At 36.2% G+C, this 144,179-nt stretch overlaps 6 protein-coding genes across 8 annotated transcripts; 5 read left to right on the top strand and 1 right to left on the bottom strand.

Annotated features, from left to right (window-relative positions):
- Positions 1-25,403: 25,403 nt before the first annotated feature.
- LOC131989764 (uncharacterized) lies at positions 25,404-34,015 on the top strand. 3 transcript variants are annotated; one of them, XM_059355087.1, is made up of 4 exons: positions 25,404-25,444; positions 27,050-27,187; positions 31,369-31,491; positions 33,060-34,015. In XM_059355087.1, exon 4 carries the CDS (start codon positions 33,089-33,091, stop codon positions 34,007-34,009), a length of 921 nt encoding a protein of 306 aa, XP_059211070.1. In that variant the 5' UTR covers positions 25,404-25,444; positions 27,050-27,187; positions 31,369-31,491; positions 33,060-33,088; the 3' UTR covers positions 34,010-34,015. The 3 variants fall into 3 exon arrangements, with proteins under 3 accessions (XP_059211070.1, XP_059211071.1, XP_059211072.1); XM_059355088.1 differs by lacking the exons at positions 25,404-25,444; positions 27,050-27,187 and having other exon boundaries at positions 31,308-31,461; XM_059355089.1 differs by lacking the exons at positions 25,404-25,444; positions 27,050-27,187; positions 31,369-31,491 and adding an exon at positions 31,574-31,624.
- A 15,572-nt stretch (positions 34,016-49,587) lies between these two features.
- LOC131989196 (uncharacterized) lies at positions 49,588-60,340 on the top strand. Its single transcript, XM_059354395.1, has 12 exons — positions 49,588-49,621; positions 49,877-49,912; positions 51,037-51,304; positions 51,388-51,536; positions 52,864-53,152; positions 54,078-54,226; positions 54,933-55,197; positions 55,303-55,448; positions 57,852-58,080; positions 58,730-58,902; positions 59,182-59,532; positions 60,104-60,340. Exons 1-12 carry the CDS (start codon positions 49,588-49,590, stop codon positions 60,226-60,228), a joined length of 2,214 nt encoding a protein of 737 aa, XP_059210378.1. The 3' UTR covers positions 60,229-60,340.
- A 10,203-nt stretch (positions 60,341-70,543) lies between these two features.
- On the top strand, positions 70,544-72,459 carry LOC131990207 (C-type lectin domain family 10 member A-like). Its single transcript, XM_059355612.1, has 2 exons — positions 70,544-71,088; positions 72,206-72,459. The coding sequence occupies exons 1-2, from the start codon at positions 70,770-70,772 to the stop codon at positions 72,394-72,396; spliced, it is 510 nt and encodes a 169-aa protein (XP_059211595.1). The 5' UTR covers positions 70,544-70,769; the 3' UTR covers positions 72,397-72,459.
- Positions 72,460-91,575: 19,116 nt separating this feature from the next.
- zgc:92594 (uncharacterized protein LOC436996 homolog) lies at positions 91,576-108,183 on the top strand. Its single transcript, XM_059354853.1, has 8 exons — positions 91,576-92,094; positions 95,793-96,458; positions 97,864-97,972; positions 100,922-101,017; positions 103,122-103,355; positions 104,578-104,600; positions 105,348-105,496; positions 106,720-108,183. Exons 2-8 carry the CDS (start codon positions 95,806-95,808, stop codon positions 107,016-107,018), a joined length of 1,563 nt encoding a protein of 520 aa, XP_059210836.1. The 5' UTR covers positions 91,576-92,094; positions 95,793-95,805; the 3' UTR covers positions 107,019-108,183.
- A 137-nt stretch (positions 108,184-108,320) lies between these two features.
- LOC131989583 (tripartite motif-containing protein 16-like) lies at positions 108,321-110,721 on the bottom strand. Its single transcript, XM_059354852.1, has one exon. The coding sequence runs from the start codon at positions 110,719-110,721 to the stop codon at positions 109,054-109,056; it is 1,668 nt and encodes a 555-aa protein (XP_059210835.1). The 3' UTR covers positions 108,321-109,053.
- Positions 110,722-110,796: 75 nt separating this feature from the next.
- Positions 110,797-120,589, top strand: mrpl48 (mitochondrial ribosomal protein L48). Its single transcript, XM_059354854.1, has 8 exons — positions 110,797-110,973; positions 112,415-112,467; positions 113,939-113,970; positions 114,131-114,210; positions 116,176-116,345; positions 118,317-118,419; positions 118,515-118,604; positions 120,359-120,589. Exons 1-8 carry the CDS (start codon positions 110,953-110,955, stop codon positions 120,434-120,436), a joined length of 627 nt encoding a protein of 208 aa, XP_059210837.1. The 5' UTR covers positions 110,797-110,952; the 3' UTR covers positions 120,437-120,589.
- The last annotated feature ends 23,590 nt before the right edge of the window (positions 120,590-144,179 follow it).

Genomic DNA, 144,179 nt, shown 5'->3' with positions numbered 1-144,179 from the left:
ACTGCAACCGATCTGGGCAATGCAGGACTCTGGTCAGATGAACCCTGCAGCAAGAAGCTTGCTTTTATCTGCTATGGAGAAAAGGGTGAGTGTGTTTGTTAAGTTTTGGTGAACGTCTTGGTGGCTACTGCTGCTCAGGTCAGCAGTTCTTGATTTCATTCTAAAACAATGGGAAAAAAACGCAATTTAAATATCACCCACTTTGACAAAAGCAATGGATTAAACTCCTGGATTCAAAATAATACACAGAGCAACCTGACCACAGGAATACTTCTCCCAGGAGAAACAGTCACAATGACAACACTTTACAGCCAGGTTTGTTTTCTTTTTTCTACATTGCAGATGAAACTCCAGTTGACCCAGTTTTGTCCACCACTTCCACAGTGAAACCAACCGAAATAATCAGCACCGAGGGAGGCTCAACCAGAACAATGATGACATCCAGTATGTTGTTGATAGCCATAAAGTGAATAAGAGGAGGGATCATGTTTTACTCTCTGTGCCTTTATTACTGCTGTCTTTATTGTACAGTGTCCTTGTTCTTGTCCAACATCACAGTGACACCAAATAGAAGAACCACCACAGAGATTGAATCAACCACTGATCACCTCAGTACAGAAATAACCTCATCTGAGCAGTCTTCCACCACAAAGGTGGACCAAACAAGAACCATTTCCAGTGAGTTGAATTCCCTTTATTTTTTACTTTTATGGTGGTGGTATTGTCACACAATGTATATACCATTCCTCAAAGTTAACTGGTCTACTGAAAATATATTATTTGTCCATTTCCCCAATTTGCAGACCAAACTCCCAAGAAATCATCTCATTCCACCACCACCATACTAACCCCAGATCAAAGAACCACCACAGAGATTGAACCAACCACTGGTCACCTCAGCACAGGAAGTACCTCATCGGGGCAGCCTTCCACCACAGGGGTGGACCAAACAAGAACCATTACAAGTTAGTAACATTAATTTGGGGTTTTACTGATGGTGGTAACATCACACCCCATGAATACCATGTCTCCATTTTGCAGGTACAACTTCAAACAAGCCTGTTTCATCAACCACCACCAAGGTGACCAAAAACAAAATAACCACCATTGATGAAGACAAAACAAGTACAGAGATCACATCTGGTATGTATAGGAGACTCACAAAATAATTCCAAAGTACGTTGACATTATTGTGCAAAACTCTGAACTTTACCTTTTGTCCCACGTTGGGAACAACTAACAAAGACAAAGAGTGACTTCCTACTGATAAATAGCATTATCCTCCATCCACAGCGCTGTGTTCTCATACCAGCTGCCTTCCTCATCAGTACCACTTCATCAGTAGCGCCCTGCCCTGGTTGGAGGCCCAGACGTACTGCAGAGAGCGGTACACAGACCTGGCAACCGTCTTCAACACAGAGGACATGAACCGGCTGGTGAACACAGCTCAGGACTCCACTGGAGGATTTACGGGGATGGCCTGGATTGGGCTGCACGATAACCTCACCAGCTGGAGGTGGTCATTGTCTGACAGCCGATACTTCAGAGACAAAGAGGGCGACTACAGGAACTGGTATGGTGGTCAGCCTGACAACCTTGGAGGAGACCAGATGTGTGTAGAGATGCTGAATGGGAGCGTGTGGATAGACTCGCCGTGTTCCCTGAGACAACCCTTCATCTGCTATGATGGTCTCAGTTCACATTTTATAAACACATTCGTGGATTGAAACATAAAAAGCTTGATGTATTATTACTTAAAGCTGCATCAGGACCTTGTGCTTGTTTAGACTCCTGATGTCTAAATGCTTTGCTGCAGATGTTAAACTCGGATTCATGAAAATCTGATCGCTCTTTCTTTTCTTTATCAGGAACAACCAGTTCTGACCAGCGTTTCATTTTTGTTGAGAAGGAGATGAAGTGGTCTGACGCTCAGCTTTACTGCAGGAAACACTACACAGACCTAGCTAGTGTTAGAGACAAGAAAGAGAACCAGGAAATACAGAATGTGGCTAAAACAGGGACCGCCTGGATTGGACTCTACAGGTCTGGAAAGTGTTACACGTGTCCTTTGTTGAATTGAAAGCTACTTAATGATGAAGTTATATATTTTTTTTGCCTGATAAAACACACACCAGAATGTACTCTAACCAGCCTTTGTTTTTTTTCTGAAGGACACGGGAATGGTCCGATAAGAGTAACTCCACCTACCGTTACTGGAAACAAGGCCAGCCTGATAATGTTTGGGGGAAGCAGAACTGCACTGCAACCGATCTGGGCAATGCAGGACTCTGGTCAGATGAACCCTGCAGCAAGAAGCTTGCTTTTATCTGCTATGGAGAAAAGGGTGAGTGTGTTTGTTAAGTTTTGGTGAACGTCTTGGTGGCTACTGCTGCTCAGGTCAGCAGTTCTTGATTTCATTCTAAAACAATGGAAAAAAAACGCAATTTAAATATCACCCACTTTGACAAAATCAATGGATTAAACTCCTGGATTCAAAATAATACACAGCAACCTGACCACAGGAATACTTCTCCCAGGAGAAACAGTCACAATGTCAACACTTTACAGCCAGGTTTGTTTTCTTTTTTCTACATTGCAGATGAAACTCCAGTTGACCCAGTTTTGTCCACCACTTCCACAGTGAAACCAACCGAAATAATCAGCACCGAGGGAGGCTCAACCAGAACAATGATGACATCCAGTATGTTGTTGATAGCCATAAAGTGAATAAGAGGAGGGATCATGTTTTACTCTCTGTGCCTTTATTACTGCTGTCTTTATTGTACAGTGTCCTTGTTCTTGTCCAACATCACAGTGACACCAAATAGAAGAACCACCACAGAGATTGAATCAACCACTGATCACCTCAGTACAGAAATAACCTCATCTGAGCAGTCTTCCACCACAAAGGTGGACCAAACAAGAACCATTTCCAGTGAGTTGAATTCCCTTTATTTTTTACTTTTATGGTGGTGGTATTGTCACACAATGTATATACCATTCCTCAAAGTTAACTGGTCTACTGAAAATATATTATTTGTCCATTTCCCCAATTTGCAGACCAAACTCCCAAGAAATCATCTCATTCCACCACCACCATACTAACCCCAGATCAAAGAACCACCACAGAGATTGAACCAACCACTGGTCACCTCAGCACAGGAAGTACCTCATCGGGGCAGCCTTCCACCACAGGGGTGGACCAAACAAGAACCATTACAAGTTAGTAACATTAATTTGGGGTTTTACTGATGGTGGTAACATCACACCCCATGAATACCATGTCTCCATTTTGCAGGTACAACTTCAAACAAGCCTGTTTCATCAACCACCACCAAGGTGACCAAAAACAAAATAACCACCATTGATGAAGACAAAACAAGTACAGAGATCACATCTGGTATGTATAGGAGACTCACAAAATAATTCCAAAGTACGTTGACATTATTGTGCAAAACTCTGAACTTTACCTTTTGTCCCACGTTGGGAACAACTAACAAAGACAAAGAGTGACTTCCTACTGATAAATAGCATTGTCCTCCATCCACAGCGCTGTGTTCTCATACCAGCTGCCTTCCTCATCAGTACCACTTCATCAGTAGCGCCCTGCCCTGGTTGGAGGCCCAGACGTACTGCAGAGAGCGGTACACAGACCTGGCAACCGTCTTCAACACAGAGGACATGAACCGGCTGGTGAACACAGCTCAGGACTCCACTGGAGGATTTAGGGGGATGGCCTGGATTGGGCTGCACGATAACCTCACCAGCTGGAGGTGGTCATTGTCTGACAGCCGATACTTCAGAGACAAAGAGGGCGACTACAGGAACTGGTATGGTGGTCAGCCTGACAACCTTGGAGGAGACCAGATGTGTGTAGAGATGCTGAATGGGAGCGTGTGGATAGACTCGCCGTGTTCCCTGAGACAACCCTTCATCTGCTATAATGGTCTCAGTTCACATTTTATAAACACATTCATAGATTGAAACATAAAAAGCTTGATGTATTATTACTTCAAGCTGCATCAGGACCTTGTGCTTGTTTAGACTCCTGATGTCTAAATGCTTTGCTGCAGATGTTAAACTCGGATTCATGAAAATCTGATCGCTCTTTCTTTTCTTTATCAGGAACAACCAGTTCTGACCAGCGTTTCATTTTTGTTGAGAAGGAGATGAAGTGGTCTGACGCTCAGCTTTACTGCAGGAAACACTACACAGACCTAGCTAGTGTTAGAGACAAGAAAGAGAACCAGGAAATACAGAATGTGGCTAAAACAGGGACCGCCTGGATTGGACTCTACAGGTCTGGAAAGTGTTACACGTGTCCTTTGTTGAATTGAAAGCTACTTAATGATGAAGTTATATATCTTTTTTGTCTGATAAAACACACACCAGAATGTACTCTATCCAGCCTTTGTTTTTTTTCCTGAAGGACACGGGAATGGTCCGATAAGAGTAACTCCACCTACCGTTACTGGAAACAAGGCCAGCCTGATAATGTTTGGGGGAAGCAGAACTGCACTGCAACCGATCTGGGCAATGCAGGACTCTGGTCAGATGAACCCTGCAGCAAGAAGCTTGCTTTTATCTGCTATGGAGAAAAGGGTGAGTGTGTTTGTTAAGTTTTGGTGAACGTCTTGGTGGCTACTGCTGCTCAGGTCAGCAGTTCTTGATTTCATTCTAAAACAATGGAAAAAAAACGCAATTTAAATATCACCCACTTTGACAAAATCAATGGATTAAACTCCTGGATTCAAAATAATACACAGAGCAACCTGACCACAGGAATACTTCTCCCAGGAGAAACAGTCACAATGACAACACTTTACAGCCAGGTTTGTTTTCTTTTTTCTACATTGCAGATGAAACTCCAGTTGACCCAGTTTTGTCCACCACTTCCACAGTGAAACCAACCGAAATAATCAGCACCGAGGGAGGCTCAACCAGAACAATGATGACATCCAGTATGTTGTTGATAGCCATAAAGTGAATAAGAGGAGGGATCATGTTTTACTCTCTGTGCCTTTATTACTGCTGTCTTTATTGTACAGTGTCCTTGTTCTTGTCCAACATCACAGTGACACCAAATAGAAGAACCACCACAGAGATTGAATCAACCACTGATCACCTCAGTACAGAAATAACCTCATCTGAGCAGTCTTCCACCACAGAGGTGGACCAAACAAGAACCATTTCCAGTGAGTTGAATTCCCTTTATTTTTTACTTTTATGGTGGTGGTATTGTCACACAATGTATATACCATTCCTCAAAGTTAACTGGTCTACTGAAAATATATTATTTGTCCATTTCCCCAATTTGCAGACCAAACTCCCAAGAAATCATCTCATTCCACCACCACCATACTAACCCCAGATCAAAGAACCACCACAGAGATTGAACCAACCACTGGTCACCTCAGCACAGGAAGTACCTCATCGGGGCAGCCTTCCACCACAGGGGTGGACCAAACAAGAACCATTACAAGTTAGTAACATTAATTTGGGGTTTTACTGATGGTGGTAACATCACACCCCATGAATACCATGTCTCCATTTTGCAGGTACAACTTCAAACAAGCCTGTTTCATCAACCACCACCAAGGTGACCAAAAACAAAATAACCACCACTGATGAAGACAAAACAAGTACAGAGATCACATCTGGTATGTATAGGAGACTCACAAAATAATTCCAAAGTACGTTGACATTATTGTGCAAAACTCTGAACTTTACCTTTTGTCCCACGTTGGGAACAACTTACAAAGACAAAGAGTGACTTCCTACTGATAAATAGCATTGTCCTCCATCCACAGCGCTGTGTTCTCATACCAGCTGCCTTCCTCATCAGTACCACTTCATCAGTAGCGCCCTGCCCTGGTTGGAGGCCCAGACGTTCTGCAGAGAGCGGTACACAGACCTGGCAACCGTCTTCAACATAGAGGACATGAACCGGCTGGTGAACACAGCTCAGGACTCCACTGGAGGATTTACGGGGATGGCCTGGATTGGGCTGCACGATAACCTCACCAGCTGGAGGTGGTCATTGTCTGACAGCCGATACTTCAGAAATAACGAAGTTGACTACAGGATCTGGGATGTTGGTCAGCCTGACAACTTTGGAGGGGACCAGATGTGTGTGAAGATGTTTAGTGGAAGCGTGTGGGTGGACTCGCCATGTTCCCTGAGACACCCCTTCATATGCTATAATGGTCTCAGTTCAGATAGATTCATTTTTGTTGAGAAGGAGATGAAGTGGTCTGACGCTCAGTTTTACTGCAGGAAACACTACACAGACCTAGCTAGTGTTAGAGATAAGAAAGAGAACCTGGAAATAAGGACTTTGGCTAAAAACAGGAGCGCCTGGATTGGACTCTACAGGTCTGGAAAGTGTTACATGTGTCCTTTTTCTCTTTGTTGAATTGAAGGTAACTTAATGATGAAGCTAGAATTTTTTCTTCATGTGGAAACCTGATAAAAGAGGCTACAGAATGTACTCTGACAGGCCTTTGGTTTTTTTGAAGGACACGGGAATGGTCCGATTGGAGTAACTCCACCTATCGTTACTGGAAACAAGGCCAGCCTGATAATGTTGGGGGGAAGCAGAACTGCACTGCAACCGATCTGGGCAATGCAGGACTCTGGTCAGATGAACCCTGCAGCAAGGAGCTTGCGTTTATCTGCTATAGAGGAAAGGGTGAGTGTGTTTGTTAAGTTTTGGTGAAAGTCTTGGTGGCTATTGCTGCTCAGGTTAGTAGTTCTTCATGTCATTCTAAAACGATTAAAAAAACAAAACAATTTAAATATCACCCGCTTTGACGAAATCAATGGATTAAACTCCTGGATTCAAAATAATACACTGAGCAACCTGACCACAGGAATACTTCTCCCAGGAGAAACAGTCACAATGACAACACTTTACAGTCAGGTTTGTTTTCTTTTTTCTAAATTGCAGATGAAACTCCAGTTGACCCAGTTCAGTCCACCACTTCCACAGTGACACCAACCAAAATAATCAGCACCGAGGGAGGCTCAACCAGAACAATGATGACATCCAGTATGTTGTTGATAGCCATAAAATGAATAAGAGGAGGGATCATGTTTTGCTTTCTGTACCTTTTTTACTGCTGTCTTTATTGTATAGTGTCATTGTTCTTGTCCAACATCACAGTGACACCAAATAGAATTACCACAGAGATTGAATCAACCACTGATCACCTCAGTACAGAAAGAAATTCATCTGAGCAGTCTTCCACCACAGAGGTGGACCAAACAACAACCATTTCCAGTGAGTTAAATTACATTCATTTTCTTTACTTTTATGGTGGTGGTATTGTCACACAATATATATACCATTCCTCAAATTTAACTAATCTACTGAAAATATATTATTTGTCCATTTCCCCAATTTGCAGACCAAACTCCCAATGAATCATCTCATTCATCCACCACCATACTAACCCCAGATCAAAGAACCACCACAGAGATTGAACCAACCACTGGTCACCTCAGTACAGGAAGTACTTCATTGGGGCAGACTTCCACCAAAGAAGTTGACCATACAACAACCATTTCCAGTGAGTTAAATTCCATTAATTTGTTTTACTTTTATGGTGGTGGTGGTATTGTCACACAATGTACCATTCCAAAAAATTAAACTAATTATTCTGAAAATATATTTTTTTCCATTTCCCCAATTTACAGACCAAACTCCCAATAGATCATCTCATTCCACCACCACCATACTAACCCCAGATCAAAGAACCACCACAGAGATTGAACCAACCACTGGTCACCTCAATACAGGAAGTACCTCTTTGGAGCAGCCTTCCACCACAGGGGTGGACCAAACACAACCTGTTTCCAGTGAGTTCAATTATATTTTTAACTGGTGGTGGTACTATCACAACCTGTGAATACCATGCCCACATTCTGCTCATTCAGCTCAATATATAATCTATACATGTCTATATTTTGTAGACCAAACTCCCCAGAAATCGTCTTATTCCACCATCACCTCAATGACCCCCAACAAAAGAACCACCAATGAGATTGGATCGACCAGTGGTCGCCTCAGTACAGAGAATATTTCAATTGGACAGAATTCAACCACAGCGGTGGACCACACAAAACCAATTTCCAGTGGGTTCAATTACTTTTATTTTTATTAGTAGTTGTACTGTTACACCTTGTGAAGACCATGCTCAAATTCTGATCATTCGACTCAAAATCTATAATTTTTCCTCGTCTCCTATTTGCAGAACAAACTCCCCAAAAATCATCACATTCATCCACCACCATGCTAACCCCAGATCAAAGAACCACCACAGAGATTGAACCAACCACTGGTCACCTCAGTACAGGAAGTACCTCATCTGAGCAGACTTCAACCAAAGAAGTTGACCATACAACACCCGTTTCCAGTGAGTTAATTTCCATTAATTTGTTACTTTTATGGTGGTGGTATTGTCACACAATGTATATACCATTCCTCAAATTTAACTAATCTACCGAAAATATATTATTTTTCCATTTCCCCAATTTACAGACCAAACTCCCAATAGATCATCTCATTCCACCACCACCATACTAACCCCAGATCAAAGAACCACCACAGAGATTGAACCAACCACTGGTCACCTCAATACAGGAAGTACCTCTTTGGAGCAGCCTTCCACCACAGGGGTGGACCAAACACAACCTGTTTCCAGTGAGTTCAATTATATTTTTAACTGGTGGTGGTACTATCACAACCTGTGAATACCATGCCCACATTCTGCTCATTCAGCTCAATATATATAATCTATACATGTCTATATTTTGTAGACCAAACTCCCCAGAAATCGTCTTATTCCACCATCACCTCAATGACCCCCAACAAAAGAACCACCAATGAGATTGGATCGACCAGTGGTCGCCTCAGTACAGAGAATATTTCAATTGGACAGAATTCAACCACAGCGGTGGACCACACAAAACCAATTTCCAGTGGGTTCAATTACTTTTATTTTTATTAGTAGTTGTACTGTTACACCTTGTGAAGACCATGCTCAAATTCTGATCATTCGACTCAAAATCTATAATTTTTCCTCGTCTCCTATTTGCAGAACAAACTCCCCAAAAATCATCACATTCATCCACCACCATGCTAACCCCAGATCAAAGAACCACCACAGAGATTGAACCAACCACTGGTCACCTCAGTACAGGAAGTACCTCATCTGAGCAGACTTCAACCAAAGAAGTTGACCATACAACACCCGTTTCCAGTGAGTTAATTTCCATTAATTTGTTACTTTTATGGTGGTGGTATTGTCACACAATGTATATACCATTCCTCAAATTTAACTAATCTACCGAAAATATATTATTTGTCCATTTCCCCAATTTACAGACCAAACTCCCAATAGATCATCTCATTCCACCACCACCATACTAACCCCAGATCAAAGAACCACCACAGAGATTGAACCAACCACTGGTCACCTCAATACAGGAAGTACCTCTTTGGAGCAGCCTTCCACCACAGGGGTGGACCAAACACAACCTGTTTCCAGTGAGTTCAATTATATTTTTAACTGGTGGTGGTACTATCACAACCTGTGAATACCATGCCCACATTCTGCTCATTCAGCTCAATATATATCATTTATACATGTCTATATTTTGTAGACCAAACTCCCCAGAAATCGTCTTATTCCACCATCACCTCAATGACCCCCAACAAAAGAACCACCAATGAGATTGGATCGACCAGTGGTCGCCTCAGTACAGAGAATATTTCAATTGGACAGAATTCAACCACAGCGGTGGACCACACAAAACCAATTTCCAGTGGGTTCAATTACTTTTATTTTTATTAGTAGTTGTACTGTTACACCTTGTGAAGACCATGCTCAAATTCTGATCATTCGACTCAAAATCTATAATTTTTCCTCGTCTCCTATTTGCAGAACAAACTCCCCAAAAATCATCACATTCATCCACCACCATGCTAACCCCAGATCAAAGAACCACCACAGAGATTGAACCAACCACTGGTCACCTCAGTACAGGAAGTACCTCATCTGAGCAGACTTCAACCAAAGAAGTTGACCATACAACACCCGTTTCCAGTGAGTTAATTTCCATTAATTTGTTACTTTTATGGTGGTGGTATTGTCACACAGTGTATATACCATTCCTCAAATTTAACTAATCTACCGAAAATATATTATTTGTCCATTTCCCCAATTGGCAGACCAAACCACCAAGAAATCATCTCATTCCACCACCACCATACTAACCCCAGATCAAAGAACCACTACAGAGATTGAACCAACCACTGGTCACCTCAGTAAAGGAAGTACCTCATTGGGGCAGACTTCCACCAAAGAAGTTGACCATACAACAACCATTTCCAGTGAGTTAAATTCCATTCATTTGTGTGACTTTTATGGTGGTGATATTGTCACACAATGTACCATTCCTCAAATTAAACTAATTATTCTGAAAATATATTTTTTGTCCATTTCCCCAATTTTGCAGACCAAACTCCCAAGAAATCATCACATTCCACCACCACCATACTAACCCCAGATCAAAGAACCACCACAGAGATTGAACCAACCACTGGTCACCTCAGTACAGAAAAAACCTCATCTGAGCAGTCTTCCACCACAGAGGTGGACCAAACAAGAACCATTTCCAGTGAGTTAAATTACATTTACTTTTATGGTGGTGGCATTGTCACACAATGCATGTACAATTCCTCAAATTTAACTAATCTACTGAAAATATATTATTTGTCCATTTCCCCAATTTGCAGACCAAACTCCCAAGAAATCATCTCATTCCACCACCACCATACTAACCCCAGATCAAAGAACCACCACAGAGATTGAACCAACCACTGGTCACCTCAGTACAGGAAATACCTCATTGGGGCAGCCTTCCACCACAGAGGTGGACCAAACACAACCTGTTTCCAGTGAGTTCAATTGCTTTAATTTTTAACTGGTGGTGTTACTATCACAACCTGTGAATACCATGCCCACATTCTGCTCATTCAACCCAATATATATAATCTGTATGTGTCTATATTTTGCAGACCAAACTCCCCAGAAATCATCTTATTCCACCATCACCTCAATAACCCCCAAGAAAAGAACCACCAATGAGATTGGATCGACCACTGGTCACCTCAGTACAGAGAATATTTCAATTGGACAGCATTCAACCACAGCGGTGGACCACACAAAACCAATTTCCAGTGGGTTCAATTGCTTTTATTTTTGTTAATGATGGTACTGTTACACCTTGTGAAGACCATGCTCCAATTCTGATCATTCGACTCAAAATCTATAATTTTTACTTGTCTCCTATTTGCAGATCAAACTCCCCAAAAATCATCACATTCATCCACCACCATGCTAACCCCAGATCAAAGAACCACCACAGAGATTGAACCAACCACTGGTCACCTCAGTACAGGAAGTACCTCATCTAAGCAGACTTCAACCAATGAAGTTGACCATACAACACCCGTTTCCAGTGAGTTAATTTCCATTAATTTGTTGCTTTTATGGTGGTGGTATTGTCACACAATGTATATACCATTCCTCAAATTTAACTAATCTACTGAAAATATATTATTTGTCCATTTCCCCAATCGGCAGACCAAACTACCAAGAAATCATCTCATTCCACCACCACCATACTAACCCCAGATCAAAGAACCACTACAGAGATTGAACCAACCACTGGTCACCTCAGTAAAGGAAGTACCTCATTGGGGCAGACTTCCACCAAAGAAGTTGACCATACAACAACCATTTCCAGTGAGTTAAATTCCATTCATTTGTGTGACTTTTATGGTGGTGATATTGTCACACAATGTACCATTCCTCAAATTAAACTAATTATTCTGAAAATATATTTTTTGTTCATTTCCCCAATTTTGCAGACCAAACTCCCAATAAATCATCACATTCCACCACCATCATACTAACCCCAGATCAAAGAACCACCACAGAGATTGAACCAACCACTGGTCACCTCAGTACAGAAAAAAACTCATCTGAGCAGTCTTCGACCACAGAGGTGGACCAAACAAGAACCATTTCCAGTGAGTTAAATTTCCTTTATTTTTTTTACTTTTATGGTGGTGGTATTGTCACACAATGTACCATTCCTCAAATTTAACTAATTATTCTGAAAATATATTTTTGTCCATTTCCCCAATTGGCAGATCAAACTCCCAATAAATCATCTCATTCCACCATCACCATACTAACCCCAGATCAAAGAACCACCACAGAGATTGAACCAACCACTGGTCACCTCAGTACAGGAAGTACCTCATTGGGACAGCCTTCAACCAAAGAGGTTGCCAGAACAGGACACGTTTCCAGTGAGTCACATTACTTATATGTTTTCTGGTGGTGGTACTATCATAACCTGTGAATACCATGCCCACATTTTAATCAATGGACTCAAAGTATATAATTTGTCTTCGTCTCCAATTTGCAGACCCCACTCCCCCGAAATCGTCTCATTCCACAATCACCACCACATTTACCCCAAATAAAAGAACCACCACTGAAATTGAACCAACCACTGGTCATCTCAGTACAGAGATTTCCTCACTTGGGCAGCATTCAACCAAAGAAGTGGACCACACAACAAGCACTACTAGTCAGTTAAATTATTTTACTTTTTTTGGTAGTGTCTCCATATTTTAGAACTCAAAATGCTTTTCACCACTACATTTTAGGAAGAACTTTTCCTCATAATTATGACTTTTAAAAATAATCATAAAAAGAAAACATCATTGGTATGTTTGTTCTATTTGTCTGCTTTGCAATATTGAAAATTGTTCTTCCATTAATTGATTTGGCTCCATTGTCTTGAAAAGTTTTGCCCAAAGTGAACTTAATTCCAGCTCCAGCGCAGTCCTTCAGAAACACTTATGGGATGTCACATTTATCTTTAAGTCAAAGACTATGTATGGTTGTGTTTCTAAAGTCAATGCAGTTACCATTGTTTGCTGTTTGCAGAACATGTGATTAAGCTGGGAGTGAAATTCACCTCAAAGTTACCACTGAGTGAAGACGACATAAAAAAACTTGTGTCTGTGCAGGTGAGACAACGAATATGTGTCCAAAAACACTAAATGTCCATTTTTTCATTCTTTACTTACATATATTATAAGAAATATTATGTGATAAAAGATTGATTGATCAGTAACACAACATCAAGTTGACAACTGCCATCTTTAATTCTTGTGTTTTTTCAGTTCCGCGATCTACTGATAGAAATGGGACTTCCTACGAGCATCAAAGTGGGTTTGAAGAAACATAACAAGATACCAACTGACTGAGGGGGAGGGATGAATTATTGATCAGTGAAGAGATGAAGCTCACTTCTGCTTTGATCACACACAAAAAATGCATGCCACCCACAAAAGAGGACATTTCTCCTATCTCTAAAACTTTAATGTGATGAAGATATTTTCAATTTTCCAATGTATAAACACTTATTCTGAGGTTTAAACCAATTTCGACTTCTGATTTGATTGTTTAAAATTATTTCTGTTTGTTGTTGCTCTCCATAAAACACAATCAATTTTTGCATACATGTCGCAAGTTCTCTTGTCCTTTCAGAGGGGGCAAACCTGTTACCCTTGTTGATTTCAGCTAATTTAGATGAAGGGTTGTGTGACATTTATTCAGTAGTACGCTGCAAGACACACTTGCAGTTTAGAATTTCTTGTGGCTTCATGTCTCCTGTATGTAAAGTACAAAACGGTTGCAGTTACGTTAACAGTTAGGGAAAAATCATGCTCATTGTCTTGCAGAAAGCTACATAGGAAAAAAGATGAAATGCTTACACCTGTATGGTAAATGTGTAGCTGATGTCAGCCGCAAGTGAGCATAGCCTGTACAAAAGAAGTGTACATAGTAACCGCAACTTGACCCCTTTATTAGTGGCTGTTATGAAGCCTTGATTTTGGCATTTTAGCCATCACCAACTTGTTTTTTCACCAAGCTTGGGATAGGGTGGCCATTTCCTTCACATCAAAAAGGAGGACACTTTGCATACACAGAAGCAGATATTTGTTTGGTATGATCCAGTTTTAAGCAGAGTTGTACTCTGATTAGCTCGATGCTAGTCAGTGCTTGCATGTCTCTTGATAACTGCTTTGCCTTTGCTGCTCACATCTGCATCGCTTCGACATAATGTACAAAAAAAATGAAACTCCCTCTTACTTTTTGTAACAAACCCGTGTTCTCTTGCCCATTCCGGGTTAAAGGAGGTCTTTCGCTTTGGCATTTTCAGATTTTCAGTCGCTGAGAGCTTGATTGACAGCCTGGTGGTAGCAACTGGCTTGAGCACATGTTGTGGTGAATCAACACATGGCTCATTTGAATATTCAAATGAGCCATGTGTTAATAGGTCACCACACGAAAATGTAACCAACGAAATTACTTATTTTGACACAGCTTTTTTGACACACAATTTTAGCCAATAAGTATTAAACTAACAAGGTAATGTGTCAAAAGACTGACCTTTTTGTTATTATCTCAAAAGGAGGACTAATGAGTGTCCTAAAGCCGGACGAATGGCCACCCTAGCTGGGGAGGAGGAAGTGCTGGTACTGCTAGCTCGTGAGTGGTTAGCAAAGTGCATTTGTAAATTGAAATGAGCAGCTGACTTCTCATTGTGTTAATACACCAAACAAGACGTTAGGTGACCAAAATGTTACAGGTAACTCTGGTGAACTGAAAACATGCTGTGAAAGGGTCAAAGTTTTAACAAACAAAGAAAGAAACAAAGAAACAGTGGGAATTGTCAATTTAAAGGTAGCCACGCCCTGACCCAAACTCAGCTTTTTTGTCTATTTTATTCCAAATGGGGCTACGATTTATAAAAAAACATAATTTCATGCTGTACCGAATAGGACCTGAAACTAGAAACTGAGACCACCTTGTTAGGAAAATGTTTACTGAGGTTATAAATCAATTGAGAAGTGGGGCAATATTCTCAAATACTTTCATACAGTCAGACTTGTTCTTGAAACCAGAGGAACCTGCCAAACTATCAGTTGTGTGGTTAAATTAACTTTTTTGGATTTCTTACTTAAAAATCATACACAAAATAAGGCTTAAAAACATTCAGGTACACGGTTTCATAAAAAATAAAGCTGCATTTTTGCTCTCATGTGTCAGCAGCTTGTCAAAGCTTTTGAAAAGGCATTCGCAGAAATCCCACAATAAAACAGCAGCCGAAAAGAACAAAAAAAACCACCCTGCACTCTGAAATATGAAAGTTTCACTATCTGTGTGTATGGGCACGGATAAATGGGCTTGACTTTTTAAATTGATGTGTCACTTTTATTTAGATTTAGTCTGAAAATACCTTAACTAAAAGACAATTAAGGTTTTTCATTCAACTCCAAAGCCAGAAACCTAAAACCCACCTACCTTTGTTTTATTTTATAACTCACGTACTGCCCTTTTGACTGATTTTTTTGATCTGATTTTGATCAGATCTCCTCCTGATGCGATCGAAGTGGCTGCATGTGACAGACTTACCTTCCATTTTGGAGTAATTAACCTTAGGTCAGATCTATAAACATGGTCATAAGCTACCATATAACTACTTGAATGTATTAAACCTGGTAGGAGAAGATAAGAAATCAAATTATTTTGGCATTTCTTTGGTAGCAATGTTTGTTTAGGAGGAATCATAGCTGTAATAACGAATATACTGCATAGTCTGACAAATATGAAAAAATAACACAAAAAAACTGAGAATAAACACCATTTTATTATTTATTTTCCACAATTCTTCAAAATCAAAGTTAAGTGATTGCAATAGTTTCCTGAGTCAACGTAACATTAACTAGTACCCAAGGAGACATTCTCAAATTGCTTATATTTTCCAATGATCAATTATATAGGACCAAAATGTAATAAACAAATCAAATAGAGTGAAAGTGGTTCTTATATTCGCTTAACATTGTCCTTCAAGAACAGCAAAAGTGGATGAAGTTGTATTTGTGGGCCATTTCCTTTCTCCCAAATGATCTATTGTTTTCATGTGTTGTGATGCAAAATCATGACAGTTTTCATGGTGCTGCGACATGATTAAAAGATTGTACATTTGTAGAAATAGTACAGTTTGAGATTTCCAAACTCTGGTGTTGCTGCTGCTGCTCCTGTTGTGGTTCTTCCGCTTCAGAAGGCAACCTCAAGACAAAATAAAACAGGAGTATGTTCATTAAGAGTTGAAAGCCTGTATAAAGCAGAACATTCACATACATTGTGAGATAATCATCTACTGGCTCCCAATGGTTATTTGCATGGCTTATTTGGCATTCAAGAGTAAATGGAGGGGATAGATGATTAAATTTGTGAGCCTGGCGATAACCACAATTAGTTTCTCCTGAGCGGCAGCAAAAAACAACATTTCTGAAAAAGTACATTTGGCAATGACACCCAAAGCCAATTCAATGGTGATACTTCCCCAGCCAGATATTGCCAATTGCTGATAAATACATAAAATGGGTTAAAACAGGGACAACATGGACATCAAAAAAATCCCAGATGGGTAAACACAGGCTCCCAACTGTGCGTGGCACAGGAAAAGAAGGCACATCAATGTAAAATCACTCCAAAGCTACTTGACAGGAACCATGCAAAGGAGACCAAAGCACAGATGGAGTTGATGCATCACACAAATCTGGCATTTCTGATTTGATGGTGTTTCTTTATGCTTGCTGTTAATGTTCAGACATATTAAAAAAATGTAAAAATGTTGCTAAAATACAGAAGATAGGATCGTACCTGATTAAGGTGTTGACTTCTTGTTGCAGGGTTTAGCTGTTGAGTGACTAAACTGTGTCTGTTATATTTTTATTGCTGTACAATACCTTGTAAAACGAGTGTATTCCAGCTCGCCTTATTTTTTTATTAACTTTTATCATCAGGCAATATAAGTACTGACCTCATTTGGCAGGTGAGCCAAACCTCCAAGATGCAATAAAGGAAAATAAGTTTGTTAATCAACATTGTGCATTTTCTTTGAACACGGGTACGACTCCCCAAAGGATGTGATGTTTATTTGTGGTCTCCAGCATGAATTACCACTGTTAATATCAAATAAAGCATGAAAATGCCAGAAAAATTATGTTTAAAAATACCCCCCAAAAAACAAATGTCAGTGAGATTTTATTTGTTTAAACCGAATTGTTCAAATTAAACTAAATCCATCTTAAATGCCACCAGGGGGAAACTGACCAGCAAAACCTTTACAACATGAATGTGTTTTGCTAAAATATGTGCAGGTGCTTAGCTACTGGAATAAGACTAGAATAAAGAAAAAAGCTCTCCAGTTCATAATTTACCCCATAAAGGTCTATAATGCAATTCAACTTTAATATCATTCACATCATATGATCCTTTACAATTTCAAATGATATTACGGTTGAATTGCATCATGCAAGCATGCATGCTTTATGGGGTAGATAAATGTTTAACTTGATTAGCTTTTGGATTCTTTTCATGCCAGTTGCAGTAAGCACCTGCACATATTCATATTCATGTTACAAAGGTTGAAATGGTGACGATAAATTTGATCAGATGGTCAACCTATGGGAATATAATCAACTTTTGTTAGTTTACCAACAATTTAAAGGTTCTATATTTAACTTTAAAACACGTATAATCATATTTATAGCCAATGAGATAAGGTTTTGTAACATAACTTAAACGACTCCCCAAAAGGGTGTGATGTTTATTTGTGGGTTCCAGCATGTCTTCCCACTGTCAATATCAAATAAAGCACTAAAATGCCAGAAAAATGATGTTTGAAAAACAAAACAAAAAAAAAACGATAGTTTATAACTGGAGTCTGCTACCATCAACAAATGAAAAGTACCCACCATGATATCAAGTCCACACATACTGTTCTTCCATTGTTTGTTGTGTATCTGACTGAATATGTTAGCTAGCTAGCTTGTGACCGGGAGCATGTCTATATCCCTGGGTCCTATGTTCCCCTCGTTGTATGAGACTGGGGAACATAGGACCCTTTTTTCCCCGCTTTTCCCAAAAAGGGTCCTATGTTCCTCGGTCTGTTACTTTTTCCATTACTGCCAAATTGCATGGCAAATAGGCCTAACCCTAACCCTCAATTTCCACTCAGTTATTTTACACTGCAAAAGTTTCATCTTATCAATAAAGATACATTTAGTTTGATTTGATTAAACCATCACTTACAATCAAATGTGGAATCAGTCTCATTACATTACTCAATATTTAACAATGAATTTGAAAAAATCTTAATATTTTTTGTGGATGTTTGGCTTGCAATCCAAAATGAGGTCAGTACGGTTGCTATCTGATGATACAAGGAAATAAAAAAAAAACGTGCTGGAATGCAATGGTTTTATGTCGTGCAGCCATATACATGCAGCCCAAAGAAAAGAAGGTAGTCAGTCAACAGTTTGCCTCTGCAACGAAAAGTCAATACTTAAATCAAGTAAGAACAAATCTTTAGCTTTTTAAACATCATGTTGATGCTCATTTTTTACAACATTTTACATTAAACAGCTTTAGAAATTTGACGGAAATGTAATGCCATTACAATGAACCAAAAAAAACTGCAAAGTAACCAGAAAGTAGCTGCTGTGCAAATTTAAGTTTTGGACTGCTTGAGCTAAGGTAGGCTGGCTGGCCATGCTGAGAGTCTACCGGGAAGATTGATAGATTGCGGGGAACATAGGACACTTTTTTCAGGAAAAGGGTCCTATGCTCCCCGGTATGTATTGCTACAGGGGAACATAGGACACTTTTTTCAGAAAAAGGGTCCGATGCTCCCCGGTATGTATTGCTACAGGGGAACATAGGGATGACCCCCTCGTTACCAAGCTTGCCAAACACTTCACTGGCTAACAAAATCTACGTTACTAACTTGTGTATTATTACAAACAGTTTTAACAACAATAAGTTATGTAATGGTAGAAACCACAGAGTGTAACTACTGATAGCTTTCTATGAGCCAAGCACAATGAATAGGAATGTGTAGCCAACCAGCTAACAGTAACCTTAGCTAGTGTTAGCTAGCAGCACGGAGCTGCTTCGTTATCCTTCTACACGGTCGCCCATAAAGTCGGAATAAAATATATACTGTTTTTACCTCTTTCCATGAAATGATTGTGACAATGTGATTTATTGTTGACAGATAAACTGTATATCTTCTCAAAACTGCATTTACCAATGTCTTCCAAACATTTCACAATGAAAATGAAACCATAATTAGCAGAGGATTGTGTCTCAAAACAGAATTATTCCAACTTTATTGGCAACCGTGTATCAATACAATGAAGTCATACCTATTTTGGCTGATGCTTGCCTGCACCTATAGAGTGCAAGGACATGCATGAGCAACAGGATGCTGACTGCAGGACACGTCACAGTTAAAGATTTCTGAAAGTTTTCTCAAGTTTTTGCAATATAAAAGTTCAGAGGTGCAAAACCAAGCGCCACTACAACTTTTGGAGTTTGATGCAACAGTCATGAGGAGGCCACAGCCGGGGAATCTGTGGTGACTATAAACCTAGCTTAGCCTCACCCTCGATAAAATAAAATAAAACCATATTTAGCTGGACTACTTCCTTTAGTTTATTGTGGATGTTTGGCTTGTCACCTGCCAAATGAGGTCAGTACTGCTATTGTCTGATGATACAAGGTAATAAGAAATTTCCACACACTGTAATGCACTACTTTTACAAGGTGTTATAAATATGCAGCCCAAAGAGACAAAGCTAGCCACTCAACAGATTTCCAACAGAGTTGCAACAATAAGTCAGCACCAAAATCAGGTGAGAACTTTTTCATGCTAATTTACCTTGAATGTTGATAGTGGATACCATTGACAAGCAAAAACTAGTAGATGTTATTTGGTGTTTACTTTTTAGACTCAACTGCTGATAGTGAAATGTGTCTGAACATTAAATGCTGACATAAAAATAATTTTAACATAACAGAAATAATCTCAAATATATTTAGTATAAAAATATAGAACTAGAGATTATCCTCATTTTACCTGTTATATGTTATATTTGCATATATTTTAATATTTGCAACATGCACATTTCTGTCTGTGTGAAACATAATTTTCAAATTCAGATTTTATGTTTTCCTTTGTTTCTTTTGGGTTCAAAATTTTGATCAAGTAAGTCAATCAAAGTTAAAATGAATTATCAGGACATATAGGTTGCGAAGAAAAAACTGATACCAACATGGCATGGTGAAGATCTTTTAACAGATTTTTAATGGACCTAATAGCCCTAAAATATTTCAGAGGGTTAACATTTGTTTGAAACCAGGTGTTTCCTACTCTTACCTGAAGTACTTTTTTGCAAACTCTACACTGGACTTAGGATGTCCTGTGCTTTGTATACTCACCATCCTCCACAACCAACTTTGTACGACGTGTGAACATAATCCAGGCACCAACTACTACCACTACATGATTGGGGAAATAAATGAGTAGAAAGCCTGGTTATTCTGGATTATGTTCTTTGAGTGATGAGATTAACACTTTATCAGGCGAAGAGCTATATTTGGTAACTTCAGCGGATATCTAAAATTAGTAATAAATGAGTAATAAATAAAATAATATTTTGAGAAAAAAGCTGCAAATTTAGTAGATTAAAGTGGCACATCTACAAGAAAAAAAGTTGCAGATTTAAAAGATTGAAGAAGAAGAGATTAAAGTGGCAAATCTGCACGAAAAAAGATTTACAAGAAAAAAGTGGGGAAAAAGCAACTTTTTTCTTGCAGATTCACCACTTTAAATCTCCTAAACTTTTTTTCTCAAAATATTACCCCCCTCCCCCGGATCCGTATGTTTTTTTTTACACATTCTGGCTGCATGTAATATCCTCCAATATTCTCTAGGGTTGAAATTTGGAATTTGCAAGTATTTCAATGAGTGCCCTATTAAGGGTTAAAGTGGTGAATCTGGGAGAAAAAAGTTGTTTTTTTCCCACTTTTTTCTCGTAAATCTGCGACTTTTTTCATGCAGATTCACCACTTTAAATCTCTTATATCTGCAACTTTTTTTCTTGTAGATTTGCCACTTTAATCTCGTCAACTTTTTTCTCAAAATATTATTTTCGTATGTTTTTTTTTTATACATTCTGGCTGTATGTAATATCGTCCAATATTCTCTAGGGTTGAAATTTGGAATTTTCAAGTATTTCAATGAGTGCCCTATTAAGGGTTAAATCAAGAAATGTCTCTCTCCTCCAACAGGACGAGAAAACTAGTTGGACCACCACATAATGGAGAACAGCAACTTTCTTTTAACCGGCTCGCCCAACAGCCGGGAATCCGCTCGCACGTCCTCAGGCGTTGTTGGAAACCCTGACTTGGCTGCAGGAATTCTCCTGGGTTACGTCTTTCTGGGGCTCGCCAGCTACATCTGGGCCTTCTGGTCCCACCGCAGCAAGCTCAGAGCTTTTAAAGAAGCCATCTTCTCGCCCTGCTCGGGGGACACCCTCAGTGGCTTTCAAAACGCCTACCGGTGCCTTCCCATTGTGTTCTTTGTGGATATTCTGAATGCAGTCACGGCGATCATTTGGGGGATCGAGTTGGCCGGATTCAGATGCAGCTCTCTCGCCACTTGTAATTACGTCGCCATTGTGTGGGATCTCTCGAAAACCTTCGGAGTGATTTTCCATCTTATGAATGCTTCGTTGTGCGTCCGTTTCCTGTACAACCCACATTTGAAAGTCCATTTTAGCCGTCTTATCATACCGTTTCTTTTGCTCTTGTTTGTGTATATCCCTTTGTATATATTCACTGGCCAGTGGCCAATATATGTGTTAGCAGCTACCACCTTTGCATTGGCTTTGGTCATCATTATAAATTCTCTAAAGTCAAACACGGTGCCTTCTGCTGCCGCTCACAAGAGACGGATTGTGTTTGTCGCCATGCTCACATTCTGTATTGTCTTCCTCCCGACTTTTATTCTCGGGTGCCTAGTTGCAAGTGATGCCCACGATGGAATAATTAATTCTAATTATGTTATATCGTATTTGAATTGTCTGTTCTTCACAAGTGTTCAACTCTCATTGAATGGACTCCTGTGTTATTTTATCCTGGGGGTGCCAATTGAAGGGGAAGAACCACAACAGGAGCAACCGCAACAACACCAGAATTTCGGAAACCAGAACTATGACATGAGGGCGTCGTAGTTGGGAGAAAAGTGGGACTGACTACCCAGGGCCCCAGTGTGGAGAGGGGCCTAAAATAAGAATATAATTTTGCTTTCTTTTTTCTCTCTAATTATAACCGTCATAAGTTAACTCCTGTTTTATTCTATCGTGGAGGTGCCATTTGAAAGGGAAGAATCACAACAGGAGCAACCGCAACATATTTGGGAAAAACCGAAACTATGAAATGCCTGCAGATGTGAAAAAATTTGAATTTTGTCTCACCGTGAGAATCGTCATCATATTGCAAAATGACCAAAAAAAACCCCAAATGACCAAAAAAAGCCACAAAATTACAAAAAAAGCCACAAAATTACAAAAAAAGACACAGAATTACCAAAAAAGACACAAAATTATTTAAAAAAGACACACAATTATTAAAAAAAGACACACAATTATTTTAAAAAATTCCCCAAAAGAGTAATTCCACACACTTAAAGGGACCTTCCACACACAACACAGTGAAGTGCCATTCATATAAAACTCACATTTAACTTTCATATTAAGGTGAGGGCCACAAAATATAGTCACGAGGGCTGCATGAAATCCCTGCAGATGTGAAAAATTTGAATTTTGTCTCACCATGAGAATCGTCGCCATATTGCATCACAGTAATTGTAAAGAATACACTGTAATAAATGATTCTGTAGTCATTTCATTTTACTTAATACATTTGATAAAATGTATTAAATATAAATGCGTCCTTGATTTTGAGGCAGTTGTTTAAGTAGCTTTAATATAAAAATGTTTGAGATAGAATCTACTTATTTTGATCACATTAAATATAATCTTTATGTGTATGTAATTCTAAATTAAGAGAATTTTGAATGAATCCAACACAATAGAATTAGTCCGTTTTTAATTGACAGGCACTTCCTGTTAAGTTGTTATCAACTCGACTTGTAACGTAGTTAGATTTAATCAATAATATTGCGTGTAATCTGTTGTCTAAATTTTATTGAGTAGCTATTGTTTATCTTTTTTTTACACTGTAGATAATTTGGTGAAGGGGAACAGCTCATACTGTTCAATGACAATCATTAATTGAGCAAATTAGCATAATTTTCACTGTCTTTATTTTGTTTAATGGCTGTGAATGTTGGAAATTAAAGTAGAAACTTCATTCAACAAACAATGTAATGTGCATTTTGTGTGTGTTTGTAATACTTTGATTTTAAAGAACTGTGCATAATAAATCATATGGAGATGTCATTCTTTCATATGTGATTATTTGGTCATTTTCTTTTGAACAACCATAATTTAATCTACAACAAAGAAATCCCAAACAAACACAATCAGTTGATCTTCTTTGTTTAGCATATTCTCTCACCAGTTTTAACCCTTTATCAGGCTAAGAACTATATTTGGTACACTGCAAAAAAAGAAAAGTTGGGTGAACTCAAAATTTCAAGGCAACAAACTTCGATAAAATTTGAAGTTGGACAATTAAACTAAATATTTTAAGTTTTGTTTTTGAGTTTGCTCAACTCTGAATTTCTCTGGCACAATTGTAAGGCCGCTATGAAATGTCAGCTAATGTTGTGGCCACAATTTTGAGTTAGCATTGATACGCTAATGGCTACTCTTGTAGCTGTAACAAGCAGCGCCGCTAGCATCAGGTAGCCGCTAGCATCAGTTAGCCGCTAGCTTTCGCTAATGACCGAATTTCACAACAAAGAAATAAGAGTTAGCAGAACTATTGTCCCTTGTTTTGAACCCCAACTTAAAGATATAAATAACAACAACTCACAAACTTGTTTTTGAGCAGACAACTGGCTTCCTTTGTGCTAACTTACATTATTGCCCTAAATGTCAGTAATTTATATTTCCAAGTTTTACCAAATTAAATCACTGTTTTAGGCCAAAAAATACAAGTTGGCTTTTTTGCAGTGTAACTTCAGTGGATATCTAAACTGGGTCCCCATGTCTCTCTGGTCGTAGAACCACATGGATTTCTTCCAGCGAATTAGCAAAGATCAGGCTACGTCACAGACAGTGACACCATGACATCTGACCAATCAGTATGATAATAATATAATAATATTTCGAGAAAAAAGTTGCAAATTTACTAGATTAAAGTGGCAAATCTACAAGAAAAAAAGTTGCAGATTTAAGGGATTTAAAGTGGCAAATGACAATTTTTCCATCATTACTGCCAAATTCCATATCAAATAGGCCCTAACCCTCTTTAAAAAGCCAAAAAATGAACTGCAAAGTAACTACTTTAGCTTCTTGAGCTAAGGTGCCTGCTGGCCATGCTGAGAGTCTACCGTAAAGATTGATAGATTGCGGAGAACATAGGACCTTTTTTCAGAAAAAGGGTCCTATTACTAAAGGGGAACATAGGACCTGGGGAACATAGGGATGGCCCCCTCGTTACCAGGCTAACAAAATCTACATTACTAACTTGTGTACTACAAACAGTTTTAACAACAATAAGTTATGTAATGGTAGAAACCACAGAGTGTAACTATATAGTAACTATATAGCTTTCTATGAGCCAAGCACAATGAAAGGAATGTGTAGCCAACTAGCTAACAGTAACCTTAGCTAGTGTTAGCTAGCAGCATGGAGCTGCTTCGTAATGCTTCCACACAGTCGCCCATAAAGTCGGAATAAAATATATATTGTTTTACCTCTTTCCATGAAATGATTGTGACAATGTGATTTATTGTTGACAGACAAACTGTAGCCTATATCTTCTCAAAACTGCATTTACCAATTTCTTCCAAACATTTCACAATGAAAATGAAACCATAATTAGCAGAGGATTGTGTCTCAAAACAGAATTATTCCAACTTTATTGGCAACCGTGTATCAATACAATGAAGTCATACCTATTTTGGCTGATGCTTGCCTGCACCTATAGAGTGCAAGGACATGCATGAGCGACAGGATGCTCACTGCAGGACACGTCACAGTTAAAGATTTCTGAAAGTTTTCACAAGTTTTCACAATATAAAAGTTCAGAGGTGCAAAACCAAGCGCCACTACAACTTTTGGAGTTTGATGCAACAGTCATGAGGAGGCCACAGCCGGGGAATCTGTGGTGACTATAAACCTAGCTTAGCCTCAACCTCGATAAAATAAAATAAAATAAAATAAAATAAAATAAAACCATATTTAGCTGGACTACTTCCTTTAGTTTATTGTGGATGTTTGGCTTGTCACCTGCCAAATGAGGTCAGTACTGCTACTGTCTGATGATACAAGGTAATAAGAAATTTCCACACACTGTAATGCACTACTTTTACAAGGTGTTGTACAGCCATAAATACGCAGCCCAAAGAGACAAAGCTAGCCACTCAACAGATTTCCAACAGAGTTGCAAGAATAAGTCAGCACCAAAATCAGGTGAGAACTTTTTCATGCTAATTTACCTTGAATGTTGATAGTGGATACCATTGACAAGCAAAAACTAGTAGATGTTATTTGGTGTTTACTTTTTAGACTCAACTGCTGATAGTGAAATGTGTCTGAACATTAAATGCTGACATAAAAATAATTTTAACATAACAGAAATAATCTCAAATATATTTAGTATAAAAATATAGAACTAGAGATTATCCTCATTTTACCTGTTATATGTTATATTTGCATATATTTTAATATTTGCAACATGCACATTTCTGTCTGTGTGAAACATAATTTTCAAATTCAGATTTTATGTTTTCCTTTGTTTCTTTTGGGTTCAAAATTTTGATCAAGTAAGTCAATCAAAGTTAAAATGAATTATCAGGACATATAGGTTGCGAAGAAAAAACTGATACCAACATGGCATGGTGAAGATCTTTTAACAGATTTTTAATGGACCTAATAGCCCTAAAAGATTTCAGAGGGTTAACATTTGTTTGAAACCAGGTCTTTCCTACTCTTACCTGAAGTACTTTTTTGCAAACTCTACACTGGACTTAGGATGTCCTGTGCTTTGTATACTCACCATCCTCCACAACCAACTTTGCACGACGTGTGAACATAATCCAGGCACCAACTACTACCACTACATGATTGGGGAAATGTATGAGTAGAAAGCCTGGTTATTCTGGATTATGTTCTTTGAGTGATGAGATTAACACTTTATCAGGCGAAGAACTATATTTGGTAACTTCAGGGGATATCTAAAATTAGTAATAAATGAGTAATAAATAAAATAATATTTCGAGAAAAAAGTTGCAAATTTAGTAGATTAAAGTGGCACATCTACAAGAAAAAAAGTTGCAGATTTAAAAGATTTAAAGTGGCAAATCTGCACGAAAAAAGATTTAAAAGAAAAAAGTGGGAAAAAAGCAACTTTTTTCTTGCAGATTCACCACTTTAAATCTCACAAACTTTTTTTCTCAAAATATTACCCCCCTCCCCCGGGTCCGTATGTTTTTTCTGGGGTTTTTTTTTACACATTCTGGCTGCATGTAATATCCTCCAATATTCTCTAGGGTTGAAATTTGGAATTTGCAAGTATTTCAATGAGTGCCCTATTAAGGGTTAAAGTGGTGAATCTGGGAGAAAAAAGTTGCTTTTTTTCCACTTTTTTCTCGTAAATCTGCGACTTTTTTCACGCAGATTCACCACTTTAAATCTCTTAAATCTGCAACTTTTTTTCTTGTAGATTTGCCACTTTAATCTCGTCAACTTTTTTCTCAAAACATTATTTTCGTATGTTTTTTTTTTACACATTCTGGCTGTATGTAATATCGTCCAATATTCTCTAGGGTTGAAATTTGGAATTTGCAAGTATTTCAATGAGTCCTATTAAGGGTTAAATCAAGAAATGTCTCTCTCCTCCAACAGGACGAGAAAACTAGTTGGACCACCACATAATGGAGAACAGCAACTTTCTTTTAACCGGCTCGCCCAACAGCCGGGAATCCGCTCGCACGTCCTCAGGCGTTGTTGGAAACCCTGACTTGGCTGCAGGAATTCTCCTGGGTTACGTCTTTCTGGGGCTCGCCAGCTACATCTGGGCCTTCTGGTCCCACCGCAGCAAGCTCAGAGCTTTTAAAGAAGCCATCTTCTCGCCCTGCTCGGGGCAACAGGGCACCCTCAGTGGCTTTCAAAACGCCTACCGGTGCCTTCCCGTTGTGTTCTTTGCGGATATTCTGAATGCAGTCACGGCGATCATTTGGGCGATCGAGTTGGCCGGATTCAGATGCAGCTCTCTCGCCACTTGTGATTACGTCGCCATTGTGTGGGAACTCTCGAGATCCTTTGGAGTGATTTTCCATCTTACAAATGCTTTGTTGTGCGTCCGTTTGCTGTACAACCCACATTTGAAAGTCCATTTTGGCGTTGTTTTCATATCGTCTGTTTTGCTCCTGTGTGTGTATATCGCTTTGTATATATTCACTGCCCATTGGCCAATATACATGTATGTGTTAGCAACTACCACCTTTGCATGGGCTTTGACCATCATTATAAATTCTCTAAAGTCAAACACGGTGCCTTCTGCTGCCGCTCACAAGAAAAGGATTGTGTTTGTCGCCATGCTCACATTCTGTATTGTCTTCCTCCCGACTTTTATTCTTGGGTGCCTAGTTACAAGTGAAGCCCACAATGGAATAATTCATTCTAATTATGTTATATCGTATTTGAATTGTCTGTTCTTCACAAGTGTTCAACTCTCATTGAATGGACTCCTGTGTTATTTTATCCTGGGGGTGCCAATTGAAGGGGAAGAACCACAACAGGAGCAACCGCAACAACACCAGAATTTCGGAAACCAGAACTATGACATGAGGGCGTCGTAGTTGGGAGAAAAGTGGGACTGACTACCCAGGGCCCCAGTGTGGAGAGGGGCCTGAAATAAGAATATAATTTTGCTTTTTTTTTTTTCTCTCTAATTATAACCATCATAAGTTAACTCCTGTGTTATTCTATCGTGGAGGTGCCATTTGAAAGGGAAGAATCACAACAGGAGCAACCGCAACATATTTGGGAAAAACTGAAACTATGAAATGCCTGCAGATGTGAAAATTTTTAATTTTGTCTCACCGTGAGAATCGTCACCATATTGCAAAATGACCAAAAAAAACCCCAAATGACCAAAAAAAGCCACAAAATTACAAAAAAAGCCACAAAATTACAAAAAAAGCCACAAAATGACAAAAAAGACACAAAATGATTAAAAAAAAGACACAAAATTATTTAAAAAAGACAGAATTTCCAAAAAAGACACAAAATTATTTAAAAAAGACACACAATTATTAAAAAAGACACACAATTATTAAAAAAAGACACAAAATTATTGAAAAGAAATTCCCCAAAAGAGTAATTCCACACACTTAAAGGGACCTTCCGGGGCGTTCCCGGTGGCACACCTGGTAGAGCGCGTACCACAGAGGCCCAGTCCTCGTAAGCGGGCGGCCCGGGTTCGAATCCGGCTCGGAGCCCTTTCCCGCATGTCTCCCCCTTTCACTCTCAATATCTCTCTCAATAAAGCTACAAAATGCCCAAAAAAAAAAAAAAAAAAAAGGGACCTTCCACACACAACACAGTGAAGTACCATTCATATAAAACTCACATTTAACTTTCATATTAAGGTGAGGGCCACAAAATATAGTCACGAGGGCTGCATGAAATCCCTGCAGATGTGAAAAATTTGAATTTTGTCTCACCATGAGAATCGTCGCCAAATTGCATCACAGTAATTGTAAAGAATACACTGTAATAAATGATTCTGTAGTAATTTCATTTTACTTAATATATTTGATAAAATGTATTAAATATAAATGCGTCCTTGATTTTGAGGCAGTTGTTTAAGTAACTTTAATATAAAAATGTTTGAGATAGAATCTACCTATTTTAATCACATTAAATATAATCTTTATGTGTATGTAATTCTAAATCAAGAGAATTTTGAATGAATCCAACACTATAGAATTAGTCCGCTTTTAATTGACAGGCACTTCCTGTTAAATTGTTATCAACTCGACTTGTAACGTAGTTAGATTTAATCAATAATATTGCATGTAATCTGTTGTCTAAATTTTATTGAGTAGCTATTGTTTATCATTTTTTTAAAGTGTAGATAATTTGGTGAAGGGGAACAGCTCATACTGTTCAATGACAATCATTAATTGAACAAATTAGCATAATTTTCACTGTCTTTATTTTGTTTAATGGCTGTGAATGTTGGAAATTAAAGTAGAAACTTCATTCAACAAACAATGTAATGTGCATTTTGTGTGTGTTTGTAATACTTTGATTTTAAAGAACTGTGCATAATAAATCATACAATGGAGATGTCATTCTTTCATATGTGATTATTTGGTCATTTTCTTTTGAACAACCATAATTTAATCTACAACAAAGAAATCCCAACCAAACACAATCAGTTGATCTTCTTTGTTTAGCATATTCTCTCACCAGTTTTAACCCTTTATCAGGCTAAGAACTATATTTGGTACACTGCAAAAAAAGAAAAGTTGGGTGTATTCAAAATTTCAAGGCAACAAACTTCGATAAAATTTTAAGTTGGACAATTAAACTAAATATTTTAAGTTTTGTTTTTGAGTTTGCTCAACTCTGAATTTCTCTGGCACAATTGTAACGCCGCTATGAAATGTCAGCTAATGTTGTGACCACAATTTTGAGTTAGCATTGATACGCTAATGGCTACTCTTGTAGCTGTAACAAGCAGCGCTGCTAGCATCAGTTAGCTGCTAGCATCAGTTAGCCGCTAGCATCAGTTAGCCGCTAGCTTTCGCTAATGACCAAATTTCACAACAAAGAAATAAGAGTTAGCAGAACTATTGTCCCTTGTTTTGAACCCCAACTTAAAGATATAAGTAACAACAACTCACAAACTTGTTTTTGAGCAGATAACTGGCTTCCTTTGTTTTGCTAACTTACATTATTGCCCTAAATGTCAGTAATTTATATTTCCAAGTTTTACCAAATTAAATCACTGTTTTAGGCCAAAAAATACAAGTTGGCTTTTTTGCAGTGTAACTTCAGTGGATATCTAAACTGGGTCCCCATGTCTCTCTGGTCGTAGAACCACATGGATTTCTTCCAGCTAATCAGCAAAGATCAGGCTACGTCACAGACGGTGACACCATGACATCTGACCAATCAGTATGATAATAATATAATAATATTTCGAGAAAAAAGTTGCAAATTTACTAGATTAAAGTGGCAAATCTACAAGAAAAAAAGTTGCAGATTTAAGGGATTTAAAGTGGCAAATGGCAAATTTTTCCACCATTACTGCCAAATTCCATATCAAATAGGCCCTAACCCTCTTTAAAAAGCCAAAAAATGAACTGCAAAGTAACCACTTTAGCTTCTTGAGCTAAGGTGCCTGCTGGCCATGCTGAGAGTCTACCGTAAAGATTGATAGATTGCGGAGAACATAGGACCTTTTTTCAGAAAAAGGGTCCTATTACTAAAGGGGAACATAGGACCTGGGGAACATAGGGATGGCCCCCTCGTTACCAGGCTAACAAAATCTACATTACTAACTTGTGTACTACAAACAGTTTTAACAACAATAAGTTATGTAATGGTAGAAACCACAGAGTGTAACTATATAGCTTTCTATGAGCCAAGCACAATGAAAGGAATGTGTAGCCAACTAGCTAACAGTAACCTTAGCTAGTGTTAGCTAGCAGCACGGAGCTGATTCGTAATGCTTCCACACAGTCGCCCATAAAGTCGGAATAAAATATATATTGTTTTACCTCTTTCCATGAAATGATTGTGACAATGTGATTTATTGTTGACAAATAAACTGTATATCTTCTCAAAACTGCATTTACCAATTTCTTCCAAACATTTCACAATGAAAATGAAACCATAATTAGCAGAGGATTGTGTCTCAAAACAGAATTATTCCAACTTTATTAGCAACCGTGTATCAATACAATGAAGTCATACCTATTTTGGCTGATGCTTGCCTGCACCTATAGAGTGCAAGGACATGCATGAGCGACAGGATGCTCACTGCAGGACACGTCACAGTTAAAGATTTCTTAAAGTTTTCACAAGTTTGTACAATATAAAAGTTCAGAGGTGCAAAACCAAGCGCCACTACAACTTTTGGAGTTTGATGCAACAGTCATGAGGAGGCCACAGCCGGGGAATCTGTGGTGACTATAAACCTAGCTTAGCCTCACCCTCGATAAAATAAAATAAAACCATATTTAGCTGGACTACTTCCTTTAGTTTATTGTGGATGTTTGGCTTGTCACCTGCCAAATGAGGTCAGTACTGCTACTGTCTGATGATACAAGGTAATAAGAAATTTCCACACACTGTAATGCACTACTTTTACAAGGTGTTATAAATATGCAGCCCAAAGAGACAAAGCTAGCCACTCAACAGATTTCCAACAGAGTTGCAACAATAAGTCAGCACCAAAATCAGGTGAGAACTCTTTCATGCTAATTTACCTTGAATGTTGATAGTGGATACCATTGACAAGCAAAAACTAGTAGATGTTATTTGGTGTTTACTTTTTAGACTCGACTGCTGATAGTGAAATGTGTCTGAACATTAAATGCTAACATAAAAATAATTTTAACATAACAGAAATAATATCAAATATATTTAGTATAAAAATATAGAACTAGAGATTATCCTCATTTTACCTGTTATATGTTATATTTGCATATATTTTAATATTTGCAACATGCACATTTCTGTCTGTGTGAAACATAATTTTCAAATTCAGATTTTATGTTTTCCTTTGTTTCTTTTGGGTTCAAAATTTTGATCAAGTAAGTCAATCAAAGTTCAAATGAATTATCAGGACATATAGGTTGCGAAGAAAAAACTGATACCAACATGGCATGGTGAAGATCTTTTAACAGATTTTTAATGGACCTAATAGCCCTAAAAGATTTCAGAGGGTTAACATTTGTTTGAAACCAGGTCTTTCCTACTCTTACCTGAAGTACTTTTTTGCAAACTCTACACTGGACTTAGGATGTCCTGTGCTTTGTATACTCACCATCCTCCACAACCAACTTTGCACGACGTGTGAACATAATCCAGGCACCAACTACTACCACTACATGATTGGGGAAATTTATGAGTAGAAAGCCTGGTTATTCTGGATTATGTTCTTTGAGTGATGAGATTAACACTTTATCAGGCGAAGAACTATATTTGGTAACTTCAGGGGATATCTAAAATTAGTAATAAATGAGTAATAAATAAAATAATATTTCGAGAAAAAAGTTGCAAATTTAGTAGATTAAAGTGGCACATCTACAAGAAAAAAAGTTGCAGATTTAAAAGATTTAAAGTGGCAAATCTGCACGAAAAAAGATTTAAAAGAAAAAAGTGGGAAAAAAGCAACTTTTTTCTTGCAGATTCACCACTTTAAATCTCACAAACTTTTTTTCTCAAAATATTACCCCCCTCCCCCGGGTCCGTATGTTTTTTCTGTTTTTTTTTTTTTACACATTCTGGCTGCATGTAATATCCTCCAATATTCTCTAGGGTTGAAATTTGGAATTTGCAAGTATTTCAATGAGTGCCCTATTAAGGGTTAAAGTGGTGAATCTGGGAGAAAAAAGTTTCTTTTTTCCCACTTTTTTCTCGTAAATCTGCGACTTTTTTCATGCAGATTCACCACTTTAAATCTCTTAAATCTGCAACTTTTTTTCTTGTAGATTTGCCACTTTAATCTCGTCAACTTTTTTCTCAAAATATTATTTTCGTATGTTTTTTTTTTACACATTCTGGCTGTATGTAATATCGTCCAATATTCTCTAGGGTTGAAATTTGGAATTTGCTAGTATTTCAATGAGTCCTATTAAGGGTTAAATCAAGAAATGTCTCTCTCCTCCAACAGGACGAGAAAACTAGTCGGACCACCACATAATGGAGAACAGCAACTTTCTTTTAACCGGCTCGCCCAACAGCCGGGAATCCGCTCGCACGTCCTCAGGCGTTGTTGGAAACCCTGACTTGGCTGCAGGAATTCTCCTGGGTTACGTCTTTCTGGGGCTCGCCAGCTACATCTGGGCCTTCTGGTCCCACCGCAGCAAGCTCAGAGCTTTTAAAGAAGCCATCTTCTCGCCCTGCTCGGGGCAACAGGGCACCCTCAGTGGCTTTCAAAACGCCTACCGGTACCTTCCCGTTGTGTTCTTTGTGGATATTCTGAATGCAGTCACGGCGATCATTTGGGGGATCGAGTTGGCCGGATTCAGATGCAGCTCTCTCGCCACTTGTGATTACGTCGCCATTGTGTGGGAACTCTCGAGATCCTTTGGAGTGATTTTCCATCTTATGAATGCTTCGTTGTGCGTCCGTTTGCTGTACAACCCACATTTGAAAGTCCATTTTGGCGTTGTTTACATATCGTCTGTTTTGCTCCTCTGTGTGTATATCCCTTTGTATATATTCATTGGCCAGTGGCCAATATATGTGTTAGCAGCTACCACCTTTGCATTGGCTTTGACCATCATTATAAATTCTCTGAAGTCAAACACGGTGCCTTCTGCTGCCGCTCACAAGAAACGGATTGTGTTTGTCGCCATGCTCACATTCTGTATTGTCTTCCTCCCGACTTTTATTTCCTGGTGCCTAGTTGCAAGTGATGCCCACAATGGAATAATTAATTCTAATTATGTTATATCGTATTTGAATTGTCTGTTCTTCACAAGTGTTCAACTCTCATTGAATGGACTCCTGTGTTATTTTATCCTGGGGGTGCCAATTGAAGGGGAAGAACCACAACAGGAGCAACCGCAACAACACCAGAATTTCGGAAACCAGAACTATGACATAAGGGCGTCGTAGTTGGGAGAAAAGTGGGACTGACTACCCAGGGCCCCAGTGTGGAGAGGGGCCTAAAATAAGAATATAATTTTGCTTTTTTTTTTTTCTCTCTAATTATAACCGTCATAAGTTAACTCCTGTGTCAACTTGTAACGTAGTTAGATTTAATCAATAATATTGCGTGTAATCTGTTGTCTAAATTTTATTGAGAGCTATTGTTTATCTTTTTTTACAGTGTAGATAATTTGGTGAAGGGGAACAGCTCATACTGTTCAAGGACAATCATTCATCATTTTCACTCTCTTTATTTTGTTTAATGGCTGTGAATGTTGGAAATAGAAGTAGAAACCTCATTCAACAAACAATGTAATGTGCATTTTGTGTGTGTTTGTAATACTTTGATTTTAAAGAACTGTGCATAATAAATCATACAATGGATATGTCATTCTTTCATATGTGATTATTTGGTCATTTTCTTTTGAACAACCATAATTTAATCTACAACAAAGAAATCCCAACCAAACACAATCAGTTGATCTTCTTTGTTTAGCATATTCTCTCACCAGTTTGAACATGTCTAAGTGGAACCTGGTCTCACAGGAATCTGTGAAATAGCCATGGATTTGCTTAACTCAAAATCCGTGGAATAGCCACGGAATCACTCAAATTTCCGTGAAACTGACACGGATTTCGCTACAATGCAAGTTAATGACAGTCATATCCCGTGGCTATTCCATGGATATTTTTTCCTAATGGTTTGTTCCAAGTCATGTGACTTTTAAGGTCCTGGCGGTCAGAACAAAAAACATGGCAGACAGTTCTCTCATTTTTAGTGAAAAAATCAATATTTTGCCTTAGTTTCTGCATAAAAATGGATTTTGATCACATTTCTAGCGAGAATTTATGTTTTATTTTCTAAATATTCATTCAGTGAATGTACATAATCACTTTGTATATTGGAATAGCCACGGGATATGACTGTCATTAACTTGCATTGTAGCGAAATCCGTGACTATTTCACAGATTCCTGTGAGACCATGTTGCTAAGTGGGTATGTGGTAGTTTATGACCGTCTTTATGGAGCTAAACTAAGGTTATTATGTGTGGTAAAAGGGTAGGAATGCTTACTAGTCACGTCTCTGAATTCATCTTCGATCACATGTCTGGATATGATTTTATACTGCTTTTATAAAGATCAGGTCAAGAGGGCAGTGTATCCATTACAAAATGCATCAAAGTTTAGTGGTTCTTTGCAATTACAGATTGTAAAACCTTTAATCATAATCTTGATCAGACTTCAGTGAAACTGTATGCACCTGCACATTTCCACTCAATTATTTTACGCTGCAAAAGTTTCATCTTCACAATAAAGATGCATTTAGTTTGATTTGATTAAACCATCACCTATAATCAAATGTGGAATCAGTCGTCTCATTCTTGTTTAAAAAAAGTAATATTTAACAATGAAGTTGAAAATATCTTAACATTTACTGTGGATGTTTGGCTTGCTATCCAAAATGAGGTCAGTACGATTACTATCTGATGATACAAGGAAATAAAAAAAACATGCTGGAATGCAATGGTTTTATGTCGTGCAGCCATAAATATGCAGCTAAAAGAGAAGAAGGTAGTCAGTCAACAGTTTGCCTCTGCAATGAAAAGTCAATACTTAAATCAAGAAAGAACAAATCTTCAGCCTTTTAAACATCATTTTGATGCTCATTTTTTTACAACATTTTACATTAAAGTGATGTTAATTGTGTGCTCTTTATTAGAATGTAGCTATGGAAGCCTTCAGATGTACACATACATTTTAGACTGTGAGCCCAAAACAGCAGTAGTGATGGCAAGACTGAACTGAAATGACCTTTTTTTAATTTATTAATGACAGAGAGACTAAAGTACGGAAGTAAGGTATTCATATTCTGGGAAAGTAATATTTTCATTCTAATTCTCTAATTTCTCCGTGACTCAATTTGAAAAGGGAAGGAGCCGTGCACAAGACAAACAAACAGCTCACCTGGTCTTTTCAAAAACAAAGTTGTAGTTTTTACTTGTCCCCCTCGACGCCCAGACAAACATTACCGACAGTAACCAAATGTCCTGTTCACACATCATGTACACATTGCAGCGGTCTACTGCAAACCAAAATACATGGAGGAACAGCTCTCCTGCAAACACACACACATTTAAATGTCTGTACCAGGGAAGACTGACACACTTAACATAATACACTCCTGACTAACTATCACATCTACATGGCTTACCCTAAAACTTTATTATATAACTCAACCTTTCAACCCTGGTCAGATGAAGTGTCCTCTCTTTTAACTCTATGGAGTCTTGGGCTATTTTGTCCATTTTTGAATCCTTTTCATGTCTTTTCGTGTCTTTGTAAGTCATTTTGTGTCTTTTTTGATCATTTGTGTGTCTTTTTTTGGTCATTTTGTGTCTGTTGTTGTGTCTTTTTTAGTTATTTTGTGTCTTTTTTAGTCATTTTGTGTCTTTCTTTTAGTCATTTTGTGTCTTTTTTTGTCATTTTGTGTCTTTTTTTGACATTTTGTATCCTCTGTGTTTCTTTGGTCATTCTGTCTTCTCATTTTGTGTCTTTTTTGGTCATTTTGTGTCTTTCTTTTAGTCATTTTGTGTCTTTTTTGGTCATTTTGTGTCTTTCTTTTCGTCATTTTGTGTCTTTTTTGATAATTTATGTCTTTTTGTGTCTTTTTGGTCTTTTTGTGTCTGTTGTGTCTTTTTTAGTTATTTTGTGTCTTATTTGGTCATTTTGTGTCTTCCTTTTTGTCATATTGTGTCTTTTTTGGTCATTTTGTGTCTTTCTTTTAGTCATTTTGTGTATTTCTTTGTCATTTTGTGTATTTTTAGTCATTTTGTGTCTTTTTTTGGTCATTTTGTGTCTTTCTTTTAGTCATTTTGTGTATTTTTTTGTAATTTTGTGTCTTTTTTAGTCCTTTAGTCCAACATAAAATGTGATTTTGAATCTTTTTTTTTAACTTTCAAAACACTATCATGCTCAATAAAGAATTTTAAATGTTGCAAATGTGAACAAAGGTTGCAAATATAACATATAAGAGGGTTTCATTCAGTTCTATCATTTTATACTAAATGTAATTGGCCTTGTCTCCAATTTTTCTTGGTATATCATCATCAAACTGAAACTGGCCTCATGGAGTTTACAGCCAGAACTTTAGAGGTAAATTTACAGTAAGGCTCCACGCTGCTTTGGCGCTTTTGGAGACTCCAGAGGTGGAAAAAAAACTTTGGTCCTCACAAAGATACACAAGCACACACACCCTCTATCAAAACTGCAAACACCTCCTCTCTGAACGTCTTAAACTCGACAAAGGTGCATAAACAAATACAGACAACCACGGCACTTACTTTTGGTCACGGATCATTTAGTATCCAAACTCATCGACAAGTGAGGAGGTACGCGAGTACATTTTCTTTCAAGTGAAGACACAAAGAGAGGAGGTAAGACCACTTTTACAGAAGTAGCTTCATCTTTTTGCGTAGTTGTATTTTTTGTTTATTTTGTCAAATTCTTTTTATTGCAGATCATGGAGGAAAGTTGGAAGAAACTACTTTTCATTGGTTTGTATTCTTCTTTCATCAACTTAAGTACAATAATGTTAATTTAAAAAAAAAAAGCATCCATTCATCTATATTCTTGCCATGTTTTTTTAAAGTTCTGACAGTGAATTTTGCTTTAAATTCTCAGGGACAGTTTTGGTCTTTGTGGAGGTCACACACCAGACGGGTGAGAAAATATGTTCATATCTGTCTTGTACTCACTTTAAAATATTCACTTCACATCACATAAAAGAGAAATTTGAGAAACAAGGGAACATTGAGAAAATTATTATTAATTATTAATCATTTAATTACTTCGGTGGTTGGTTGGTTAAGAATTGATTGAGAATTGAGTTGTTTAATTTCATTTTATTGGCAATTTCTCTAAAATGTTTTAGCTCTGTAATTCTGTAAGTCATAGGTTTGTTTTTAAAAGGGGTGTAAAAAATATTAAAGTTAAATTCTGCAGATAACAATGTGCTAAAATAGTCTTTTCCATTATAATGGCAGATTACAAAGAACTATAAATATTTTTTTTGTGTGTTCAATATCTTTATTGAGTTTTTCACATCACAAAAACTAAATAAAATAAAGATAAATACAAATATCAAGCAATTGGCTGGATATTGTGAATAGAAGGTATTGTCATGTATTTAAAAAAAATAAAGCTGTACAGTTTCTGCTCTTTCACATATATACAGCATGTCATTAAAATAATAAAAATAATTTGAATTACACCAATGTTACCTTACTTTAAATATAGTATATTATTTATACATATTTGGTTTCTGGTAAATTGCTTTTTTTTCTTTTATTTTGCTATTTTAATACTACTTTACATGGTTCATTTTTGTCATTCTACAACACAAGATTGCACAATGAAATGCAAGTTTCAATCCCTTTACATCACACAAGCAAAAAAAAAACTACAAAGATATGAGAGATGTTAAATTGTGGTAGGCCTATCTTTATTTTTAATCACATTTTTTTTCAACAGACTTTAAGTACATGTGAACATAATAATGGCACATAAAACCAGCTGCTCCAGTAGATCAGTGCTGAGGTTTGGTGGCATGTCGCCTATCAAGACTTTGTGAATAAAAAAGGAACCAGTGCATGTCTCGTCTCACAGATAAAGGTGCCCATCCCACCTTGTTGTATAGGAGTCAATGATGGGTGATGTAACTGTCACCAGTGATGAATCGGAGTGCAGAGTGATAAACTACTAACATAAAGTGTTATTATTCACCATTTAGGCTCCACTTACTACATCCATCAGTACATCCTTGTCAACTTGAGGATGACCTGGATAGAAGCCCAGAGCTACTGCAGAACAACGTACAGCGACCTGGGCACCGTATCTGATGAGGAGGACATCCGCAGGATCGTCAAATTCACCTCGCATCAGTCCTTCTGGATCGGTCTGTACGATGACATCAACGGCTGGAAATGGTCTGGTGAGCACTTGTACCCAGCAGCAGGGCAGGACTACAGGCGGTGGAAGGAGGATCAGCCAGATAACTCAGGATCTGACGAGCACTGCGTCTCCATGATGGAAGATGGCTTCTGGAGGGACAACAGCTGCACGCTTGTCAAAATGGCCGCCATTTGTTTCAATGGTGAGGTGTAATTAATTGCAATTAATGTTGGTCTGCTGTTCTTGCACTGAAAAAAAAAAAGAAATCACAGTAAGTGGTTCATTTTTATTTGCTTCAAACCTTTTGTATTCCTATTTATACTGTTATACATGCATTTGAGCATGAAATATGTTAAGTTACTGCACTGTTAACTGTTAAAATTACAGTTTCATCATATTTGGTTAAGTGCACGGTCCTATATGTGGCCCTGTGGTAGTGTCCATGAAAAATTGTGGCCCCCTGCAGCATTTAAGTTGCCCATCCCTGGTCTGTAGTCCAGCAGTAGTCCGGTAGTAGGGCAAAGAGGTGAAACTGTAGTCCATTTTTAGTCTGGTTGTAGCTTGGTAGTTGTCCGTCTGTAGAGCTGTTGTAACTCAGTGGTACTTTGTCTGTAGTCCGATTACAGTTCGTCTGTAGTCCAGCAGTAGTCTGGTAGTCGGGGCAAAGAGGTGAAGCTGAGTTGGCGGAAAACCAAATGTAAGTCCAGCTACCTGACTCCCAGAGCGTCAACATCCTTTTATTAATATGCATAACCTTTAAACCTCTGAAGTCAAAAAACACTTTTTTTTAAAACAAAAAACACACAAGAAACACACAATAACACAAAAAAATTACAACCCCCCCCCCCATAAAAATACACAAAAAACACAGATAAAAACACACACAAAAAACAGTAAACAATAAAAAGATTGCATTAAAAATGTTGAAACGCACACTGCAAAATCTGAAAAATCTCTGCAAAAAAATGCAATATCATGTTACACTTGGTCGTGGTGATTTTAACTTTTGCTGAAAAAGAGTTGACGCACTAAATTGGACATGGAAACTTGTGGAAAAGCCAACATTTTAGAGTTCAGCTGACAGCAGGGCTCCATGCTGCTTCGTTTTTACGCCGTGAAGAAGTCGTGTTCCGGCGCTTTCAGGGACTCCAGAGGGTTAATAAAAATTCGCTATGGACACCAAAACTGTTTTTGGTACCATGTGACAAAGAAAATATTGCAACTAATTAAATAAATAAAAGGACACAGCTAAAAAAAAAAGCATAAAAGGAGTACATACAGATGTTGCATTTATTTTGATGACCTGGTTTATAATATTGACTCTGTTTTTTTTCCCTCCATGTAGACAGTGGAGTAGATCAGTACGTGCTGGTGACCGAGGAGAAGAGCTGGTTTGAAGCTCAGAACTACTGCAGGGAGCACCACACAGACCTGGTCTGCGTGAGGAGTCAGGCTGAGAACCAGGAGGTGCAGAACAGACTGCAGGTCAGCATGGCCGTGCAGGAGGCCTGGATCGGCCTGCACAGAGACTCCTGGAGGTGGTCGGACGGCAGCAACTCCTTGTCCAGATTTTGGTCGGACGGAAAGCCCGATAATAAAAACGGCTCTCAGGCGTGTGCTAACATGAATGAAGGGGATTGGGTCGACTGGAAATGTACTATCAAAAGCAAAGTCCTCTGTCAAAGTAAGCCTAAATACTGCACTCAATTATTTTATACCATCTGCATAGTCAGTAAAATAATAGATTGTATAATATAAAATCAAAGTACAAGTATGTTAGTAAAATAAAAAAAAAAATTACTTAAAAATGACACAAAATGACCAAAAAAGACACAAAATTACAAAAAAAAGACACAAAATAAAAAAAAGACACAAAATGACAGAAAAAACTAAATTACTTAAAAAAAGACACGAAATGACCAAAAAAAGACACAAAATTATTAGAAAAAGACACAAAATTACCAAAAAAAGACACAAAATTACCAAAAAAGACACAAAATTATTAGAAAAAGACAGAAAATGACAAAAAAAGACACAAAATTACTTAAAAAAAGACACAAAATGACAGAAAAAAACTAAATTACTTAAAAAAAGACACAAAATGACAGAAAAAAACTAAATTACTTAAAAAAAGACACAAAATGACCAAAAAAAGAAACAAAATTGCTAAAAAAAGACACAAAATGACCAAAAAAACCCACAAAATTATTAGAAAAAGACACAAAATTACCAAAAAAAGACACAAAATTACCAAAAAAGACACAAAATTACCAAAAAAGACAAAATTATTAGAAAAAGACACAAAATTACCAAAAAAGACAAAATTATTAGAAAAAGACACAAAATTACCAAAAAAGACACAAAACTACAAAAAAGACACAAAATGACAGAAAAAAAAACTAAATTACTTAAAAAAAGGACACGAAATGACCAAAAAAAGACACAAAATTATTAGAAAAAGACACAAAATTATTAGAAAAAGACACAAAATGACAAAAAAAGACACAAAATTATTAGAAAAAGACACAAAATGACAAAAAGACACAAAATTACTTAAAAAAGACACAAAATGACAGAAAAAACTAAATTACTTAAAAAAAGACACAAAATGACCAAAAAAAGACACAAAATTATTAGAAAAGACACAAAATTACCAAAAAAAGACACAAGATTACCAAAAAAGACACAAAATTACTTAAAAAAAGACACAAAATTACCAAAAAAAGACACAAAATTACCAAAAAAGACACAAAATTACTTCAAAAAAGACACAAAATGACAGAAAAAAACTAAATTACCTAAAAACAGACATAAAATGACCAAAAAAAGAAACAACATTGCTAAAAAAAGACACAAAATTACCAAAAAAGACAAAATTATTAGAAAAAGACACAAAATTACCAAAAAAAGACACAAAATTACCAAAAAAGACACAAAACTACAAAAAAGACACAAAATGACAGAAAAAAACTAAATTACTTAAAAAAAGACACGAAATGACCAAAAAAGACACGAAATGACCAAAAAAAGACACAAAATTACCAAAAAAGACACAAAATTATTAGAAAAAGACACAAAATGACAAAAAAAAAGACACAAAATTATATACCCCAATTTTCCAGAGCCCAAAATAACACATGCACAATGTTTTTTTGTGTCAAAACCAACAATAGAAATCTCAAAATTATCACAACTTAATGAAAAAAAGGAAAGGAAAACGGAAAAACAGTAAACATTGCTGGAGCCAAGAAATGTTTCTTCATGGAAAGTTACATAGATGATTAAAATAGTTGCAAAATAATATTTTATGAAATAATTATTTTAGCTGTACTGCATTTGCATAAAGCTTTTGTGCCAAAATCCTGAAAAGTATAGCTGTCACATACATTTTGTGAAACAAAAAAACATATTTCCGATATTTTATTATTTGTAGTAGAAATGGAAAGTGGCATGAGATTAAAATACTCACGTACCTGGTATTTAAGTACCTTAAATTACTACTGAGGTGCAGTATTTGAGTAAATGTATGTAGGAACTTTAGGAGACCAAACTGAATACAGTGACTAGAAACACACATTTACCACAGGGAGGCACCATTTAGCTGGCTAGAAAACATCACACTTCTTTTCCTCTGAATCACAAAATTAATTCACTCAACAACAAAAAAAATAATGAAAAAGTTGTTTCCCCAATGTACTGATCTCTCTTTTCTTTTCCTTTAATGCTCCTCTCTCTAACAGACATAACCAAAGTGATGGTGACTCCTCAAACTGGACCCAGCCAAGGTATGTGATCCCAACCCAAACCTGAGTGAGGGTTGATTTATACCCACACATCACCCTCATATCAGGCTTTAACACTGTAACAGTGGCAGATTTAATTTTGAATTATACTTAAATAAAATAATAGGTAACACTTTACAATAACCAACTAAGTGATGTTTATAGATGGTTTATAGACGAATTATTAACCATTTACAAAGTGCTATACATATTTAATCTTTAGGTATTGGTTTAAAACATTTAAAGGTATTTGAATCATTTCAAAATCATAAACATACTTAATATGTTGTTAAAAATGTTATAATGAGTGCAACTAAAACTATTAGTTATATTAATTATAATGTAATTGTTTGTTAATGGTAAAGTAACTATAAATGTACATTAATATACCATCTATTTGTCATTTATAAATGATAGTTCAGCATTATTAAATTATGTATTTACCAATTCTAAATGGTCTATATGCGGTTTATAAATGATGATAAAACATTAATAAACTATCTGTTTACCATTTATAAATAAGGGTTATTGTAAAGTGTTTCCAAATAATAAACCTGCAAATATGTAGTTTAACCCTTTGAACCTCAAGCTGTTTCAGGGCTTTTTTTGCTCTTACATTTGATTCACTGTGTTGACCTGTGTGTTTTACTGCAATATATATAAAATAAATATCAAAAAATATAATTCCTGCAGCTCTATGGAATCAGCACAATCATTGCTAGAAATGGGAACAACTTAAAAATGTCTTTTGTGCAGAATGACTTGGAAATGTGTTATACAAATTGAACTATTTACAACCTCTACTTACAACCTCTCCTGTCCTCTCCTCTCTGTTCCGTGTAAACAGCCTGCAGTTCTGTCTGATTTTGAGTGAATATTATTTTTATAAATGTATATTTTTGTCTCAGCAGAATCAATCATGGCTTCACAGTGTTGCTGAGGAGTGCAGAATTTAATGTTTTTAACAGGATCTAGTTATTCTACATGATTTTTTTAGGCAGATAGTTTAAATAAGACATGTAGAATAAAGTGATTTTGACAGAAATGTCATAATTTTATGCTTTGTTTTGGTTTTACATTTGCCTAACATAAACATTCATAACCTATGATCAGTTCAAAGACTGTTGGAAAGTTCAAATTTAGATGATAATGCATGTTTTTATAGTGTCTTTCTACCATAAACAGTGAAGGAAAAAACACATTTCAAACCTGCCACATTATAAAGGCAGAATGAGCCTTGACAGGGTTATATAATGAATTAGATAATGTTTGTATTACAGTTTTCCAGGGTATATTTACAAAGTCAGATGGTATGATTTTCATTACCAATAAAAAAAAAAGATGCAGCTCTTTCAGTCTATTTAAACTGGTAGTAAGCTGTTTTTGTGTAATACACAGGAGCCGCCAGCAGGGGTCAGTCTCTAGGCAGAACTTTTAAACTTTTGCAACTTTTTAAAACTAACATTTTTGGGGGGGTTTTTGGCTTTTAATTTTTTCAAATTTATACACAAACACAAATATCATCATATACCGGATACCCTGGTGAATCCTCTGATAAGTAGGACGTATGAAAAAACAGATACGCCTAAACTCAATTAATTTTGTGTTTTATAAGCTCACCATATATTTTTTTAATGCAAACTCTTATCTTCTAAGTAACTGTAACAGCTGTCAATTCCCCATTCTTCTTTCTCGTTGTAATTGTTGTTTCAATTGTTTCTGTTATTGCTTTTCATTGTTTATTTGTAGTTTTAATATATTGATATTGTTACAGAGATTGTTTACACTGTTTGCTATTGTTTTTATTATGTAAAGGGTCTTTACGTACCTTTGAATGCGCTTTTCCGGATAAATTGAATTATGATTATTATTATTATCATTGAATGCAGTTCAAAAAATGATTAACACTTGACCAATCAGTATGATAATAATATAATAATATTAACTTTATTGACCTTGGCCTCCAATGTAAAAGTGAAAAATGTAGAATAAAAATCTGCAAGAAACAGTCATACAAACAGTTATTCTTCAATGACTTGTACAAGGAGAACTTGACTATGACGGCATATTAGGGCATATTAAGTATGAATAAAAATAAAAATACAAACCTGGGGGATAATATTTCGAAAAAAAAGTAGCAAATTTACTAGATTAAAGTGGCAAATCTACAAGAAAAAACCTTTTCCTCGCATATTCACCACTTTAAATCTCATAAATCTACACATTTTTTCTCGTAGACTTGCCACTTTAAATTTCATAAACTTTTTTCTCAAAATATAACCCCCCTCCTCCGGGTCCGTATGTTTTTTTTTTTCTTTTGCACATTCTGGCTGTATGTAATATCCTCCAATATTCTCTAGGGTTGAAATTTGGAATTTGCAAGTATTTCAATGAGTTCCCTATTAAGGGTTAAAGGTTGAAGCGACTACTTTTATCTTATTAATGCTTTAATGGTGCTGTTTATTTCCAGGTGTGCTGAGAAGGACTACAGTGAAGGTGAAGCTGCGTACGAACTCCAACCTCATGGATCCAGCCATCAGACACAAATTCTTACTGCAGGTACAGTAAACAGCTGTGTTTGGGCTGCTTTGAAATTACTTTATCACTCCATTTTACTCACAATCATAGACTGTATATAAATAATGGACGTAGTGACAGTGATGTCATCCATTGGTTTGTGGACTGCCCGTTTGAAGCATCAAGTTCAGCGTTATAGCTGCCGCCATCTTGCTTTACGTATGTCGCCATCATTGTTTTTTTAAACCGGGAAAGGCACCAGGATGCGTGTATCTAAAAGTAAACTCTTAACGCTATAGTAAAATGTATGTTACTTACTGTAAAAAAGGTAGCACTTTACAATAACCATCTATATATATATATATATAAATGGTAAACAGATAATTTATTAATGTTTAATCATCATTTATAAACCGTATATAGGCCATTTAGAATGGTAGACAGATACTCTTTTAATGTTCAACTATCTAAATCATTTTTAAAAAATGGCAAATAGACGGTATATTAATGTAAGTTTATAGTTACTTTACCATTAACAAACAATTAAATTATAATTAACAGTTTTAGTTGCACTCATTATAACATTTTAACACCATATTAAGTATGTTAATTATTTTGAAATTATTCATATACCTTTAAGAAATTGGTTGAAAACATTTAATGATTAAATTTGTATGTAGCACTTTGTAAATGGTTAATAATTGGTCTATAAACCATCTATAAACATCACTTAGTTGGTTATTGTAAAGTGTTACCGTGTAGTACAAGTTTACTGAACAAGACATTTTTAAATGGAAAAAAATGTTTGAATAATCTTTCATGAACTGAAAACACGAAAAACAGGTTCACAGCTATTTAAAAGTATTTTAAAATGGATATGCTTTGTTTTGTATGCTTTGTTCTCTCCTGATTGACAGCTCCCCATTTGTTACCGACCTGTCAATCAAAGGTAGCCACGCCCCAAATCACAAGCTTCTTTATCCTCTTTATTCTTCTAAATGGTTCCATTATTTACAGAATTTACATCATAGTGTCTTGAAGAAGACTTGGTAACGCTTTATATTAAGGTCCTTGTAATAACCATTAATTAACAAGTAATAAGGCCCTTGTAAGTCCTTACAAGATGCTTATTAACATTATTGTGTGTTTATAAGCTTATATAAGTGTTAATAATGGCATTACAAACACCCATGACCCACCCATTATGTCTTTGCCATGCCTTTATTAATCTTATTTTGTTTGCTTATTGATATGAAAATATACCTTATTGCTCATCTATTATAAGTTAACTATAAGTTAACTATGCTTTTTGCAACTACCGGATCTAAACATGAACAATGCCTTATTACTTGTTAATTAATGGTTATTAAGGACCTTATTATAAAGCGTTACCGAAGACTTGAAACTAGTGAATGAGACCATAATGTTGCCACCAGATTTTTTATGAGAAGACGTCTCATTTTGCATTGAGATAGATAGGACCGGAGCTCTATTGAAAGATTGAAGGCTTAAGGCTCTTCCAGATTTGCTTCACTGCTCAGATGGGAGGTTGCTGCCTGCTTATAACACCACAAAAAAAGCTTCTTCTTTTTTGTTGTTTTTAGGCCGAGGCTGCTCTTCGCTTGCAGGGTTTCACTGTCAAGCTGCACTTGACAACTATGAAGGAAGAGCCGAAACCAACAGAGAACGGGAAAGATTCTAAACAAATGACCAGTGCAGGTAAATAGTTAAGATAAATCATTATCATTAGAATAAAGAATACTAAATGTCCTTTCATCAGTAAATCAACATTAAATAAATAAAATAAATGACTAATTACTGAATGCTTATTTCAATCTTTTGCACCAAATATATTGGCTAATTATATTTTCTATTTATATTTTACCAACTGTCACAAAATATCTGCAAAAAATATCTTTTAAAATGTAAAGATAAAATTTTAGATAAATAATTTTCATTACAATGAAGAATATTAAACACCCTGTGTTCAGTAATCAGTATTTGAAATAAAAACACATTTTTAACCCCACTCAATAAATTATTAAATATAATTATATACTAATTTCTGATTTCAATCAATTTCAATGATTGTTGAAATGTTCTTTTGATTGTTTTGGAATAAAAAAGTATGAACTTTCTTCTACTCCTTTTTTTTTAAATTTAATTATAAATATTAAATTTAATCTTTATGGTATATATATATATATATATATATATATATATATATATATATATATGAAGACTTGAAACTAGTGAATGAGACCATATTTTATGAGAAGACATCTCATTTTGCATTGAGATAAATAGGACCGGAGTTATTGTTATATATATATATATATACATATATATAACAGAAAGGATCTGCAATTACAGACACATTACAAAAGTTTGTATATCTCATTTTGCAACTTTATCCTGATTCACCTGCTTTGTCTATTACCAGCAGATGCATGTAAGCAGAAAATAAAGGAAAACATCAAATGAGATCTTTTCCTCTGTAAAGGATAATAGGAGTTTTTATCCATCTTGCCTCTGTTTCCTGTTGGCACACTTTGGAGGTCCCAAATCGCCTGCAATTGTTCTTTGTTTTTGTTGATTGATTTGATGAACGTATAGTACCTTATATACTTACTTGAAATTGATAAAAGTTGTGTGTTAGATAGTATTAGATAGTCATATTTTATCATCAGGTCGACATGATATAATTTAAAAAACGTATTATAAATGCAGTTAAGTCTGAGATGTATTGTAATAATCAACTAAATAATAAAGAATATAAACACTGGGGGATTGTATATTTTTTCCTTGTCATGAGTTTCATAAATTGTCTTCTTTAAAGAGAAAAAAAAACACACAAAAATACTACACACAAGTCTGCAAACATGGCTTCCACCAGCCAAAGTGCCTCCCCTATAATTTGCCTCAAATTAATTTAATTTACATTTGCAAATTTGGTTACTCAAATGTGTTAACCAAATATGTCTTCAAAGCAGAAAAGTCAATGTGAAGGACACCCTGCCTTCTTTTAACTAAAGCATTTGAATTATTACTATACAGACATCTTCAACTTTCACTAACCACTGCAGACTAACTGTCTGTGAATCCTTATAAAACGATTAAAATTATTAACATTCCAAATGTTTAATCACTTCTCAAATACAAAAAAAGGTTTAATTTAATGAAAAGAAAGACACATTTGTTACGAAACAAACAATTATACATTATAAAATTTAAACCAAACCGCTTTGAAGATAATAGTTCTGTAGATATTTATACATTTAGTGTTTAATCTTTGTCATTATTAGTTGGAATTATTAGTAAAACATGTATTTTCAGACAGACAACATGCAGAGAGTGAGGAAGGGCTATGATAACTATTATGTTTTTGCTTATTGAGACACTGTAATATTGACACACTTATAAATATATATATACCGGTATATATATATATATATATATATATATATATATATATATATATATATATATATATATATGGGATTGTTTTGGAATAAAAAGGTATGAACTTTCTTCTACTCCTTTTTGAACCTGTATGATTGTTGTTTATGAGAATTTATGAATTGTCTGTAAGTTTTCAATTCTAATCCGCTAATAGGGTGTCTTGCATCGCATTTAACTTGTTCTGACGATATTTCCTGAACAAATTAAAGTCAGAATTTTGATATATGTTAGGGAGATGCAAACAAAAAGGCGAATGGCTATTTGTTTTTTTATTTATTATTGATTTATTATTATTTTGTTACTTAAAAACAAATCTGAAAAATAACTAGTTGTTAAATAGCCCTATTATTGTAAAAAATTTGCTAAATGTTGTGGAGATGCAAAGAAAATAGCACATTTGTGTGTCTGTAAGCAGAAAAGGTGTCTAGTTTTTTAAAATTTTTAAATAAGAAATATTATAAACATAAATACCATAAACGCCCAATGTATCGTATATATGTCACATCACAGATCTTTGACATTTAGGGGTAGTGTTTTTGAAAAAACATGTGGTCCACTTGGTCTGTGGTATATCCCCCATCATTTTCCTAAAGGATAACTGGGTCTGGGTTCTTATGGGTTAAGTGGCTGCCTGCAGTCACACATGCTTGTCATGATGTAAATGGTTTGCATTTATTTGTCTGTTGGCCAATTCAGATGCAAATCACAGTACAAAGGGATTATGAGGACAGGATGCCTGATTTGGGAAACACAGTCTGGACATCATAAAACATGCGTTCTTTAAATAAATACTCTGCTACACCGTAAATCAAGCGAGGAGCTTTGTTAAGATCATGCAGTGGAGCAGGAAATTCATGTTTATTTGGGGTAAGTCATATAATTTCTTTGTTCATTGTTTATAACAAAAAGTGATCAAATACACTTAAAATATTAAAGAAAGCACCTTGTGCAAAAAAAGTAGCTAATTTAATTTGTAATCCTCTATGATATTTTCTAGGTTTACTCTATTTAAAAAAAAATCCTATATATTTTTTTTATTAATATTTATTTTTTTAATCCACAAGGAAATCTAGCAATTGTGTTTTTAATTTAATTTTCACTGTTTTCACATTTTTTTTCCAGGGTCTACCCTTCTCAGTTTGAGGATTTCTCAAGCAGGTAAGAAAAAATATTTAGAATAAAAAATGCACTGATGAAACAGGTATTGAGATCCTTTGAACACATGCAACAGTGAAAACGGTGTAAAATGCACCATTACAAGTGAAATTCCTGCATTCCGACTCTTACTTGAGCAAAACTACCAAATCATTGTTATTGTTATTATTATTTAAAAAAAAAAAAAGTATATATAGATTTACTTCCAAAGGGTCAAACAACCTTACTTACCCACAATTCAGATACATGAATAATAGTTAAACAAACAAACAAACAAACAAACAAACAGATATTATGTATAACAGGGGTTATACATAACAATGGGATAATAAAATATTTAACACTAAGACTTGAAAATGCTGCACTCCTAAACAGGTCCCAAATGTTAATACAAAAGTAGTACAAGCAAAATGTAGGTAAAGCGTCCAAAGTATTTGCTTCTGTGTGTGTGCGGACATTGTTTATATTGTTCATACAAATGCATTGGTGTGGTATGAGATAGAAAATGGGTCAGAAAAAAAGAAAAACAAAGTTTTTTATTCAGCGAAATAAGTCTAGACAAGACAAAATGTAATACACTGACTTAAAAATAAATAAATAAATAAATAAGTAAATAAATATCAAAGATAGGATCCTCGGCTGTGAGTTTGTTTTATATATTTTTTTATTGGGATTTCACTATTTATTTCAGTCCAAAAAAGAGATATATATAGTGAGGTTATTTTTATTTTTTAATTCATTTATTAGTAACATTATTGTTATTAATATTTAAATTTTAAAGCAATTTATTAACTTTTTTTATTTATCATCCCCCCCTCTCCCCCCTCTTATTACCTCATAAAAAAAATAAAAAAATAAAAAAAAGTTTTGGCCTTGAAAAATCTCAAAAAGCATACAATGTTATTATTATTATTATTATTATTATTATTATTATTATTGTTAGGGCCCGAGCACTAACAGTGTGAGGACCCTTTTGAAATTGGTCAATCTATTATTATTATTATTCTTATTACTATTATTGTTATTCTTATTATATTTTTAAAGGCATTAGAAAACTTAAATTTCACCACTAAAATGATTTACTGTATAGATGTTTTGTGTCTTTGATCTTTGTGCTAACTCTCCAGCTAACGTGGCTCTGGGTGGAGTGGCTACACAGTCTTCACTGTGGGACGTCTTCCACCCACCAGGCATGGCCATTGATAACTATGCCACCTTGACCTGCGCTGCCACTTATACCCAGGACAACGCCTGGTGGAGAGTTGACCTGGGGAGTCAATACGACATGCCAGTTATTGAAGTTACTGGAAGAACAGACTGCTGCCCTGAACAGCTAGATGGGGCTGAAATCCGCATTGGTAACTCACTGGAGAACAACGGCAACAACAATTCAAGGTGATGTATTCTCTGTTTTTTGGACCGGTTATTTTTGTTTCGTCTGTTTTTCTTCCTGTAATTTCTGTCTCCTCCGCCCTTAGATGTGCAGTCATCAAACTGACCGGTGAAGTTGTTATGACCTTCCACTGCAAGATGAGCGGACGCTACGTCAACATTTTCCTCCCTGGAGTAAATGTAGTACTTACCATCTGTGATGTCAAAGTGTACCCTGCTTCCGAAGCTACAGGAGGTAACGCAGCACTGAGCAGTGGCATATAAAGTTATGCAGTAACGTAGCATTGCAGTTAGTAACAAGTGTAGATCATGTACTGTATAAAAATTATCTACATAGTCACCGTGATGTCACCCATTGGTTTGTGGAATCTGGTTTTGAAGCCTCTACTTTGGCATTTTGGTCTTTGCAATCTTGGTTTTTTGTAAGAAGTTTCGGTAACGCTTTATAATAAGGTCCTTAATAACCATTAATTAACAAGTAATAAGGCATTGTTCTCGCTTTAGATCCGGTAGTTGCAAAAAGCATAGTTAACTTATAGTTAACTTATAATAGATGAGCAATAAAGTATATTTTGATATCAATAAGCAAACAAAATATTATTGTTAACACTTATATAAGCTTATAAACACACAATAATGTTAATAAGCATCTTGTAAGGACTTACAAGGGCCTTATTACTTGTTAATTAATGGTTATTACAAGGACCTTAATATAAAGCGTTACCGAAGTTTCTTTTGGCAAACAGTGAAGTTGCCCCCTGCTGGTCATGAGAAAGAATGCAGTTTTAAGGCACTTTAGCTTCAGTCCTGCAGGTTGAATTTGCGATAGCTGCAACCCACACCAATGAAACTGCAAGTCCATTTGGAAGTTATGCGCCTTGTTTTTTTTTGTTTTTTTTTCTTCCGATATTCCACTCCCATTGCCACAGCCTATATTAGCTAATTGTAATGAAGACAAACACACATTTTCATGCAAACATAATTAACCTCCACGCCAAATTTCAGTGTCCTAGGGGGAAAACTGTGCTTGAGGATGGGGAAATTCTTGACTTTTGTTGACCAAGTTTTTGAGCTGTCGGTTGCAGCTAAAAATGCAGTTAGAGGGGACGGCACTCTTTCATGTAACTGCTTAAAAACCTTGTAGATGTCTGAGCTGTGGCAAGGTTCCCCATGTACACTGACCTTTTTGTAGGTCACAAACTAAACTAAAAATAAAAAGTTGCCCAATAAAAATGTAGCATAGCAGAAGTTTAAAGCAGCATTAAGTACTTGAATACTTGGTTTAAGTCCTCCACTATAGAATATCAGCGACATAAGTTTTGATAATGTTGTGTTTTTGTTTTAAGTATTTTTCTCATATTGATATTAATATCAATATTTTGAACTGTGCAACTGGAGGAGGACTGCTCCAAACAAAATGTCGTTGTCTTGTACAATGACAATAAAGTTCTATTCTATTCTATTCTATTAATTGCTTTTAATGAACAATTAAAGAACACATGTAGATGTTTAGGTATTTTTCATGGCAAACATTGCTCTATGTCATATTGCTAACTCTCCAGTTAACGTGGCTCTGGGTGGAGTGGCTGCAGAGTCTTCAGAATATGAACCACACCCTTCGATTCTAGCAAGTGTGGCAATTGATGGCAAAGCTTTTACAAACTATTTTGATTGGAGTTGTACATCCACTGCGTGGGAAGCCAACCCCTGGTGGAGGGTGGACCTGCGGGGCCCATATGACATCTTAACAATCGAAGTTACCCGAAGAACAGATTGCTGCACTACTTTTATAAATGGGGCGGAAATCCGCATTGGTAACTCGCTGGAGAACAACGGCAACAACAATCCCAGGTGAGGCAATGGATTAAAGTAGCCTGATAATCACACTGAATTCCCTTTCCTTTTCTTTTCTTTTCTTTTCAATGGTTTCACACTTTTAACCATATCTGCAATATATCTGACATTCATGCAGCCATCAGCAGGTAAGCTTTATACATTATGTAGGAGTTAATGGAAATTTACATTTGTTTGCATATCATGTTGTTCATACTTTAAGCAAACCTGCAAGTTTATATATATTTTATAATGAGTAACTGATAGTTCTAAAGTTAAAACAATAAGGTAAATAAGTAGATACAAGACTAAAAGAGTTCTGATGATTGATTCTCATCTTTAATCAATAATCATTAATCCATAGTTTAAAATATTCCTGTTCTTGATTCTTGATTATATAGGTTATTTTTTTCTGTTTCTAAATTCCTATTTACTTTGACTTTGCAGGTTTTTTCACTAGTTCCTTAATATCTGTTTCATAGCTACAATTCTTAGGATTCTGTACAAGTATCCACCTTTTTCTAATGTGCAAAAGATGTGTTTAATTTGAAAATTTTTAATGATACATTTTTACAATCAGCTGCCAGAATGTTTTAGTAATGGTACAAAAAAAAGAATACATGTGAGCGATTCGCATTTGTTTCTCCACAACTTCTCCAACAGTCTGGTTTCATAGCTTTTGTATATTTTGATTGTATTTTTGGTGTTTTAAATGATCACATTACTCAGCCTATTAATATACAAGCACTGTGATATTAAAAAAGAAAATTATGAAAGGTTTACTTTGTATTTGCCCCTAAAATGTACATACACTAACTTTACTCATTAACATGAAAATCATGCTGATATTATTGTTATAATTACACTGGATCTCCAACTACTGTGATGAAAGCTCATTAGCTGAGTTTACTGTTCATGTCTCTTTTCCTTCCTCATCACTCAGATGTGCAGTCATCACTGTGAGCAGTGACGTTACTATGACCTTCAACTGCCAGATGAGCGGACGCTATGTCAACATTGTCATCCCTGGATCATATAGTGCACTGAACCTTTGTGAGGTCAAGGTGTATGCCACTACTGAAATTAAAGGAGGTAATGCAAAACTTAAAAATAACATCTAAAGGTGATAAAGTTCCTGTGAGAGGATAAAGTAGAAAATTAGAGGTGTAAGTAGACGCCGTACTGTCCAGCGTTAATGATATTTGGAGTTAATAGACTATGGCCTATCTAGTCTAGATTAGTAAAATCTGAGTTCCTGATTCAAAATGTTTATTTTTTGGGGGGCATTTTAATCATTTTAAGCACTGTATCACTGTCAATGTGTGAAGTGGTGAGAGTCCTCAGAACATTTTCACTCAGCAGATTCCCGCCCTATGTTAATTTATTACACATTACATGTAATGATTACGTTTTATTTAAAAAGAAGCTGAAAAACAATCTCACAATGCAAAATTCCAACCGCAAATGGAATGGCATCATCACATTTGCAGATGATACTAACATTTACATTAGTGTCTTTGGTGTTGTTAGTGTCATTAGTGTTAAGACAATAGTGTCTCTTTGTTTAGGGATTGAAAACTCATTTTGATTTATTGAGCGAAAGTGGGTGTAATCTTCTGTTTTTCTAATACTTTGGTTTATTTCTGTTTGCCTCAAAGAACCACTAGTAGGGTTTCCACCTTTGTCTCATTAAACTGCACTTCAGTAGGAAGACCAATGCAGTGCTTTTCCAAACAAATCAGTAACTGGTTCTTTTATATTCTTTATTTCATAACTGCCTTCTTCATACTCCTGCCAGTTGACGTAGCACCAATGGGAGTAGCTACGCAGTCTGCAGCAACTACTGCTGATATGGCCATTGATAAACACCCTGGGCCAAAACAGCCACGACAAACCTGTGCCTCAGTCCGGCTACAAGTCAACCCCTGGTGGCAACTGGATCTGAGGAGTATCTATCGTATAACTGCTGTGTCTATCATGAGCGTCGGAGAATGCTGTCCAGAGGAGCTGAACGGAGCTGAGGTCCGCATCGGCTTCAGCACGACTGCCACCAGCAACCAAAGGTGATAGAAGTGGGACCAGAACAGTACTTACTGTAGTGATACTCACACTTACCCACCACTTTTATTATCTGTATTTTTCTTACTTAAGCTTTCTTTTTCTGTCAGGTGTGCGGTCATCTCCACTACAGAAGGACAGCGCATATACAACTACCATTGTGGAGTAATGGATGGCCGATTTGTCCATATTGTTCTTCCAGGGCTACTGAAGACCTTAACTGTTTGTGAAGTAAAGGTGTATGGCACTGTTTTGGGTAAGCTCTATTCAGCCTTTAGTTCATAAAGCCATCCACATTGGAATAACAAACATATTCACAATGACAGCAGTAAATACATACCTTAAAATGTATTTCCTCTACAACGGCTTCATGTACATAGTAACATTGTAATAACATGCCAGACATTTTTTTTACCTCCGCCAAAAAGTAAGTTTTTTGCTGCCCCGATCTCCATGAAACATGTTGGGTGTAGCATGGGCCAAGGAAGAACACATTACATTTGATAGGACAGATAGGACATAAATCTGGTCTTAGTCTACACACTCTTAGTGCTCTTCTGGCTTTCTATAGGTACCTTTATACTCTTGCTTTGCTTTTTTTTTTAACATGCACACATAAAGAGGAACTTGATACAGAATTGGAGGCCACATTCATTTATATAAAAGTGGTTAGTGGTTAGTGGATCATGAAGCCAACTTCCATGTCTAAAATGACACATACATTCCGCACTATGGGGCCCAGAAGGCATGCAAACTAGAGACTTCTACCAGCCGAGCCACCAACTTCCAGTTTACTATTCAGCTTGCTTGAATAGGAATATATGATTTAATTTTGAGGCTCTTCTAGACTTTATAGATATAATTGGACGTATGAATTACAATGTGACAGTGAAATGAGGGTTGATATGCTAAGTCTATGACAAAAAAAAGTATTTTTTAGCTCAATGGCATTACTTAATGGATGTGGGAGTTGTCATTCCTTGGTTTAGCCACTAAGAAAATTGGCTTCAAAATGTTTTTTTTCCCCCGAACTAAACATTTGGGTCATAGTGCTGCCCACACTGTACACAGTACAGTGTCTTAGAGTAACCTTACACCCCTTGAAAACCTTTGCTTGTCAGAGCTCCAGTCGGTTAATGTCTCACCTGGCTGAAGTGATTCACAGATGTACTTCAGGACCCCGTAACATCTCTGTTTGGTGTGGTAACTAACCACCAACCAGGGTTGAAATTTTCAACCAGCTAGAGCACCAAAACATAACTTTCCTGCCCAGTGCTAAGATGTTCTTTAAGGAAAAGATGTAACAGAACTGTATCCCAAATTGGACACCGTTTGGCTAAGATTCTATCAAAATTTCACATTAACTACTAATATAAATGATCATGTCATGCTTCCAATCAATGAAATGGTGTGAAACTAAAGTTTAACTTCTTATCTTTCAAACCGTATATTCTTTCAACCGTGTACATTAGCTTTGGGTTTACCAGAGTCGACAAAAGGACACTAACGGCGGTAAATTAGCCATGCGCTAACTGAAAAAAAAAAAAAAAAATCTTTCCTGACACATGCCATCACACTGTATAATAACAAATAATAGTCTGGTTCATTACATACTGTCTATGCACTTTATGTGTTTTTTATGCACACTGTTCATTGCACCTTATTTGTTTCATAGCACCAACATTTTTATACTGTATATTCATATTTTTTCTGCACTGGAATTCTATTCTACTCCTTCTTTAGACACTTTATATTTTATTGTATTTTCATTGTATTTTTATATTTTATTGCTTGAAGTATGCCTAGGTTGTTCTTTTTATTTAATTGTGTTGTCACTGTCTCTGTGTGTAATGCTGCTGCTACACTGTAATTTCCCAGCTTGGGATAAATAAAGTCTATGTATGTATGTATGTATGTATGTATGTATGTATGTATCTATCTATCTATCTATCTATCTATCTATCTATCTATCTATCTATCTATCTATCTATCCCAAATCGGATACTTGGATCTTCTCGGTGTAAAACAATGGGGGCTGCTGGTTTTTTTTTGGAGAAATTGGATGTTTCTGGGTAAGTCAAACAAATATCACCATTATCAACCATCATTTTCAAAATGCCCGGACCGTATTTCTGTCCTTCACAATAAAATACAGTACAGTAAACATACAGATGTACTTTTAAGATCGTTGCCTGAGTGTCGCCCAAGCGTTCTTACTGCTTTCTCTCATCAGAGTTACTTTGGTATTGCAATTAGACATGTAAATCTCCATGTACATAAATGAAATTTCACACATAGATTGTTAAATATGTATACATCAATTATACCTACACTGGTGGTGGCGATCGTATTCGAAATTACCGTAAAAACACCGGAAAGTGCGACATTGCAGATGTGTCCGATTTGGGATACAGTAATGAACGGTGTCCGATTTGGGATACAGTCTCTATACATGAGCAAAACAAGAGGAATATTGCATAACTTGAAGAATGAAGAATGAAGAATGTAATTTTTGGGTTTAGCATCTTCTTCCAATATCAGTTCACAACGATGTCTCTTTGACCTTCTCGTACACATTTAGACCCCACTGTTCCATTTGAAGTACCACCCTTAAAGAAATGAACAATGTTATTCATCTTGATGTCTTTCTTCCCACCAGAAAACGTGGCTTTGAGAGGAGTGGCTTTTCAGTCTTCCTCAACATTGGAAAAAAATACTGGAGCAAACAATGTTATCGATGGCCGTCTGATTACCTGCAGTAATACGAAGAAACAACCTGGTCAGTGGGTGACAGTGGATCTGCTGGTTCCTTACAATGTGACTGTGATACAGCTTGCCTACTATCAGGACTGCTGTTACAGTGATGATGTCCAAGTGGACAACAAAAGGTAAATATATTTGTGGACAAATGCCTTGAGCACTATATTTAAAGGGGAGATTGTCCTTCTCAGAAAAAACAGTGTCAGTCATTGCAGCGAATGCCCCAAAATATGTTATAAATTAATAACATTAAAATAATTAAGCTCTGTAGTGGGCATATAATTCATGGTACTATTAACTCCTGAGCTCCCTTGTGTACTGGGAGCTCAGGAGTTAATAGTATGACATTGTAGGGCAACAAAGTCCACAGAGAGAGAAGACTGAGGTGGATGGATGGCTCAGAAAAACATTATCTCTTAGTTATGAGAATTTTATTAAAGTCAGCGAACCTCTGGTAAAAAGCAAAGATAATAGAGTAAATATTTTTAAACTAAAAGGACACTTGGAGAGACCTGTGCTAAGGCCATGCAAAAGGTAAAAAGACCCGTGATCCAGATTTGCACCAATTTAAGTGGGATCTTCTATGGCCCATGCTGCACTCTTCCAACAAATATCATGAAAATCAGGCTAGTAGTGTTTCTGTAATTCTACTGACAAACAAACAAACAAACGGGAGTGAAAACATAAACTCTTTGGTGCAGGTGGTAAAAATATGATAAAATAACTCAAGTTTAAAGGTAAATTTACTCTTTTTTTATTTATTTATTTTTGTTTCAGCTGTGGGGTCATCCCCAGCAGTTCCCAATCCAAGTTGATCCTGGATTGCGGTGGGATTGTGGGTCGCTATGTGACCGTTATGCATCCTGACACACCACCGCCTCTGTGTGAGGTGGAGGTATACAGCACTTGGACAAGTCCTCAGAGTTTCCCTCGGCGGGCCCCGCCCCATGGTAAACAGATTACACAGTTTTATTTAAAGAAAAACAAAAGAAAACTATCTCACAATGCAAAATTCCAACCGCAAATTAAATGTTATCATCACATTTGCAGACGATACCAACATTTACATTAATGTCTTGTTAAGGCAGTAGTCCAAGTTTATCAACACTTACTGCCAAGGTTGAATTTCCAGGTTGATTTAGACTTCTCTCTTTTGACTGGAGATGTTTTCACTGGGCATTCAAACTAGCCCTTATTTGCTCCTGAATATTTCTGTTGAATTTCCCCAGATCACTGCCTTAGATGCATCAGTGACTACATCGTCATTCGCAATGATCCTAAAACATGGTTTGAAGCCCAGGCTTACTGCAGAGAGAGATACGATGACATTGCCACCATCAACAGCAATCAGGACATGAGCAGGGTTTTTGAAGTAATGGGGAATAATGTTGAAGATTTATGGATTGGGCTGTATGAAGACAGTGCAACCTGGAAGTGGTCGGATGGGAGCGACTTGTCATTCACATATTGGTCTCAGGAAGCACTTACCAGCTCAGGAGATGGTCCAAACTGTGCTCACGTTTCTGACAGGAAATGGAGCGTGACGTCCTGCGACAAAAAATCTATGTTTCTCTGCACCTGTAAGTATTATACAAGTTTTTGTAAGCTTTACATTAATGCTTTACCAATTAATGGATTAGGTGATTTTAAAAAAAGATAGAAAAAAGTGGTTTTCAAGCAAAAAAAAAAAGCAACATTGCTGATTCCAGCTTTTCAAATATGAGGATTTGGTGTTTCACATCACTGTAAAGTGAATATATTTGTTTTTTGTACTGCTGGTTGAACAAAAAAAAAAAAAAAAAAAACACACACAAGTAAACAAAAAAAAAAGACCTACCTCAGTTTTGGGTCAATTGACGTTTTCTTTAATCCTACATTCCAAACCAAACAATCAGTTTATTGATACAGTAACTATAACTGATAATGATAGCATTCTTACCTTCAGTGGGCCAATTTGTTTTTCATAGTGCACCTGAACCAAGGGCTGCCTAGAGGATAAGAAAATAATCTTAAATGATCAGTGCTACAACTACTTAGGTAGTCAAACGACTAAGACATGCTAAACCAATGGCACAACTCTTCATATCATATAAAATGTTGTATGACTGCCAAAAACCTAGCCAGATAATCACATCAGCAACTGTTTTTCAGACTATAAGAAGAAAACAATGGTGAGGATCAGTACTAAATTTGACATGAGTGACCCAGACATCCAACAACAAATCTTGAGCCAGGTGAGAAAGAAAAAGTGTATAATGTGTACAACCCCGATTTAAAAAAAAGCTTGGACGCTGTGTAATAATAAAACCAGAACATATCAAATTCAAAATTCAGTATCTGTTTACAAAGACAAACGTTTGAACATTAAATATATTGTCTTTGCACAGTTTTCATTTAAATATTTATGTCACAAAAGATTAGCAAGCTATTGCATTTTGTTTTATTTATTTAAGTATAGAATGATATCATCCACGTCCTTGTGTTTCAGAGTTATTGTACATGTAGATGAAGACTAATTATTTTGTATGCTTCCTAGCTGAAGGCACAGATGGAAGAAAAAGGCATCAGTGATTTCAAGATCCGCTGGAGGAGGACTTTCATACAAGGCAAAGACAACACAGTAAGACCTTTATGCCAGTGTTGTGTGTATTCCCCAATCCAAGGGAGTTTTTTTGTCTCTTAAAGTCAAACAACAGCATTAGCAAACAATATTAAAAATCTAAATTTACAACACCTTATTACGATCCAGGTTCCTTTCTACTTAATGGCACCCTCTAGTGGCTATAGTAATTATGAACGACACGAAGGTGGAAGTGACATTAAGAAATGTGAAAGCTAAGAGGTAATCATAGAAACAAGAGAATTAAGCAAGAAAAGGTGTCTTTAGAGCGGGCGGGAGGGGTCAAACAATCACAGGACTTTTGTCCGAGAGAGATTGTGTCCCATGAACAATGTTATTTAACGTAACGTCACTTAGCTTCTGTGTGTTAAATTTTTATGTAAGGTAAGTATTTTTGTAGCCTTAATGTAACCAAATCTCCACATTTTCATACCATGGTGATCGTTACATTTATGTAATTTTACGTGTTGATCTCCTGCTATTTTTGTAAACACTCCTTTCAGTTGTATTTAAGGGTTGGAACAAACATAAGCTTGTATGGTTTGGAGGACTTGTTGCATTTCTTGGCAAATAATACATTTTTATTATAAGTAGAATTACCTTGTTTTACCTTGTCAGTAGCCGTGTTCCCCTTAGGGGGAAGAGTGGCTGCTGGGAAAGTCTCAGGCTCACTCAGCGTGTCTCCATTACAAAAAAAGGCCCCAGAGACTCCAGGGGTGATGTATGGTTTTCGATCGCCGCGTAATCGCTAAACGACAGTTTCGACCGTGATCCGTGATCACATAAGCGACGGATTAAACACGGGAGACACAATTGTGCACAGTGTCAGCCGCTGATCATAAACAAACCAGCATGGCTAATTATGCATAGCGTCTCCGCTGATCATTGACATAGACATCGTGATTGTGAATTAACTGGCATCGCTAACTGTGCACAGAGTGTCTTGCTTGTTGTAAACAGAGATCGCTAAGTGAACACCTCCTGCAGCAACATCACATACACACTGTACTGCTACAGAGCTAACTGTTAGCCTATTAGCACTGTGCTACTGTGCACCTCATTCCGCGATGCCGGATTGAACTATGAAAGGGCAGAATATCACGCCTTTGCGGGATCACTATGAACGCCCTAAGGCGAAGAGCTGGCACAGATCTTTCCAGCAATATAGCGGGACATTTGACACTATGAAAGGGGCTTACGATTATTGCTGCATGGGACTACTTGCTACTTCACCGGCTTTTAGAAATGGCGCATGTTGTTGTGTCGTCACATCACACGTCACATCCTGCTTAGAGTTCTATCCATCAGCAACCAGGCTTTTTATCAGGGGAGAAAAATGGCCCTGCTCTTCGACAGGGCCAAAAAAGTCCGGTCAAAAGACCGCTCAGGACGGCTCATACTCAAACTAGGGGAATTTCAGTGAGTGAGACTGGCTTCATTCTGGGTATTGGACTGTCATGGAAACACCCCTAGTTGATTTTGAATGTTATATTATGTTGTTTGTGCCCTTAAAGGAATTATTCGGATTTATTGAAGTAAGATGTACGTAATCATAGTCAGAACATCACCTGCAGAAGATGCCGGTTTAGAGAAGCAGATCGTACTGACACAAGCTATGTCCTGCTGTGGACGGGGACAGCAGCAAAATGTATTTTAGTCAGTATCAGTTGAAGTTTATGCTATATTTGAAATATTTTCACCACTTTACCTTGCCGTCCTGTTTAAGTGATTAAAGGGGTAACGTTATCTATGACACGAGTTCCTGCAACCTCTGCCTCAATCATTCCTCTTTTCCTTTTTCTGTAAAGTGCATTTAAAATGGTACTGTTTTCATGCTACATAAATAGAGTTTGTCTTCTAACTGGCTTGTGAAAACTCCTATAAAGCCTACACATTGGTCTGATACAGCTGACTTAAAGTCATATTCCTTTAAATTGTAATGGTCAACGTTTCCATCATCTGGGCAATGCAAAAGTATGTATCTTAAGTATATATTTTATGTATTTTCTGTGTAAAAAGACAGTGTATCTACTGAAATCTATTCTATTAGAGTTCAACCTATTAGAGCTGGGCCTTGTTCTCTGACCTTTATATATAAACATGTGAACATGGAACCATCTGTCAGCTCAAAATGTGTATTTTTTACCCTGCTGTTGTGTTTTTTTCTCCACCAGGTATGTGCCACAACTGGGAGGTGAGACATGAAGTCTAACAACATGGACTTACGGAAAGTAGAGTATGATTAACGGATGCAGAATTTTAAACCCCTCATTGTCAATTAACTATATGTAACTGGATGCAAAGTCTGTATTTGGGTTTGTAGTTAGGTGTCCTAATAATGTTAGACTTGTTAGCCAAGCCAAAAATAATCTTATACAGGTAATTATGAAAGGGATGCATTCAAGTATAAACTTGAGAATATTAATGATACTGATTGTGAATAAACACCCTTAATGTGGTTTTGTGTTTTATTTTATTTCTGACTATCTTTGCATATTTTACATTTTATTGTATTACATTCTTTATATATATATATATATATATATATATATATATATATATATATATATATTTCTATTTGACAATTTCTCTGGAAATATACATAAAGGATAGAAGCTGCAAAAATAAAAAAAAATATTTATTTAATACATTACTTCATAAATAAATAAATATCCCATTACATTTTCCCCAAAAATATTATTAAAAATAAATTTAAGAATGAATTAAATGATAAAATGTGACAGAAGTTGCTTTAAAAAAAATGCTTCTTTATGTATTTAGATTTTCACTTATTTATTTACTTTGCTAATTATTTTTTACTTTTTTACTTTTTATTTTTATTTACATTTATTTTTAAATGTATTTACTCAAGAGTGTTGAAATGTCAGTAGTGTAACACAGGACATTTTTTTTTTTAATAAATGTTTTTATTCATTCGATAGGCAAAAGTACATACAGTGAGAAATAAAGACTTTTTCTTTTTCCAAAAACAAAAACAACCCCTTTTCCCCTCCTCCCCCCTCCCAGTCCTACATTAGTCTTGTTACAAATCAGAGAAAATGAGAAATAATACACATCCTTCCTTTTTACCATGAGCAGATAGAAAAATAAGTGAGTACATGAAAAACAATAACATACAGAGATATAGCATTGTCCATGGGTTGAAATGAGGCAGAGAGAGAAATGAAACATGGTGAGAGGTTAATTGTCAGAGGTGAGCATTTTATTTATCCTGTAGTGTCTTCAATTTAGCTATGTAACTAATCATACAGCCCCAAACAGAAACACATTTTTCAGGCATTCCCCTCAGATTATATTTAATTTTCTCCAGGTCTGAATACAGCATGAGGTCCTTAAGCCAAAGGGAAGCTTTGGGGACAAATGGTGACTTCCAATCTAACAAAATTCTTCTACGTGCCAATAAAGATGCAAAGGTGATACTATCCTTAAACTTCTTTCTAATTGTTTGAGGGTCTGATAGTACTCCAAAGATGGCCAATTCTGCACAAGGTGTATTTTAGCATCCAGTAAACTTACAGACAGGGACAGGACCAAAACGTGTGTCATGTTTGCTGGTGTCATGTGACATCTGTTGCATGTATCTGTGATATTGGGATAGATTTTGGAGAGTTTGGAATTGGTAAAATAAATATGGTGGACAACCTTAAATTGTATCAAATTAAGCCTGGGGCAAGATGTACTGTTATTTACTCGAGTTAATGCAGAGTCCCAGTCACTGTCATCTATAACTCTGCCAAGTTCTGTTTCCCAGTCTTTTCTGATTTTATCAAGAGATGTCTCTCTAAGATGGGAGACTAAGGTATACATTTTTGAGATAAGGCCTTTCTGATTTGTGGGAATGTCCAAAATTGAGTCAATTACTGAGTTAGGCGGAAGTTTGGGGAAAGATGAGCTATTTGATTTAACAAAGCTATGGACTGGGAAGTATCGAAATAGATGAGATTTTGGAAGGTTATATTTTTCACATAGTTCACTGAAGCTGGCGAAGACATTATTAATATAGAAGTCCCTTAACCTGACAAGGCCTGAACTCTGCCATAGAGAAAAGGCATTGTCTGTGCTGGGAGAAAGGAAGAGATGATTGTTATGGATAGGGCAGTGATTAGACATTCCTTGGAGTCCAAAAGTAAAAGTACCCCGAAATTGAAACCAAACTTTAAGGGTGGAGATGACAATTGGGTTACATGTAAACTGTGATGATTGAAAGGGCAATTTTGATGTAAGCAGGGCTGAGAGTGAGGTAGAGCAAGATTTGGCTTCCAGTTTACACCAGTTTAATTCAGGTTTGTGGATCCAGAGAGTCATTTTGTGTATGTTAGCTGCCCAATAGTAGAGTCTTAAGTGAGTGAGTGACAAACCACCTACGGAACTATGCCTTTGTAAAAACTCTCTCTTTATCCTGGGAGTCTTGCCTTTCCATATGAAAGATTAAATTAGTCTATTTATGGCACGAAAAACAGAATTAGGTAAAAAGATATAGAAAGCGTGGAAGCACGTTCATTTTGATGCAATTTACCCTGCCTTCACAGCATAACATTTTTGAACATCAATAAAGCCGAAACACAATCACAATCTGATTTTAATGTTCTTTAATTTTACAAATTTTTACATACATTTTGATGAATAATGATACTCGGGAATGATATTCCCACACACACACACACACACAAACACACACAAACACAAACACACAAACACACACACACACACACACACACACACACACACACACACACACACACACACTACACAATATTTTGATTTATCATATATTTTATGATTCAGGAACAAGCTTGTTCAGACTTGCAGAGCAACACAAACAGCACAAACACAATGGTGGGAGACTGTGTAACTACCTGATGCTGAAGGAACTCTGGTAACCAAATCTGCCAGTGTTTCCTCCTCACTGCCTGTCAAGCTTTGCATGTTATGACATGAAAATATGACACAAAATTTCCATAAATGTTCCCAAGACACAACCTGAGCTCCTACACAGAGTTGTGGAAGGACGAGAAAGGTCAGTCTGTTAAAAAATATACAATATGTAGGAGTATTTTCATTATTTTGCGCTGTAGAATGTATATATTATGTAAATAATCTTAAATACCATTATTATTATTCGAGTTCTTTACATATGATGTAGTTTCTGTAATGTACTGAAATAAATTTTTATTCTTTTGGCTCACAGATTTTATTATGTGGCTTCAAAGTGCTGTCCCCTTCATTGGTAAGCACAATTAATAACTAATAGTAGTGACTTATATGTTATATAGTTGAAAATAAAACAGGATGCTTTTTTTCCACACAGGGATTCTCCTTTTGTTTCAGAGGATCACTGCTGTTCAGAGTGAGTACCTGATTAGGACAAACACTATTTTCACACATTTGCCTGTTTTTAAATAAATAATAATAATTTTATCGTGTAACAACAGGCAAAAATATGCTGTCTATATGCCTATATATGCTGAACCTGAAAACACAGCATATGTCTAACTACATGCATCTGGCTGTTTTTGTTATTTGTTTTTATTAGCAAACTGACTTTGTTTGTTTTTCTTTTTCGTATTAAAAATAATGGATCAATTTGTTAAGATAACAATTGCAGCTGTAAATTGACCTTTTCCTTACTTAAACGTTTAAAAACCTTTCCATGTGCTTATATAAATGAATTATTTTTAAATGTTTGCTTACGTACAATATGTCATCTATTTAAAGATTATTTAGTTTTCTTTGTCAGAGTTTAAGAAGTGCTTTATTTAAAACCCGAAACAGTTTGTTAATTTAGAATATTTTGGCAGCAAACTGCTACATTGACACTATATTGATAAAATTTTAGTTTGCTGAAAACCCAAATATAATGTTGATTCTACAATTTTCCCCCCAACATTTAAATTGTGACTGCTGTATAAATGTTGATTTAACTGCTGCAGGAGGAGCTGTGGAGAAGTTCTTTATGTCATTTAAATGTGTGCATTGATAGAACAATATTGAATTAAAATGACTAATGTTTCTGGTACCGACTAAAATTAAACAACTAAGGTAATGGTTTTAGATATAAAGGACTCTTTCTACCCTAAAGAAAACATAAAAATTCTAAGTTTCAGATGATTCATGACTAATGAAAATGTATTTATGAATATTGTTATATATATATATATATATATGAAAAGAATATATATTATATTATATATTTCTATATATTTATCATCTCTCTGGAAATATACATAAGGGATAGAAGCTGCAAAAATAAAATAAAAATGTATTTAGTAGATAACTTCATAAATAAATCAATATCCCATTAAATTTTCCCAAAATATTATGAAAAACAAATGTAAGAGTTAATTAAATGATAAAATGTGACAGAAGTTGCTTTAAAAAATGCTTCTTTGTGTATTTAGATGTTCACTTTGCTAATTATTTTTACATGTATTTTTTTTTTTTTTAACATTTATTTTTAAATGTGCCGAAACACAATCACTGACTTTAATGTTCTTTAATTTTACATCTGTTTACATACATTTTGATGAATAATGATACTATTTTGCCCCCAAATCCTACACATTGCTTGTTAAAAAGTTCAAAAAAATCTCACAGTGGACAGTTTTTGTTGATTCTGCAGTAATTCAGAACCACCCCTGTTTTTGCTACTTTGTGCAAAGTGTTACTCTGTGCATTTTTTGTGCATATTAATGTTTCTGCTCTGCTTGCCTTTTCAAAATATCTAAACCTGTTGTGCCCAAAGTACCTCAGTACCACCTCATCAATGGCTCGCTGACCTGGCACGAGGCTCAGAGCTTCTGCAGAGTGAAGTACAGCGACCTGGCTACTGTGAACAACATGTACAGCAACAGAAAGCTGGCCAACGCGCTGGGCAGTCACGGGACAGACAGCTGGATCGGCCTTCACAAAGGGAAGAGTGACAGGTGGATGTGGTCCGATGGCAGGGGCACGACGCACTTCACCAAGTGGAAGGAAGGTGAACCGAACAACGTTGGCGGCAATGAAAGATGCGTAGAAGTGAGTGAAAATGGCTTGTGGGTCGACCTATCGTGTGATAATACCAGAGGTTCCGTCTGTTATGAACGTAAGTAAATAAATGCACAGTGGGATGTAAAGTTGTGAAAATATGCTGTAAACATTTAAATCACAGGAATGGGTGCTGCTTTCAGTCAATTGATTCACAGATCTTTAGATAAATGGACTCAGGGCCGGTTCTAGCCCATTGGCTGCCCTAGGCGATATTGAGATTTTGCGCGCCCCCCCCCCCCGAACCACATCCATTCCATGTATTCATTCTGATATAGGTACACTATGTTATATGTATTATGCTGTACACTAATCTGTACACTAATATTTGATACATGAACTACAAGCAAGGTAATGGTCTCAGAACATTTTTATTTTTAGAAACTTTGGAACTTTACCAACAACAACTGAATTGAAAATACGAATAAATAAATAAGAAAACACAGATCTTCATCAAATTAAGAATGGCAAAGACTGAAAATAAATAAAATGTAGACATACAAATGCAATAAAAATAAACATAAAAATGAAATTTAAATGTACATTTATATTTGATACATGAACTACATACAGGCAATATAATGGTCTCAACATTTTAATTTTTAGAAACTTTGGAACTTTACCAACAACAACTGAATTGAAAATAAGAATAAATAAATGAGAAAACACAGATCTGTTGATTGTAAAGACTGAAAATAAATAAAATGTACAAATGCGCCAATTTGGCGCCCCCTGCCAATTTGGTGCCCTAGGCAGCCGCCTTGGTGGCCTGTAGGAATAACCGGCCCTGAATGGACTCTATTGAAAAGTTGTTGACATTTTCTGATGTTGTCAAGGCAGGAACGGCCACGCTTATAGTAATAATAATTTATTTTAAAAAATAATTCTAATAATTTTACTCAAAATGCTTTCTCAATCTCAAGATTATGAGTTTATTATCTTATCGCCCAAAAGTGAGCTTCCCTTTTTACAGATAATGAGATAATTATCACATTATCACATCAAAACGAAAAGTTGTTTCCTCTTATTTTTTTCCCCACACATTTCTATTTTATTTTCAGTTTATAACACTTTGACATACAACTTTTACATTCATGTATAGTCATTCAACTTCCATATTTTAAGATAGCTGCATTTACATAGACAGAAAAATAAAAACAAACAAAACATAACACTTCGAACAGGTATGCTCCTCCTGTTAAAGAAAATGGTAATCTATATACAATTGAGTAATATTGAGCAATATGAATCTGACAAGATCGGAATCTGCATTGTCCACAAAGACTAGTTATCCTGTTTCCTCTTATTACTTCAAATGTTTAGGTAAATGCATTTAAATGGCCCAGTTCGTTAAATAAGTGGCCCTATTTAAACTTGCTCCAGCCCACGGTCTAAAGGGCGTGGTGCATGTGCGTCCAACTCCATGTTTATTAATTAAATAATGCACAATCTGGGTATCAACTTAGGATAAGTGTGGTTTTTTTTGGATGTACAATGCTTTAAACCAATTAGAGTATCTTGTTTTGTTAAAAAAAAAAAAGCTAGATAACTTCATTCATTATTCTCCAGACACACTGAGGGAACTATCGTATTTATCATATTTTCTCTGTTCTGCACATCAGAAAAGACACACAGTCCAAGTTCATATGATTGTTCCACTGATCCGACAAAAACCTGGTCTAAAGTCAATGGCGCATTATTTTTCTGCTATTTAATGGGCACAGCAATCGCTTTAATGCGACCCTGCGCCTGGGAATATATAAAATGATTCATATATACATGGAAATGACATTTAATGTAAAAAAAAATTTAAAATAAATATGGCCAAACTGTGAGGAAAATGAATGAATAAATCTTGACATGACTGATATATCTGACTGCGTAAAGTGACACAATTTAATGATTTCCCAAAGTAAGAAATAGCTGAATTTTTAAATACTTAAAGTATTAAAAACATTTTACACATCCACAATTTCTGACAATGACTGATATACTTGAGTTCATACATGCCGTCCATGACTGGCATGGCTCTCCGGATCTCTTTATTATAAATAATAAGAGGGATTGGCCTTTATTTTCTTCTGAAAACAAGTTGAAGTTTTGTTGATTAAAAAAGAGCTAATTTTATACATGGACCACCCCTTATTTTTCCATTAGTTTATTTTAGTATATCCTATTATTTTATTATTTATTTATTATTTGTATTTTTTGTTGCTGTTGTTTGTTGTTTATTTCTTTTCTTCGAGATTCTCATTTTGGAAATACCAGTTTGCCTTGTATATATGTTTGTCTGTTTACCTTATGGTTTGTTATTTAATTTATGAATATAAAAAAACAATGCAAGGTACAATATTGCAAAGAAAACTAAATGACTGATTATGTTTGTGAAGGTAAGAAGCCTTGCAATTAAGTATTTTTTTTTTTTTTAAAAGCTAATTTTGTCAAAATATTTACTTGTGATCTTGAGATAAATGCATTAAAACAATAATTGCAAGGAGGCTTGTGCACATCAGCATAAAATGTTTCATGTCTTCACTCAAAAAAATAATACTGCATATTACTTAATTTAATCAGTGCAACATTTTTACTCTTGATTTGACAGCTCTTAAATCGGTTAAACAAAACATGAGTAATGAGTAAATCTAAGTAATATTTTCAAGTAAGTCTGAATGAATTGACTTGGCTCAATTACCACATAAATTGAGTAAATGTAACTGAAATATTATATTAACCATATGGGAAAAAAAGTAGAAATCACTAAACAAACTGAGTAAATATATTTGAAACATTTGTAGGATATAACTGCAAATTTGCTTATGATTTACTTAAAAAAATGTGTTTTACTGACTGATTGTACACATATTATTACAAATATTTAAACCATGTAATCTGTGAGTCAAATATTAATTTACTCAAACTTAATTTATAAATGGATGTTTTACACAAAGATTCCTGTTGGAGTTCTACTAATGAATTTTGATGTAGTCAACTCAAATACTCACCATGATGATATTCAGCATTTTTATTTAGTATGCATACTTTTATATTACTGTCACATTTACAGGCTCCTTGAGTCATTTCTTAGAGTGTTGATGAAAAAGGAGTGTTGATGATGTCTCCCTTAATGTCTCTTTAGGCCGGCAGGATGGAATGCAACGGTTTGTGTATTACGCAAACAAAAGAAGCTGGGTGGAAAGTCAAGAGCAGTGCAGGATAAAGCACACCGACCTGGCATATGTGGCCAACGAGCTGGATCACTCAGAGATAACTAATGTAGTGTCGGGCCAATTGGCGTGGATCGGTCTGTTCAGGGACGCCTGGCGGTGGTCGGAGGGAAGAGACACCTCCTTCAGGTACTGGCTCAGCGGATCACACGACTGGGCAGACTGCGCTTCTGTTGCAGCGTCTCAGCAGGGACGCTGGGTCGGATCTCAGTGTGACAACAAGGCCACGTTTGTCTGTCAGGGAGGTGAGTCACTGAGATCAGGGTTCGTACACTTTAGCAGTGGTCAAATTCAAGCATTTTTCAAGCTTTTCCAGTATCTTACACCTGTTGTAAATTGCATGTTCTAGAGCAGTAGTTCTCAACCTTTTTGAGTCGCGACCCCCAATTTAACATGCATGTTGTCCACGACCCCCGCTCAAAATTACCCAAAAAAGAATTAAATTGACCACAAAATGACACAAAATGATCAAAAAAAGACACAAAATGACCAAAAAATGACATATAATTAAGCAAAAAACGACTCAAATTGACCACAAAATGACAAAAAAATTACCACACAAAGACACAAATTGACCAAAAAAGACACAAAGTGGCCAAAAAAAGGAAACAAAATGAACTAAAAAGACACAAAATGACCAGAAAAGACACAAAATGACACAAAAAAGACACAAAATGACTAAAAAACACAAAATGACCCAAAAAAAAGACATTAAATGACCATAAAGACTAAAACACATGTGAGCACTTTAACACAGTGGAGACAGAGCTGACTTCCAAAATGATTTGGCGACCCCCAGAAATCATCTCGCGACCCCAATTGGGGTCGGGACCCCAAGGTTGAGAATAGCTGTTTTAGTGGAATACTGACATACTAAAAGGGGGAGATTTCACTGAACCATACCAACAGAGATGGTGTTACACTTTTAGGAGGAACGGTCTTCATTTCAGATAGGCTACTCATTATTTTTTACATTGAACATGTGATTATCTATAGTCTATAGATGGATATAGTCAGATTGTAAAAAGAAATACAGTAAGAATTTCAAGCATTTACAAGCACTTTATCCAAAATCCAAGCACTTTTTAAACCTTGAAAATAAAGCATTTAAATATATTATATTATATTATATTATATTATATTATATAGATGATTTAAATAATAATTACAGGGCCAAAAAAATCTTTTTTTTCAGTGTTCTATGAAGACGATTATTTTTTAGTGTGAAAAGTTACTTTACTTTGGATAAAAGTGTTGTGGGTTCCATGTAAGAACAGAATAATGAATTCAGTAACCATCTCTCCAGTTACATTTCAACAAATGATATTCTGTGTGTGTGTGTGTGTGTGTGTGTGTGTGCAGGTCTCAAAGTAAAGAAGATGGTAATAAGGATTACAGTTCGCTCCAATGTGGACCTCACTGTCCCCACTGTCAGTGAAGCACTTCTTGCAAAGGTAAAAAAAAGTGTAACTGGTCAAGTTATAAAAACAAAAGAAATAAATAGAGATAATTCCCATTTTCTGCTCTGCAACTTCGATGATTATCAGACATAAACATATTACACAGATAAGCAGGTAAAGCTGTTTCTGTTCACCTTCAGTTTGAATCAGACCTGAGACAACAACACTTTCTGACGGATTTCACTCTCAGCTTGCAAAGACTCTTCTCCCGTCGTCCTGGGCAACCGGAGGTCATGGAGAAGAAAGGTGAGTGCAACTTCCTGATCCTAAAAGACGTTATAATTTGTGTTAATTTTTATTTTTTTTTACTTTCTTTTTATTGAACTTTTTCCCCCATATATATCTTCATTGGGTTAGGGTTAGGGTTTCAAGTCCAGTAGGGTTGGGACAACTCCAGAACACATGAAAATGATCCGCTTTAACAGCTCCACATAGTCTCCAACACTTTGTGTCAAGATATTTTGTCTGCGCTGGTGTTCTAAAGAATCTTATGATGTTTGAAAAACCTGTTTTTTTCTCATTGCAGGGTGCTAACTGTTGAGCAGAAGTGGTAATATTTTGGGGGGTCAAACTTTATTTTACTGTTGAAGAATTGAGAATGATCATTTTAATATATCATTGTAATATTATGACACTTTGTTGTATTTATACCAACCCAGTCGCCAGAGCAAAATGTACACATTAAACGTTTCTGCAAAATGCCAAAAAGATGATTATCTACGTTTCTAAACGGAAAATACGTATCTATTAGACCGTGTATTTATGTAATAATTGACAGGCTCCAAAGAAGCCTACATTACAGTATTTTACATTATTTCACAAGCAGAATGTTGTGTTTAAAGCTTAAAACCAGATTGCCTTTTCCCCCTCAAGAGGTTGTTTTCTGTTGAGATATAATCAATCTATTTGTTGACACCTGACTAATTCATTAATAAATGTATACATGTACTTAGGAGATGATAGGTCCAAATAAAACACTGCCAAATTAAGCTTGTTTAGTGAATATTTACAGTTTTTAAAGATAATCAGTGTTACAGATTAGCTTCATTTGTTTGCCCCGAAGCACCATGAGCGCTCAGATCTATAACGTGGACATGCACGTTTCTAGGAATGTCCAATAGATACGTATTTTTAATTTAGAAACATAGATAATCAACATTTTGGCATTTTGCACAAACGTTAAATGAGTACATTTTGCTCTGGCGACTGGGTTGATTTATATAATGTAATTATTTATAGTGCCCTGCTACATTGGAATATTAACCTTAAAAATACTCTTACCTGCCTCATTTTGCTCATTGCTCAGGTTGAAGTGGTAATTAAATAATTAGGAACAAGAAAATAGTATGTGCTTTTATTTTGGTTAATTTACACACATGATTTATATCTGAAAATATTTTTCTTTTATTGTGAACATTTATACTATTATGAATTGCATGTGCTTTCTGTGATTTTGTGATTGTTGTGATTAATAATGATGATTATCTCTTTAATGTGGAGTTTTTAATACAGTGATAAAATAAGTCTCTGATGGCTTTTAAGTCTATAATGTTCAATATGAATTGGGACTTAATGTGATTGCCTCCATGCTGATGCAGGAATATCAATTATGAACAAGTTGTGATTAAATAAAAAGGGGAAAAAATACCCAAACCTTTATTTTGAAAAATGTGTCATTCATTTCTGCATATATTTTTTTTATTAATTACTTCTCTCTGTCAAGGTCCACTTACGTTTCAGACATATCGTGACCTTATCAGTCTGCTGGATTCGTCATAGAACGTATTATAAAATTATAAATATTACAAATAAATATAGCTTATGGTAATTAGTGAATAAAGGCACATTTTAAATAATTATTACTGTATTAAACTGATAATTATTTGTTTTCTATCCATACAATAGATGCTTTCCATGAGGAGTTATAATTTTTATGTAAATATATTATATTATTGTTACTACAGTAAACATAAACAAATTCCCTATATCTGGTTTATGTACATCCTATAAATGTAAACAATGTTTAAACAATATATTAAATAGATTTGGAGGAGATTCAGTGTGATTAGGATCTTCTAGTTATTGAGAAAATTATTAAAAAATAATTAAAAAAAATTGCATTCAGTGTGCATGCATGCAATAGATGACTACCCCTTTCCATAAAAAAAAAAAAAAAAAAAAAAAAAAAAGATATATTTTTGGGGTATAAAAATATCATTTCTGCATTTAACCATCTACCAGATCATGAAATCCTAAATTTTGTGTTGAAAGGATTAACTATTAAAATACAGGTGTTTCATGGTGCTTTTGATGTCTATTACTGGTTGAGATTTTGACAGGTCACCACTCACCACCATCACGTCTAAAGCCCATTAATTAACCCACTATATGTCGTTAGTTTAAGTTAAAAAATGAGAACTGATTCAGTAGTAAAAACCAAGAGAGATGTGGTGAAAGCGAAAACGAGCTCTGAGTTAAATCTGAGTCATCCTACAGAGAAAGATTCACCTCTAAAGCAGGTGAGAGAGAAAGAGACATACAGAAATGAAAGAGAAAGTGAGATTGACTGCAATCAGTTTTGGGCCTGGCTGGCAAACAGGGTGTGTCTGAAGGAATAAAATGCACTGGCAAGCTGACAAAAATGAACAAACCTTCCATTGCAGACAAAAGCAGACAATGCAAGCAGACAAACAGGTTAGACCTTACCTGAGTAATGATAAACCTCACCCACCATTCATCCACTGAATTACTTTTGTTTTACCGTAAAACAAACATTTGCAGTTATCTGCAAAGGTCACAGTTTATACAAAGAAATTCTTCACTCAATAAACAATGAAACCAGTTTTTCTACACGTCTTTCATCGCACTAAAATTATAAATATTACAAATAAATATAGCTTATGGTAATTAGTGAATAAAGGCAGATTTTAAATAATTATTACTGTATTAAACTGATAATTATTTGTTTTCTATCCATACAATAGATGCTTTCCATGAGGAGTTATAATTTTTGACAAATATATTGCAAAATATATAATATTATTGTTACTACAGTAAACATAAACAAATTCCCTATATCTGGTTTATGTACATCCTATAAATGTAAAGTAAAATTTTTAAACAATATATTAAATAGATTTGGAGGAGATTCAGTGTGATAAGGATCTTCTAGTTGTTGAGAAGATAACTTAAAAATAATTTTAAAAATTTACATTCAGCATGCATGCATGCAATAGATGACTGCCCCTTTCCAATAAAAAATCAGAGTCATCCTACAGAGAAAGATTCACCTCTGAAGCAGGTGAGAGAGAAAGAGACATACAGAAATGAAAGAGAAAGAGAAAGCGAGATTGACTGCAATCAGTTTGGGGCCTGGCTGGCAAACAGGGTGTGTCTGAAGGAATAAAATGCACTGGCAAGCTGACAAAAATGAACAAACCTTCCATTGCAGACAAAAGCAGACAATGCAAGCAGACAAACAGGTTAGACCTTACCTGAGTAATGATAAACCTCACCCACCATTCATCCACTGAATTACTTTTTTTAATTATAACTCCTCATGGAAAGCATCTATTGTATGGATAGAAAACAAATAATTATCAGTTTAATACAGTAATAATTATTTAAAATCTGCCTTTATTCACTAATTACCATAAGCTATATTTATTTGTAATATTTATAATTTTAGTGCGATGAAAGACGTGTAGAAAAACTGGTTTCATTGTTTATTGAGTGAAGAATTTCTTTGTATAAACTGTGACCTTTGCAGATAACTGCAAATGTTTGTTTTACGGTAAAACAAAAGTAATTCAGTGGATGAATGGTGGGTGAGGTTTATCATTACTCAGGTAAGGTCTAACCTGTTTGTCTGCTTGCATTGTCTGCTTTTGTCTGCAATGGAAGGTTTGTTCATTTTTGTCAGCTTGCCAGTGCATTTTATTCCTTCAGACACACCCTGTTTGCCAGCCAGGCCCAAAACTGATTGCAGTCAATCTCACTTTCTCTTTCATTTCTGTATGTCTCTTTCTCTCTCACCTGCTTTAGAGGTGAATCTTTCTCTGTAGGATGACTCAGATTTAACTCAGAGCTCGTTTTCGCTTTCACCACATCTCTCTTGGTTTTTACTACTGAATCAGTTCTCATTTTTTAACTTAAACTAACGACATATAGTGGGTTAATTAATGGGCTTTAGACGTGATGGTGGTGAGTGGTGACCTGTCAAAATCTCAACCAGTAATAGACATCAAAAGCACCATGAAACACCTGTATTTTAATAGTTAATCCTTTCAACACAAAATTTAGGATTTCATGATCTGGTAGATGGTTAAATGCAGAAATGATATTTTTATACCCCAAAAATATATCTTTTTTTTTTTTTTTTTTTTTTTTTTTTATGGAAAGGGGTAGTCATCTATTGCATGCATGCACACTGAATGCAATTTTTTTTAATTATTTTTTAATAATTTTCTCAATAACTAGAAGATCCTAATCACACTGAATCTCCTCCAAATCTATTTAATATATTGTTTAAACATTGTTTACATTTATAGGATGTACATAAACCAGATATAGGGAATTTGTTTATGTTTACTGTAGTAACAATAATATAATATATTTACATAAAAATTATAACTCCTCATGGAAAGCATCTATTGTATGGATAGAAAACAAATAATTATCAGTTTAATACAGTAATAATTATTTAAAACATTTGCAGTTATCTGCAAAGGTCACAGTTTATACGAAGAAATTCTTCACTCAATAAACAATGAAACCAGTTTTTCTACACGTCTTTCATCGCACTTTGTCCTGAAGCTCATTAAGTCATTAAATTGTTCTATTTTTATTGTTAATGAATACAGAAGCCACTCGAAGGCTCCTGCATGGTGAAGTTTCAGAAAAGCAGCTTTTCACTGAATACAAATAGTCATGCACTGTTATGCAACGTTTAATAAGTCATTTTAGTTTGTATTTGCATGAAACACATACTTTATGTAATCAATAAACTACTTAAATACTTCTATTATACATTTATTCTTTTTTTAAAAATTTCTTTTTACCACAACTGGGCTCTCATTCACACCTTTTTAATTTGCGGATGTAGTTTTTTAACCCTCTGGAGTCTCCAAAAGCGCCAAATCATGACTTCTTCAGCAGCATGGAGCCCTACTGTAAATTTACCTCTAAAGTTCTGGCTGTAAACTCCATGAGGCCAGTTTCAGTTTCATGATGATATACCAAGTAAAACTGGAGACAAGCTCAAATATATTTAGTATAAAATGATAGAACTGGATGTAACCCTCTTATATGTTATATTTGCAACCTTTGTTCACATTTGAAGCATTTAAAATTCTTTATTGAGCATGATAGTGTTTTGAAAGTAAAAAAAAGATTCAAAATCACAATTTATGTTGGACTAAAGAACTAAAAAGACACAAAATGACCAAAAAAGACACAAAATGACTAAAAAAAGACACAAAATGACCAAAAAAGACACAAAATGACAAAAAAAGACACAAAAAAACCATAAAAGACACAAAATGAGAAGACAGGATGACCAAGAAAAACACAGAGGACACAAAATGACAAAAAAAGACACGAAATGACCAAAAAAAGACACAAAATAACTATAAAAGACACAACAACAGACACAAAATGACCAAAAAAGACACCAAAAACACACAAATGACAAAAAAGACATAAAATGACTTACAAAGACACGAAAAGATATGAAAAGGATTCAAAAATGGACAAAATAGCCCAAGACTCCATAGAGTTAACTACAGTTAAACCTAATTTTTGGCCAACTGGAGGCAGCAGACTGTAAACAAGCAACACTGACATATCATCACCCTAAAGTGTTGCTTATTCACACATCCAGTAGCAACGGAATAACATTAGCAGTTATTTGGACAGTCAGGTGTCTCTGGTCACCTGACAAATGCTAATCCAATATTCATTCTATGCACTCATCAACTTTCTTTGAGCTCTGTTTTTAGTCTCTACCAACTACTGAGCGACATAGCTAGTTCTGAAACGAAACCAAAACAATAAGCTGAAAGATGCTACATCGCTTCATAAAAGCAGATTAGAGCGGAGAAAATTTCCGACAGTTCCCTTGCGTCCCGGTGGTTCACTGGTCGAATGCAAACCACAAAGGCTGAATCCTTGTAGTAGCGGACCTGGGTATGAATCTGGCCCAAGGTCCCTTTACTGCATGTCTCCCTCTTACTTTTCGTTTCTGTCTAATAAAGCATGAAAATACCAAAAAAAAAAACTTGAAAAATGATGTGGTTCTTTTGGCCTCATCAAACCGGGACCTCCAGCACTCACTGGGGCAATTTGCAGCCGAGTGTGAAGCGGTTGGGATGAGAGTCAGCACCTCCAAGTCTGAGGCCATGGTTCTCTGCCGGAAAACGGTGGACTGCCCCCTCTGGGTGGGGAGAGGTACTGCCTCAAGCGAAAGAGTTCAAGTATCTCGGGGTCTTGTTCACGAGTGAGGGTAGAACGGAGCGTGAGATGGACAGGCGGTTTGGTGCGGCGTCAGCAGTGATGCGGGCGTTGTACCGGACCGTCGTGGTGAAGAAGGAGCTGAGCCGGAAGGCAAAGCTCTCGATTTACCGGTCCATCTACGTTCCAACCCTCACCTATGGTCATGAGCTTTGGGTAGTGTCTGAAAGAACGAGATCGCGGATACAAGCGGCTGAAATGAGTTTCCTCCGTAGGGTGGCTGGGCTCAGCCTTAGAGATAGGGGGAGGAGCTCAGACATCCGGAGGGAGCTCGGAGTAGAGCCGCTGCTCCTTCGCGTCGAAAGGAGCCAGTTGAAGTGGTTTGGGCATCTGGTAAGGATCCTCCCAGGCGCCTCCTGTTAGAGGAGTTCCGGGCACGTCCAACTGGTAGGAGGCCCGGGGGAAGACCCAGAACACGGTGGAGGGATTATATCTCTCTCCTGGCCTGGGAACGCCTCGGGGTCCCCCAGGAGGAGCTGGACGTTGTGGCTGGGGAGAGGGGCGCCTGGAATGCCCTGCTTAGCCTGATGCCCCCGCGACCCGGCCCCGGATAAGCGAGAATGGATGGATAGATGCTTGCCCCACATCATAGCCTGCCATCCCCCCAAAAAAACTAAGCAGCAAATTTTCCCAAGATACATTATTTATGGGTCGGCTGAGGCATACTTTGAACTCATGGTGTGTGAGGTTCTGCAGCAAAATGAGTGTGATGGAACTACAGATAAGGTGACGCTCTGACTTATCAGAAAGAATTGGCTCTTTGCTCCATGCAAACCCTCCTACTATATAAAATATTGATCAGCTTTAATGTTGAACTGTCTGATGGTTGTAATTTGTTGTTAGTTAAAGTTATTACATTTTTGCCAGTGTTACCCTTTTTAGATTTAGATTTAGAAGCAATATTTATGGAGATCTGTAAGCCCTTTAAACATTTTTTTTTTAATTTCCATTGTGTTTTTATTACTAACTTTTAAAGAAATTATTTTGGATTTATATAATTTAATATGGAACTAAAAGCTGAACAGTGAAACTGCTTTATTTTTATTGAAATAAGAAGATGATAAACACAAAATAATGCAGTCTTAAAACTTCATTTAAAAAGGTCACAGAACATGTACAACGTGCAGAACCGGTGCAGTGACTGAGCTGAAGTACATCGCTTTAATTTCTGTGTAAATGTAACTTGAAGGTTAAGTTGCCTTTTGTCTTCAAGCATGAGCTGTTGGAGGTATTATCACTCATCACTCATCACTTATCATGAAAGGAGAAATGACACTCAACACAACAAGAATGTACGGTATGCCGAGGCGTGGCATTAAACTGTTTATAAATAATGTCCTCGGATGCCGTTGCTGCACACACACCTGCTGGAAACCAAACAGGTACGATTTGCATTTGTTGTTTATTTTATTATATTGTGAATATTATCAGTACAACCATGATTTGAGCAACAAACTTGTGATGAATCTTTAATTGCCTTCATGATGATCCTGAAGCTGCTGAAGCTTCTACACAAAAAAAATATATTTTAATGAACTGAATTATGACTGTAAAGAGTTGCAGAAGTTTCACAACCCTTTCCAAAAATGAAACTGTTTTAAGACACACGTGTGTCTGATTGGTCATGTATGGTTTGATTAATAGTCTTATTTTTTGTAAACTTACATATGAAGCCTTTTTTTGTTTTGTCTCCAGAAATCTGCAAACAGATGAAATGGATCTCAATCAAAATTGGGCGACATCATAAGTGCTGGTACAGGTCAGTGAACTATTAAATGTCATTATAAATGTAAATATGAAATACTTTAAATAGTACCACTTTTGGGGTTTCATAAGTTGTTACTAAAATATAATAATAATAATGTTTCTGATAATGAGAACAGCTGTTGAGTATCAAGGTCATGAAGAAACTCTATTGTGTGTTACTAATAGTCAAATCATTAAAAATTAAATTTAAAAAAGGGGTTTCACTTTCTAATAAGCCACAGTACTGTGTAGAAGTTTTAGGCTGGTGTAGAAAAAATGCTGTCAAATAAGAATACTTTCAAAATAAAAATGTCAATAGTTTATATTTTATCAATTAACAAAATCCATAGTGAGTGAACAGAAGAAAAAAATAAATAAAATCAATATTTGGTGTGACCACCCTTTGCCTTCAAACCAGCATACATTTTTTCATGGCATTTTTGCACACCTGCCTAAGACTTTTGCACTTAATGTGAATGGGGAATAAACCATATATTTTGGGAAATTTGGAAAGAAATATACAGTTATTAATGAGATTATTTATATCACAAGTAATTTATATCTGGTTCTTCAAGTCTGTATGTGAAGAAGTTGTTGATCAAGTAGTTTTGGGCCCGGTGCCCTGCAGCATTTTCCCAGAAAGGTCAAAAGTGCATTGGACTAGAATGAGAGAGAATTTGTGATTAAAGAGCCAAAAAGTTAAAGACACAAGTTTCCCCAACCTGCCAACCCAAAAGTTGTAGGTGTAATTTATTTAAATGTTGCCATGTTGGAGGCTGTAACAGGCTGCACAATGGTGCTGCTAAATGCTAATGGCAAAGCCAACATGCTAATTTTTAGTAGCTATAATGTTCACCTTGGTTAAGCATGTAAGCATTCTCCAATAAGCACTAAACGAAAAGCACAACTGAGGTTGATAGGAATGTAATTAGCTATGCAGGTATTTAATCATAAGCCATAAATTTGAACCTGATGATGGAATCAAAAATCTATTTAAGATTCATCCTCTTGGCACCATGGACACATACCCAGCTTTGTGGCAATCCATCCAATAATTGTTGAGAGATTTCACTAAGAAACCAAAAAGTCCTCATGATGCTCCAGAAAGAGTCACATGGATTCATCCACTGGGGACAACAAATCATGAGGGGCCGTCAGGGACATAATTCAGAATTACCATTCACACACACATAAAACAAAACACATTCACACACTGAAATGCTTTTATACACTCAACTAAAATGCTTTAATACATTAAACTGAAATGCTTTTATACACACAACTAAAATGCTTTAATACATACAACTGAAATGCTTTTATACATAAAACTGAAATGCTTTTATACACACAACTAAAATGCTTTTATACACACAACTGAAATGCTTTTATACACACAACTGAAATGCTTTTATACATACAACTGAAATGCTTTTATACATACAACTGAAATGTTGTGTTCTCACACACATTGCTGAAATACTTTTATACACAGAACTGAAATGCTTTTATACATACAAGTGAAATGCTTTTATACACACGACTGAAAAGTGTAACCGGAAGGTGTTTCCATGTAAAAGGAAGGCGGCTCGGAAGAGGAAGTGGAACTACAGCGGTATCAAGCTCAGCAGCCCCTGCCTCAGCTTGTTTTTTTTATTGTTTTATTGTATCCTTTGGATCCCCATTAGTCTTCATAGAGATGAAGACTATTCTTCCTGGGGTCCACATTAAATCAAACAATTATTACACAATTACATCATTACAGCATTTACACAGATAATAACATGAAGTCATTAATCCTAACATGATTATAATGTATATTAACATGATTATAATATAAATTAAGTAGTACAAGGTATGATTATAAAAAGAGTTACATGATTATAGAAGAGTATACGAGGTAAGCATAAATTTAACCATGACGTTCAATGCAGATGTATTAACATATTTGAGTTCAACTTAACATGATTTCATATTTCATATTTTCATAGAAGACTATTGCAGCATAAGATTATGATTAAACACTGCTTCTCTCAGTTTCAGTTTAAAACTCGACGCACCACTGGTAATGAACAAGTGTGGTGGGAGACTGTTCCAGTGAGCTACAGCTCTATACATAACTGACCTTTTTAGTGCATTGGTTTTAGGTAAAGGCAAGGTGAAGGTGTTTCCTGAGGCCTGTCTAGTACTATGACTATGTTTCACATTTGTTGGCTGAAGTTGTAAGAATAAAGAAAGAGGTTTATGTGAGGTATAAGTCTTTCTCAAGAACATTATAAGACTATAAGCCAGTCTCTCCTCCACCAGCATCCATGTGAGTCTCTTGTGCATACTCCTAACACTTTCTCTAAAAGAGTACTGCAGAGCGAGGCGTGCTGCCCTGTTTTGAGTGAGCTGCAGTTTAGAAAGGTCTTTCTTTGAGGCGCTGGACCAAACTGTTGGACAGTAATCCAGATGAGACAGAACTAAGGAATGAATTAATAGTTTAACAGTTGATTCATTCAGCAGGTAGGTAATTCTTCTGATGTTAGAGATATTGTAACTCATTTTGGACACTATATTGTTGATATGATTCGACCAAGATAGAGTTTCATCCACTGTTACTCCCAACAGTTTGGCTTCTTTGACCTGTTCTATAGCACTGCCTTGGATAGAAAGACACAGTTTGGGTTCAGATCTCATTACATGCTTAGAGCCAATAACCATACATTTAGTTTTCAAGACATTCAGCTTTAGTTTATTCTCTAAAACCCACTCAGAAGCTAGCATTAATTCATGTTGCAGTAACTTTTCTACAGATGTAATGTTCTCTGCAGAGACATGCAATGTTGTGTCATCAGCGTAAATAACAGCACGTGCACACTTTAATGCATACGGCATGTCATTGACAAATATTGAGTATAGTAGCGGTCCAAGGCTGCTCCCCTGTGGAACCCCACTATTCAGCGTTGCAGTACTTGAGAGTGTGCCATTAAACATGACACATTGTTGTCGGTTCGACAGATAACTTTTTAATAATTTGAGTGCTGAATCATTTAATTTATAAGCTGACAGCTTTCTGAGTAACAACTCATGATCTATAATGTCGAAAGCTGCGCTGAAATCTAACAGCACTGCACCTACAATTCATTTCTTATCAATATTTTTTAACCAATCATCCGTAAGCGATGTTAAGGCTGAGCAGGTCGAATAGCCTGTTTTATAAGCATGTTGGTGCTCAGAACTAATGCAATTTTTGTCAAAATACTTCTGAATTTTAATAAACATGATTTTCTCCATTATTTTGCCTAAAACAGGCAAAATACTAATTGGTCTGCTGTTAGGTCCTGATAGAGGCTCTCTATTCTTTTTCGACAATGGAGTAATCTTTGCAATTTTCCAATGCTGAGGAAAGACACATACATCGAAACACAACTTAAAAATATGAAAGATCGGCCTTACCACTATTCTAGCCGATAACTGCAATAGTCTGGCATCTAGATTATCAATGCCACAGGGATTATCACATTTAATTGATAACAGAAATTTCTCTAGCTCTTCTTCCTTGATCATGCTGAAACTCAAGCTGCATTCCTTGCCCAACATAATCTCTTTTTTAATAATGGAATCTGATAGCGTGCCACGCCTAGGCAGCATTTGCGATCTGATTGCGTCAACTTTTTTAATGAAATAATCATTGAAATAATTTGCAATGTCCATTGGTTTTGTTATAAATACACCATCACATTCAATAAATGTAGATTTATTTTTTACTTTACCCACAACTTCATTAAGTATTCTCCACATTTTTTTGTTATCATCCCTACATTCTGCAAATTTAGCTCTATAGTATTGTTTTTCATTTTAGTGATTTTGTTCCTCAGTGCACGGTAAGCGTGCCATTCCTCTGGGTTTCCATTTTCAATAGCAGACTTCTTTAGTAGGTTTCTTTCTTTAATATAGGTTTTTAATTCTTTGTCAATCCAGGGTGCTTTAACTGATCTCACTGATAGCTTTCTAATGGGAGCATGTTTATCACAAACCCCTGAGAATAATTTCATAAAATTGACTAATGCAGCCTCTGGGTGTAAACAATCCAGAACAGTGTGCCAGTTTACATTTTTTAGATCATCTGTAAAGTCTTTTTCTGAAAAAGTTTTATAAATTCTTCTTAGTATTACTTTTGGTCCAGCTTTTGGTACCTTTGTTTTTATCGTTAGTGCAATTATGTTGTGGTCACTGAATCCTACAGGTACAGACACTGCTTTCGAACATTTCTCTGGGTTATTTGTAAAGAGGTGATCTATGCAAGTTGATGACAGTGAGCCTTGCCTATTAATATTAATTCTAGTTGGCATATTTATGATCTGAGAAAGGTTACATACAGCAGCTGCATCACTCAGCCTTTTCCTCAAAGCACAATTACAATTAAACCAGTTGATATTCATATCTCCAACAAAAAAGACCTCAAAGTTTTTGTCAGTCACATTCTGTAGCATACTACATATATTATCTAAATATTCCACATTTGAACAAGGTGGCCTAAAACAACAACATATTAATATTGGTTTACAATAAGGAATGTGAATTTGAAGCCATAAGGCCTCCACACCATTCCTACTCAAATCATTTCTGATCTTTGCTGGAATGTGCTCTTTCAGAAAGAAAGCAGTGCCACCACCAAATCTATCCCTATCCAGTCTAAACAAGTTGTACCCCTGTATAGAAACTACTGAATCTGCTATTGTGCTATCTAAATGGGTTTCAGATATGGCCATTATGTGGATGTCATTGTCATGCAATATTGAGCTTAACTCATTAACCTTATTTTTCAGACTGCAGTCATGTTTAAGTGAGCAAATTTTAAACCTTTTTTTGGTATTTTAATAGACATGTATGTCCAAACTACTCAAACCAAACCAAACCAAACCAAACAAAACAAAACAAAACAAAACAAAGCAAAACAAAACACAATCCCTGAAATAAAATGTACACTGCTATTTATCACTTAGTCCTGTAGACTTAATTTCGGTGTGGAAGTCACAGGGGAGGGACCAGCACTGGTGTTATGGTTTAGACCTCTCCCCTTTACCCTTGGTGGGTGGACGACTAAATAATCAAATTTCAGGTACGCAATGTCCCCTCTGTCCCAAGCTTCTCTCATTTTTGGCAGCAGCTCCTTTCTTTTCTGTCTAACTGCCTCGGAGAAGTCCTCATTCAGGAAGACCCCTGGGGCAGTTCTCTTCAGCTCCTTTCTCCTAGACAAGACCAGTTCTCTGTCTTTGAAATTTAAAAACTTAGCCACTATGGGCCTCTGACGCTCACCTGTGGGGTCCCGCTTCCCCGTGCGGTGGGCTCTCTCGATGACCATGGCTCCAGTATCCAGCTTTAACTTCTCAGAGATCAGGCTGCGCACTTTCCTCTCTGCATCAGCTGGTTTCTCCCCGTCCGATTCCTTAATTCCATCAAAGATCAGATTATTTCTTCTCGACTGATTTTCCAGGTAGTCAGCCTTTTTTTCCAGTGCCAACAAAGTGTCACAGATAGTGCGCATTCTAGGGTGTTATGGTCACTCAAAACTTTGGAGGTTTTGACTTTTATCTCATCCACTTCCTGTTGTGTGTAGTGGATGCTGTCTTTTATCTCCTGAATGTTTCTATTCATTGAGTCCAGACACTCATTAGTGGAATCCATGAGCATGCGAATACATTTATTAAATGTGTCCCTTGTCTGTCCAGCATCTCCGTGTAATGTGCCTTTTGCTGTGCCAGCACCTGGTTGACGTGTTTCTTGACAGCGTCCATAGCAACCAGCTCCGTCTCCACGTCGGCAGCCATATTAGAGGCTTCACCGTTGGTCTCACCTTTGTTTTTCCTCCCCTTGGACATTTCTGCCCAAACAACGACTGGGGGGTCCCAGTAAGTTGTGACTGTTGTCGCTGAACAGGAGTACCGATGCGATCAGCGCGATCCGGCGGAGACGGCTTGCTTCCAGCTGATTGTCACGAGCTGTCAGCTGTCAGACGCCTCAATCTAGCCTAGCCGCTAGGCTAGCCGCTAGGCTAACCCGGCTTGTCACGGCACTGGAGTTGCAAAGTACACAAAGCACTTTCCGATGCTTAAATTACATCGATCGGATAAGAGGTATCATATGTAGCGAACTGAGTCTGCCCAAACGTTATGAAAAAGACGTCTCAGAAATCGTTAATTACTTTGTGTTCAGTCTCAGCACTCTGACAACCTGGATAATACCCAAGGTGTGTGTGTGTATGTGGATGAGGGGGGAGGGAAGATACAGAGAATAAAAGTCAAATCAAATGAAGTTCCAGGCTTTTTTAGGGGACATTGGCACAAGCTGAGGCCGGGGCTGCTGAGCTTGATACCGCGGCAGTCCGGACCGGACCAGCAGCTAGTTACACCCGGTTACACTGAAACGCCTTCCTAGTATTTATGAGAGCATTTCAATAATGTGTGTGAGAGCACAAAATTTTAGTTGTATGTATAATAGCATTTCAGTGGTATTTGTGAAAGCATTTCACTTGTAAGTGTGTGAGGTTTTTACTATAGTGTGTGAATGTGTTTTGTTTTATATGTGTGTGTGAATGGTGATTCTGAATTATGTCCCTGACAGCCCCTCATAAAAATGTTCGTTCGTATGATAGTTTTTGAGATATTTTGGTTTGGATCAACAGATTTGACTGCCATTGCCACAAAGCCATGCCTCCAGCAAGTCTCACAAAAAGCCTTGAGAAAGATGCCTTTGAAAGTATTAAAATAATGGTTGAACTAAATGATTAACATTGGCTCTGTTGTCATTACCTCTTCAGGTATTTTAATGCTGCTGGACTATCTTTTTGAAGTAGAAATGAAGAGAAAAAACTAAACTTCTTGAAGTCCAACCTTACTGCCATGGCGTTGACAGAGGAACATATTTATCGGCAGCAGTGCATGTTGCTATCACATTATGTGCGACAAAACCCAAGGTCCACCAACACGAAACTATTTTCTTTTTTGGCGCTGCTGAATGCATATGTTCCCGACGCTTACCTACTGATGTCTGAGTGTCAGAGGATCCTTGGACCACCTGATCCCATCCATGGAGGCCCACCCATTGAGAGAAGAATGCAACCTTTTACATTCTTTCTAAACCCATTCAGTCCAAACCCTGGACACAAATGTAGAAGTCATCCAGTGTATGCAATGCCTGCTGTGAAACTACTAGCTCGGTTGGGAATTTCTAGAAGTGACACAGCGAAGAACTTAATGGTCTCACTTTGTAGAGATGACCCCCAACCACATATCCTCAAATTCATTAAAGAATTACTGACAAAGAGAACATTTGGAGCAAAGGGTAGAGAGAGGTTTTCACAGTTGATTGAAGATATACGAAGGGAAGAGAATTTTCACAAAGCTGTGTCTGTTTTGAAAACCGCATCAGATAAATTGAGAGAGAACCCTATGTACCCCCAAACCATTTCCCGACTCTATTACACCACAAAAGGTGCCATTGACTATGGAAAAGCTGAAGAATGGGCAATGAAAGCCATTAAAAGGGCTCCAAACAACTCCTACATGGCTGACACTCTTGGGCGGATTTATAAGATCCGTTTATCGAAAGCAAGGACACTGGAGGATATCTTAAACATGGCAGAAAAGGCCTTCAAAGCCTTTGAAGATGTAGAGAGCAAAGCTGAAGACGAAGAGGGACCAGAAATGAAGGGCACTGGTACTGTAAACATTTCCACTTCCTTCAACAACAGAGGCCTGTATGGCTTCATGCAAGTGGCAAAGACAGCCTTTAACAAACTCCAAGCCTTAAGACCATATCCTTCACAGGAACACAGGACTTTAATCCAAAACAGAACAATGAATGTTGAAGTCAAGTTTGAGTTTTTTGAACGGTACCTAACCTACTCCAAGGCTGACATTGCATCCTTAGAGCGACCTTTCTTCTGGGAGGACATTGTACTTTGTTACGAACTGTTCACAACAAACGCAGCAACTGAATCCACCAGTTTTGCAGGCCTTCTAGATTGTCTCAATCACGGTCTTTTCACATCAAAGGGAAAGCGTTCTGGGTTTGAGGAGGCCGAGAAAACTGTGTCTGAATTGGAAGCTATCCTGGGTGATTTGAAAACCACCTACGAGGAAAATGCTGACGATGTCAAGGCAGCTGAGAGATACATTCTCTCCAACATCATCTTGAGCAACAAGATGCATAACTCTCCGCAACTCACCCCGGTGAGAGAACTCCAAGCAATAATACACACATTCTTGGACACAGGAGTGGGGCGTAGAAGCTCTGAGTTTTACCTTTTGGTTCTGCTGTTGTTTTGGCCCGAGGAAGTAGTGCAAGAGGAAAGTGATGAAGAAGTGGAACAACAGAGCACAGAGGACGAAGGGTCAGAAGATGAAACCCCGGAAGATGAGGACAGCGATGAGGAACAAGAAACAAGAGGAGAGCCTGCACAACCACCTCTTGACGTCATGTTTGATCTTGACCTGAAACGGTATGTCACATTCATGGAGAGGGCGTATGAGAGAGCTGATGCCAAGTACCTTCGAGGCCGGGATCGTTTGCCTCTGTTTTTTCTGGGGAAGGGCTCTGGACTGCGCAAATGGATTCATAAAGCAAAGTTGGACGCCATTGTGGAAGAAGAGGTGAATGTTAAGCTATCTGGTCAACAAGATCCAAGAAATAAAAGGAAATGGAGGGAAATCAATAAAATGTGGAACGAAGGGCACGTGTGGCAAATCCCAGAAATCCAAGAAATGCTTCTTCCGGTCCATGTAGAACGATACCAACACGAAGAAGAGGAAGTGTTGAGTGTTTGGGTTGGAAGGAAGAGAATAACCGTCACAACAGAGGTTGGACCTGATGGTTTAGATCTGTTCTATCTTGGCTTCACCATTCAGGGTCCAGTCGTCTTCAATGGCTGACATTGAACAATTTGGGGACTGTACAAAATGTCAGGGCAACCCATTCACTAGTAGCAGGCCAACATTGTCATCCCAAGAGCTAGAGGCTTGGACTCAAATCACTTCACAAATTTGATGAGTTTAGACTCAACTTGAACTTTAACATCAATGAATTGTGATTTCACATGGACTTGAGCCTTTTGACTAGTTGACATTCACCCCAGCCCGAAGATTGAAAAACTATGTTATTTAAGAAGTTTGCCAAGAATGAATTGATTTCCCTTCATTTCCACAAATCAACCAACATACTATTCATTCACAGCAAATCAACATTTTAAACCCTTAGATTCACTTGGTTTGGAGTGCTGACAGCACCCAATCAGGAGGGAACCGCAAATTAATAAAAGCTAATTGGCGCCATTTACTCTATTGCATATGATTGTATTGCATTTGGTGAAGGACTTGGGATGGTCAGTATTTGGACTTTACTAGCCTGTCTTAACTTGGGACCTGAGAGTGAAGACATCTGACTTACTTGAGACTTCTAAAATCTAAAACAATTTATTGGTCCCTTAGTCTTAAAGGGACACCATGCTAGTGTTGCTAAAATGGTTACCATTGGGTCAGAAATATACATAGAATCATGAAAATGTAAGTTTTCCCAAAAAACAAACCATGTAGTTGTTGCTTTTCTTTACAATGTATAACTCTGATGCTCCACTGTCAGGAAACTGTTCACCTGATCATTCTGTATAATATTTGATTGTTGATGGTGGATGGGGGCATGAACAATTTCTTTCAAAATCAAATTTACTTATATTTAACCATGATTGGTTATGTGATTTTAAATGATGCATCTAATATGAATTTCGGTGTGATATGAAAGTCCCCCTTCCAAATGGACATACATTTGATGTACATTTTATTGGAAAATACTGCGTTTTGCTTTTGCAGAATTTATATTTTATGAGTTGTCAGTTGTTGTTGGATTCTAACATAAATCAATGTCAATTAATCAATGGAAATTGCTGTAAATGTTATTATTAAAATGTAGCTTTCAGTGTGATCATTTGCCTTCTGTGTGTTTCTTTTTAGGTCATTTGAATGAAATGCACTTTCACAACAATATTTCACAATTCAAAACACATAGAGAAGAAAAGATAACGCCATTTTGAAGGTCTTTAAATATTGTGACTATTTATTTGGATTTGGGATAAATGATAAATATTACTTATTATATTACAGTAATATAATATACTACTTTCACCTGTAAGTACATTTAAAAACAAAGTCAAAATAAATCGATTTAACATTGTAAAAATAAATAAACAAATAAATAAGGAAGGATTCAGTGAGAAAGTGAATAAATAGGGAAATTCCTAGTGTTTATTTGTAAATGTTTTTATCAATCAATCAGTCAGACTAATTGTCTAGCACTTTTAATACAAATACAACGTAACACAAAGTGCCCGCAAACCAAGCAATAAATGACTTTATAATAAAAAGTGGTAATAATACTAGCATTCAATAAGAATTAAAGACTGCAACCTACACCAAGACACAAAAACCAGATGATTACATAAATAAATGTATTGGGAAAAATATAGAAAACAATACATAATTAAACAGATAAAATATATAAATAATAAAAATAAACAACAATAATATATATGTATATATATATATATTACCAATAACCAAAGTAATTAAATAGACGATATAATAAAAATCTAAATAAATGAAGAAGAACATAAAAAAATATAAATTTACATTTTTATCAGTTAATTACTGCATACATTTATTTTTAATATTATTTGGGTAAAATGTAGTGTCGAATTAATTAATTTATTGAGTCATCTGTTAATTTAATTTAATTTTTATTTTTGGGAATCTCTATCATTGATACTTATTTCCAGAGATATGGTTAACAAAAACAACTCGATATAAATATAAATATACAAAGTCAAAAAAGAAAATGGTTGTTTCTCACGTGAATAATACAAAAAAAATATATTCAATACGGATGGAAATAACTCACAATAATAAAATGTGGTCTGCTCTTAAATGCACCACCTCCATTCTAGACTATTTCATGTAAAAAATCTGTATAAGTGTCACCAAGAAGCCAGCTGTTCCTGTGTTTTTGGCTTGGTATCCCCAGCCATGATGCGATGAATTCTCCTGCGGTGGTTTTTGAGTGATTTCAGGTTTGGATATGTTCGGGAGCTAATTTTCCCCGATTTTTGCCAATATCCAATGAATGCAACATTAGTTTCCGAGGATCCCTGAAGGCAGCGTTTTCCCCGCATCATTCTGCTCAGTTTCAGTTAGCAGCAGGTCCGTCTGTCCGCCGCTCAGGTGAGCGTCGACTCGTCCTTTTGTGTCAAATGCCGAAACCTCCAGATGAGAAACTACATGCCCGCTGACTGGAATGTGTCCTCGGACTCCCTGAAACAAACCGGACTGTTTGGAGGAGGAACAAATAAGAAAAAAAGCGGCGCTAGCGGGTCGTAATGTTAGCCCCAACACGACAGGTGCACCGCGGCTTCGAGGTTTGAGACGTGAGCCTGAGATCATTTACAGCTCTTACATCTCTGGAAATCAGTGTCAAAGACAACCGATAAGGACGAATATTACCAAGGTAAGCAGCCTGACTGTCTGTCGTGGTGTGTGTTAGCTCATCACTGTCCCAGCAACTCAGCCAGGGGAAGATTAGTGGAGCTAACAAGGAGGCAAGTTAGCTAATTCTTGGTTGACCCCTCAACCTGCCGTTAGTGTCGCTAGCATCAGGAGTAAAACCGTTAAAGTAACCGTTATTTCCGTTAACGGTGTCAGAGCAGATTCTAAAGGCCTGTGTTGAGTGTCAGGCTGACAGGTGGAGCTCTGGAACCAGTACTGACTAATTGGGACACCACTTTTTGTCTCATGTAAACAAACACAGTAAGTTGGCAGGTTTCCACGTTATCTTTAGGGTCATGGCCACTTAAACAGACAGGCTGTTTTATTTTTTTTTTATTTTTTTTTTGTATTTTACCATCACTCTGGTAAAATGTATGAAGAATAGAAGCTGCAAAAAAATTACAAAATACTTTAGTAATATTTTTTTAATATGTATTAATCAATCAAGTAATTAATTATTATTATTTTAATTATTTTAATGGATTTATTTATTTTGCAATTTCTATTTTTTATTTACATGTATTTTTAAAAATTGATTTATTCATTAATTTATTGATGTAGCTACATCTATATATATATATATATATATATATATATATATATATATGTAGCTACATCTATATATATATATATATATGTAGCTACATCTATATATATATATATATATGTAGCTACATACATACATAAAAATTGATTTATTCATTAATTTATTGATGTAGCTACATATATACATACATATATATATATATATATATATATATATATATATATGAATTCTAAATAAATACACTTCAGAGCTTTCTTAAGGGCCATGGCTCCTTAAACTTTTTTTTTTTGTATTTAACCATCTCTCTGGTTAAATGTATGCAAGTATAGAAGCTGCAAAAAAAACTTAATAAAAAGGTTTTAAATTAATAGATGACTCGATAAATAAATAAATAAGTATGCCATTACATTTTCCTAAAATATTTTTTGCAATAAATGTAAGCATGTATTGATTAATAAAATGCAACATAAGTTTCTATTTTAAAAAAAAAAAAAGGTTAATTAAGTTTCAAAGTTTGTATTATTTCATATTTTTTATTATTTAATTACTTTGGTAATTTTTTTGTACCTGTTTTTATAAATGTATTTATTTTTAATTTTTAATTTACATTTATTCATAAATGTATTTATTTGTTAATCTTTTTGGATGCAACTACACTTCCAAATAAATTATACATTTTCAGATTTTTCTGTAGGGTCATGGCCTGTTTAACAGACGATCTTTACTGAGTAAACAAGTCAACTGACCTTGTTTTGGCGTTTTTTTTCTCAAGGCCTGAAAGCTAAAATGTGTTTTAGTTTCATTTTTATTGAAGAACCTCCAGGAAGAAGGAAGTGGTGTTGGTGGGTAAAACAGTTTCACATGTTCTTAAAAAAGGCAGAATGACTAAAGTAAAGTTTTCTTGGTCAATAAGGATGTAATCACAGGGCCTAATAAAGCTACAGATAATAAATATTTATATTATTTACTAATGTGCTGATTAGGTTTATCAAAATGGCAATATGACAGGTACCATTTTCAAATAACAAGAGGCACAGTATTTGTTTTGTGTCAAATTTCCATTCTAAATTAAGTATTGTGGTGCTGCAGATCCTGGGAAAAAATGACACTATAATAATTAAATTTACATCTGACAGATGTGCAGAAATAATAATTCCCTCCTATATCCTGAATCCTATTGCAAAATAATCACAATTAGATATTTTTTCCAAATTGTTCAGCCACTTAGAATATTCTAAAGCCCAAGCTGATGTATTAAAGTTGCTTGTTTTTTCCAACCCTCAGTCAAAAAGTATTGACTTTACTATTTTACATGACAATAAAAGCAGGAAGATATTCATTGAGTGGGGGCGGTGAATAATTGTTGAGTTTTTACCTCGAAAAATGTAGAAAAAAAACGATTTAATGAAAAGCAGTTGCTGAAAAACTTTCTGTTGATTGTCTAATCAATTAATAGAGTTATGTTTCAGCTTTAATTATATAAATGAAAAGCTGCAGAAAGGTTGCAACTAAAGATTATCTTCATTCAGGGATGAAGCCATTAGTTGATTAATCCATTAATCATTTTAGTTATTTATTTTGTGTCCTGCTTCTTGTAATGTGAGGACTTGCTGCTTTCTGTGTTTCATATCACAGTATGTTGAATATCTATTTGTACTGTAGGTCAGACAGAAAATGATATTGTAAAATTTCAGGCTCTGAAAAATTATGACGCACTTTTTCATCATTGTGACATTTTATAGAATAAATGAAAATTTGCTGATTTAAAAAAAACAACCAATGATTGTATTTATAATGAATATAATACGTGTTATTATTTTGTTTAGTCCATTTCATTTTTTAAAACTCAAATGTAATTGATTGGTGTAAATTAAAATAAAATCCCTACACAACTGACTCATTCAAACCTGTGAATATTAAAGATTAAAACAGTTATCTGTCAACATCTATCAACCAAATTGTTGTCAGCTTATTGATGAATTTATTAAACACATTGGGCTGGGTGATATGACAATAAAAAATATTTATTGTATATATTTTGGTACATTGCTTCTCGCAACATCAAAAAAACATTTGGTGAACCACAATGTTGCAATACACATTAGGACATCCGAACAATTCATTTAGACTCGATAGTGAAATACCAGGAAATATGCTATGCTGGGATATATGTATCGTTATTGAGTTATGACCTGTATTGGGTGAGAAAATTTTGGCCATATTGCCCAGCCCTACAATAGTGTTGACATTACTTTTAAAGCAACCACCCATTTCTTTAAATTAACCAATTTAGGCCTGTACAACCTCTGGGCGATGTTAAAATAACCCCCTATAACCTGAAGTTTTTCTGGAAATTCAACAGAAGTGTCAACGCTTCTACTAAATAATACATTTTTCAGCCTCTGTAGCAGATAGAAATGAAATTCAAAAAGTATTTGAGAGCTTATAGCTGTTATATCCGAGCTCCTCCGCTATAGTCGTCTTCTGCCATGATTTCAGAAATGGAAAAGTCCCATGTTGCATTGCAACACTCCTACATGTATTCTCATTTTGTGTCTTTTTTTTAGTCATTGTCTTTTTTGGTCTTTTTGTGTCTTTTTTTTAGTCATTTTGTGTCATTTTATGTCCTTTTTTGGTCATTTTGTGTCTTTTTTGGGTCTTTTTATGTCTTTTTTTAGTCTTCTTGTGTCTTTTTGTGTCTTTTCTTTTAGTCATTTTGTATCTTTTTTTGGTCATTTTGTGTCTTTATGTCATTTTTTGGTCATTTTGTGTCTTTTTTGGTCATTTCAAAGTTCTGGAAAAGTCAAAAAGACAAAAGACCGAAAATAGGTGGAAAAAAATACAAAAATTACAAAACGACGTATCCGCTTTCCCGGCTTTAATGGTAGAATAACGCAATGCCCCCCTCCGGTTTTAATGGTAGAAATGCGATAATGCTTTCCTGGCTTAAATGGGTTAAACAATCTGAGTTCTACAAAGGGTGAAGTTCAACATCTAAAAATCAGCAGCCTCCTTTCCCTCTCCCCTCCACCTGTCCTGCCTCCCCATCCCTTCTAACACCCCTCTCCATGTCCCTCCTCTTTTTCTTCATCTCTCTGATCCTCTCCTTCCAGTGTTAATACCGACATGGCCTCGGCGCAGACGGAGCAGTCCAGAGTCCTGCAAGAGGAGCTCACCTGCCCGGTCTGCCTGGACCTGTACCGCGACCCTCACTTGCTCCCTTGCGGCCACAACTTCTGCAAAACCTGCCTGGACCGCCTAAAGCGCCAATCGGACCGAGGCCACTTCCGCTGCCCGGAGTGCCGCGACAGCCACCGGTGCGGCACCAACTTTCAGAAAAACTTCAAACTAGCCAATATCGCCGACGACTACCGTCACCGGCGCAGAGCCACCACTGCAGCTGCTGCAGCTTTGAAATCCAGAGAGTTGCTGGCGTCTTCTCTGCCGCCTCAGCAAGCCGGGAGTCGGTTAGCCGTGCCGTGTGATTACTGCCCCTCAATCGCTGCCGAGGCAACGGGCGTCGGTGCTGTTGGGGACGGCTCTTCTGCTGCCTCTGTTTCTCAGGAAGGGGACGACAAGCAGGAGGCGTCTGCTGCTGCCGCCGCTGCTGCTAATGTGTCAGTGTTTGCGGTCAAGACGTGCCTGAAGTGTGAGGTGTCGATGTGCCAGGAGCATGTGAAGCCACATTTGGAGCTGCCGGCGTTCCGTGAGCACCCTCTGACAGAACCGATGAACGACTTCTGGAAGAGGAAGTGCCCGGATCACGAGGAGATCTACAGGTAGGAGGCACATGCAGTGGTAAAGTTTTGCAAATGTGGCCATTTTTTTCTTCTTCTGCCACAAATCTTTGAGATACTTTTGCTGCAATCCTACCTGGCAACAGAATAACTGGATGTATGAAACCATATTTTGAGCAGGGTTCGTACGGGTGCTTGAAATCCTTGAAAATGCTTGAATTTTAATGTTGAATTTCAAGGTTTGAAAAGTGCTTGGATTTTGGATTAAGTGCTTGTAAATGCTTGAAATTCTTACTGTATTTCTCTTGTAATCTGACTATAGATAACCACATTTTCAATGGAAAAAATCCATAAACTGAACAGCCTATAGCCTATCTGAAATGAAGAGCGCTCCGCCTGCGTCTTCTTGTTTCTGAGATGTTTCTTGTTGCTCTACCCTGTATCTTCTTCCTGAAGGGAGTTTTTCTAATTCCTACTGGATGTGAGGGCTCCTGAAGTATTTGTGTTTCTTTCCTCCTAGTTTGGGTCGTGTTTAGTTCCACCAGCTGCCGCTTGATGATTTTTGTGAGCTTACTTTTGCTCCTAGCCCCTAGATTCCCATACCAGTATGTTTTATGAGATAAGCAAACTACTTTTGTTAAAAGTGTAATACCATGGCTGGTGCTATGGTTAAGTGAAATGACCCCTTTTAGTATCGAAGTACTCATCTAAAACATGTCATTTACAACTATTGAAAGGTAATGGAAAAGCTTGAAAATGGACCTTGAAAGTCCTCTTGATGGAAACACCAAAATTCGATAAATCTTTTTAGAATGCTGTTACGTAGCGAACATGTAACTCATCTCTGTTTCTGTTCTGCCGGTCAAGACGAGCTGAATGGAAAGAAAAAGTAAAAGTTTCCAATTGAATTCTAATACTGAAGACTTTTTTTCTAATCTCATTGGTGGCCAAAATGGTCCGATTAGCAACCTCTTTTTTGTTGTTGTTTTTTCTCTCTTGGGCAACCTCTACTTCTACTATTGTTTACCGATGTACACCAATACATGACAGTGCTACTTTCTGAACGAAGAACGCTTATGCAGCTTTGTCTATTTTCCGTAAACCAGTTGATGGAAACGTCCCTAATTTGTCCTAATTTTCTTCAATGCGACAATTCAAATTTTCGCTTAAAAATTCACTTAAATTTTAATTTAATTTTTTTCATTTAATTCAAATTTTCACTTCAAAATTCACTTAGATTTTAATGGAAACACAGCTATAGATAGACCAACCAACCAGTTGCTCTACGCTTTCTTTTGTATACATTTATTATGTTTCAATTGAATATTTAGTATATTGAATTTTTTTCTCCACTCTATATTTCTAGTGATGTTTTTATTAGTGAGTGTGATACTAAGGAAGATGTCCTTTATACGGTTTATCTAACTTCCTTTTTGCTTGCTTCCAGATATTACTGCATGGATGACAAGATGTGTGTGTGCAACGCCTGCACTATAGAAGGAGGACACTCAGGACACACAATCAAGACCCTGAAAAACACGATGAAAGATCTAAAGGTACCCCTTTTATTATCATCAGGGTTTCTACACGGATTAGAAAAGACTCTGTTATAATTATTATTAGTATTCTTAGATCTTTCAAGGTTTTGGAATCCAAGAAAAGATTTTTAGTCCCATTATAAGGCAGCGTTTTCAAACCTAGCTCTATTCAGTTTCACCAGCTCCTGATTGTTTGGCTCACACAAAGTCTTGTGATGAGTCTGGAATCCCAATGAATGAATATCGTCAGTTGTTATTTCAGCGTGTGTGTGTGTGGCTGTGTGTAAGTGAATGAAAGAGTCACATGACTCTGAGGTCTTTCTATAGGAGAGTGAAAATCCACTTCCTGTGCTTCCATTGTCCTGAACAGAGTGTGTTGAGAGTTGAGAGGCTTCCAGTTCATTGCTTTGGGTATTCAGTCCAGAAACCTGTTAATTCAATATGTTGTACAAGTGGCATCGGACCACTTGTACAACATAATTAATGTGCTTTTCTAATTGAATTAATTGAATTCTGTTCAGTTTTTCAGACAAAACACAAATAATCAGTGTGAATAAATTGCACATCAATTAAAAAATTCAAACCCATTGTAATAAAAAATAAAATCATTTCGTCGTGTAGATATTTTTTGGAGCTCTTTTGATCTCAGCAGATTTCAGATGCTGATTTAAAAAGAAGACAACAAATAAAATGTTGACTTCTGCTGATGTGATCAATAGATTTTCCTGGACGACATTATTTTATATTATAAACTGGCCATTGAGCATGATAATAATAAACATGTATATGTATGATAAACACATTAGACTCTCTTCTGTCATGAGTGATTGCTACAATACTGCACATCTTTGGTGCCAGCCAGAATAATATAGTCACCCTGTTAAAATAATCACCTAACTCATTTTTTCAAGTTTTGCAGGAAACACAAAAAACTTCACCAAAAGTGTAACATATGACATTTATTGGTCATTTCACTCAAAAAGGATGTAACAAAGGATGGCTATTGGCATAGTAATAACACAGTGTGTAAATGATGTAACTTAAGAGAAATAAATGATTTAGGCAATTTTTTGAACATGCCTTTGTGGCTTAAGCAAGATATGGTAACACTTTATTTTGAAGGAGTCTACATAAGAGTCACACAAGCCTGTCAGAAACATGACATGACAAGTATCATGAGCATTAATGTTACTTCAAAGTGTCATTAATGTTCATGACACATCCCATGTCATGTTTATGACACGCTCATGTCACTCTTATGTAGACACCTTCAAAATAAAGTGTTACCATATCTTGCTTAGGTCCCAAAAGCATGTTCAAAAAAGTCACATTTTATTTTGACAGGCATAATAAATCCGCTTAAGTCACACACTTGACATAGGCCATTATCTAAAAGGGGTAAAATCACATGATCTGATCAACTGAGGATGGAGGTGATTTTACCATAGGTGGCTGGTGTCATGAGGAGATGATTTAGACAAAAAAAAACAATTTTGACAAAAAATGACTTAGGCGATTATTTTGACCACTAATGACTAATGACACTAATACCTTTTCTACACAGTATTGCAGTTCAGTGTGGGTTTATCAGAGCAAAAACAACCTCGCGCTGTGTGATTGTTCGATGGTGCAAGACTTTAGTTTTCAGGGGAATGCAGGAAACACAGATATTAATGTCGAACATGAAAATTATCAACGAATATTCCATATTTTTGCTTCCCTTTTTTGTTTCGTCTCCACCATCAAAAACAGCAGTTTTTCAAAATTCTACGGTATTTTTTTTATGTATTGGCAGCCAGATGGACTCCTACAATTATGAAAGATCCTTCACACGATTCCTCTTTTCTTGAAATATTTTCATTAATTACACAGGGATTATATTGTCATTGCCTCTTAGTAATGAGATTGAAAAAGAGAAATTAAGAATGTTTTAAAAAGGTATTATCAGTGTCTGTTTCCTGAGAGGAACAGTCCATTAAAATGAAAATATTCAGAGTAGGGGGGCTCTACTTTAGGATTATAACACTCTGGAGGATGCTCTGTCTTGAGCACAGCTTTATTTGTGTCATTGTTAGAGAAAAAATGAGGAACCTAATGAGGAAACTAATAATAACTCAACAGACTGAACTATTGAGGAATTGCAGGATATATTGCATGTAAAATAATGTAATGATAATACTGTTTGCTATTTTAAAAATGCATCAAATGTACAAAAAATCTGAAGAAAATGTGGAGACAAAATATTTCAATTGACTTTTTCCTTGTTATGAAACATGACTTATGTTTTATGAGCCATTTTAAACCTCTGAAGTCCAGGAGATTTTAGTTGAAATTTGTCAACTTCTTATGCATTCATTTCTGTCTCTGTTCAGCATCTTTCAGTCTGTCCTTACATCACATGCATGGCTCCTTTTTCTCCACACAAACTTGGCTATCAGTCAGATTTTTCATTTTATTTTAATTAACAAAGTATAAAGCTGCCAGGAACCCAAAATACAAACAGAAGACAAAGGTTTCTTTGGAAATGTACCATTTAAATTTTTTTTTTTTTTTTTAACCATTTATACACACAAAAACAGCAGAAATAATAAAACTACAAAAGAGTCTCTTTGTATGTAAATTAAATAGTAATAGTTTTCATTGTAGAAAGAAAATTCACATTTTAAAAATGTTCTAGAAACATAAATGTCACACTGTGAAAGCTCCTATGATTACACTTTAACTGGCTTCCTCAGCTTGTCTACATATCATATATAAATAAAGTTATTACTGTAAATAAAACGTGTATTTTCAATAAATAGATGGACTCCAGAGGGTTAAGCAGCACTACTGTCATTGGCACAGTAGTATTTAATGACACTTTTAACCCTTACACTGACACTGATTTGTGTTTGGGAATATTTCAAATCTTAAAGCCTTATTATGACATGATTATGACGGAGCACTTTGCCTCCTCGTGTTCACCAGGGCACGCTGGATAAGCATCTGTACCGGGTCGAGAGGAAGTACAGCCTGGCAGAGAAAAAACTCCAGGAGCAGAAGGAGAAGGAGAGACAGAATAAGGTAAGATGGCTCACATTTCTCTTTCTATAGGGCTAAAAAAAATTTGAAAAACAGTTCAATATTGGGCAATTTAAATCCTACTACGTATCTTCTATCTTAATTTTTTTGTGATGAACAGTTTACAATAGTTACAGTTTGAAATTGGAACTGAGACCTGAAAATTTTTTAAACTTTAACACTGCGATGCACTGTCTCATCTCTTTTATTTTAAATGTACAGCACTTATTTTATTATTTATTTTTTATGCTAAATAAATATTTTCTTATTTTAGAATTTCCATTTCTAAATTGAAGCCATGTTGCAGTATCTGTATGCGAATTATGTCTGCAACTAAGTCAACAAAGCACTAATTGTCTTTTTACATATATATCTATATATAGAAGTGTTTCGTATATTTTTGACTCATCAACCTTACTTTTATTTTTCATAAAGTTGAAATTGCGTGACAACTTTGTGTGAATATGCAGCAAGTTTGTATTTTTCGTCATCTTCTAATTATTTTCGTGAGCAACTGACAAATTATTTGGTCTATAAAACATCAGAAACGTTTTGCAATATTTGTCAAGCCCATCAGATGTCTTGTTTTCAATTACAAGAGAAAGCAGCAAAGTCAAGTCGGTATTATGTCCTCATTATGTTGACTGGAGACTATTTAATGCTTATATTGTATCATTTAATCCCTTTTTAGTGTGTTAATCTAGTATTTTAAGCATTCTTTACATGCTGAATGGCTTAAAGTTGTTTCAGAAACCTTTTCAGGACCCCGGACAGCTACTTTACAACAGCTTGTGTTGCTCTTGGCGTACTATTAGAAGACATCTAAACATAAAAATGTCTAAAACTGTGCTAGGCAAACACTTATTTAACTTTTAATTACTAGGGTAATAAGGCTTTGTCGTAAGTTCCCCTGCTGCCTTTACAATGTGAGTTAACCAAGTTATACTTTTGACTTTTGAATCATTTTTGAAGAGTTACAATCAACAAACTTCATCACGATATAAGCAATTATTTGGAAAACAATACAATAGTTGCTGATATCACAAAGTCTGCCATGATACCATTTCAATTTATTCAATTCATGGATGGATCAATATGAAATTATATTTTATGATCTTTTAACCCAATCAGTTACATTTATATCAACTCACAAAAAGCAACAATACGATTTGAAAATTTTACTACTGAGTTCTTTAGACATTTAAATGAAACTCATTCTATTGTTTTTATTGACAAAAATATAAAGTGGGAAATTCATAATAAAAGTGTATCTTCTGACCATAACAAGGTTATAATAGTTGTGGATTTTTCTAGTTTTTATTTTTTTTTTGAAAATGTTTAGTTTCAGTTTAGTTTTTATTAGTTTATTAGTGTTAGTTTTATTTTTTTGTAATGGGGTTTTTGTTGGGTGCGAGATTAAAAAAATTCACAATACATTTTATTTTATTTCCTTTGCCTTATCCATCTCAGCCCCAATAAGGTAACTCTTGCAGCTCCCGGTGTTTTGAATTTTGATTCGAGTGAACACAATCGACTCACATAGTCGTGTAGACATCCCATTCTTAGTAAATATATGTAAACAATGTGAAAAAAGTTGACAAAGACGAAAAAGTCATTTTCACTTTAATTTTACAAGTTTCAGTTAGTTATGTTTTTTTTTTAAAGTCTAGTTTTTATTTCAGTTAACAAAAGTGTTTTTTCAATTCTAGTTTTCTTGATTTAGTTAGTTTTAACTATTATAACCCTGGATCATATGCATCGATATTTTAACTTTGCATCGGTGATATTGGGTTGTGGATCATTGAATCGTTCTGTTGATGCAGATCAATGTATTGTTCATTTAATTGAATTTAATTAATTAAAGTGTGTTTAGAATTGTTTTCTATCAGAAAACAATTACAGAATTATACAGAAATACAGAATTATAATCAGAAGAAAATGAAACATGACTCAACATGTAAGACACAGAACGTTTCAATCATGCATCAAGTTAGCTTATGAAAGTGTTAAAACTTCTTTAATTACATTTAGACCAGATTTCTCGATTCCTCTAAATCCCTGAACGATTCTTCCTCTTTTCCTCCTCCTCATCACTTCACTCATGTAGAAGTTTATGGACGACTCTGAGCAGTGCTTGAGCAGGCTGGGTGAGGAGATGAAGGCCAAAGTGATGCGCTTCGTCACCAGATTGCAAGAATGCTCGCGCACTCACTGTGACACCAACGGGCCAGCCATTCAGAAGAACATATCCAGGATCTGCCAGGACCAGGCCCGTCTGCAGGAGGTCCGCTGTGGCATCGAAAGTCTCATGCAGGAGAACGACCCTTTCCGCTTCATCGAGGTGAGATTATTGCATTAAGCACCAAACACATAAACACATATATAACTGCCAAAAGGACCGTAACTTAGAAAATGTTCAGCAGTAATCATAGACTGTATAAATAATGGACGTGTCACAGTGACATCACCCGTTGGTTTGTGGCCCGTTGGAAGTATCAAGTTCAGCGTTACACTCGTCGCCATTTATGTCGCCATCTTGTTTCCGATACGGGGAGCAGACCATATTTGGACTGTGGAGGAGGAGAGGGATCTGATCACTGACTACAGCCTCTCTACACCTCAACCTGACTGAGAGAAGCTGCTGCTAATTCATCTTAGTACTGGGATGTTAGTTTTGGCTAGCCAAAAACAAAAACAAAATGTACGTTACTTACCTCAGAAAACTGAGAAAACTGAGCAGCGACTCCTTGGAGTGTCTGTTACTCCAACCAAACGCTGAACAAGACATTTTACTGAACAAAACGTTCAAATAAACTGTCATCAAGTGAAAATACAGTGAAAGGGTCAAAGTTATGAGACCAAACCACTAAATGTCCTTTTTTATATCTATATATATATATATATATATAACGTTTTATATAACTTTATTGACACGTTGCCGTGGATACGCATCATTCTGCTTCTCTCCTGATGAAAGCGCGCCTTGTTAGTGACCTGTCAATCAAAGGTAGCCCCGCCCCAAATCATATGATTCTTTATCTTCTATTTTCTTCTAAACGGGGCCATTATTAGAACTATTAAGATCAAATTGTCTTGAAGAAGATTTTTTTTTACTAGTGAGTGAGACCATAGTGTTGTCCTGAAAAAAATGAGGTAATAAATCAAGTGAGAAGTTTTTCTCATTTTGCACTGAAATGAATCGACAGATTTTTTTGCAGCCAAACTTAGCGCCCCCAGCTGGAATTTTCGGTAGAATGCAGCTTAAGGCACTTCCTGGTTTGCCTCCCTGCTCAGACCCGGAGGTTGCCGCCTGGCAGTAATGCAACTTGCTTGTGATTTGTATTTAATAAGTTCTGTATGTGAATCAAATGAGATAAACACTTTGTGACACTGTGGCTTTTTTTAATACCCAAGCATGTAACAAAAATACGACTTTAAGTTGACACGTTTTAAGGATTCCCAATTTCACCTCAATGTCACACCAATAAATTACTACTTTTACTTTTTGAGTAAATCTTTGTGTATGGTTTGTGTCCAAACTTCTTTTTTTGTCCCTTTTTCAGGCATACAAGACAACAGGAAAACAGTAAGTTTTATATTCATTCAGAGCTGCAAGTAACAATTATTTTCATTAATGATGTCTGTGAAAATTCTTTTCACAATTGGTTGATGTTCATGTCTAGTAAATGTTTAAGTTTAGAAAAGTCAAGGCAATCTATTTTGATCGCTTGTTTTATTTGGCAACCATCAACGAACCAGTTTACTCCTTTTCTACATTATACATTAGAGAAATATCAAATCCTATATGTCCTAAAACCAGTCTAATGTCATGGGCTCATTTTTGACAACAGGTATGATTTTTTTAAAAACTTTTTTTGCATTACTATTTGCATTCCCATCAAGAAATTATTATTTCACTATAACTATTGAAAAAAATATTCAGGTTTTATTACTTTTTTTCTCTTGAAATGATCCCTAATTTTGTATATTTGACTAAAATTGACCAATAATAATGAGAAAAAAAGAAAGAAAATTATATATAAATTTGTTGTTAAAAAAAAAAAGAAAAAAAAGTTATCAGTTAATCAGTTATCAAAATAGTTTCTGATTAATTCTTTGTTGACTTAATAATCAATTAATCAACTAATCTTTGATATATATTATATTTATTACACTGTGTTTGGATGGAACAAAAATATAGTAGGAGGATTAATTTATGTTGTTGTTTTTTTTTTGCTTGCTTAATGCTAAACTTCTCTTGAAATTTGAAATCCAATTTTACAAAGCCTTTATCTTTGGTGTGTGTGTGTGTGTGTGTGTGTGTGTGTTTTAGGTGCCGTAGGCAGCTCAGAAAAAACATGTTCTACCCAGAATACGTCGACATGGAGACAGAAGTTCTTGGAGTGATGATGGAAGAAGAAATGAGGAAATTCCTTGATGAGGAACTATTGTGTCCCATCCTTGCTGCCGTTCATTCCCTGTGTAAGGACATTTTATTTAATTAACCATCTTCATTTTTTTCTTAATTGCTTAATGCTTTTTCTTAAAGATGTTCAGTTGTCAAACATATACATCCAGTTGATTTTACTAACTTTAATGTAATTAATGTGTGCACTGTGCAGCTGCTTTATCGAAGAAAATCATGTATCGTATCGGGAATCGGTATCAGCAGATAGTTAATATCAAATCACTCTGGTCTGGGTGTAAAAAAACAGCAACTTGAAATTGGACATCCATACTAGGGATGGCCGTATGGAAGAAACCAACTCGATTATCTATAATGTTAACGATCAATGAAACAATTTATCGCTGCATGCATACATACACAAAATAAAAGATTTATAAATACTGTGCAAAAGCCTGTTTTGTATAACAGACGCTTTTATTTTGAAAGGAAGAAAAGAGACTTCCTGTTAAACTAACTCACATGAGTTGATGCTGTAAAGATAACATCAAGGAGTTTAATGTTTTATGTTTTAGCCCCCGAAGAGGCATGAGGTTAGTTTTCACAGTAATCTTGCATATTTAAATGTGTTTTGTGTTTAAATAAGTTTTGGAGCAAATTAAACTCAGTAATTCATGCTGGCAAGGTTTGATACAGTAAGATAGTTTCTCTCCAATTAACACTTTTGTATTTCTGTGTGTTTTATAATTATTAGTAATTAATTAGTAATTAATTATAATTAACTATTAATTATCATTACAGCTTTCAGTTTGTAAACTGTAGCTTTATCCAACTTAATTCTCAGCTCATTGGCTTATTGACGTACGGCTGCAGAACTGAACGCTCGGCTGTGTTTCAGTTCAGTGATAAAGATAAAATGAAAATGAAAAAATACTCCACGTGATGACCAAATTCTTAACGACCATTAATCAATCATTAATGAATTACTCCCATCCCTAATTCCTACCATCGAGACCTCTAAAACAGCACTTTCACAGCATGTGAAATCACTCACTGTTGAACGCTGCGGTGTCCTTTTTAAATCATGCTCCCTTCTGATTAGTTCTTCTAATTTTGGCTCCTAATGATGTAAGCAAAACAAAAATGGAGGCCAAAAGATTATTGCTCATGTTATAAATAATTGTAATGCCTTTGCGGTCAATTTACACTGGTTTTTTATGTGTTATTGTCTAACTTTAACACATTGCTGGAGTTATTTGTTAATTTGTTAATAATCGTTTTCATTCTGCCCTCTCAACAGGTCATCTTTCGGATCTGGAGGAGGAGGAGGACCAGGAGGAGAACGAGGAGGAGGCAGTGGAGGAGGACGACGACGATGACGACGACCTCGACGACAGCAGCGTGGAGGAAATGAGGAGCGAGGGGGAGGAGGAGGAAGATGAGGAAGACGACGAAGACGAAGGACACGACCAGAGCGAACTGGCCGATGATCTTTACAGCCCGGGGGAGGAGGAGGAAGAGGAGGAGGAGGAGGAAGAGGAAGAAGACGACGAGGACGACGATGGAGAAGACGACGATGACGAAGAGAGAGGAATTTAACCGTGAACAGGACTTGTATACATCTATTTTTACACCTTTTAAAGCACTTTTGGAACTGTGGGTGAGTGCAACAGATGTTAAGGTTGTAACATCCGTTTTCAGTGTTGCACTCTTCTCTTTGAATGTCCCATGTACAGTTCAGGACTCGAGCAGCTACCACATTTTGCCTCAAACCCTTCAACAATATCCTGAGATGACACACTGGGCGAGCTTCGACTCAGCTGGATTTAAAACGAACCGCACTGAGAATCTACCAATGTGAATCTCACGCTAAACCTGTGTTGCATACCGCTAAACTTAACTAAGGTGCTTTATAGTAGAAGACATTTGCTGTATACGTAAACACACGGATGTGAATGTACAGTGACAGAATGTGGCTGGAAGGACTCAAACAACTCCAAAAAAAAAATTTGGCAAAAACCTCTGCATGTCTGCAATGCCGGATTTTCTACTATTTTGGTAAATAATTTTGCAAAATATATGACGAATTTGCCTAAACAGAATGGATTAGATTTGATCTAATTTGTTTTGAGAACTTTGACCTGGTCACCTGAATTTTTGATATAACAGGTGCTAGGCAGAAATAATTTCCTTTCCAAGTATTGATAAGAAAATATTAGAATTTCTTGAGTGTCCCAGTTCTCCATCACCATAGAAAGCCTTTTGATCTGCATCATATAAACAGGCCAACAAGTAAGAAAGCAAACAATCGTAGAAACAATCTACTTGAATGAATCCAGTTGTGATTGTTTCATCCATACGACAGTTTAACATTGCAAGCCAAAGAGTAAGGATGTGTGTGTGTGCGTGTGTGTGTGTGCATGTTAAAGTTTTGTTTGCTTGGCATGATATTAGAAATGCAATGTGTTAATAACAGTCTACATAGGCTATAGGGTGTCTTTGCTTTTCATAGTAATGCTTTAAAAGCGGCTAATGCATTGTTTTAAAAAAATGTTCCTATGCACAGTTCATACATTACTCATAAAATATCAGTTTCAGGTGATGAGGAATTTTGCACTTTACTACAAAAAAAATGCTATGTTAGGCCTGAAATGTTTGAATGTTAAAAGTTGATTTTTATTTTGATACGAGTGACTTTGTGAGGGGCCAAGCTGATAAAATGAATACATATTAATTATAATAATAAAGCCTGTTGAAATGTGAATGTTTGTCTAGTTTTCCTTTTGGAAATATTGAAAGTGTGCATGATTTAACTTCATTTTGATTTGGTCTAAAAGAGGGCAGAGGGAACGGGTTAAAAGAAAAAGGAAAATAAAATATTTAATATTGTTAACTCTGCTTTGAAAAATGATCAGACATCATTTCACCTTAGTTTTACTTAAATTGCTGAACAAAACAAAAAAGAAATCTGATGTTGTCACTGGGCCGACAGCATCCTTGTTTGACAGCATTTACTTCAAAACAGCAGTGAAGTGAAGTTAAAACTACTTTTTAAGCGTTTCATTTGAGAAGAAAAAAGCACCCCTATGCTGCCACAACATAACATATGAGAAAATATTTATAAAGGGAAAAATACTAAACCCAACCATGAATGAAATAAACAGATATGTAGATGTATATAAAATAAAATATACAGACAAATAGAATAGAAAACATATCTTCACACACACTTATAAATCTAAATACATATCTATGGATGTCTTAATTGTATCCTTAAAATAATAACAACAACAGTAAACGTTATTAGGGATCGAGCACTGAAAGTGCTTGCAGGCCTATTTTTTATTTGTAATTTTACATAAAAATCTAAAGAAAAGATAATAACATTTTTTTTTTCAAAACTGAAAACACAAACACAATTATTGTTTGTGTTACAAGTTTTCTGTTTAAATATGTAAATGAGGCGTTATCTAACGTTAACTTTTGGTGAATTTAGGAGAAATCTACAGACGCAAATAAACAAAGTGAAGTTAAAGAAACATGTTCTCTTTCCACCAGTCTGAAAGAAGAACAACATTTAAATTTAACCTGAAATCTGAAGAGTTTAACCTGCTGCTCTTTACATCACTTCTGATTATTTCAGTTTACAGAACTCAACAGAGTCTCCAACATACATACTATAAAGACGAACTCCAGCGTGGAGCGGCTGAGTGAACGTGGTCTGGACTCTGTGGAGGAGGGTCATGGTTTCAGAGGCGCTGTAGAAGGACAGAATACCTGCACTGTGATCCAGGTACACTCCCACTCTGGAGGACCAAGGACCTGAGAGGGGAGTTTCAACTTTGTTGTGCCGAAAGTTATAACTGTTATTGAAACAATCTAACAGCCAAGATTTGTTATTAGATCCAAACTTGCAGTCATCTGAGCTCCCTGCTCTGCTGATGTTCTTGTATGAGACTGCTACATGAACTCTTGACCCGCTCCGCTCCACCTCCCAGTAACAACGTCCAGTCAGACTCTCTCTACTCAGGACCTGCAACCAGTAAGTGAATCTGTCTGGATGATTAGGATAAGACTGTTTTTGACTCATTACTGTAACTTTCCTGTTCCCTCCAGATAATACCAGCTTTGTGTATGCTGTGTTTGGATCCAGAGTGATTTCTCGTGAATACTGTAAGAACTCAGCTCTGGTCTTTGGTTCTGCTGCCGGCAGTAAAACATCCACTTCAGTCAGTGAGACGTCTGTCCATTTGTCTCTCAGGACGTCCTCCAGTTCGTCTCTGACTCGTGACACGACCGCTGTCACGTGGTCAAAGCGGCGGCGAGGACGGATCTGGATGCTGGATGTAGACGGGCTGAGTGCTGACAGTGAGGGGTAGCTGTGGAGAAACTGGTTGTGGTCCTCTGTGTTTGAGAGCTTCTTCAGTTCAGCATCTTTCCTCTTCAGCTCTCTGATCTCCTGCTGCAGCTTCTCCTCCACCTCTTTGACTCCACTCACTTCAGTTTCCTGCTGGGATCTGACCTGCCGCTTCACCTCAGAGCTTCTTTTCTGCATGAGACGGATCAGCTCAGTGAACATCTTCTCACTGTCCTCCACTGCTTCATCAGCAGAGCGATTGATGGCCTCCAGCTCCTGTTGAAGCAGCTTCACATCTTTCTCTCTGTCCTGGATTCTCTGCTGGATGTTGAGTCGACTCACCTCCAGCTCTTTCTGCCTCTCGCTCCTTTCTGCTGCAGCTGAGACCGTGTCGTGGCCTTTATGTTGGTCCACAGAGCAGAGATAACAGATAGACTGCCGATCGGTCCGGCAGAACATCTTCATCACCTCATCGTGACGAGAGCAGATGTTCTCCTGCAGCTTCTCGGAGGGCTCCACCAGCTTGTGTTTCTTAAATCTCTGTGATTCATAATGAGGCTGGAGGTGTAGCTCACAGTATGACGCCAAACAGACGAGACAGGACTTCTGAGCTTTCAGTTTTCTCCCGCTGCAGAAATCACAGGCCACATCTTCAGGTCCAGCATAGCAGTGGTCAGCAGGAGCAGCTTGGAGGCCAGTCTTCTTCAGCTGCTCCACTAATTCTGCTAACATGGTGTTTTTCTCCAGTTTGGGCCTCGTTGGGAAGATCTTCCTGCACTGAGGGCAGCTGTAGACCGGTTTCTGATCCTCTACATCCCAGTGGCTGTTAATACACTTCATGCAGTAGTTGTGTCCACAGTTAAGACTCACCGGATCCTTCAGTAGATCCAGACAGATCGAACAAGAGAAGCTCTCCCGGTCCAGCTGAACTCCTTTCTGCGCCATTTCACCTCTCACACAGTCACTGATCACATGATCTACACCCGGAACGTTTGTTCTGGCGCGTTTAACCAGCACGGACATAAAAAGAGGACGGACTCGTTTCCTGTAAGCGCTTCAGTCGGTGCATGTGTTTGGATGTTATTAAATGTAATTACGTGTAAAATAAGTCGCTAAGCCACACCGCAACACCTGGCGAGTGTTTTCTGTCGGACGAGGACGAGGAGGGGTTAAACAATGAACGTCATCTTTCGAAAGGTAACGTTATTTCTGTTTTCTCTGCGCCTGATGTACAGAGGTCAAAGACAACTAACAGCACGGCTTCTGACAACTCCTGTGTTTTTGCATGTTACGATAACATTCATTAGACATTCAAGGCAAATTAAGCCTTTAACATGTACATGTACATTACATGTAGCATCATAAAAAGTAGTTAGCAAAGACGTTGGTGGTGGAGTGACCATATCACACCTGACATCATGTAGCCCATCTTTACAAAATAAAAGAATTTGAACATCGTCACCCTGTTAAAATAATCGCCTAACTCATTTTTTCAAGTTTTGCAGGAAACACAAAAAACTTCACCAAAAGTGTAACATATGACATTTATTGATCATTTCACTCAAAAAGGATGTACCAAAGGATGGCTATTGGCATAGTAATAACACTGTGTGTAAATTATGTAACTTAAGAGAAATAAATGACTTAGGCAATTTTTTTGAACATGCCTTTGTGACTTAAGCAAGATATGGTAAGACTTTATTTTGAAGGAGTCTACATAAGAGTGACACAAGCCTGTCAGAAACATGACAGTATCATGAGCATTAATGTTACTTCAAAGTGTCATTAATGTTCATGACACATCCAATGTCATGTTTATGACACGCTCATGTCACTCTTATGTAGACACCTTCAAAATAAAGTGTTACCATATCTTGCTGAAGTCACAAAGGCATGTTCAAAAAATTGCCTAAGTCACATATTATTTTGACTTAGGCATAAATAAATCTGCTTAAGTCACACACTTGACATAGGCCATTATCTTAAAGGAGTAAAATCACATGATCTGATCAACTGAGGATGTAGGTGATTTTACCATAGGTGGCAATGAGGAGATGGTTTAGGCAAAAAACAACAACAATTTTGACAAAAAATGACTTAGGTGATTACTTTAACTGTGAGGATATCACACCTGATATCATGTAGCCCATCTTTTCTGGATAAACGTAGCCAGGTCTAAAACTAGTAATATGTTATGATAATTTCTGTTATCAGTGGCGGTTCTAGACCAGTTTTCCTGTGTGGGCCAAGGAGGGGCCAGTGTTTAATCAGAGGGGCACATAAAATAACGGTAAAGATGATATTTAAGCATTCAAAACCTTTATTTTAGCTTATTTAAAAATCTCTTTTAAGTTTATTTGGAAGATACAAATACATTGATTGAAACAATGAGACTTACCAACAATAACATTAATAATTATATTTGTACCAAAATGACATTTCTAATTTTTTTGTGCGTTTGACTTTTATTTTGAAAGTGCAGTACAGTGGAGAATTAATTTTTTTTTAATATACACAATCATTTATTGCACAATTAAACTATTATACAATGTACACATTCTGATAGGCTCCTGTGTAGAACCGCCACTGTGTTTTATAAATATTGTAGCTGATGTTGTTCTGTTTTGTCCAATTGCAGGTGTCCGTCGTACGACAGGCGTTTGTGTTGAATCAAGCTCTGACATTATGCCGGTAAGTCTTTGCTTTGCAACCATAGAACCTCTGGTTTAAAATTATTCTTGTCCAATCTAAAAAAAAGATTTTAGTAAGAGTTTTCAGACTTGCCCTGCCAAGCTTTTTTTTTTATTTTTATGATTTTTGTAGCATTTGTTTTTCTTTCTTTTTCCTGAAAAAAATGTATATGCCATTACATTGTCGCGATTTAATATTAAAAATAAATTAAGACATTAATTAATCTATCAAATGTGACAAAAAAAAGTTTTAATTGACTTCTTTGAACAAATAAGGGACTTAATTGAAAGTTTAACAAACACTTTCCTACTGAATATTTCCTTATTTCATAAATATTGAATTCATTTATTTTAAATTTGCTTTTAAATGTATTAACATCAATAAATGAATGAATAAACATATCAATGTAAATAAAAAAATAATGAATAAATGTAAATATTATTACCAAATGAATTAAATAAATAACAAAAAAATCCAAAAATATAATGGAGAACTTGTTATATTTAATGATGATTAAATCAATTATTTAATGCTTCAATTTATTTTTATATTATTCTTGGCACATTTGTTGGCATATTAATATATATATATATATATATATATACATACATATACATACATATAACAATCTATCCAACATATGGCATGAGTTATTTACTAACAATAAAAAACATTTTGGTCAAAATTGATAAACTGTGGACTGCCCCCTCTGGGTGGGGAGAGGTACTGCCTCAAGCGAAGGAGTTCAAGTATCTCGAGGTCTTGTTCACGAGTGAGGGTAGAACGGAGCGTGAGATGGACAGGCCGTTTGGTGCGGCGTCAGCAGTGATGTGGGCGTTGTACCGGACCGTCGTGGTGAAGAAGGAGCTGAGCCTGAAGGCAAAGCTCTCGATTTACCGCTCCATCTATGTTCCAACCCTCACCTATGGTCGTGAGCTTTGGGTAGTGACCGAAAGAATGAGGTCGCGGATACAAGCGGCTGAAATGAGTTTCCTCCGTAGGGTGGCTGGGCTCAGCCTTAGAGATAGGGTGAGGAGCTCAGACATCCGGAGGGAGCTCGGAGTAGAGACGCTGCTCCTTCGCGTTGAAAGGAGCCAGCTGAGGTGGTTTGGGCATCTGGTAAGGATGCCTCCCGGGCGCCTCCCGTTAGAGGAGTTCCGGGCACGTCCAACTGGTAGGAGGCCCCGGGGAAGACCCAGAACACGGTGGAGGGATTATATCTCTCTCCTGGCCTGGGAACGCCTCGGGGTCTCCCAGGAGGAGCTGGACGTTGTGGCTGGGGAGAGGGAGGCCTGGAATGCCCTGCTTAGCCTGCTGCCCCCGCGACCCGGCCCCGGATAAGCGGAAGAAAATGGATGGATGGATTGATAAATATTTTTTGTCTTCCAAAATGGTCTTGAATTAACTTGGATGATGTGAATCCTCTCTTTATAATAATGTTTATAAATTATACTTTTGCTTTTATTTAAAGGGCCACACCATCCATCCAGCATCCTGTTTGGGGTAAGTTTTTAAAAGACTTCTATGAATAAAAAAATTGTCCTCTACATGTAAAATACTGTATTCATGGTCCATAGAACTATTACTATTATAATTAATGCTATATTGTGTAGCATATTAATATACTGAATATGTATTTTAATGGTCAGTTTTTCCTCCACAGATTGCGTAAACATAAGACAACACAGATCCAAGCCAACCAACGGGATTGGGAGCTGGAGATATCTAGTACCTAGAGCACCGGTGAGACAGACTACATATTTGGAAAAATATAATTTCTTACTACTGTAAATTTTGCCATCACATTCAAGCTTCAATTTGATTGCTTATGATTCATATTGGCGCCATCTTCCACTGTGGAAACATAACTTTCTAATGTGTCACTTTATTTTAATTTATTTGATAAAAATAATGTCTAAAGCTGTTTTTACATATTTACCAGACATTTCAGTTATTACAAACATATTCTAATGATCTCATGCAAATATATACTTAAAGTAAATTGCATGCTGTCATATTACAGTATTTGTGTGAAACAGGAAACGACTGATTCATTTTTTTAATGACTTTTAGTTTTATATATTTGCACATATAAACATTGAAAAAAAATCCCATTAAATATAACCATAGATAACTGGAATGGTACTTGGAGAGGACAGACTTCTGCCAAGGCTAGCGGTGCATTCACTTGCTCCTCGGATGGTTCCATTTCCAAAGTTGGGAAGTCAAATTAAATATAAAAGATTTAAAAATTCAAAGACTCTGAATATGGAGGCTCGTGAAGGAGCAGGAGGACTGTCTTTTACCACACAAACTCTTAATCTCACAGACCTAATGCATAAATGGATGGGGAAAAAAGGAAAAATGGAAAAGGTCTATGGAAAACATCGATTTTGTATTTTTGTGCTGATGTCTGTTTGTAAATACCTTTTCCAAACAAAATAAAAAATTACAAAAAAAATTCAAAGACTCAAAAAGCTTTTAACATAGTAATGCAAAAATATTCTTCTTAGGGGTTCCAAAACATAGAAACATACACCTAAGAAAGATTTACATAAAATGACATTAAAACACAAACAACAACAACAACAGTTCCTTAACTAAATACAAGGCTTATTTCGATGTTTTTGTGTGCCTTTTTTGTTATTGCTCAGAGCATTTAAACAATGCATTTAAAGCAGTTGCCAGTATTGCTGCGATAACAAGGCTGAAAGTAAACTTATCATGTGAGCCATGCAGTGTGAACGGGGAAACTATTTCTTCCAATTATTCCAACACCACATGAATGCAGCACAGATGCCTCATCTGGTGTTAACAACATGTAGTTTACCAGTAATTGAGCCATAAGAAGAGCAGAGAAAATCAGTTTTTTCTTGATTATTCTGACAGCACATGCCTTCTCTCAAAGTGAAACTTTATTTCTATATACGGCGCAATTTGCTCCAAAATTTAGTAAGTTACATCCTTAGGATTTATTTAAATCAGCCTTGTAGTTTTTTTTGTAATCATGCTTCAAATCAGGCAAAATCACATTAAACTGACACTCAAAAGTCCCAAACAAACAAGTAAAGTTAGACAAATAAAAGCCTTGTTTTTGTTTTTTTTTATTCTATGGTGACTAAACACGATTAGATTTTTTTGATTGTCTCATTTTATTTCCAAAAAACACTCAACCTTCTACAGCCTATCAGTAACTGAAGGATCTTCAAGCATACAAACAGTTCAAACAAAGTGTAATTTACAGTTTTATGAATTAAAACAAAATCCATTTAGCTTATTTATTAAACTGGTTTACCTGTAGGGCAAAGTGATTTTTCCCCCCTATAGCACCCTCTGCTGGACCGCAAAGCAAACTACCTCAGTTATTACATTTCAAAAATATTACATTTATTTTTCGATGTTTGAGCAGATTTTCTTTTTTTTTTAAAGCAGGTGACATGTTAATTCAGTGATAGTTTGTGTAGTGTGAGTGGGTGTCAGTGTGTGTGTGTATTTGTGTTTGTGGGGGGATTAAGTGTTGCATCTCTGTTTTTATATTCTGTACAGCACTTTGTGTTGCATTTATTGTATTAAAAGCGCTTTATAAATAAAGTTTGATTTGATTTGACAGCCTTGGCCTATATAAGTATCTCTAAAGGGTATAAAATGACATATTTAATAATGTTAAAAATGTCTTTATTGGTTGTTTTTTTTTGTTTGTGTGTTTAGCGAAAGAAAAAGAAGGAGGGGAAAAAGATGAAACCGATCGTTGAAGCGACGGACACATCGTACGGGAGTCTGAACGTGACGGTGTCGGGTTACGACATGACGCTGGTGGAGTATTACTCCCAGCACATACACAACCTCTGCAACCTGCTCAGCATCAAAGTGTTAGAATGGTGAGGATATTCAGAAAGGTGCAACAGTTTCTTTGTTGTTGTTTTTTTAATAACACTAGAATCCGGCGTGGATTCTGTTGTTTTTTTTCCTACAAACTTACTTTTTACAAATTATTATTATTATTATTATTATTATTATTATTTTGAATGGTTATTTCATGTGGACAATGTTGTAGAAAATCTTTAAAGAAAAACACTTGACCAGGTAGATTCGAATTACAGCCTTGTGCGGGGTTTATTTTGCAAGTATCAAAAACAGATACAGATGTCAGTAGTGATAGACAAATCCCAAAAGGCAGAACAACACTGAGGAGACAACACCCTGTGTCCCTTTTTATTTTGCAGGTTCGCGTGTCATTGTTTCTGTGTAACTAAGGTTTAATGTCCTGTTATTTCCTGTTAGCAAGAGAACAAGAACAATATTGACGGGTGGCTCCTCCTCACTGGCTAAACAGAAGTGAAGCCCAAAGTTCACTCTTTTTTCGGAATTACCTTTGTCCGCTTGTTTTGTTAAATTTGTGGCCTTGTGTTCACCGTTTTTTTTTTTTTTTGTAGCTTCATGCCCAAAAGGTGAAATGTCCTGAACACACACAGACTTCTCATGGGTCATATCGTCACCCTGTTAAAATAATCACCTGAGTCATTTTTTCAAGTTTTGCAGGAAACACAAAAAACTTCACCAAAAGTGAAACATATGACATTTATTGATCATTTCACTCCAAAAGGATGTAACAAAGGATGGCTATTGGCATAGTAATAACACTGTGTGTAAATGATGTAACTTAAGAGAAATAAATGACTTAGGCAATTTTTTTGAACATGCCTTTGTGACTTAAGCAAGATATGGTAACACTTTATTTTGAAGGTGTCTACATAAGAGTGACATGAGTGTGTCATAAACATGACATGGGATGTGTCATGAACATTAATGACACTTTGAAGTAACATTAATGCTCATGATACTTGTCATGTCATGTTTATGACATGCTCATGTCACTCTTATGTAGACACCTTCAAAATAAAGTGTTACCATATCTTGCTTAAGTCACAAAGGCATGTTCAAAAATTGCCTAAGTCACATTTTATTTTGACTTAGGCATAATAAATACACTTAAGTCACACACTTGACATAGGCCATTATCTTAAAGGGGTAAAATCACATGATCTGATCAACTGAGGATGGAGGCGATTTTACCATAGGTGGCAATGAGGAGATGATTTAGGAAAAAAAACAACCCAATTTTGACAAAAAATGACATAGGTGATTATTTTAACAGTGTGATGATATGTGATGATGGAGAGGGACTAATTTCTTAATGTACAATGATTTTTAGGGAAAAATCGACATAGTATTTGCCTGGGTCTAGAAGTTTGTATCCATCAACACGTCTATGTTGGCTGCGGTTTTATCTCATGAGGCCAGATGAAACAGTCCAATTAAGTCTCTGTAGGTGGAAAAAGTATTTCATATTTACCATTCTTTTGTGGTTACACCATTTGACATCTTGCCAACCCTTATTTGTCACTGACCCTTTTATATATTTATTACCAGAGGATGCATGTATTGCAAAATAATAGTGCCTTGTATTCTTTTTTATAAAGATATTTTTTTGGGCATTTTGTAGCTTTATTGAGAGAGAGATATTGAGAGTGAAAGGGGGAGACATGCGGGAAAGGGCTCCGAGCCGGATTCGAACCCGGGCCGCCCGCTTACAAGGACTGGGCCTCTGTGGTATGCGCTCTACCAGGTGTGCCACCGGGAACGCCCCAGTGCCTTGTATTCTTAACCAGATTGTAACTCTATGGAAGAATCAAGAAACACTTTTAGTCACTTTATTTACAACATTTTAGTCATCAGACCTTAAATTGGTGAAATTCATACATTCAAACAGAAAGGTATCAAAAGATCATCTCTTATTGTATGGATGCATATCCCTGATGTGTCTCTTTTTGTGTTATTTTCCCATGCAGCTATGCTTTGCCAACCAAGACCACCGAGGTCATGCTAATGCAAGAAAAAGGCACCAAGATGTACGTCGATTGCATCCTGAAGACTCATAAGCGAGTCGTCCAGGTAAAAGACTGACCCGCCTGTCTGTTTTAACTCCCTCGCTTTGTGTTTGTTTGAAGACGTGTCCATTGATCGTGTTATTTTTTCTGTTTGTCCAGTTGAGCAGTCTGAACACCACACTGTGTCCCATTTTAATGGAGGTTGTTTTGAAGAACCAACCAGAGGGAATCCAGCTCTCTATGAAGGAGGTGAGTTAGCCTGATGACATATCTTAATAGTTTCTGTTCATTTAAGTCAGGTAAGTTACGCTCACCTGACTTATTTTAAGACAGTTCCAGTTTCAAGTCAAAGGCGAAACCCAAACCACAATCTAACGAACCACATACTTTTGGCGATATAGTGATTGTGAATAAGACCCCAATTTCAAAACTGATTCATAATGCAACCACTGATTGGCTGTAGTCTGTTACTATGAATATAGTTTAGGCTTTCTTTGCTTTAACAGTCTGGTATGCTGTATTTTTTGCACTTAGCAGCATTTTGAAGTCAACCGACAGGAATGAGTTCTTAAACCAGGCAGTAAGTTAGCATTTTAGCACCCTGGGGTCTCTTTTCACAAACTCAATAAGGATTTTGAATGGCTTGGTCTGTGGTTAACACAAGCTGGAGAAATGTTTTGTTGAATGGCATCACAGACTGGTGAATTTTGAGGTCCTTTTGTGTCCAAAAAGGAGGGTTGATAACATGTGACGAAAGTGGTTTTCGGGGACTTAAGTTTTTTAGGTTTATTTTATTTGCACAGTTAGAATTACATAAAATGACAAAGATAACATATTGTGTAAAGTGCAGGGAGAGGCAGAAAACCCAGATGGGCTTATTTAAAGCCTCCACCTAAAATATCATAGTTATTAGAAAGTAATAAACTGATAATAGAAAAAACACATGTATAACATCAACAAGTTATAATGATATACTTTAAACATCGTTGGGCACTCTTTGGCCTAGAGGTTAGGAATCGGGCTTGTAACTGAAGGGTTCGACTTGATGAGCCTTGAGCCCCCAACACACCCACTGCTCCCCGGGCGCAGAATTGTGCTGCCCACTGCTCCTAAAAGGAGTGCATAAAAGGATGGGTTAAATCCAGAGAACATATTCACTGTTTCATTCATTTTGGCACACGCACACTGAATCTTAATCATGCCGGACACTAGTCCACCCTACAGCCTTTAGACGTGTTTTTTTCAGTGCTCTTGCAGACTAGGTAATAAACAATTTATCATGGATTCGCTAGCTTGTTAAAAATGCTGGTTAGCTTGTCTGAGACCATTTGAAACATAACAGCAGTGACATTTAACGTTAGCTTTTTACTTCTGTCGGCTGCATTGACGCTTCAAACATCATAAAAGTGGTTGTGAAGATTATCCTGCTGAACAAAACCCGCCAGCATCAGAAACGTGTGTTCACCACAGAGTTTGTTCCAAATTTGATCCAAAATCCAATTCAAAAATCCAGTAGGCAAATTCTCAATAGACCCCATGGTGATGCTAACTTGGCTACGAAATACCTAAATTTCGTTTGCTTTCTATTAATCTTTTATTTATTTTTACTATGTCTATCTGTTTGATTGTATTGTTTTTTTTATAGCATCATTTTAGATTTATACACTTATTATTTATTGCTGATTGTTATATGGAAGTATTTGTTTTATTGTTGATTCTATGTACAGCACTTTTGAGACGTTTTTGTTGTTTAAATGTGCTATAAAAATAAAGTGGATTGGATTGAACAGAAGAAGGGAAAAAAAAGGATCGCATCGCTCATCTCCTCGATCCAATTGTTTCGATATTGGTGCAGTTTGTTTTATTTGAGACTATATAGTTTAAAGGCGGTAAATATGCCTATGGTCAGTTTGTGAAAAACGTTTAAAAAACAAGTTAAATGTGACACCTCTGCTGATCCTTTTCTCCACATAAGTAATGTGCTCTTCCTGTTTCCTTCTCAGCACACCAAGGAGGATTTCCAGGCGCGGTTCAAGGCCCGTCCAGAGCTGGAGGGACTCCTCGCTCAGATCACTTATTAGGATGTTTCACCTTCCAAAACCACAAAACCATGCAGGACCTTGTCCACCCGTTGGATTTACTTTATTTATTTCATGGCATTCTGAATTCTGATCATTTCAAATACTGTATATCATATGTGATATTCTGAAAAAATAAAACCTCCTTTTTTCCAACTTAAGACTAGTTTCATTTCTGTAGATAGTATTAACACTTGGGGTTGTAGTTTGTTTTATACATTTAAAATGGTGTTGCTTGAACCATATTTGTATGTTAAACTATTGCCTATTAAGAAATAAAAAAATATGACAAAAAAAGGGAATATTTGTTTTTTAAAAAGACTACAAATACATTTTGTGAAATGTTTGTTCCATACTGTACGTCCTATTTCATACAAAACAATAAAACACACTGAATTCTGAATTTCATTAATTCTGTTTTTGGGAATCTGAGTGAAAAAGCAAGAAGATAAAAATAAATCATAAATAGCATAAATCCTATAAATTAAAAATTCTGCTATTTACATTCAGACCTAAATCATGCAATTTTTTTCTTTTTTTTGGTAAATAATTTGAAAAATTACCATTTTCTGAAAGAAAAAGTCATCGATAGACTTTATTATAGTCTGATACGTAGTTTGTCCATAAATGTAAGAGACTAATATTTAATTCTGTAATTTCATGGAAAAAACATGCTCTAATATGTATCAGACTATAATAAAGTCACTTTTACTATTTTAAAATTTGACCATATGATAAAAATGGACACACTACAATATGACTCTTTTTTTTTTTTGGCCAATTTTTCAACATTCCATAAAAAGGTGTTTTTCTGCCATTCATGGACACACTAAGCTCTAATATGTATCGACAGACTACAATAAAGTCATTTTTAGCACTTTTAGGCATTTTAAATTGTGACCATTTTTGACAAAAATCGACATGCTATAGTATGACTTTTTTTTCAAATTTTGGACATCCCTTGTTTTCTGGACATATTTTTGCTCTAATATGTAACAAATTCAAGCATTTTTAGGCATTTTAAATTTTGACAAAAATCTTAACTGCAGTAACTACATTTTTTGGGTGAAATTGAGTTAAATTAAAAATGAATTCCTTGATCTCTGTTTTATCTTGTGACAAAGTTTTAGATTTCAATTTTGCTTTATTTCAGAGAAATAATGATATAAAAATTGCAGTAACTACAAAATCCAACTAAAAACCAAAGCAGACCACAGTACACGTGATCTAACCCAGTGTAAGTTGGTGTAACCAGTAGTTTTCCCTCCATAAAAATCTGATTATATACAGGAAAATAAATGTGAATTAAAATGAGAAAAAAATACAATCCACGTTTACATTGCAACGCTATGGTATATAACACATTTTTTTATAATAATTTATCAAAACTTTTGAAAAAAATGGTTGTATTTAAAAAATGTTCTGCTCAAAACTGACAATGTGTAATTGTAGAAATACTTTAAAAATTCCATTTGATGTTTTTTTTTTAAATTAAGTAATTATATAGATAAGTCCACTTAAATACAATGTAGGTAGTATAATAAGTATTTAATATTTATCATTTTTTTGTGCTTACACCATTTGACATCTTGCCAACCCTTATTTGTCACTGACCCATATACTGTGTGTGTGTGTGTATATATATATATATATATATATATATATATAAATATATATCTATTTTTTTTTTTTCTGAAAATCTATTTATAAAAAGTCACTTTAAAAAGAAAGAACCCGCTTATCAAAATAGTTGGAAATGATTTTGTCTTGCAGCTCTATTTCTGGACTGGGAATAGAAGTTGTTAGATTCTTTATTCTATCTCTAACTGCACTGCGTAATTGTCACTCAGTCTCTTAACTTTCCCTTCAGAAAACCGACCTCGATCTCCACTTGGGGCCCACATCCTCCTCACAGCGGAGCGCAGAAGTGTGGGGAAAAATATCGTTCTGACACCCCATTTGTCTTGAGAGTGGGGAAACCGTGATACACAGAAGAAGAGCATGCATGATTGCTTTATCAATATAAAGTGAACGTGATGAAACTTGGGTTGATGGTTCATCAATTCGGCGCACTAGGAGGGGAGCGGGGACGTCTGCCAGTGATGAATGTGTTGTTTGGTCACAACTGTAAACTGCAACAAATCCCAGCCTTTCACACCAGCCCACCTTATTGGCCCCCGCCCTGGAGCTGCAGTTCCTGCAGTGGCCACATGGTGTCAGTAGCGCATCAAGTAAAAGCACATGAGCCACTCCCTGAGAGGAAAAAACCTCCAGCCAGTGGATCAGTGGATGTTTGGTGAAGAATGTGCTGATGAAATTCAGTCATTTTTACTGCTCAGATTTATAGTAAGAGCTTTTTATGGACAAACCATGCCAAATATCATCCTGTTCCCCCGCCTCCCCTCTCTATCTATCACTATGGTGCAAAAATATCTTCAATTAATTGAAGATTCGAAAGCTCAGTTTTTAAATACACTTTGAAACAAAAGTGTTTTTCCCAGCGAAAAGTTTTTTTTTTTAGTTTATTATTATTATTAAGATCCCCATTAGCTGCAGCAAAGCCACAGTTATTCTTCCTGGGGTCCAACAGTATCAAATATACAGTTGAAAACACAAAACATAATAAAAAACAAACAAACAAAAACAATAAAAAAATTATTCACATATTAATCCATATTACACACATTTCTACATATCATATATGTATACATCATTACAAAATCTACTAACACATAATACATATGCTGTATATACATTAATTCTACAGCATTTCTATAGAAATATACTACATACATATAAATATACCATGTTTTTTTTATTTTGATAAATACTGTTTCCTACAGCTGCATGTCTGGTGATATATTTATGACTCTCTGCACTAAAAGCGAGGTTTTTAAACCAAATAAAAGGTGCTTTTAGGACAGATATATTTCGAATAACAATAAACAGTGAGTACAATAGTCTGTCTTTGACCAATAACCAATTAAGTTTATTGTGCATACAGATAATATTTGTCCTGTAGTCATACTTTAGTATTGTGCGGGCAGCTCTATTCTGTATACATTATAGTTTATTTAACATGTCTCCAGTGGCATTCGACCAAAAAGAAAGAAACATCACACAAAATCTATATATCTATATATTGTAGCACACCAGTTTGTTGTGTATTATCCCTTACATCATTTCTTTATAAGATTATCATGATGTACGACACTAAGACACTTTTTACAACATTTTTATGGTACACTAAAAACACTGAGATACAATACTAATGTATGGCTTTTTTTATGACAAACTGTACAATATTTGTGGGACATTTTTATGATATACTGGGACATGATTTTATGATATACTTTAGTCTGACATGATGGTATAGTATGCCTAAGACATTTTCATCACACAAACTGATTATTGTTGACATTTGCAAGACAAATTATACTTGACATTCATAATAGTTTTTGTAAGGATGTACTATAGTATTGTGCTTTTTTTAGTCTTAGTGACCACTCAAAGCACTTTAACACTACAGAGAGTGCTCATTCACCCTTTCACACAATTCATGGACTACATGGTGCCACCTGCCACTATCAGGAATTCATTTACACACCAATGAACACAAAATCAGGTTCAGTATCTTGTCCATGACACTTTGACACGTCCATGGTCAGGGATCGAACCACAGACCTTCCAGCACTCTACCCTCTGGCCATACTATGCTCTAATATGTATCATCACACTATAATTGGGCAATTTTAAGCATTTTTAGGTATTGTAAAATTTGATAAATTTTGATGAAAGTCAACATGCAATAGCATGACATTTTTTTTTCTTTTTTCCAAATTTTGGACATCCCTTAATATGGTGTTCTTTTTCTGTAATTTCTGGCCATACTATGTTTTAATATGTATCAACAGACTTTAATCGGGCCATTTCAAAATATCTTAAAATATGACCAATATTGACAAAAATTGACATGCTATAGTATGACTTTCTTCAAATTTTGGAGATCCCTTAATATGCTGTTTTTCTGTCATTTCTGGCAGAAAAAAATGGCAGATTTAAGAGATTTAAAGTGGCAAATCTGCACAAAAAAAGTTGCAGATTTTCAAGAAAAAAGTGGGAAAAAAGCAACTTTTTTCATGCAGATTCACTCTGCTCAAAATATTACCCCCTCCCCCGGATGTTTTTTTTTTTACACATTCTGGCTGTATGTAATATCCTCCAATATTCTCTAGGGTTGAAATTTGGAATTTGCAATTATTTCAATGAGTGCCCTGTTAATATGATAGAACTTTAATACATCAATCTGCAAAGCAAAAGAAATTTTAATAATTAATTAGCTTACCTTTAAAAGAAAATCACAATCTCTCTGTCTGTAACTCGTTTGTGTTGCTTCTTTCTCTGCAGGGGGCGTGGCCAGGGTGATCAGTAGAGTGGCAGCTCCCGGTTCGTTAGTAACTCTGGTAACATCGGGGCCCTGTGTGACTAGTGAACTTTTAAAAAGCCTGCTGAGCTCAGGTGTCGTGTCTCTCTCCTCCCTGGGACATCAAACTGAGATTTAGTTAGCTGTCAAAAACATTCTTTCACTCCTGCAGCCATGAAGCCACTGTTAGTTTTCCTCTTTTATCCCTTAATTTAATCATTTAAATGTATTGATTGTGTTAATCTCCCTCTTTGTCATGGCCGTACAGCTGTCATTTAGAACATATCAAGGTAATGCAGGGAGTCATTTTAACCCTCTGGAGTCTCCAAAAGTGCCAAAGCATGGCTTCTTCATCATATAATAAAACAAAGCAGACCAAAAAAGACACAAAAAGACACAAAATGAGAAGACAGAATAACCAAAAAAACCCACAGAAGACACAAAATGACCACAAAAAAAGACACAAAATAACTAAAAAAGACAACAACAGACACAAAAATACCAAAAAAAGACACAACAGAAACAAATGACCAAAAAAGACACAAAATTACAAAAAAGACACAAAATAACTAAAAAAGACACAACAGACACAAAATTACCAAAAAAAGACACAAATGACTAAAAAAAAGACACAAAATGACCAAAAAAGACACAAAATGAGAAGACAGAGTAACCAAAAAAACCCACAGAAGACACAAAATGTCCAAAAAAAGACACAAAATAACTAAAAAAAGACACAAATGAACAAAAAACACACAAAAAAGCACAAAATGACTTACAAAGACACGAAAAGGATTCAAAAATGGACAGAGTCAAGACAAAGACTCCATAGACTTAAAGTCTAACAATCTTTCTGCTTTGTCTTCTTCCGTGAAGTTGGCTTTGCCCTCCAGAATCAAAGCACTCGGATTAGTGTATGAAAGATTAGGATACTTGTCTGTATTGCAGTCGACTCGGGCGATCCTCTCACTTCATCATTCCCTCGGAGCACCTCTGCTTGTGCCAAGGAGCGGGAACATGTCTGCAATGGGACATTGCTCCGGTCATCCTCGTTCTCCCCGTGTGGATCTCTCCTTCAACTTGTGGCATAGATCCATTTTGGCTGTCCACCAAGGGGAGCTTCTCATGGTTGGCAGCTCTTGGTATGAGCCTCTCCATCTACAAGTCTTAGAGCGTTTCACAAGCCAAAGTTTAGTCCGTTTCAATTGAACTCTGGTGGAGTCTCAGTCCATTTCAGGCGGCAACCTCCGGGTCTGAGCAGGGAGGCAAACCAGGAAGTGCCTGTAAGCTGCATTCTAAGTTTGGCTGCAAAAACTTTTCTGTCCATTAATTTCAATGCAAAATGAGAAAACTTCTCACTTGATTTCTTACCTCAGAATTTTTTTATGATGACACTATGGTCTCAATCGCTAGTAAAAAGTCTTCTTGGAGACAATTTCATGTTAATAAATAATGGCCCCATTTAGAAGAAAATAGAAGATAAAGAACCCGGCAACGTCTCAATTAGGTTTAAATATATATAACCTTATATATAAAAAGGACGTTTAGCGGTTTGGTCTCATAACTTTGACCCTTTCACTGTATTTTCACTGAATGACAGTTTATTTGAATGTTTTGTTCAGTAAAAATGTCTTGTTCAGCGTTTGGTTGGACTAACAGACACTCCAAGGAGACGCTGCTCAGTTTTCTGAGGTAAGTTACATACATTTTGTTTTTTTTAGCCAAAATGAACAGTTTCAGCTTCAGTTAATGCTAACATGAATTAGCAGCGACTTCTCTCAGTCAGTTCTCTCTCGCTTCTCCACAGTCCAAATTTGGTCTGCTGCCCGTGTCGGAAACAAGATGGCAACAAGTGTAACGATGAACTACATGCTTCCAACGGGCCACAAACCAATGGATGACAAGACTAAAAGTCGAACCTCAAACGGGGGAAAAATTTGGAAAACTTTATGGGAATTGTGTTTTTTTCAAGGTTGCATCAGATCTGTGTGGACGTTGAAATCAAATGCTTTATATACATAATTTATCTGCTAAATCCGTTTCCTTTGCACTGAGTTGCTAGTCCCAATTCTGCAAAAAACCCACTGTGTTCTGATTCTGGAGCAGTACATTTAAAACGGCCTTCAGCTGCTCTTTTGTCCCATATTCTTTTCTGCCTACGTTCCTCTCTTTCCTCACAGGAGCATTGCAGGTTGGGGACACGCTGTGGATATTTATGGCCCCCGAACCGCACCGCAGTGTTGTAATTGGCCCCACAATGACGCTAATGCCTGGGAAGAGGAGCTGTGCAGGAGCAGAAAGTGATGCAATGCTCTGGCGGAAGATGGCACATCGTCCTCTTAATGAATGCTGCTTGTAGAGGTATTGCACAGGCTTAAAGACACACATACGTTAAGAAAGTGTGCTCCAGCGAGGATTTTAACCAACCTGCTACTGTGCTTCATCTCTCCCTCCTCAGTCCACCACTCAGCCTCGCTCCTTTCTTCATCCCCATCACTCAGAACACTCTCCCTCTCTCGTTTGGATCCCATTCCATTGCAATGTAATGGGTTTATTAGTGTGGTTAATGCACTGTGACCTACTGGGGCTTGGCGTCTACCTTTTTCATGTGCAAAAAAAAAAAAAAGAAAGAATGAAGGTGGAATGTTTTTTAAAGGGAAGCAGAACAGGAATGTGGCGTGTAGAACCTGATAATGTAATAACTTCCCGATAATGTAATAAAAAATCTGCACTTGAGTCCATTGAAAATGTAATAAAACCTGATAATGTAATAACTTCCCGATAATGTAATAAAGTGCATTTCCCAATAATGTAATACTTTTTTTTTTTTTTTTACCAATAATGTAATAAAGTATAACATTAATGGAAGGTTTTTGATCAAATCAAAGATGGTGGAAAATCCAATATGGCCGAAAAAGCCCATTGAGCTCAGATTGGCCCAAGGGTTCCAGTGATACATCCTTTGTGAAAAACGGATGAACGGGTCAAAAGTTAATAAACATTCAACTTTGACCTGTTGGTGGCGCTAGAGCTCTTGAGCTAGAGTTGCCTACACAGTATCACCACTTGAACCCAAGTAATGGTGGTCTGCTGTTAAATTATTACAATATTGGGGAATTATTACATTATCAGGACTTGCGAAATGAAGGCTAACCTGATAATGTAAGAACCTCACATTAATGTTATACTTTATTACATTATTGGTAAAAAGTGTATTACATTATTGGGAAATGCACTTTATTACATTATCGGGGAGTTATTACATTATCAGGTTTTATTACATTTTCCAATGGACTCAAATGCAAATTTTTATTACATTATCGGGGTTATTACATTATCGGGAAGTTATTACATTATCAGGTTCTACAAGGCGTAAAAGGGCACCGGTGAAGAATGAGGGGATCTCAGAAACAGAATCATAACTAAAGAAAGTAAATGGAATAACAGAGAAATACTGAGTGCTGGAGCGCCGAAACAGATGTGCACATTCACAAGCATTACAATGAACAGCAGCAGAGTGGAGTCCCTGAACAGCCCAGGCTAGTCCGTGTTGATAGCTGCCATGTTTACCCAGACTGGGACAGACAAAGTCAGCTTTGGCACCAGACGTGCTCGCTTCAAATGAATGTTTCTGCTCCGAGAACTCTGCCAGAGAGACCTGCAGCCAGTTTGTGGTACAGAATAATGAAGCTATTTCAGTCAGGACTGTGGTGTCCCTGCGTCTGTGAGAGCAAAGCCAGAAGAGAAGTTTACAGAGTGGAGGCTTTACCTGGGAGGGAGTTCGGGTTTGAACAGTGAAAGAGACATCTCACATTTATTCAGTGGGTTTTATTGTAGTTGCTTGGGAAATTAACCCTTTGAAATCTTGGGCTATTATGTCCGTTAAGAAATCTGTTAAAAAATCTTCACCATGCCATGTTGGTATCAGCGCAACCTCATCGATATATCCTGATAATTAATTTTTAACTTTTATTTACTTGATCAAAACTTTGTACCCAAAAGAAACAAAGGAAAACATAAAATCAGGAAAAAACAAAACGAAAAAAGAGTAGAACAAAGATACTCCTGGCTGCTTCAGGACGCTCCAAACGTCTCTGATCAGCCTGATTTTCATCCTTAATTTTAGCGAAAGTAGACCTGATTAGAAACTACTTCTAAAAATAATATCACTACACTTTAAGCGCTACACACATTTTTTTTATGAGGCAATTACGAGTTTAATTTGTGTGCCCTAAAGCAGCTGAAATAGATCAAAGGCCTCATTAATATAAATGAACAAATCATAAAAAAAAAAGTTTGTCTTCTAAATATCTTTTGACGTGAATGACACAGCTCTGATTGATTTGGTGTAATTAAAGAAAGCATAATCAGATTAAATCAACAGAACATTAGTCCTCCACACCTTTAAGCTCACACAAATAAGCAGCGTGACTTTACACGCAGGATATTTAAACTCTAAATCAGTCTGATTTATGCACTGATCAAGTTCCTGAAGCACTCGTAAGGACAAAGGTGAGACGGTTTTATCCAAAGCACCTTTCAGGAACATGAGTGTGTTCATATTTATTGTGAATTATATTCCTAAATCCGCACTCTGCCTGTCGAGCTGCACACGACTGCAAAATATAACCGAGCATCTTACTGGGTGGCCACTGGGGAATTCCATGTTTAATTAAGAGTAGTGAATCCCAAAGTGTGCCTGCAGAGAGATAAAATATTAGAAGATTAGGGCAAAACTTGAAAGCAGAAAATACATCATTACAGTTGGCTGTAAATCTTGCAAATCCTAACAATGGTGAATTTCATGTAATTTAAAAAAGATCAGGATAAGCAAAGAATTATTGTATATTGTTGTTGCTCCACCCACATAAACCTTCACAACATGACAACCGTAAAATCAAATAACCACACATTGCATCATATTATTTATTTAAAAAATGTTCCCCTTTTTATTTATTTATTTATTTTCCTCTCCTTTTCTTTTTTTTTTGGGTTGGTTTCTGTCATTATTTTTGTAAATACTTTTGTCTGTTTCTGTCTGAAATTTGAATAAATAAATAAATAAATAAAAATATATATATATACACTAGCGCTCAAAAGTTTGGGGTCACCCGAAAGTGTGTGCTTTTTTTTTTTTTTAAAAGGACATTTCTAATTTGAAATGATTATGACAATTTAATTTAGTCTGGTGTTTATCTTCTCAAAACTTTATTAATCGATCTCTTCTAAAAAAGTGATGCATTCTTAATGTAGTTAAAAAGGCAGTTTTCTGATATACAGTAAAGAGATAATTTTCTTGTTTTTTTACAGATCTGTTTCCTTTTGCAAGAAGACTTTTAATCTTGTTTTTACAAGTTTCAAATTTGTGCATAAATTCAGAGAAATAATGCAGTGAAAAACTTGAAATATCACCAAAACCCTTGTACTCTTGTCTTAGGTAAAAAAAACAAAATGTGAAAAAGTGCTTTGGATTTCAATTAATCATGAAAATCAAATGAACAACATCAAACGAAGCATGTGGCTTACAAGTTCATTGAAGCTTCCACATCAGTGAAGAGACAAAACATGGCAGCACATCAGATCTGTGTGGAGGAGTGAGGAGAAAATAACAAGTTATTATGAAAACAAACATAAATGTCACATTTACCTCCTTGGTTTGTTAACAACTGCTGGCTCTGTTTTCATGAAGCTTGGTAGAAGAACCAATACATTTAGGGGCAGATCAGAATCACGGGGCGGACACACACACTTTTTTTTGTCTTTAACATTACAAAATAGGGCTTTGTTGTCATGCAAAAACTGGAAATAGCTTTTAATGTGTTGTTGGCGCCCCCTACTGCTAATCTTGATGAACAAGTCCTAATATGTGCTGAACAATAATGGATGGAAGGGAAAACACATTTGCAAATTCCTTGCAGATTCTCTGTAAATGCTCTTATTCCTTATGTGCATGTTTTAATGGTTAATATGATAGACACAGTGTGAGGACATGTATGTATGTAATAAATTGTATATTCAGTATTTATATCTTGTCATTACTGAATAGTGTTTATACAGATGTCTCTAATGATTTTATCTGAGCTGAAAACATTTCATTTTCTATTTGTAAAAACATGCATAAACATGCTTTACATGACCGGCACTCAAACAAGATTTATAAAGAAAAACCCAATATAAATATGATTTAACTGAAAACCAAAATAAGACACAATATGACAGAAAAAAACCCCACACTAAATTACTTAAAAAAGACACAAAATGACCAAAAAAGACACAAAATCTCTCTCTCTTAAAAAAAGACACAAAATTACAAAAAAGACAAAATTACTAAAAAATAAAAAAAAAATAAAAAAAAAATATTTAAAAAAGTCACAAAATTACCACAAAAAAAAAGACACAACATTATTTAAAAAAGACACAAAATTACATTACATAACATTTCCACTTCTTCCGGTAACAACAACACGGCAGATAATAAACGGTCCGGTAGCAGCTGCCTTTCTTATTGTTAACGTCGTCATAGAAACAAGTGAAACAAAGCTCCAGCTTGTGCAATAAAGGGACCTTCCACATACAACACGGTAAAGTGCCATTCATATAAAACTCACATTAAACTTTCATATCAAGGTGAGGGCCACAAGATATCGTCATGAGGGCCGCGAGTTTGAGACCCATGTTTTAGATACTGCCGGTTCTGAAAATGGCCCACACTTTGTGGTTCTATGTGACATTTTTAATGTTTCTCATGACTATTCAAGCCTCTGCTCTCAAACCACATTTCCTTGCTCTCCTGCTGTTCCTCTGTACATCTGTACCCAGCTGCAGCGTCTCCACTGAGTCCTAATTGTAGTGTTTCTGCCTGTCACCTAAAAGTATGCCTGATAGTTGCAGTCAAGCTCTTTGAGTGACGCCAATGTAACAAAGTGAGCATGAACCATCTCCTAGTGAGGGAGTACGCGTATTCTAATAGGTGTCAGCTTCTTCTCGGAGGCAATTACCTTGTTGTTATCGTCAACACTGTGTCAGAGGACGTGATGAAGTCCAAACAGAGTTAGTGCTGAGGTCTAACAGATGTGACAAGCCACTGACTGACTGACTGCAGCACACATTCAATTAACAAGGACACCGCTACTTAGAGTTTGAAACAGTGCCAGCAGGTGGAACCTGAACAGAGTAGTCAGCAGAGACACAAAATGACCAAAAAAAGACACAAAATGACCAAAAAAAGACACAAAATGACCAAAAAATACACAAAATTACTAAAAAAAAGACACAAAATTATTAGAAAAAGACACAAAATTACAAAAAAGACACAAAATTACAAAAAAGACAAAATTATTAAAAAAAGAATTTTTTTTTTAAACAGACACAAAATGACTGAAAAAACACTAAATTACTTAAAAAAAGACACAAAATGACCCAAAAAAGACACAAAATTACTAATAAAAAGACAACTTTTTTTTTAAACAGACACAAAATTAGCACAAAAAAAGACACAAAATGTATTTAAAAAGACACAAAATTACCAGCGCTAAGGTCTAACAGATGTGACAAGCCGCTGACTGACTGACTGCAGCACACATTCAATTAACAAGGACACCGCTACTTAGAGTTTGAGAAAGTGCCAGCAGGTGGAACCTGAGTAGTCAGCAGTCTCAAAGGAGTTTTCTCCTTCCCCAGTTTGCTTAAATTTTACATTCTGGGCATTAACAGTGAGTGTAACAGAAGATCACCTGCAGTACACGCAACTGGTAGCAACATCGGCTGTGTCTGATATTTAATGTGAGGCTAATGAGGGGCCTGGAGATGCATTTTACATAACGATGTGTGATCATAAACTGCTCAGAAGACAGAAACACTAAAAGTGATGCTTTCTTTTTCTGTCTGCAGTTACAGCGTACGTATGTGCAAGATGTATTAACTACAGTTTCCACCTTTTATCAGATAGGATATTGATTTTTTTGGAGCCAGAAGTGACCATATTTGGCAAGGTGCAATTGGAAATCAACAGCCGACTCCTTAGTACGTCTTTTAACCTGTCATTTTTATCACATCATTTAGTACATAAACAAGACAAAAGTTTTCCCTATGGAGTGAGAAAATTCTCCTTTTAAACCTCTGAGGTCCAGGAGATTTTGGTTCATATTTGTCAACTTCCTATGCATTAATCTCTGTCTGTGATTAGCATCTTTCAGTCTGTCCTTACATCACATGCATGGCTCCTTTTTCTCCACACAAACTTGGCTATCAGTCAGGTTTTTCATTTTATTTTAATTAAGAAAGTATAAAGCTGCCAGGAACCGGAAATACAGGCAAAAGACACAGGCGTCTATGGAAAAGTACTTTATTTTTTATTTTTTACCATTTATGTACACAAAAACAGCAGAAAAAATAATAAATAATAAAACTACAAAACACTCTCTTTGCATGTAAATTAAAAATAGTAATAGTTTTCATTGTAGAAAGATAATTCACATTTTTAAAAATGGTCTAGAAACATAAATGACACACTGTAAAAAGCTCCTATGATTTAACTTTCAACCGGCTTTCTCAGCTTGTCTACATATCATATATAAATAAAGTTATTACTGTTAATAAAACATGTGTATTTTCAATAAAGATAGATGGACTCCAGAGGGTTAACCTCACAAACGTTCACATATTCACCAGAAACTAAAAAAAGACACATGCACTTTTATTTTTTTAAAGAAATACAATTATGTTGTCATTCTATTTATCTCTTTTCAAGAGTATGTGATTTTGCTGTTGAAATATTTATTATCTAACCTGTAATTTCCTGCCAGGTCTCACTGGAAAGTAAAAAGATGTTATATATGTTTTTTACTCTGTGTTCTGTGGCTGCAGTGTGAGGCGTATTGTTGGCACAGGAGGCTCAAACACTGAGTGGGAGTTCAGAACTCGACAGCACTGTAACTCTGTGACATTGCTGCAGTGACCTGGATCACATTATGAGCCCGGCTGACACTCGAAGTCGCTGCTGTGATACGCGAAGTGAGTCTGGGGGTTTAGTTTAATTTACTTTAGTTGATGAAACACAGTGAAACAAGACAGGAGATAAAACGAGAACAAAAGAAAGTACAAAAAAAAAAGGAAATTTGAGCAGATGAGATAAAAACCCAAACGTGCCTCATAAAAATTCACTCCTAATCATTTGAAATTCCTGCAGGGCTCGACTCGGGGTTTATTGAGCACTTATCATGTGATGAGACCTTTCTGGAAATTACTGCAGCGTCCAAATCCGAGAGTAAAACAAATCCGAAATTTCTGCAAATCACATCTGACCTCGGTGTGCGCTGCTCAAAAAAGTATTTGAATTTCTTTGACAGCGGGAGATCAGAGTGGGAGAGAGGAGGGATAGAAAAATCTGAAAGGAGAGCGAAACACACAGGATGAAAGAATTGCAACAAAACAAGTGAATCAGCAGGGTGCCAAGGTCACCCGAATGTGAGAGCGGCTGACTTATCGAGAGACAACGCTGCGGCGGATTGTGTGAAAGAGTGAAAGACTGTGAGAGTGAAACAGAGAATAAAAGGGCCGTGATGGAAAACATAAATTTGTGCATCAGAAAAACAAACATGTCCAGCTATTGGGCTAATCCTTACTCTCTTACTCCTTATTTAACTCCACAGAAACGACCCTGTCCCAAAATTATTATACCTATATATAAATAACGAAAACTAGAATTGAAAAAACATTTTCATTAACTGAAATAAAAATAAAAACCAACTGAAACTGTATTGTGTGGTTACAAAACTAACTAAAATTATAGTGAAAATGTCCTTTGTTTTCGTCTTTATCAACTTTTTTTCAATCATAATCCAGTGTTTCTATTTCTCCTCTGCTGAGTGTGTTTATTCCTGTTTTGTGGCTTCCGGGAGAAGCACCAGTGAAATTACCGTAATGACACTATATTGGCTGTAAAGAGCAACTTCTCAGCTTTCAGAACACATTGAAAATCCGAAAGTTATTATGGTAATCCGAAGTGTGCTTGAGCAAAAAGCAAACATGTCACCGGCTCAACACTCTTTGGATGTTTGATAAACCGAAGAGAAAAAAAAGGAAAAATGTATTACGACCTCTTTGAATCTCGCATTGCAAAGCCCATTCCAAATAAACTAAAACTAACACTAAAACTAATAAAAACTAAACTAAAACTAAGCATTTTCAAAAACTAAAAACTAAACAAAAACTAGTAAACTCACTCTAAAAACTAATTAAAACTAACTGAATTTGAAAACAAAAATTCACAACGAAATTAAAACTATAACTCATACTAATACTAACTAACTGTTGTATCCTTGCCCTGTCCTCTCCTGCACTCATAACTTTTTCACTCCCTCCTGTTTTTTTTCCCCTTTATAAGTCTAAGAAATCCAATCATTTCTATATGTGTCAAACCTCAACCCTGATCTCTCAAACAAAGGCGGGCGAATTTGATTTGAGTGAATTCAGGAGCTTTGTGCCGATGAATAAAACATGGCTTCTCCTTGATGTTACCCGGACTTATCAAGTCACAGATTCCCCCTTTGAGCTCGGTGGTGACACAGTGCAGGAACCCCTGCGCAGGATGAAACAGAAAAGATGAAGTTTCTACTGTATATCTTCAGCTTTGGCTGCGAGGAAAAGATAAGTGCAAAAAAAAAAAACGCAGAGATACATACAGGTATGTGCAACACACAGGCGATAGATAGGTCTAGAGATTGACTTTTGATCAGTTTTCAATGAATAATGCACTCGATGAGCAAAAGAAAAAGAAAGTTGATCTTCGATTTCATCTCATATGTCATGTACAGCGATGTGTAAGGATTAAGAGAACGGCGTGGGAGTTACACAATATATACATTCTTCTTTAATCCACAGTTTCACTCGCAGGCTGGCTGTGATTAGTGGCTGCGTGTGTGACATTCATACATATTTAAGTGTGCTGGAAGCTGCTGTGGGTCAAATTAGTAATTGAAATGGGATTTACTTTTTCTTAAAGTAATCAATCACGACGTGCAATGAACAGCTTAGGGCCCAGTCATTTTAAAAAAGGACACCCACGTGGAATTATTCAGACTGATTTTTCATTCTCTGTCCCGCCGATTTGTCAGCGCCGCGGTGCTTTACATGTAGGTGGTTAAATAGAAGATGTAAAGAAAGCAACAACATAATATGTTATTCCCACTGGATCTCTAGGATTTTATCCCCCATTCATCCAAAATCCTTGAAAAACTGATTATTTTTTTAACTTCTAAAGCATTTGATAGTATAGAGATATGAGGACAGATAATAGATTAAACACGAGTTAGATGAAGGAAATTACACAGCAAAATCAGCAGTCGCTAATTAACAATACCCAAGGTAATTTAAACACTTTAAAGGTGTGCATATGAGTGTTAATAGAGTGAAGAAAAGAGTGTTAACTCTTTGGGACGTGTTGCCTTTGTAACACTGTAACAGAGTTATTATTGACTCTTCAGGCCAGTACTTCAACACAAATGACCATATATGTTAGTTTAGAGCATGGGTCTCAAACTCGCGGCCCGCGGGCCAATTGCGGCCCTCGTGACGATATTTTATGGCCCCCACCTTGATATGAAAGTTTAATGTGAGTTTTATATGAATGGTACTTTACTGTGTTGTGTGTGGAAGGTCCCTTTAAATCCCTTTTATAAGTAATTTAGTTTTTTTTCTGTCATTTTGTGTCTTTTTTATAATTTTGTGTCTTTTTATAAGTAATTTAGTTTTTTTTCTGTCACTTTGTGTTTTTGTTTTTTTTGTCATTTTGTCTTTTTTTGGTCATTTTTGATACTGCCTCCAGCGGCCCCCAGATAATTTGAGTTTGAGACCCCTGGTTTAGGGCAATAAAAGTCCATGGTTCAGTGCTACAAACAATAAAATAAGTTACAAAGTATGCAGACTTTGTTTTTCTTTATACTTCACATCCTTTCCTTCACCAAGTTGTGGTGTCCTTCATTATAACTCTGGCCACTAGAGGATGCTGCTAACTCCAAACATAAATATTTGTTGTAATAAGCTGCAAAGGAAATACAATGATTACAACATAAGGACAGGGAAAACAACAATTAAATAGCTACATATCATTAACAAATTAATTGTTCCCCAAAAATACCTATGATTTATTTCTCTGTATGTATTTTTCTCTGTTTGTTTTTTTTAATTAAGTGATTTTCCTACAGTGTGTGAGGAGAGCCAGGTGTGCTTTGCATTCTGTAACGTGGCAGAGCATGCAAACTGTAGAACAGGGATGGGCAACTTAAATGCTGGAGGGGGCCAAAATTTTTCATGCACACCACTGTGCACTTAACTAGATATGATGAAACTGCAATTTTAAATATGTTTACAGTGCAGTAACTTAACATATTTCATGCTCTAATGCATGTATAACAGTATAAATAGGAATACAAAAGGATTAAAGCAAATAAAAAATAACCACTTACAGTGATTTCTTTTTTTTTAGTATAAGAACAGCAGACCAACATTAATTACAAGAAGCATTTTTACACTGCACTTTTAAGATTTCATGCTCAAATGCATGTAGTTGTACTGAGGGCCACTTCAAGTGAGGGTGCGGGCCGTATGCGGCCCCTGGGCCTCCAGTTGCCCATCCCTGATCTAGTTTTAAAGAACCATAATAATAAGCATTTTCATTTAGGCATGGGCAAAAGATACATATACTGGTACATGTTGTAAATCTAGCGGTCAAAATACAGTCATGGAAAAATGATTAGACCACCCTTGTTTTCTTCAGTTTCTTGTTCATTGTTTGTTTGGACAAATATAGAGCTGATATCTAGCCATTTTCCATGGTTTTCCTGATAATGATTTTGGTTATTATTAAGAAAACCATCAGCTCTTAAATTAAACTCCTATGAGCTATTTTTGTTGTTATCATTATATTTGTCCAAACAAATGTACCTTTAGTTGTACCAGGCATTAAAATGAACAAGAAATTGAAGAAAACAAGGGTCTAACATTTTTTTCCATGAGCTTCCATTAGCTTTACCTTAGAGATATAGAGATATAGCATTAAATGGGTTTAAATCAGACCAAGAAATATGAACATCTGTATCAGGACACTGTATATGCATCTATATGCTAGAAGATGAAACTCTCCCCTCTCTTCCTCAGTAGATGGCAGACTTGCTCTGCGCAGGTTTTCAGGCTCAGATAACACACTGAACCTGCTGCTGGCATGTCTGACAACCACATCCTCACCACCTCTCTCTATGTGTGTGTGTGTGTGTGTGTGTGTGTGTGTTGGAATATGAATGAGAGAGAGAAGGAACGGAGGGATGGACGGAGAAAGAGGTGAACATTTTTCTGTTGTATTTATTTAGTGTGTTGGATTCATGAAGCATGCATGCAGCTAGGAATTTGTGCCAAATCTTCCCCATGGGGGGAACATTAAAATGTAATTTCATCCAAATTATGAAGTGCGAAAAAGTCAAAATGTGAATGTGAGTTCACCTTTATAACAGTTGGATTTTCAACATAAACAGTACATCATTCTTTGGGTATGACTATTTTTCTCAAATATTTAGCTTTCTTGTAAAAGAATAAAGAGGCATCGACATACTATGAATAGTCTTAATAATCAATATTATGCCATTTTTAACTGCAGCATGAGTGACTTTGCAGCCTCGGTCCTCCCGATGAAACAACATTGTCAATGGTTTGTCATGGTTTGCTGACCATAAGCACGTAAGATGCTACAGGGAGTAAGTAAAAAAGCTCGGACTGAATATCGAAGACAGTTTAAGAATTGTAAACTATTAGAACTTTCTGTAATGTAGAAAACACTGGATATTGTATTAGGTGCAAAAAAAGCAGACTGTACTGTTGCATGTATGCTTAATGTGCCATCAAGCAAAGTTAAAGAGAAACCTCAATTCTACAATTCCCAAAATGCAACTCAGTAACATCTACAGCAGGGGTCTCAAACTCAAATTACGAAATGAGAAAATGACAGAAAAAAAGACACGGAATGACAGAAAAAAAACTAAATTACTAAAAAAAAGACACAAAATGACCAAAAAAAGACAAACTTACTAAAAAAAAGACACAAAATGACCAAAAAAGACGCAAAACGACTGAAAAAGACACAATATGACAGAAAAAAAACGAAATTACTAAAAAAAAAAAAAAACACAAAATGACCCAAAAAAGACACAGAATTACCAAAAAAGACACAAAATTAATTAAAAAAGACAAAATTATTTTAAAGACACAAAATTACCAAAAAAAGGACACAAACTTACTAAAAAAAGAAACAGAATTACCAAAAAAGACATAAAATTACCAAAAAAAGAAACAGAATTACCAAAAAAGACCCAAAATTACCAAAAAAAGGAATTAAAGGGACCTTCCACACACAACACGGTAAAGTGCCATTCATATAAAACTCACATTAATTACACTTTCATATCAAGGTGGGGGCCACAAAACATCACAAGGGCCGCAATTGGCCCGCGGGCCGCGAGTTTGAGACCCATGATCTACAGTATCATTACACCCCCTTTGCCCACTTCTTTTAAAGCCCATATTCAAATAAATTCACCCAAAATCAAAAGAACATTACTTTTTAGAGTTTTCTGTGTGCTGCAGAGTGTTGGAGATATCTTGAATATAATGGAACTTTATGGCACTCGACTTTTCGTGCTCAAAGCAACAAACAGCTCAACAGCAAGCTCTCTTTCCAGAAATCATGGCCTCGAAGCTCAAGGTAATCCACAGACCTTGGTGTGAGCAGTTTCATGGAGGGACTAAAAATAAGAGAGAAGACAGACATTTCTTCAGACGCTATCTCAAGCACTCGGCAGATCACACCTAGAGAATCCAAATGGATAAATGTCTCTAAAAGTAAGAGAAAGTAGAAAGAAAATAATTATTTTTTTGATTTAGGTGGTGAATTTTAAACATGTTTTTTAGATAATTAAGTAGTCATAACTAAACCCCATGAGTAGTAAAAAAAAACCCAATGTCTGACAGATTCAAGTTTTTACCTGCAGTTTGTTTTGAACTGAACCGGATAGTTTTAACTACAGGATCATGGACACACATTGATTTGATTGATTACATTTTTAGGTGAAATGTAAAAACATCCCTATTGGCTCTGGTAAAATCAGGTATTTATTTAACCATTTTGAAATAGATCATACTTGTTTTTTACACAATTCTTTGTATTTGTAACTGTATCTCCTTGTGGTCTCGTGTCTCTTTCGAGAAGCTTGTGATCTTTCGAGGCACTTTGTAATTGCTCTGGGCATTTTGTAGCTAGGTTTTTTCTGAAGTGTAGTTGTTTTTTACTTTTTGTTTCTTGTTGTAGTTGTTTTGTATCTCTTTGTAGTCATTTCAAGTCCCATTGTTGTTGTTTTGTGTCTCTTTGTAGTCATTTTTAGTCTCTTTGTAGTTGTTTTGTCTCTTTGTAGTCATTCCAAGCCCCTTTGTTGTTGTTTTGTGTCTCTCTGTAGTCATTTTGAGTCTCTTTGTAGTTGTTTTGTGTCTTCCTCTGTAGTCATTTTGATTCTCTTTGTAATTGTTCCTTGGTCAGCGAAGCAACTGCAGCTGATTAAAATGGACGCGAAGGACATCTCACCCCCATGCTGCAAACTGAGCTTCTTCCTCTAAAAAGCGGTGAAACAAAGCAAAGAGAAAGAAACACAAAACAGAATTTAGGTCATGTGAAAATTACAAAAACTGTTATAACTTTGGCAGAAAGTTGCATGGTCATTGTAGGATACCATGACATGGAATTCGAGGTGATTATGATGATAACTTTTTGGGGGTTTCAAAACTACATGGCCACTTTGTAAGACAGGCTTCCAGGTCTGTCCTTTTGACAAGTTAACTGGACTCCATGTGTAAAATTGATGGTGTACCCCTTTAAAAGTTAAAATGCCTCAACACAGACAGCACCCTTTAACTCTTACTCCAGCTTTAACAAAGTCTGTGTTTACTATTCAGGGTTACATTTTGGTAGTCTACTTACTTTTTTTTCTCCTGTGTGTGTGTGTCTTGTGTAAGTACACACTCACATTTCTCACAGTGCACACCTGAAAATTATCGCAGCTCACACAAATCAGAACTTCTCACTGTAGCGTGTGAAGTGAAAAATGTCCTGCTGAAAATGGCCCACTCCTGACCAATCATCTTGTTTAGCATTTCCTTTGACTGCGCTGTGATTGGGTAGCGCTTGCACAAAAAAGACTTGAAGGCTGTGTGAAAAATGGGGAAAAGTGTTCTACTTTTCATGAACTCATGAACTAGTAAGGCGGTCGAGGAATTCGTGTTAGCATTGGGCCCTGTGCTGCAGAATATTTTTGAATAATCCCATGCGAGTAGAAAGCTTTCTGTATGGCTCGGCTGGTAAAGCGTGACAGTAACACTAGCAGGGTTAGTGGTTTGATTCCCTCCGTGGCCATGCGTGATAAAACTATACGCACACATGGAGCCAAGAGGTGATAAAGCAGCCACCAAATGGTATGTGGAGTGAATGCTAATCTCCACTGAAACACATGTACAGCTCTTACAGTGTCAATGTCTCGGCTTGCACAGTAAGTGTAGATCAATGCAAGTGTAATGCAGCATCGGCCGTTGTTCCAGGTAAAATATCAGACCTATTAGTCCTGTCAAAAATACAGCTGCTCCACAGTCCATTCATGTACTCTTCAGTGGAGACAGAGAATGAGGAGACAAAAAAAGGTAATTTCAAGTCTTTTGTATTTGTTTTGTCTCTCTTTGTAGTATTTTCAAGTTTCTCTGTCGTTGTTTTGAATCTCTTTGTTGTTGTTTTGTGCCTCACTGTAGTAACCTTGTGTCTCTTTGTAGTTGTTTTGTGTCTCTTTGTAGTCATTTCAAGTCTTTTGTAGTTGTTTTGTCTCTCTTTGTAGAATTTTCAAGTTTCTCTGTCGTTGTTTTGAATCTCTTTGTTGTTGTTTTGTGTCTCTTTGTGGTAATTTTGAGTCTCTTTGTCATTTTGTGCCTCATTGTAGTAACCTTGTGTCTCTTTGTAGTTGTTTTGTGTCTCGTTGTAGTTGTTTTGTGTCTCTTTGTAGTCATTTCAAGTCTTTTGTAGTTGTTTTGTGTCTCTTTGTTGTAATTTCAAGTATCTTTGTAGTTGTTTTGTGTGTTTCTGTAGTTGTTTTGTGTCTCTTTGAAGTAATTTTGTCGTTGGTTTGTGTCTCTTTGTAGTAATTTTGTGTCTCTTTGTAGTAATTTTGTGTCTCTTTGCGGTTGGAGTGAATGCTAATCTCCACTGAAACACATGTACAGCTCTTACAGTGTCAATGTGTCGGCTTGCACAGTAAGTGTAGATCAATGCAAGTGTAATGCAGCATCGGCCGTTGTTCCAGGTAAAATATCAGACCTATTAGTCCTGTCAAAAATACAGCTGCTCCACAGTCCATTCATGTACTCTTCAGTGGAGACAGAGAATGAGGAGACAAAAAAAACCTCACAAAAGCAATGGAGTGCGGTTCGAGAGACAGAAAGGAAAAGTGCAAGGATAACATATTAGCGGGTGATGTGGTTGAGCGGCCGTGTTTCTGAAAAGTAAAGGTAATGTGTGAAGGGAGAAAAGAAAAAAAAAACTTGACTATGAGTTTTGTGGTTTAAGAGTGAAGAAGGTGTGAATGAATGATGAGAAATAAGATGAAGAATGGTCTTTTGAAAAAGACAGACATTAATGAAAACCATTGTAAATGTTAAATTGCTTCTTTTTTTTATAAGTTAAGAGCTTATTTCAAAATTTAAGCTGAAGGAGTGTGAATTATAGAAGGTGAATAGCCGGGAAGAGGTCACAGACTTTCTTTATATTAACAGCAGGTTGATGGCAGGAAAACCTAACAGGAGAGAAACAGGAACAAAAAGGTCAGGAGAGCACAGCTGCCTTATATTGCTCCCTCAAGTATCTCCGCACACACCCATGTCCTACCTCCGCTCTCTGAGCCACTGACAGCGTGTGCCATGCAAGCATGGGCCGATTATGACACAAAGAGCCCCTGGACATGGACATGTAAAAGGCCCTTTTTGTGGTTTTGTAACCCTTTGTGGTCTTTGTGTCTCTTCCTACTAGTTTTCCTAGACCCTTTGTGTAATCATTTGGCATCCAAGTATATTTGTTTGGTGTCTCTATTTTGACTTTTTTTTTCTTGTTGTAGCTGTTTTGTGTGTCTTTGTAGTCATTTTGAGTATCTTTGTATTTGTTTGGAATCTATTTGTTGTTGTTTTGTGTCTCTTTGTAATAATTTCAAATATTTTTGTAGTTGTTTTGTGTCTCTTTATAGCAAGGTTATTATAGTTAACGAAAACTAACGAAATAACGAAAACTAGAATTGAAAAAACATTTTCGTTAACTGAAATAAAAATAAAAACGGGAGTTTTTTAAAAAACGATAACTGACTGAAACTGTATTGTGTGGTTACAAAACTAACTAAAATTATAGTGAAAATGTCCTTAGTTTTCGTCTTTGACAACTTTTTTCATACATAAACCTTTTTGGTTGATATGAAATCTATTTCATCTATCTGGTTTTATGACTTAGTAAATTTATTGGGGCTGAGATGGATCAGACAAAGGAAATAAAGGAAACATTTATTGTGACCTTATTGAATCTGGCACCCAACAAATACCCCATTACAAAAAACTAAAACTAACACTAAAACTAATAAAAACTAAACTAAAACTAAGCATTTTCCAAAAAATAAAACTAATCAAAACTAGCAAACTCACTCTAAAAACTAATTAAAACTAACTGAATTTGAAAACAAAAATTGACAACGAAATTAAAACTAAAACTAATGAAAAATCCAAAACTATTATAACCTTGCTTTGTAGTAATTTAAAGTCATTCAAGTCATTCCAAGTCTCTATGTAGTTGTTTTGTGTCTTTTTGTAGTAAGTTTAAGTAATTTCAAGTGTCTTTCTAGTTGTTTTGTGTCTTTTTGAAGTAATTTTGTTGTTTTGTGTCTCTTTGTAGTAATTTTGTGTCTTTGTGGTCTCTTTAAAGCTGTTTTGTATCTCTGTGGTTGCTTTGTCATCTTTGTAGTATTTTTGTGTCTCTTCATGGTTGTTTTATATTATCTTGTATTCGTTTTGAGTCTCCTCCTGGTGGGTATGTTTTCTTTTAGTGACATTTTGCAGGTGATGGCCACGAGAGCGCCACATTGGAGCCCAGTAGACCCGTTCAGTAATCCATCCATGGCTGTGTGCCAGAAAAATTATAACATGCTGTAATATTAATACAGATACAAATGCATTGTTTATAAGAAAAGATATTCCTTTATTGATTTATATACA

Source organism: Centropristis striata, chromosome 17 (assembly GCF_030273125.1).
Source record: "Centropristis striata isolate RG_2023a ecotype Rhode Island chromosome 17, C.striata_1.0, whole genome shotgun sequence".
NCBI lineage: Eukaryota > Metazoa > Chordata > Actinopteri > Perciformes > Serranidae > Centropristis > Centropristis striata.
This window is presented reverse-complemented; position numbering and strand designations above follow the sequence as displayed.

Excerpts from the sequence above, each read along its gene's own strand:
- LOC131989583 (XM_059354852.1), bottom strand. The coding sequence starts at position 110,721 with ATGGCGCAGAAAGGAGTTCAGCTGGACCGGGAGAGCTTCTCTTGTTCG.
- LOC131990207 (XM_059355612.1), top strand. The coding sequence starts at position 70,770 with ATGCAACGGTTTGTGTATTACGCAAACAAAAGAAGCTGGGTGGAAAGT. Across the intron at positions 71,089-72,205 it reads CACGTTTGTCTGTCAGGGAG|GTCTCAAAGTAAAGAAGATG; the intron begins GTGAGTCACTGA and ends GTGTGTGTGCAG.
- LOC131989196 (XM_059354395.1), top strand. The coding sequence starts at position 49,588 with ATGCAGTGGAGCAGGAAATTCATGTTTATTTGGG. Across the intron at positions 49,622-49,876 it reads GAAATTCATGTTTATTTGGG|GGTCTACCCTTCTCAGTTTG; the intron begins GTAAGTCATATA and ends TTTTTTTTCCAG. Across the intron at positions 59,533-60,103 it reads ATCTATGTTTCTCTGCACCT|ACTATAAGAAGAAAACAATG; the intron begins GTAAGTATTATA and ends ACTGTTTTTCAG.
- mrpl48 (XM_059354854.1), top strand. The coding sequence starts at position 110,953 with ATGAACGTCATCTTTCGAAAG. Across the intron at positions 110,974-112,414 it reads TGAACGTCATCTTTCGAAAG|GTGTCCGTCGTACGACAGGC; the intron begins GTAACGTTATTT and ends GTCCAATTGCAG. Across the intron at positions 118,605-120,358 it reads TCCAGCTCTCTATGAAGGAG|CACACCAAGGAGGATTTCCA; the intron begins GTGAGTTAGCCT and ends TTTCCTTCTCAG.
- zgc:92594 (XM_059354853.1), top strand. The coding sequence starts at position 95,806 with ATGGCCTCGGCGCAGACGGAGCAGTCCAGAGTCCTGCAAGAGGAGCTC. Across the intron at positions 101,018-103,121 it reads AGAAGGAGAGACAGAATAAG|AAGTTTATGGACGACTCTGA; the intron begins GTAAGATGGCTC and ends TCACTCATGTAG. Across the intron at positions 104,601-105,347 it reads TACAAGACAACAGGAAAACA|GTGCCGTAGGCAGCTCAGAA; the intron begins GTAAGTTTTATA and ends TGTGTGTTTTAG.
- LOC131989764 (XM_059355087.1), top strand. The coding sequence starts at position 33,089 with ATGGAGAACAGCAACTTTCTTTTAACCGGCTCGCCCAACAGCCGGGAA.